Source organism: Micromesistius poutassou, assembly GCF_964030765.1.
Source record: "Micromesistius poutassou genome assembly, chromosome: 21".
NCBI classification, from domain to species: Eukaryota; Metazoa; Chordata; class Actinopteri; order Gadiformes; family Gadidae; genus Micromesistius; species Micromesistius poutassou.
Window position 1 is genome coordinate 8,912,287 of NC_140291.1, and position 118,961 is coordinate 9,031,247.

At 42.9% G+C, this 118,961-nt stretch overlaps 2 protein-coding genes across 4 annotated transcripts; one reads left to right on the top strand and one right to left on the bottom strand.

Annotated features, from left to right (window-relative positions):
• Nucleotides 1-35,200: 35,200 nt before the first annotated feature.
• Nucleotides 35,201-36,085, top strand: LOC311366814 (uncharacterized protein; the record flags this gene model as incomplete). Its single annotated transcript, XM_084485585.1, has 1 exon — nt 35,201-36,085. One exon carries the CDS (start codon nt 35,201-35,203, stop codon nt 36,083-36,085), a length of 885 nt encoding a protein of 294 aa, XP_084341711.1.
• Nucleotides 36,086-48,862: 12,777 nt separating this feature from the next.
• On the bottom strand, nt 48,863-111,288 carry LOC311366587 (serine-rich coiled-coil domain-containing protein 2-like). Of its 3 annotated transcripts, none has more exons than XM_084485370.1 (16): nt 111,222-111,288; nt 110,453-110,544; nt 90,016-91,424; nt 89,150-89,299; nt 88,451-88,633; nt 87,442-87,515; nt 86,931-87,110; nt 69,941-70,031; nt 69,736-69,817; nt 68,034-68,117; nt 67,734-67,899; nt 66,480-66,581; nt 65,748-65,834; nt 59,703-59,846; nt 55,831-55,933; nt 48,863-49,092 (listed from the first exon to the last, which is right to left on the bottom strand). In XM_084485370.1, the coding sequence occupies exons 3-16, from the start codon at nt 91,379-91,381 to the stop codon at nt 48,998-49,000; spliced, it is 2,907 nt and encodes a 968-aa protein (XP_084341496.1). In that variant the 5' UTR covers nt 91,382-91,424; nt 110,453-110,544; nt 111,222-111,288; the 3' UTR covers nt 48,863-48,997. The 3 variants fall into 3 exon arrangements, with proteins under 3 accessions (XP_084341496.1, XP_084341495.1, XP_084341494.1); XM_084485369.1 differs by having other exon boundaries at nt 86,922-87,110; XM_084485368.1 differs by lacking the exon at nt 48,863-49,092 and adding an exon at nt 49,335-49,738 and having other exon boundaries at nt 86,922-87,110.
• Between the last annotated feature and the right edge of the window lie 7,673 nt (nt 111,289-118,961).

Sequence of the window (118,961 nt, forward strand, 5' to 3'; positions counted from 1 at the left end):
TTTTTTCTCCGTTCTCTTTTAAAGATCGGATGAGGTGGGCCCCATACATATCTTTGCCTTAGGCCCCCAATTTGCTAAGTCTGCCACTGTTTGTACTACTTCTGCGTTTCCCCACCTCAAAACCAGCACCAAAAAAAAGGCAAACGGAGCCTGTGTGCTGTGCACCGCGCACCGTGCACTGAAGAAGAAAATCAGCTGATCACAACGTCTGTTACTGTGAGACATCCTATCGCTCCGTGACAGTGACGGACTGGACCCCCCCCCCCCACCCGCGGTGGAATCGCCTTTATCATTATCAAAACTACGCTACGTGTGGAGTGCGTACCGAACACCATCTCCTGATACTCAAATGAGTAACTCACTTAAAAAGTTATGTGCACCCCTGATTATAATGTAAGCATTATAAGATTCTACAGAGTCTCACTCCGGCCAAAAACCAAAAGTTGCCAACCCTGCAGGGGGGCACCACACATTGCTACCTGGTCTATGGAAAACAATGTACATACAAAAAAAAAAAAAAAAACATAATATAAAAATACTAGGACGAATGGAAATACTTTAGAGATCATTAAAAATTGAGTAATATTGTAATATTTTTGTTTCAATATCAGCTGACCACATCACATCAGTGCGAGAAAGTCTTGTCTTCACTTTCCATCATAAAAACGAAATACAGAAGCAGGATTGATGCTGAGCCACACCTGAGACTGAAGCTGACCTCAATGTATTCAGACATCTCAGGACTGTGTTTGCAGAGGCAGGCGCGCCCGTCTCATGAGGCTTATGGAAGTTCAGTTATCAGCGGGCTGGCCAACTTTCAATATTATTTGTATCTAGCCTTACATTTTCAAACAGGTTGTTGGTACACAGTTGTTATTCTTAATGTTCTCACTTGTTGTGTGTGTGTGTGTGTTTCTGTGTCTGTTCTAGTGCTACCACTTTGTACAGCTGACCACAGTTGACAATAAATAATATATTTTTTAAGACTAAATGTGCCTCCAGCGTGAACTGTGTGTAGCAGAATAGGGCCGCAGGCCTACGCTACTGTAGTTTGTTATATTTTATAACATTGTTCCTAATGATGGTACTTGGGGAGACAAATATTTTCTGAGGTGGTACGCGGTATAAAAAGTTTGAGAACCACTGGTCTAGAGGAATGTCTTTGTCATTGAAGAATTTGATGACTTGCTGCTCAAGTGTGTGCAGATCACTTCTTGGTGCATCCTCCCCTTCCTTGTCACTTGCTGTTTTCATGCATAGGTACAATGAGTTGTCTCAAGTCCAGAAATCACCAGATCCTCCATTCTTGTATATTGTTCCAGATCTTCCACTCTCCTTTCCAACTCTTCAATATTCTTGTCTTTTTCTTTGACCAAATCCTTCAGCTGCTTCACTTCATCATCTCTTGCTGTTTTACTGACCGGATACAACAAGAGTCTTATCTATTGGTTAGCTCCGCTGGCCTGGATACATCACCCCTTGTATTCTTCTGATTGGTCGTAGTGTTATCCAATTGTGTGCAGTGATATTTTCAAATGCATGGTTGGTACCGCCCCTCGAGTTGGGCCATTTTCATTACTCGTTGCCAGACCCTACAGCTTTCTAGATGTGGGTCTGGATTTCCAGGCTAATCAGCAATGTATGGAGCCGATTTCAAAGCAGGTCATTGTACGATGGAGCCATATATGAAACAGACATATATGGGACTATCATAGATAATAGTCACACAGAGTATTTCTCTGATGATGATTGATTTAAAATAGAGCAGGGGTTGCATACAAATCGATGTTAATCTATAGTTTCCCCGTCCCAGTCTGAGTCACACGTCAAGTGTACTGATTTATACATGATTATTCATCAATAAAAAATATCATGTATATTTGGTCCCACACAAAGTAAAACAATATGAAAGTCACACCTCATTGGTTGGTTTGACCAATTGATCATAAAAAGGCCAACTCTACATCTTTGTATGTATTTGCACCATAGACTCTATTCACACATTAAAAACAACTCAAACATTTATAAATGTTAAGGTTATGGAGTAAAGGAGGACAAGAATTATTTAATGTTAATGAATTACTGTCATGCCATAAACATGTTATCCTTATTGACAAGATGCCAATCATTTGTATAAAATAAAAACAACAAACAAAGGAAATAATGCCAGGAGACATGGCCATGCATTATTAATGTACACCACCTCATGACTTACCTTGGAAGTCATTAAAAAAAAAACGTTCATAAATTACATTAAGCTGTATCAAGTGACGCTCAACCATCCTCCGGGGGGGAGGCTGATGCAAATTTTCCCACCAACTCCTCCATTTTAACCTCCATTCCAGCTGAATAATGCTTGACGTGAGGAAATTTAAAAAGAGCCAGTGAGCAGGGCTGGCCTTCAGGGCCCAGGTGCAGGTGAGGGGGGCCTCCCAGTTACCTTCAAGGCTTTACACCTCTTCATGAACTGTTCACCGTCTTGCAGCACCCCCACCTACCAGCTCTACAGTTTTGCCACAAGGCCACCTCTGACGTTTCCTAATGCATAGTGATGAAGAGGGAGGAACGGGGGGGTACAACCCCGCCCCGACATCTTTACTCCTTATTTCCTTTAGAACACCCCCAAGAAGTATTCAAATTAAAGTAGTGCAGAAGGATTCTTGTTAAAAAGTGACAATCTAAATGTTTCCATGTATATGGAATGAATATGGAAATGCAGCTGAATATGGATCAGCTAATCCCAGACACCCTAACCTAAAATTCCCTCCAACCCCCAAACAGAAATTCTCTACCAGCAGTAGTGGAGATTGAAATAACTTCAGCAACTTGTATTTTACCAATTACAGCCTTTTAATCAGCAACAGCCAACAGCAAGACAAGGTGGGTGTACTGTAGTAGGTAAATGTTGGAGTTCTAGTCTATAATACTGTATATAATTTCCATATAAGAGGGGGTGAGTGAGTGCAGATAACAGTGTTTTTGCTGGTGGGAGGTGGGGGGGGGAGAGGCACACTGTTAAATCAGCTGTTTGCTTGTACCCATACATAAATTAACAACAGTGTTTGTGTGTGTGTTGAATTCATTATTTCAACAGAACTCATATTACTTATTTACCTTCCTAAGGTGTTGGATTAAGAGAGGGGAGGTGAGGAGAGTTGAGGTAAACTGAAGGGAGAATACATTAAGGGAGTCGATGAGGTGAGGAGAGTTGAGGTAAAGTGATTGGAGAATAAGTGAGGGGAGGTAATGAGGTGAGGATAATTTGGTTAAGGTTATGTGAGATTAAGTGGGGGAAGTGATGAGGTGATGATAGTTGAGGTCAGTTCATGGGAGAATAAGTGAAGGGAGTCGATGAGGTGAGGAGTTAAGGTAAGGGGATTGGAGGCTAAGTGGGACTGGGGCTTTGATAAGCCTGGGGTGAAAAGTTATGTTTGCAAATTGTATTGGCTGAATAAAATGTTTGAGTGACTTTGTTTCTAAAAAAAAACTGTCACCCCTTACAAAAGACACAATAGTTTTTCTACCACTGCACAAGGATTCTCCAAAACTAACACAGCTAACCGTGAGTTGAGTGCTAATGCTGGAGCGCTGATTTGCACCATAGTCACGTTTCTCCCAGAGAAGAAAGGAAACCGTGGTTACACAAAATAAAGTAAAGAAAGGAAAGAGAAAAAAGCAAACTGAGGGAAAAGATAGTTGAGCACTTGTTATCGCTCTACTTTTGAAAGGTTTATTACAATGTACATTTGGTGTGATGACAGTCATTTTCTTTGTCATCATAAAAAGAAAATGAGGGGTACCACTGTCATGGGATTTGTGGTGCAACAGGTTGTTCTTGTGTTTTGTCTTGTTTTCTCAAAGGGCTGTGAAGGTGGGAAATGGTTTTGCAATATTTTCGATTGCAGTTTTAAAGGAGAACTCTGGCGATTTTTAACCCCATTATTGTTTTCCTGAGGGTCACACCATGTTGAAGAAAATTTATTCGACCAAGCCAGAGATCTGTACTGGCTGCTGGCACTACGGAATAGCTAGTAGTAGTAGATAACTTTATTATCCCCGTGGGGCAGTTGGGTTTGCGGCACAGTCGCCAGGCACTTCATGACAGGACAACAAACATATGACAGCAAGTAGTCCATACATCAGACACCAACAGACATAGCATGGAGAACATACAACACACACTACAATACACTACATACCCTTGGATATGGCCAGGCCAGCTGGACATAAGATAGCTTATTTTACTGATTTAAGGCTTTTATAGCTTGTGGTACAAAAGAGAATTTGGATCTGTTCTTAGTCATAAGGGGTGGGCAGAAACGACGCCTAGATGGGAGTAGTTTAAAATAACATGACAGGGGGTGTGTATAGTCACATACAATGTTATTGGCCTTTCTCACCAGTCTGTCTTTATAAATTTCCTCAATGCTCGGCAGTGTCATCCCAAGTAGCTTACTAGCAGTTCTAACTGTTTTTCTGATGGCCTTTTTTTTGTGACTCAGTGGCATTTCCAAACCAGCAAATAATACAGCAAGTTAAAACACAGCTATAACGCTAACCTATGGGGGTAAGCTCTTTATCCGCTTTTGGGGCTTCTAAACACATTCAGAAAACCATTCCAAGACCTATGTAACACAAGCTGGTTCCTTACGAGACACCACCATCGCTCCCAGCCACTAGCTAGTGGCTGTGCATCCGCGCACATCCGTTCTGCTATCGGCTAGTAAGGGCTTTCTGGATATGTCAACAGGATAATCTGCGGTGAGTGTTTACATGCAAAAACACAAAGTTTATACTGTTTTGCCACACTATTTAAGTTAAACGAGCATGGTGTCTCATAAGGAACCAACTCGTGTTACATAGGTCTTGGAATCTTGGAAAGCCAGCAGATCTCTGGTTTGGTCGAATCAATTTTCGTCCGTTTTTTTACTTCCCTCAACATGGGGTGACCCTCAGGAAAACAATAATGGGGTTAAAAATTCTCCTTCAATACATACCAAATCTTGATGAGCCCAACATCCACTAAAATAGCTTGTCTCAGAAGAACTTGATGTTTGGCAGCAACAAAAGGCCTGTCCTTTGCTTACTTTATCGCTGAAAAACCCATTCGTACAGCACAATTTAATTGTTTTCAAGCCCTCTTCAAAACATTCAACATTTACAGTTTAATTTGCCTCTCAAAATTAAAAGAACAATGAAAAAAGGCAGCTGTGTCAACAACATCCAACAAGCTTTAAATCATGCCCTCACACCACATAAGTCAGTTTGAAACAAAAACTAATCAGAACTGACTTTATTACCAATAAAGTTCCATCGGTAATATGGCAGAACTACCGACTTGCTAATAACTGCCAGGTCACAATTAACATAACAACATTTTGTATTTAGATTTAAAGCAGGAGTGACTCAATGACAAATAGTTCTGTGTGGGAGGTGGGTGTGCTTGTGTGTGTGTGTGTGTGTGTGTGTGTGTGTGTGTGTGTGTGTGTGTGTGTGTGTGTGTGTGTGTGTGTGTGTGTGTGTGTGTGTGTGTGCTTGGAGGGAACTGTAACAACAAAACAACAATGATATCAAATACATACAATAGAAGATGTCAACTGAAAAGTTATAAGCCCACAATAAACAAAAAATGTAGACATAATTGGGGGCTCTCCCAGCAGTAATAAACATCACCACTTACTTACCAGGATGCTGAATTATGCTAATTTGCTCTGTGAAATGGATAACACCTCTTGATTAAAACTAAATGTCTGTACAGAACAGTTACAGAGTGGGCGTGTGGACTCAACGGGATAAGAGGAGAAGAGAGAGGAGTGACAGACAAGACGAGAGCTAGGCTGAGGAGGGGAGATGGAGGGGGAGGTGAAGGGAGAGGAGTGAGGGACAGGAGGAGAGCTGGGCTGAGGAGGGGAGATAGAGGGGGAGGTGAAGGAAGAGGAGTGAGAGAGACAGGAAGAGAGCTGGGCTGAGGAGGGGAGATGGAGGGGGAGGTGAAGGGAGAGGAGTGAGGGACATGAGGAGAGCTGGGCTGAGGAGGGGAGATGGAGGGGGAGGTGAAGGAAGAGGAGTGAGAGAGACAGGAAAGAGCTGGGCTGAGGAGGGGAGATGGATCTCAACATCTAAAATAAATCGGTATAAGAGGACTAACAGTCTCCCAAGAGCGATAGACGGGATAGAACGCACACAACATACCCATATGTGTGTGTGTGACAAGTGATACTTAATGTTCTTTTTAGACAATTTTTATTTTATGGAGCGAGTGTGAGAGGGAGAGAAAAGGTTCAGAGCAGGGGAACGGGTATGGGGAGTATTATATGATATATTTAACTAAATGAAATGTAACACCTCTCCAAATGTACTAAACCGTCATATCACCCCTGTCTGATTGGTCTTCTTACCGCCCACTCCATTGCTTGTGCTATCCCTCGCTTTATCACACATCGGTCTCTCTCCTCTCAAAATGCACACACACACACACACACACACACCTGTCTACCTAAAGGCTGCCCCACACTACACGATTTTTTAATCTTATGCGATTTTTGAGTCGGAGTACACCACACACTTAACGAGAATCGCAGCCGATTTTTGCTCTCCGATCCGACATAAGATTAGAACACAAGACGGAACACCCCACACTACAGGATAATCTTATCCGATTCTCGGCCGTGTAGGCTACGTCATCCAGCACGAGACAAGAGATCGAGAGACAAGAGATTGTAGATCTAGAGCAGCGGTTCCCAAACTTTTTTTCCTGCGCACCCCCTTTACGTCCCAACCGGGTTGGCGCACCCCCGATCCCCACTTCAAAAAGAAGGAAAAAAAACGCAACAAAGCTTTGTTTTATCGCCATATAAAGACTCATGTTTAATCATGCGCAAATAACCAGAACACGCATGACAATAACAACAACAAATATACAACAAATAGGACAGCCAAGGGACACGAGTCACGACTGACGTTGTGTGCAAGATCTGCTCATGTGTGATACGCGCAATAGACGGGCAGACGACCGATCTACATGACCACTTTATGCGCCTCGCAGAAGTTAATAGAAATGATGATAAACAAAATATCACAGAGCATAGAGCAGGATTGTGAACGTTTACAATGTATCATGTCAATTTACAATCTGCAAAATGTGTCTGTGTTAGGATATTGATGCTGCGCGCCTCTATTTGCAACGGAATTTGTTTAAGATATAAAAACATTTAATTTAACACACACGCACTAAAACAGATATTTTCGTTTTTAAATAAATATTTGGAAACGAAAATTGAAAAGTGAGAATTGAATGCGCTTTGGCATTATGGAGCACCTTCGGGTCAGCGTGTGTGTGTGTTTTGCGTGTGTGTTTGTGTGTGCGTGCGTCGCTATTATGTTGACTACACACTCAACATGCCGAAAATATCTAACATGTTGGATAACCCCGATTTTGAGATCGGGAGGTCTTAAGTTTATGAGATTCTATCTTAGAACACAACGGCAGACAGGATAATCTTGGCCGATTTTCGTCCCGATTCGGCTGCCATGGGAACGCCACCCCGATTCTCGTAAGGGGCAAATCGGCCACGATATCGGGACATTTATCTTGTAGTGTGGGGTCAGCTTAAGTGAATGATACACGTTATGCTCTGTCTCTAGCTAGAGTTGTAGTCTGCAGTTTTTCTAGATTTTTATTTCAGTTAAATGTTGAATGTTGAATGAAAGTCTTTCGTCCATGACATTATTGTGACAATGTTATTAAGAAGACCAAAAATAAGGGACAAGGTTCATGCTAAAAGTTTTGTCTCTTTGAATCAATTCCCCTAAAATGTTCCATACAATTCTAAAATAAACTGGCGTATTGCTATAGGATTTCTGAAGATCTATCTCAATCAAGTTCATTAAAGTAATCTCAGGGAAACATCAAAACATCCAGCCATGTTGCCTGAACCATCCCAAAAAAATGCTCACATTTGTATTTCTGTTTCAAATATGTACAATAAGTTAAAAAAAATAATAATTATATATACATATTGTGGTGTCCCGGCTCCCCCCAATCAGAACGAGTCTTTGAGCAAAAAGCCGAAAAAAGGCGCATTTATTAAATCAAAAATCATACGTGGAGGTCCACTCACACCGGTTATTAACTAGAACTAAAAGTCTGGGCTCCGTGAGCCTCTGGGGTTCCCCGGTCTCTCCACACGGACACTGCCCCGGTCCCGGTGCGCGGCGGGATCTCCGGTTACTCCGTCGGGGTTCTCTCGGTGGTTACGTCTCGGACGTGTACGCGATTGTCTGGTCCAGGGATCTCGGTTTCCTCTCGCTGCAACCACATGCGTCCCCTTAGACAGCGCATCAACATCACTTTTATGCCCCTCACCTGCGCAGGTGTTTTCCATTGCGTTGATTATTGTCGCAATGCTGCGGTCCCGAGTGCCCTCTAGTGCCAAAGGGAGGTAGACCCCCTGGATCACCTGCCCTCTGGGCTTCACGGGCCGCTGTGTTCAGGCCAGGTTGCCACTATATATATATATATATATATATATATATAAATAAGTTGTTTACTCACAGTAACTTCAAGACATCACCTTTCCTTTCAGGTTCAACAGTTAGAAAAAATAAATCAAGGCCCCGCCAAGGCTAGTGCTAGCGGTGACGCTAACAGTCATGAAGACAGAGTATTGCTGGATGCTGGTAGGAGTGGTGGTGATGGGGGGTTGGCTAGCCAGCGAGCCACGGCCCCCATGCTGGCGGGCCCCTCATCGATCGCGGCACGCCAGCGCCTCATCATTAACTTCCACTAACGGCGGGGAAGGAGAATAGATAGGCCTCGCTGTCCGTGATGTCACACCAGGGAGGGCCTTTAATGGGCCATCACGATGAGTGAGAGACCCAGAGAGAGAGAGAGAGAGAGAGACTTTATTCTCAGAGGGCATGGCATTGTGTATGGTCTGTTGCAGGCATTAGCCTGTCTGCGTACACAGGTGTATGTTTAAAGGGAATGCGGTAACTTGTCTCTATTGGGGGGTGTATCGTCCGTTAGTCTGTCTCATCAGGCAGCTAAGGAGGTGAGCCTATGTGTGTGTGTGTGTGTGTGTGTGTGTGTGTGGATGGGTGTGTGTGTGAAGATGAACAAATTATATAGGTGTCAAGAGAAGACTGAGGAGAACTCATCAGGATATAAAATCACAAAACTTTTGTTTGTCTTATTCCTCTCCCTTTTCCTCCCACCCATCTTTCTTTTGAACATCCTGATCAATTACTTCTGCCTGCTCCGTATCCTCATGTCTGTCCCTCTCATAATTGTGGTGATTGCATAGGCTGTTGGCATGGCTGTCGAACACAGCCACTTGATAGGGTATAATATAGTAAATGGGATTGGTGGGCTGTTTGTTAAGTGATGCAAGTCACTGTGAGACCAGACTTCATTCCTGTGGTATCGCTGACTGATTGCATGGCCCCGGTTAGGTGTGGGGCATTGAAAAAGATTGACTAGTTCAAGTACCCTGTACACGCTTAATGTGGTGCTTCGATGTGGTCCCATACCTGCCATTTTGGGGGTTTTTTTGCTTGTAAAATGAATTTCCTAATCTCAGATCTACAGGACCTCCATCTTGCAAGATTGCCCTGGCTCCAGCAAAGCTCTCCTCTCCAGTATTCTGGTCTGATGAGGACTCAGATACCCAGAGGTGACGGTTGGATTGTACGAGTGGAACCTCAGTAGAATAGTTATTTTTGAAAAGTTGAATCTATGACAGGTGTATTGTATAGTATTGTATAGTATTGTATTGTAGTAGTGTATATCATAGTGTATTGTATAAACCCCTCTTTTCCATCCAATCTTTGAGTTTTTCACCAGATTTACAGTTTAAGCAGAAATCTGAATCTGCAAGATTACTTAACCTCAAAGTAGACCACACCCTAGAAAACAATTAGTAATGTAATTGTCACGCCGTCCCACACCTGTATCCATGCATATATGTGTGAATATCTGCATGCAATGGCATATATTTAGCATTGCAGACAATCAAGACAGTAACATTTAATATAAATATTATGATGTGGTCGTTCTGTACCTCTTCATCATATAGCGGTTTTGCTACCCTTTGATACCCTTTTCTAAAATCTGGACCACACAGATAACCATGTTGACTGGTTACAGGGAGGTGAGGGTATTGTGTATTTGCAGCAGAGAGGTTATGCAGGTTCACACAAAGGTATGGCTGGGTATAGCAGCTGCGTCAATTCAATTCACCTCAAACAAGCAGGAGGGGAAAAGGTAAAGCAAGCTAAGGGGCATTTTCAGAGAATGAAAGAACTGCAGAGAAGTGGAGAGGTTTCATACTTGCAAATTACAGGCTGGAGGATGTGTAGAGGGTAGGCAGGAGAGAGAGTGAGAGAGAGATGGAGAGAGTGAGAAAGAGATAAGAAATAAACAGAAGGATAGAGTAAGGAAGACTAGGCAGGTAATGAAGTGTGGAAGGGGATGGAGAGTTGCGGACAGAGAGAACGAGAGAGAGAGAGGTGGCTGTTGAGTTTTTTTCTTTTATTTTGTTCTTGTTAACCTAAAACAGCCCATAATTCAGTCCCCGGGGGGATCTCAGGGTCTTGTATCGACGGGGACAACACTGCTTCACATTAGCTGCATGAGTGTTCAGCTTGCTTTGGGGTGGTTGGATAAGGCTGGCAGGCCGGCTTGCATACTGATGGAAACGATTGCTAAGCTATATTGCTAGCTGCTTCTGCCAGAAGCGCTGGCCATTAAGGTGATAAGTGAGGTCACTGGATGACTGCTGAATGACAAAAAGGGGTTAAATGTGGGCCATTTGCAGACTTGAGAATTGTTAGCTTAGCTAGCTAGCTAAGAAATTGGAACCAACTAATTGACAGTTTGGTTAGTTGGTCTCTTTTCGGACGGTTTACAATATATATATATATATATATATATATATATATATATAATATATAATATATTATTATTAATTATTTATTTATTTATTGTTTTGTGGACAGTCCCCTTTGATTTACTGTACAGTAAAAGGAGCAGCTTTAGCCTATGTGGCTAATTTCCAGCTGTAGTCCCCTGCCAGTTGTCAATAGGCAACCTAAAATGCAATAAGAATACATTACATTACATTTATAATTACAGCAGGCCTAAGCAGAAGGGGAAAAAGACAAACAAACATATTGCACACAATTGGAGCAAGAACAAACATACAAGCAGATGATGGCAAAGGCATCAAGGCAGTTCATGCAACAAAAACAATACACATTAGAGGCCACAGAGGTCACATTGAAATCATAAACTAGACAGAACATGCAGGCAGGTAGCAGAGATGGAGCGGCGGCAACAATGACTGTCATATCAAACAGTTACATCACCTCTGACAGAGATCAATGTGCGCAGTTATAGTTGTCGGACAGCCATGTTTTAAGGTGTGCTGTAAAGATGGAGTATGTATGTATATCTTTGATAGTGGTAGGCAGTGAATTAAACTTTTGTATTGCTCTAACAGAAAACAAATGTTGACCAAATGTGCTTTTTCTAAATGGGATTAGAAGGCCCCCATTTAGCCAAAATGGATGAATTAGCTAGGCAGCCTTTCTAGCTAGATGCCCAAATGGTTGGCTAGGCTGGCTGTGGATTGACTTAGAATGATTTGGCTAGCTAAGAGTTGCCAACCAACCATATTATATGCAGTCTGTGGCGAGATGATGTCAGCTTAATTTGCATTTTTATGACAGCTGTGAGTCTCTGAATTGGTCCGCTCCCATTTGCTTTTAGTGAGATTGGAAATAACACGTATTGAAGGGAGGCGGGACCGGCACTTTGTGACACTTAACACTTTGATATATTGTCATTAATGTAAAAGCAGTCAATGTATAAGCCGCTCAAATTCTAACTAAGACTAACTGCATTGTAGTACGGTACTACAATACAGTTAGTCTTAGTTAGACTCCTTGTTTTATGTACTACTATTAGCACCAAATATTAACATATGAACCTGTCTCAAATAGCATAGTGGAGCTAAATCATGAAGCACATTTTTCTTCAGTCATTTCCTCCACCAAGTCTCTGCTGCCAAAGCCAGGAGGAAAAATAAAGATGAAATACAACAACTTCTCTCCGCCGTCTGGAATGCTAGACTAACAAACCCTACCTGGGATACAACACCATGAGAGAGACAGGGGATTCATCCACTCGAGATAATTAACAGAAGTGATTTTTCACAGGAGAGCAGATTGTGTTTGATCCCGAATGCTCTGTTTAGCGAAATGTTCTATTTAGTCAATTTTGGCAGATGCTTTTTATCTAAACACTCTCTCAGATACATGTCAGGTATATGAGCAGGGAAGTTTAAGGAAGCTTGCTCAGTGATGCCTACAGATAGATTACACACACACACACACACACACACACACACACACACACACACACACACACACACACACACACACACACACACACACACACACACATATATATCTATATATCTATCATATCTATATATTTACTTGAATCTTCAAACTTCATCTGCTGTAACTGTATAGTATAAATATATAGGCAGTATAATTGGTGTCTATATATATATATATATATATATATATATATATTGCACTGAAAATGTCTTTCATGTCTTTCACTTGCACATTTTGAGTCTGGCTTGTGAGCTGCCAAACTGAACAGTTTGGGACCAACTTTAACATTGCAATTGTTTTAGTTCCAGAAGAAATGCTCTCTCTCTCCCTCTCCCTCTGTCTCTCTCCCTCTCACCCTCTCTCTCTTTCTCTGACACTATTTTGTCAGTTTAAAAAAGAACAACAATATCACAAATGGTAAATGGTAAAAAACACAATATGATGGACATATTTGGTATTCCATAGTGAAGAATGAAGAGTTTAACTTTAGCAGATTTGATATGAGAGACCTTTTACGGTATGGTTTTTTTGAAACTCCAGGAGCACCTCCTAGAAAATATTAATTTTATATAAAGTTATGCTTTGGTTCCGATCACGGCGTCTCTTATAAAATGATGTTATTTATGATTTAGCACTACCTCCTATTTGCCAGGCATGGCCGAGACAACAAAAAGTAGGCCTTTTCCCAATCCTTCTCATCTTTCATTTAATTTGATTAAATTGAAGCAACCATTTCCTCCCACCTATGTGTCTCTCTGACACTTTTGTCCATCTGTATGTGTGTGTGTGTGTGTGTGTGTGTGTCTCTCCAGAGATGTCCCTCTCTCTCTCCTCCTCTGTGTCTGGCTTCACCATTCCCCTCTCTCATAACAGATTGTACGTTGTCCAATTTTCTTTGGCTATTGTTTTTTCCCGCTTGTCTTCCCTCTAATAATTATGGTCTATGTCAAAAAGTTATAATTCATCTCTACAGTAATCAAAGCATCAGCTTTGTGCACTTTAGGCTGTCCTCGCCTGGTTTCATTATATATTTGAGATTATGTAATACACTGGAAATCAAGCTGAACTGCCTCCACATGCAGGGTATAAACCCACTGTTGTCTCCTCGTCTCCCCAGGCTTATACCCACTGGGGGTTATACTGCAAAGGTCAAACTAATGTAAACCATAAGCATGCAGAAACCCAACTCATACTGCTCAAAAACGTTTTTGTGAGCACAGAATTGACAAACTTCATTATGGCTAATTAATCCTCAAGGGGGGTTCATTAGGGTCTTAACGTATCTTGATGAGCACATAAACCCCATAGTCCTTCACTCATACAGTCCATGTACAACACACACACACACACACACACACACACACACACACACACACACACACACACACACACACACACACACACACACATGAAAGCACCCAGACTCCCAATAAAGCTGCTTTGATACACAGACATACAGACCAATCGACAAAGTACACAGACTCACACTATAAACTGCTTTGATGGTCAGACAGTCGGACAGATCAAGAACACAGTTTGGCAGTATAGCTGCTTCGATGGACAGATAGACAGTTGTTTCAATCAGTGTTAAAACAAAATGACTGGGTATGTAACGTTACGTGGACGAATGTAATGTTATGTGGCTCATTGACTTGCATTCAAAATAATAGTTATTCTGGTTTGGCTACACCACCACATAAAGTCACAAGGGTGGAGGTAAAGAGATAAAAGCTGTGATGAACTTACAAAATGAGAAAGTACATTATTTATTATATAAGTATGTGTGAATTGTATTTTCTTCACATGCTATTGAATGATGTAATCACAGTGGACACAGATAAACAAAGAGTGATCAAGCTGATAAATGGGAGTGACCCAGCAGGGTAATGACTTGTTGGGTAATGACGCTATTACAACAATACTTTGATAAAGCACAGCTCCTGGTTTCCTTTTAGATTTAGCTCTGTGTGCATATTTTTACTACATGTAAATGTATATCCATATCCTACGGTGGCCGAGAAGGGTCACAACACATGCAAATGCCACAACACATGCATATACCGAAAACACCTGCAAATTCAGAAAACACTTTCATCGATTACACAACACGTGCGCTGCAAATTCCAAAACACATGCAAATTCAGAAAAACACCTGCAAACTCAGAAAACACCTGCATTGATTTCACAACACATGCGTTGCAAATATTCACAACACGAGCAAATAGGGAAACGAACTGCAAGTAATGACAACGGAAATGTTTCCGGGGGGACCATAATCAGTGACGGACCCATATCCGGTTGGCGGTTCTATTCGAACGTCTTCAGTCATTGGATTGTGCTACAAGAGGTACGTGTTTCTCTTTTATTATGACAGACTTGTCGATGTGCTCTGATAACAATTATCTCACATCGGCACATCGACAAGTCTGTCATAAAAGAGAAACACGTACCTATTGTAGCACAATCCAATCATAGATATATATACTGACTAGATATCGCCTGAGCTGTGCTGTTCAGTGGAACATATACGTCAATGCCGCCGCCATCTTGCCGCGGGGTAACCACCCAACTGAATGAATAAATGTCGATGGGACAGAGGTCCTTTCCCAGTCAAAATCACTCTAAAACGCAATTTTTTTTAATACTTTTTTTTTTTTTTACTATCATTACACGTCTGACCTATGTCAGAAACCAACCCGCTTGAATATTGCCTTAAAATAAGGCGTTCAGACCAAAGATTCGCGACGCAACTGCTTGCAACTCGCAACTCCTTGCGACGAGACGGGCTGAGACGTTCTAAAAACGGGGCAGTTCACACTGCTGCACCGGGCGGCGACGGCAGGTGGTCTCCCTAGCAACTGAACGCTCTGGCACAGCTGAGAGCCGCATCAGCATCACTTCCATCCTGCTAAAAAGTAACCTAACTTAGGTTTGCGATTAGTTTTATTTTTATTTTGGTTGAGAGTAGGCTAGAGTTGCTGTGTTTCGCCATTCTCCACTACTACTGCATTATAGTAATTCGCTGGAGCTTAGATCCCGCTAGTTGGATACATTGCATTCTTTCGTAGTGGCGACTTCTCTACTGCAAGGGAAGCTCGGCTTCACCTATAATTTCGAAAATTAAATGGTCAGATATATACTGTTGTGTTAACATTTCATTGATTAAAAATGCGTTAGAACACGTCCATCTCGAAGACGAGTTCGTTCAGAATCAGCTGCTTATCGTAGGTCGACTGACTCGATTTCCTTCTCATACACTTACGTGTTTAATTTGCGTGTGTTTAGACAGATGGGCGCGCACACACACGCGCACCAAGCATCACCCGCATTCATTCATTCTTTTAAACACTCACTCGCGGTAAAACTATGTTTTCTCACGATCAAATACTCATAAAGTAATGGGCTTGTACACAATGTCTGGGTCAAGAACATATGTGTTTGCTGTAGCCTACGGTGTTTGCAGATGCATTGATTTAAAAGTACAACTTACCGCAGCTGTTCTTTCCAAATAATTTAACTAATCATTTAGGCCTACCCTAAAACTATATTTTGTTTTGGAAGCCTGGAATATAGGCCTACTTTGCTCGAATGTATTATTGTTATTATTATTATTTTAACGCATGGCATAGCCTACTATACTTCATTCATGTTCATTCATGCAGCCCTATGGAAAAAAAGCACCACGTATCATTTGCGCCGGTGTCGTGCCAGAAGTTGATTTTTGCCAGAAACTGATTTCCGGTCCGCGGGAGCGCGCACGGTCTGTTAAAGTTGTGTTTCTGCCTCAAAATGGCTTGATATCACTCAGCAAAGTAATACTGACAAGATTTGATGTCAACCAGTGCTTGAATAATGTGTAAAGGGCCATTACAGGGCCATTACAATGTAAAAATCAGCGGACCGGAAATCAGTTTCTGGCAAAAATCAACTTCTGGCACGTCGTGCCAGAAGTAGATTTTTGCCAGAAACTGATTTCCGGTCCGCGGGAGCGCGCACTGTCTGTTAAAGTTGTGTTTCTGCCTCAAAATGGCTTGATATCACTCAGCAAAGTAATACTGACAAGATTTGATGTCAACCAGTGCTTGAATAATGTGTAAAGGGCCATTACAATGTAAAAATCAGCGGACCGGAAATCAGTTTAGAACTGGCAAAAATCAACTTCTGGCACGACACCGGAACACGCCTCTGCTTTTCGCCGACACGCCTCTCCAGGCGCAAGTGTAGTGGTGCCTGGTTGCTGCGGGGGGAAATCAGCTTTGCGCCGGGTGCAAACTAGCAACGACACATGCGTCGGTGTAGAAAGTCAATTGCGCCGGGCGCAAGATAGGGCCCTTCTTCTGTTTGGCGCACATGGCTAATTTGCATACGCGCACCGGACTGTCGGAATGGGAGAACGTCGGACTGGCAGCATGTACCAAACACCGTAGGCTACAGCAAACACATATGTTCTTGACCCAGACATTGTGTACAAGCCCATTACTTTATGAGTATTTGATCGTGAGAAAACATAGTTTTACCGCGAGTGAGTGTTTAAAAGAATGAATGAATGCGGGTGATGCTTGGTGCGCGTGTGTGTGCGCGCCCATCTGTCTAAACACACGCAAATTAAACACGTAAGTGTATGAGAAGGAAATCGAGTCAGTCGACCTACGATAAGCAGCTGATTCTGAACGAACTCGTCTTCGAGATGGACGTGTTCTAACGCATTTTTAATCAATGAAATGTTAACAACAGTATATCTGACCATTTAATTTTCGAAATTATAGGTGAAGCCGAGCTTCCCTTGCAGTAGAGAAGTCGCCACTACGAAAGAAGGCAATGTATCCAACTAGCGGGATCTAAGCTCCAGCGAATTACTACAATGCAGTAGTAGTGGAGAATGGCGAAACACAGCAACTCTAGCCTACTCTCAACCAAAATAAAAATAAATTGAACCGGATATGGGTCCGTCACTGATTATGGTCCCCCCGGAAACATTTCCGTTGTCATTACTTGCAGTTCGTTTCCCTATTTGCTCGTGTTGTGAATATTTGCAACGCATGTGTTGTGAAATCAATGCAGGTGTTTTCTGAGTTTGCAGGTGTTTTTCTGAATTTGCAGGTGTTTTTCTGAATTTGCAGGTGTTTTCTGAATATGCATGTGTTTTGGAATTTGCAGCGCACGTGTTGTGTAATCGATGAAAGTTTTTTCTTAATTTGCAGGTGTTTTCGGTATTATGCATGTGTTGTGGCATTTGCATGTGTTGTGACCCTTCTCGGCCACCGTAATATCCACTGTTTTTTAAATTATTGGAATCGATGACATGCATTTTTATTGGATACGTTTAAAATTGTATTCAAATATGTGTTCCGCAGCGGGGCTGAAGCAACCTCTAGGTGATCAGCTTCAGCCACGCACAGTGGGGTAAAATAAAAAAAATGTGACCCTTATTGGCTCATAACAAGCAACATAAAAAAATGAAGTAGCTGATTGGCTAGATGTGTGGGCCATGTGGCCAGTTTTTAAAGTCAATTTTGTTGCTACATCACTGCTACTGGACAGCATAGGACCAAAATGTTGAGGTTTACCAGCCTCATTAAGGTTCTCTGTCAGAAAACAAGGAAGAAAAACTTCTTACGAGTAAGAATATGTATTTGTGATTGTGCTGCTGTGGCATTATTGCAGTTATTATGTCCTGCTACTGTGTTTATTGTATTTGTATGGTATGGTTGTTGTAGGCATACCTCTTGTGTTAGAAAGCTAAAAGCTCTTACCAGTTTGCAGATGCCCTGTGAATCCCTTTTTAGCTCACTCTGTCGGTCAGTTGGTCCACAGAAATACGTGGTCGCGGCACCTTATAGCAATTTCACACTTATTTCTGTATCATTGCTGTCTTAGTAGAGGCTGTCTCAATGGGTGTGTATGCCAGTGTGCCCCGAATATGTTCCATGTAATATTCCCAGTATTTAAACATGGCAAAAAAATGCTATGGCAAAATAATTTTGTTTAAATTAAGTTATTCAGTAAGGGGGTCTCACACAAATAGTAGCCTAGGGGCCAATGACCACCTTAATCCGCCACTTGTGATGGAAAAAGAAAATATCACAGTGCTGTTTTTTTTGTTCAATTTCATATAAATAAATGTGCAACAATAATGACAGTCAAAGTGTCTGTAAAACCTCCTTCCCATCTGATATAGAGGGAGTGTCTGGTATTGAGAAAATAGCTGAGAAATGGCGTGAACATTATCAAGAACTGTTTAACTGTATTACGAGTGAACCCTTTGTGTTAAATAACATTGATCCTGTAACATATTTCAGCCATAATATTCTCCCATAGCCACAATACTGAGTAAACATAACAAGCTGATCATACATAGATGAAAGGGGGCGGGCTTTTAAAGCCACAGAACACGCCCACCTCTACCTGGCTATTTAACTCGGACTCCGCCATTTTAGAATCAGAATCTCTTGGGCGGCGTATCGATTAGATGTAAAGCTTAGAGACGCTCCGTGCGTGTTATATACGATCCCTCTCCTTTTGTTTCATAGACGATAGACAATAGACCAATAACCTTAACCAAATAAAGTGAGTTAAAAGCGATCCTGTCTCGGCGGCCTTTCCTGGACCAAAATATCATAACAATCCAAATGAGAATCTTGTAATTAGACCTGATGAAATTTTAGATGCAATCTCAATGTTAGATAATAACAAGGCGTGCAGCATGGACCATATCGATGCAGAACACTTGAAGTATGGGAGTCAGAAACCCTGTCCTTTATTATCAATGTGCTTTACTGGGCTCCTTATCCATGGGGTGCTGCCTGATTCACTTCTCTCCATATTACTAGTTCCAGTCCTAAAAGATAAAGCCGGGAAACTGAATAGCATTGACAACTACAGACCAATAGCGCTTTCTAGGATTCCATCCAAAGTTTTGGAACGTGTCCTCATTACAAGGCTTGATACTTTTCTACTAACATCAGATAATCATGGCACCGAAAACATAAACATAACATAACATAAACATGGTCGCCGTCCCTCCGCTGCGCGTCCGGACGGACAACGCCCCTTAACTGTGGTATAATGATTGTATACCACAGCCTGTCGTGATCTATTGCTTAAATATAATAATTTATTCTACTTAGTTTAAGAATGCTTGATACTGATTGGCTGGGAGGAGGGCATTAACCCGGCAGGTTGCCCGCTGACTGAGCACAGCGTCATCAAATAATAGATCAATACGCCGCTTGTATTTTTTTTCTTTCACAGAAAAGTCAAACATGAGGTCCATTGTAAAAATAAACCTTGTTTAAAAAAGTTTCTAAAATGTGTCGGAAATCTATCGGAGGGTCAGTCGATACATGTTTCGCAAGCGAGATACAATGTAGCAACTACGTTATTAAACTAGTGATCAGATGCAGCCTTGTGTGGTTGCTATAGAAACTAATAAGCTACAGCTGAGCTAACGGGGAGCGTACCTATGTTCCCCGGGTCCTATGTTCCCCGGTCGGTTGTTTTTCGTAGGCGGAATCCGGGAAAAGTTCCGCCTCAAGCGCTAGGATTGGACAGGCAAACTCACACGCTGACTCCTAACCCTAACCCTAAACCTAACCATAACCGTAACCCTCACCCTAACCCTAAACCTAACCATAACCGTAACCCTCACCCTAACCATAACCGTAACCCTCACCTAACCATAACCATAACCGTAACCCTAATATTCATGATTCTTCCGGATTCCACCTACGAAAAATTTGCTAACGTTATTCACCATAGTTCTAAAGGGGACTACTTTTTGAGGGAGATGAACTCAAACAGAGTATACATTTATTAAGCATGCAATAGGAATAAGAAAAAGCAGAATTATTAAAGTATTTGAGTTGTTTTATTATGTTGGCAAGCAAGAAGTAGAATAAACGGGATAATCACCTCAAGGCAGGGCAATAAACAGTTTGATATGCCCGGCTAATGGAAGGTTACCGCCGTCCACTAGCCGGGCATATCAAACTGTTTATTGCCCTGCCTCTCGGTGATTATCCCTTAGATAATTGAGGGTGGTTCAAAGTGATATACAAGCAATTTAACGGCTGTGATTATCTTCGGCACTCGGCCTACGGCCTCGTACCTACGACCCAATCACAGCCGCGCTGATTTTCAGTAGCCTACAACAGTTCTACAACAGTAATAAGCAACAACAGATTATGATTTATTTGTTTATTTAATTATTTATTTGGCTCCGCCAACACAAATATAAGTTTGTTGTAAGCTAGGCCTACATAAAGACCATTGATAACATTAACGGTTATTAGAACACCTGTAAAGCGGAGTGATAGCCTACATGTATGGTTAAAAGGCCCAGTGCTCTTATACTCTATATCAACACTCATGGAATGCCTCTTTTCAAATCAAAATACTTGGTCGGAACTAACTGTTTAATTAAAAATGAATTATTGTTTCCAGTTTCTGGAACATCAGCTGCAAGATGCCTGGTAGCGCACATGATGCCAGTGTTCTTCGCAACTCCGATCTCTTTCATAAAGCACATCTACTGCCTAAGGTGAGACCGCTAGCAGAAGGGTTAATTAAGCTCTTAATGTGATCTTATCTGTTCTTATGAAACACCCAACACATTGTCTGGATTTACTTTGGCATGTTAACAATTGCCTTCCCTTTACAAAAAACACATAGGCCTAGTAGCCTAGGCCATGTAGTCTATGAGCCACAGACCCCAAAAGGGGCCAGAGCAAACCCAGTAGTGATGACTCAATGGGCCCTATCTTGCGCCCGGCGCAATTGACTTTCTACACCGACGCATGTGTCGTTGCTAGTTTGCTCCCGGCGCAAAGCTGATTTTCCCCCGCAGCAACCAGGCGCCACTACACTTGCGCCTGGAGAGGCGTGTCGGCAAAAAGCAGGGGCGTGTTCCGGCACAAATGATACTTGGTGCTATTTTTTTCAATAGGGCTGCATGAATGAACATGATTGAAGTATAGTAGGCTATGGCATGCGTTAAAATAATAATAATAACAATAATACATTCGAGCAAAGTATATTCCAGGCTTCCAAAACAAAATCTAATTTTAGGTTAAATGGTTGGTTAAATTATTTGGGAAAGAACAGTTGATACAGCGTTGTACTTTTAAATCAATGCATCTGCAAACACCGTACAGCAAACACATGTTCTTGACACAGACATTGTGTACAAGCCCATTACTTTTAGGATTGATGAGTATTTGATCAGTGTTTAAAATAATGAATGAATGCAGATGATGCTTGGTGCACGTGTGCGCATCCATGTGTTTAAACACACGCAAACTAAACATGTAACACATAATACAGTCCATGGCGATGTATATGAACACATGCATATTATGAACACAAGTTGATAACGATAATAGCAACAGCGCCGTATAACCGCCCACAAAGTAGGCTACTTTGACTTTGCGCCTTGACGTCTGCGTTTTAGACCGTCTAACTAGGGCCCATGGACTTGAAAGACTTGAATTGGGTTTAACAAGCATATTATATCTACTTGTCTGTGATATACCGTGGCATAAGTGTTTTACTTCTGTCTATCTATTTTAGGGTGATAAAATCATTGAGGGGGAGAGCATCAGGCTAGTCATCGTTAGTGATCCTGCATATCCACTACTTCCATGGCTGATTAAAGGATATCTTAACTCCCCACGGCTAACTCCAGAGGAGGAATCGTTCAATGTTCATCTAAGTTCGCTCCAGATTGGGGTGGAAAACACATTTGGAATTTTAAAAGCCAGATGGCGTGTACTGCTGAAACGTAGTGACTTTCACTTTACATTTACACCTAGTGTCATAGCTACCTGCTGTGCTTTGCACAATTTCTGCCAGCTTCAAAGGGAGCATGTCAACTGGTTGGAAGAGGCTGCCACTCTAGATGGAATCTATCCTCAGCCTGCCCAGCCAGCAAATAGCGAGCATGGGTAGTGAGCATGGTAGCCACGGAAGGGCTGTGGTTATACATAACCACTCACTTTCCCCTTCGCAGGGGTCATCTACATTAATTTAAAGACGTATGGTTAAGGAAACAGCAGCTTTAATGGTAGAGTAAATACTTAATAAATAACAATAAATACAATAAATAACAATATTTTCACATCAACATCTGTTCATCTTATTAAGAGGGGGGGGGGGGGGGGGGGGGGCATTATCGTTAATAGAAAATGCGGATCATTTTCTTTCTCGTGTGTCTCGTTTTTCGCCCGTGCCTAAAACCGCCACTGCTTATAATGCTAAAGCCCAGTTCAGACCAAAGATTCGCGACGCAACTGCTTGCAACTCGCAACTCCTTGCGACTCCTTGCGACGAGACGGGCTGAGACGTTCTAAAAACTGGGCAGTTCACACTGCTGCACCGGGCGGCGATTAGTTTTATTTTGGTTGAGAGTATAGGCTAGAGTTGCTGTGTTTCGCCTGTTTCGAATGTATTATTGTTATTATTATTATTATTTTAACGCATGGCATAGCTTACTATACTTCATTCATGTTCATTCATGCAGCCCTATGGAAAAAAAAATGTTTCCACAATCCACACGCTATTTCTATGCAGTTTCACACGTATGCATAATCTTTGACATCATAATATTTAACATGCAAGTGTAGTGGTGCCTGGTTGCTGCGGGGGAAAATCAGCTTTGCGCCGGGTGCAAACTAGCAACGATACATGCGTCGGTGCGTAGAAAGTCAATTGCGCCGGGCGCAAGATAGGGCGCCCGGCTTCTGTTTGGTGCACATGGCTAATTTGCATACGCGCACAGGACTGTCGGAATGGGAACATGTCGGACTGGCAGCATTACGGGGGCGCGATTACGGGCTGGCGGAGTTACATTTAAAGAACGCGTTCAAGTAAAAATAAATAAGAAAAGCGGAATCAATTTGTGGCGCTCGTTGTTCAATCTGTGGCGCAGCGCCACACATTGGCCTATGTGTGGGAAACACTGTAAATTTATGTATGGATTGTAGATTTATAAATATAAATATTGTATAGCAAATTGTATATAGATAGATTGTAACAACATATTTATGAAATAATTTGAACACATTTTACTTAAAACTTTTTTTGTATTTTTGATATGTTTGATTTATATTGATACTGTATGTCTGAAATAAATGTAATCAATCAATCAATCAATTGACTTTGCACATCAACAATTAGTTACCATCTTATTATGTTAATAGCCTCTTATTCATTTTCTTTATTATTGACTTTTCAGTTACTTTGGAATGCTAGCCTATAGGTCATAAAGACGGTAATCAGATTCATGTGTGGCACTTTAATTTGATCTAGGTCTGCTCTGTGTGTAGCTATAGGGTGGTGAATAAGACTGGTGAGCACTTGGTTGATCTGAATCATGTGTGGCACTTTCGTTCGATCTAGGCCTATCCAGTGGGAAGTTGTAGGTATGTGGATAAGACTGGTGGGCAGAAAATGGGCTGAATGTTGGAGCCTGGTGAGTTGGTTGGGGAAGCATAGACCTGAGGCCCTCAAATAGCTGCCCTACCAAACGCTCGGTCGAACGAGCACTTTCTTCCAAAAATCTAGACATTACCCTCTCCTCACGCTCTTCATTCAGTCTCTGTGTTCGCTCGATTCTGTCCATTGCAGCCTTTTGTTCATTAGTCCAGCTTTGGAGAAATCTGCCATAACCAGATGCCTGTTTTCCTACAAAAAAAGAGTGAAATAAGGTTTTGGAAATTATTATTATTGTTGTTGTTTTTTTAAAATGTAGGCTACCCCATGATTTGTCTATAACAGGGTTCAAATTGTGTTTCCATCTTTAAGGGGGTCTCTCTCTCATAAAAACGCGCAAAAAAATGCGCAAAAGCGCCGGTATTCGTAACCTCTTCTTTAAGTTCACATTTAGTGACTACATAGGCTACTTGCATACCTAGAGGTGACATAACATCAATTAGTATATGCTACACGTGAACCTCCTTAGATGGTGCAATTTGATTGGTTCGCTATCTCGGGATATTGGGCAATAGCCTATCCCATGATTGAGATCTCAAACTCGAGATATTGTGTTCATCGCAAAATGTCCCGCTTTGCAAGTGTTAAACCACTAATAAAAACAAATAAATCCTGGCAAAAAGTGTTATCTTGTTTATTTTTGGAGTATTCACGTGTAGTAGGCTATATAGCCTACTAAAACAATATTATTATTATTATTATTATTATTATTCACCTCAGGCTCTGTGAATAGTGGGGAATAGCCCCACTATTACAATCATCCTCCATACCAAGCACAATAGCTCACACCAACGTTAACGTTATCTGATTTTGAACCCCACATTTAACAGGCTCATTATTTTATACCGAAGCAGTCGTGGCTTACTCTTTTTTGACGTAGGAAGGCCAACGTTGGAGGTTTCCCGTGTATCCTGGGTATTGCTGTTCTCTTCTGTTGAGTCCTGAGCGTTGCTACCAGCAACAGTGTCATTGTCGTCACTGTCATCATCTACCACAGAATACATACGTTTTAAGACCTAACATGGGCTATATGTGATACTTGAAAATAGCATTATCATGTAGGCCTACATCATGTAGCCTATTAACTATAACATGTATTACTATCAGCCAATCTCAAACCATCGATAAAAAGCAAGCAATAAGTCATGTAGGCCTACCCTTGTAAGAAAACCTATAGCAAGCTACTCTGTGACAACTTACCAAAGGATGTTACGTTCACATCCTCGTCCTGTCTGAAACCTACATCCAGTCCATTTTCCTCCACGTTGAATAGTGGCCGTCCTCCGATGAAGCTGTTTATTTTTTCATAGTATGGAAAGATGGTTGGAGCCGCACCACTCCTTTCAATTGCTCGTTTGGCTTTGTTGTAAGACGCCTTCAACACCTTCCAACGGTTTTCAATTGAGCGACTATAGCCCGCATCCGTAAATTTGTCACAAACATTTTTTTAAAGGTCGCTATGTCGGACCTTTCTCTCGTCCATCCTGCGGAATATATCTTGGTCCTTGAGGAAATCCAACAGGACATTTGTCTCCTCGACGGACCAATTGCGAATTACTGCAGCTGCTGATGGCATCTCTCCAAGTTAAAAAATAGCCTAACGTGCATCTGCAAAGTGTTACAAAGTTATCTCAGACGCGTGCGGACAAGACACGCAAACACGTCACTAAACCCCAAACCAATCGGAATAAGTGTATACATGTCGATTATAGCGGACTACACCACCTCTTCTATTCCGCATAGAATTCTATTCTGATCAGAGAAATGTATTCCGGTTGAGGCGTATATATGATCATTTTTTATTCCGATTGAGCTGTTCTTCCACTTCTATTCGGAACAGAAGTGTCCATGTAAACGCGGCTAGTGAGGGTCAAATGGGGCTGTGGAATATCCTCCCCATTCTATGTATCTAATGGTGTCCGGCAAGGTGGATTATTATCCCCTGCCTTATTTAATGTATACATGAATGATTTGTCAATCCAACTGAGTTTGTGTACTACTGGCTGCCTGGTTGGTAGCTCTCTCATTAACCATTTTGTGTATGCAGACAATCTGGCCATTGTTAGTCCATGCAGTGCTGGCTTACAGTAACTACTTAAGGTAGGCTATACACACAATATGGTCTTGAGTATGACATTAAATTTAATGCAAAAAAGAGCAATGTCATGATAGTTAGAAGCAGAGAGGATAAAAAAATGACTTTCCCTGTTTTCTATCTGTGTAATAGCCCACTTGTGGTGTGTAAAGAAGTAAAGTATCTTAGTCACATAATCTCAGATGATCTTAGTGATGATAAAGATATATATCGTCAACGCCGCAAATTATATGCCCAGGCTAACATGTTACTTCGCAAGTTCAGTATGTGCTCTTTAAATGTGAAATGCTCTTTGTTTAAAGCCTTTTGTACACCTATGTATACTGCTTATTTATGGTGTAGATATAAGAAAAGCAGCTTTGCTGATGCAGCTACGTAGATGGTTTAGTGCCAGCTACTTGTTTGTCTTCTCCAGTGTGCCAACTTGTGAGGCAGTCCTTAGAAATATAATGTACAAATTCATGTGCCGCCTGGATCTCTCACAAAATAGTATAATTGAAGCTCTAGTGAACCCAGTTAAGAGCTCCTTGAGGTACTCCTCTAAGCTCAGGAGCTCATTGGAGAGAGTGCTTATATGTTTGATGGTTTGTTTTGTCTTGTTGTCTTGATGGTTTGTTTTGACTTGTCTTGATGGGTTGTTTTGTCTTGTTTTCTTGTCTTTTGTCTTCTTGTTTTTAAATCAGTTTTATTCTGTCTGACTTTTATACTCTATACTCTGCTATGGACCTTGTACTAGTGTCTGTGATAAATAAAGAATTGAATACAGACCAAACAAATAGCAGATTAATTTAAATGGAACATTCAATAGACATTTTAAGTAGTATGTGACACCTGCATAATAAATTGAAGCAAGACTAACCAAGCTTCCTCTTTCAAATACAAGGGAGCATAAATATCCCTCTATAAGACTTTGGGACAGAAATAAAGCCAGGACTACAACGTCCTGTCCAGTATAAATCAGGGGATTGATTTTTCAACCGGGGGACTGCTAATGTTCCCCCCGAATGCTTATCTCTTCGATGGCTTTCTACAGTAAGATGCAATTGCTAGTGCGACGCAGTGCAGTGAATGAAGGCTAAGATGGGACACTGAAAAAACCAAGACCAAAAAGAAGAAATGAAGAGGAGAGGGTAAAAAACTGTGTGAAGAATGAATATCAAAAGAGAGGGAAAATTTAGTCTTTTGGGACTAAGGTGGACAAAACAGAAGCAGACAGACAAGAACATTGCCTCTGTCTGGAAGATATATGTTAGCTACCCACAACCCACTCACCTACCCAACTCCAGTTTACGGTTCTGCAACAAAGACTTGAAAAAGCTAAATGAACTCCTAAATTCAGGTTTTTCTTACCGCAAATATTAAATTCACTAAATCCAACCTTTGGAAGATACCAGGAACAGGTTTGCAAAGATATCTCATTGTCAAAAAGTCAAAGTCAGCTTTATTGTCAATTTCTTCACATGTAACAAACATACAAAGCAATCGAAAAGACGTTTCTCACTATCCCACTGTGAAATAGATAAAGTGCACAGGCACAACGGCTAAAGACAAGTAAACAATAAAGTGCACGACATTCAGAGACTCCAAGACATTCAGAGAATTAATCTCTACTTCTGTCATTCTATCCATCCCTCACTCACCTCTTCTGGGAGTCAAACAATGTACTTTTATTTTAGAATGCCAATCAGCAGTTTCCATGGACTGTGTGTGGTGGAATATATAAACCAAAAATTATAGGTTATTTGTTCTCGAGGCAAATAAATAATTAATTAAAAACAAATAATTAATAGTCATTTAATAGTCATTAGTAGTAGTTGAATAATGGATTGTTCATTCAGCTTCTTGTCATTATATATATGAGATAAGCAAGTAGTTTTAATGGTTTCCATCATGAGTCAGGGGGGGTTAAATATTTATCTGGAGAGGAGATTGCAAGTCTGCAGGGTTTGGTCAAAGAAAATCAGGCTGTTCCTGTTGCCTTATCGCCTTCAACACCAATATCAGGTGCCATCTCTGCAGGCATAGAGCAAATAGAAAAACACATTTTTTCCCAGGTTAGTTTCATAGATAAAAGTTGGAAGTTGTCCTCGAGGGAAATCAAGCCTTTTTAAATAGCTTAGCTGTGCAAACAGTTTGCAGTGTTTGGAGTCAGAAGGTAACAACAAGTTATTATTGTTGGGCTGTTCTTGACAACACCCTTGTTAATAAAACATCAATATTATTGTTTGTGTACCAGCGCCGAGGAGTTTGTTCAAAAGTCCAGTGCCTACAGACACACACCTCCTTCTACTGCACTCCTTGACCCCTCTTGTGTTTGTGTGGTCTCGCTCTCCCCCCTTTTTCACAAAGACACGATACTCATAATTATGTCTGTATTCATAAATATTGTATGTTATAAATAGAATAAACATGTGTTTATAAATAATGCATAGACCCAGGGCCGCTTTTAGCCATTTTGCTGCCCTAAGCGAGATTAGGATGTGCCCCAACCACCTCAACGCACCAGTCATGCCTCATAACCACCCACTCATTGTACTCATTGTGTGTATTATTAATTACACAGAGACCACAGATGATAGGCTGAACTTCCACGCCTCACAGAGGGATGAAGATGGGAGATCTCAGGCCCCTTCTCCAGCAGCTTGTGGGATCCTGTATGCATTTGAATAATGCAGGAGTGTGTTGAGCACCACCGCAGAGAAGGGTGTTGTTCAGAACGGAGTGGACAGGATGTTGTTGTTATTGTTGTGGTTGCTGAGCAGGCTTGGATGATGCAACATGTGACTGCTGAAGACAATCCATCAGAAGGATGTTGCTTTATATTTATGTAGTGAACCTCAGTAGGGGTTGCGAACGCAGCCTTTCCTAGCTCCTCCCCCTGCACCCAGGTGCACTATAAAAGGGCCAAGATGACTGAACTCAACCTCTGCTGGTTGCCTACCAGGGTGGTGAGTTGGGGACCCGCTTTTTAACAGTTTTGAGTTACAATTTTCCCTTTTATTAGTTTGTGTTTCTTGTTTTTAGGATCCCCTGCTGCTGTTCTGTTTTAGTTTTGTTCTGTTTTGGTTTTGTTTTGGCTCTGTTTTGATATTTTCTTTTGTTTGCTTTGGTTAAGTTTGCTTTTGTGTTATTTCCCCTTTTCTGTTTCATTGTTTTGACAATTGGGTTGTTGGTTTACATAACCTTTGTTTTGTTGTTTGGTTTGGTTTTACTCCAGTTTTCTTTATTTAGTGTCTATCATTATTGTATTAAAATAAACCTTTAATATATATATTGTCTCTGCCTCTTTTAGATTTTCGAACCTGTGTCCTTATAATTTCTGTACGGTAATAGTTTAATTTTCTTCGTTGTTCATTTCCTGGGGTGCAATTCCCCAGGTGGCGTTGTCGGTCCCTCTTTAGTTATCTCCCCCCGTTTATATTGAGTTTTATAGAGTCCCGCCACATTTACATTGGGTCAATGAGTAGTTGGTTACAGTGAATGAAGCTACACGTTCACCCTTGCTCCAGGAGGCCTCCTGGTAGGTTGGGGATATTGGGGATAGGACCTGTAATAATTGGGATTGGAATCATAGCCCTGAGGCACTACACTATCCTGCCCCCTATTATTATTTGCTTAGAAGGTACCCTTTATCCGAAGTGACTTAAAGGCTCAGCCGAGAACAATAAAGCATAAAATAGATAGAAAAAAGGTTAACTGCTGCACTCCACACCCCAAAACAAAAACATTGAGTGCAGGTATAGGCTTAGAGTATAGAGTGTAGGCTTCAGAAAGACATTTCAATATTTTTGTGTTTGTTGGCAGGTGCTTTGGAGTTAAAGTAAGTTATACTCTGACATTCTATATTTAACAAAAGAACGACCACAGAAAAGTACAAAGGGAGTTTTCCAAGGTCATCGGTGCAGTCTTTCCTAGTGTTGGTGTGCTGGGGAGGCATGTGTAACACATGGGCAGGTGAGACAGCCGGAAGGTCGACTGGCCAGGAGAGGAACCCTGTGTACTGTCATGTTCCATACTTTAAGATCCCATATCATGCTTTTTTTAGGGTTAATAATTTCATTTGGGGGTACTACTAGAATAGGGTTACATGCCTGTATGTCTTTCAAAAACTTTCTGTTTTGTATCATGTCGCTTTAAGGCCCCCCTCCCGAGTAGCCCAGTTGTAAACATTGCGGGTAGCCGGGAGGCGGGACTTCACCACACAGCATGGAAGTAAAGTTTGAGCGCAAACAAGCTCATTGAGGGCCGTTCTCGGTGGGCGCCAATACTCCCCCTGGCTCGGACTTGGATTTTTGTAGCTTAGCAGACATAAAACATGCATAGAACAGTCTAAAGCAAAGGGAAAAGTTGAAAAAACATGATATCACCCATGGGCGTCAGTTTGGTATGAAATGTGCTGGGGACAGGGACGCATTTGGAAGTGCATTTTCAGAAGTGCTGGGTACAATGAGGATGCACTCTTTTTTTCTCTTTAGTGCAGGTAATGAAAGATTCTGAAAGACGGCATACTAATGAATAAAAAGTACAAAAAAACTGATCTCTAGAAGTGAAGGCACATAGTTTTCAGCTGCATAACTGACATGACATCATCCAATCATGTGTGATTCCCATGGTGAGGATTCCAGTCAAAGTAACAAGCTCCATTTGGCAGACATGTGCCGCCCACCGTGCCACCCACCCCTCCCCCATAATATAACTTATCCCAATGTCACAACTGTTGCAAATTGTTGACAGAGAATCGTGTACCCCTAGGCTACTTAGTAGCATTACTGCTGTGTGCCGTATCCAGATAGACTTTTTGTGGATTTGTTGGCATCTGTCTCAAGAATTATATGTGCTATGAATTTTTTTATTTTTTTTTACAAAATTTATCTTGATGAATACTGGTAGGTACTCGTCCCCAGCTAAATCGATGCCTATGATATCACCTCTTCAACTGGGCCCAGTTTTATAAAGCCTTCTTTATGTCCCCTAGTCAGCCATGATGAAACATGTTACCTATGTGGGACAATTGCATAACCCGCTATGGATACTGGGAATGGGAGTCTTGATGTTATTAACACATTACGCTACGGTAGGCTCTGGAGAAGACAAATTCCATCCAGTTTAACTTATCTTCGACTCACTCCACAATAAGCCAAGACAGCTGAGATGCACATTCAGCCATCTTGTATTTGTTTTGTTGGTCATTTGTGTTGCGAAAGCTTTATAATTAGGACTTTCCACAATCTTGTTGCACAAATTGAGTATTAAACTTGAATCTAAAGGCTCTGGTTGTGAATCTCAATGTCTCTATCTCTGTATTCACTGTAAATCCCGTTGTATAGAAGCTCAGCGACAACACCCCACCCTCCACCAACACACTTGACGAATCCCATTTGTTTCGGATATTCACAATAACATATCTTCCATGGAAAATTCCCCCTGGAAACGCAGGCTATGCACCAAGCCAATGCTCTCTCAGAGGTTCCATTGTCACAAAATACAATGAATTATGTTTGACTTGGAAGTCATGAAATCCAGACTTTTAACTATGAAGGTGTTATCCCGTATGTTTTTGCGCATTCCGCAGTCCTTCATTACTGCACCTGTGTTGGCTGAAGTGCTGATTGAATGCTTGTATGTCCCCTTCTTTCTTTCCTGTTCATTTTCCCTTCATCCCCATATCGTCTCTATATATATGTATGAAGCTATTCATCCGGATTGTACTTCATTAGCATATAGACAGACTGGGGGGGGAAATTATAACCTTTTATGTCGTCAATGCGATCTGTGTATGAAATGTTGAGACGCTCCAGTCACTTTGAGCTTAGAAGATGACAATTCATGGGATCTGATTTGTGGGTTCTGTCACACAGATATTGACACCCAGTATATAATACCGTCTCAAATGGTGAACGGTTTCAGCAAACATGTCGTACAATAATGCTAGCTCATGTTTTTTTAGTATGGCTGGCCACTTAGTGGGAATCAAACTTCTGATCTAATGTATAATAGAGCATTGGTTTAGGCAGAGGGTGGACAGATATAGGACAGATATACAGATAGACAGAGTCTGCTGTAATACTGGTCCTCCCATATTTGGGAATCCAAAAGGGATTCAACAAAAAAAGGAGGGTTAGGATAAGATAAACAGAGAGCATATCAGACTCAAATGGACACTTTCATTGATTATTTTATGTCATTTGTGCCTATACAACTTCATTACTAACACTTCCTCTCATTACTAACACATTTTAAGGGATCAGCATGGCAGAGCAATCCAAATGTCTCTCATTCAGAAGGTATGTTTCAGAAGGTATGTATTATGTATGGCACTAAAGTAAGTGCAGTACATTTTATGGATAATATGACCATGTTCTTTGGGGTGATATTGAGCTACAGTTTTTACAGTGAATAACATCTTTTTTTTTCTTTCTTTTTTTACAGTTAGTTATCATACTTCAACATTTCATCATTATTTTTGCTAATTTATGTTGCATGTCCATAAGTGCATGCTTTGAACCACAGCTGTTTTCAGGATAGGCAGGCTCATTCCAAACACTGGTGATGGAAGGGGTTTCCTCCAGGATCACGTGTCGGGGTTGTGGTGAAGCCGGTGGTGGAAGTGGACGTAACACTTCAAGTAAACTGAATATGCATTTAGTTTCCAAATCCAATCATGTCCTATCATTATGTCCTAGTTTGTTAAGACCCCAGGTCAAATGAGCCATGATTGTTGAACTAAACCTCAAAGTTCTTCATGAGGCCTTCATGAAGAATGTCCTAAGAGAGAATGACACGAACACAAGAGCAAAGGGCTCACGCAGCGTGAGAGTGGACACTTCAATGATTGTTCCTCTATTTTCAAAACATAGGCCAGAAACCTTACTGGACGGAGCAGTAAAATACATTTATTGACCAAGATGTTTGTGAAAAATTCAAGCAGATCACAGCAGTGAAAGACTGTGGGAAGGCAGATTCCTTCCAACTCTCACACCTGGATGTAGTCCACCTCGGGATAATTTGACACATTAAGCCTGGAGGCTTATATACCAGAGGAGGATACATAGCATTGTGATGCTAAACGTCCCTTCACTCTCAAGATGGGACAGACTGCACGACAATGGACTGGAACTATGGACAGACGAACGAATACCCCGACCCAGGTCTACTGTGTCTCACTCCCCCTCCTCTGTGTGCCCCCAGGTCTAATGTCTCACTCCCCCTCCTCTGTGTACCCCAAGGTATACTGTGTCTCACTCCCCCAGGTCTAATATATCACTCCCCCTCCTCTGTGTACCCCCAGGTCTACTGTGTGGCGGCTGGTGTTTTTTAAAGTGAGGGAGGAAGGACTGCGCTTGGTTGCCATTGGCCTGCTTGCACTGTTAGTGGCGTATGGTGGCATAAGTATGTGACAATCAAGTTTTTTCAGGGTGTTTTGGTGAACTACAAAATAGCGGGCTTGTGGGCTTGTGTGTTTCCTGTGAAGCCATGTGTGTTTGAATCTGCAACTATTCTGAATGTAATCAGTGTGTTACAATGAAGACCGTGTAGACACTAATTATATTCAGAAAAGCAGCAGGTTCAAACATACCTGGCTCCACAGGAAACCCACAAGCCCAAAGAAAGCCTTTTGTGCACCTAGCCCATTAGCAGGACTTCCACTACCTCTGTCTTAATTTACCCAGGTTTGACATCTAACCACCTACTTGGAATATCCCCCAGGGCTCTACATGGGTTAAACCACTAAAGAAAGTGTGATTTGAACAAAGACTAGATTGCAACAACAGAAAACCATACCAATTTCCCATGAACTATGGCACTACAATTACAAATATTAAAAGACTAAATAGTAAGTTGTAGATGTAAAAAAGCAACACGATGACAATAATGAATAAATTAAAAATTCAGAGAACTATTTACAGAAATACTACCAAATTATCATCCATGTCACTGATTACATTACAGGAGGAGGTGCCTCACCAGGAGGGACAACAGGATAACCCTTCCCAAACAGAGGAAGAGCTCAATACCCCTGAAGATCGTTTAGTTTCCCCATACCAACCAGCTGCACAGCTAGTTGAGCCACAAACTCTGCCCAACCGCACTCTCCGCTTCCAGGAGAGCTGGTTCAAAAACTACCCCTGGCTACATTACAGTCCTGCATTTAAGGGAGTTTTGTGTTACTACTGCGTAAATGCCTTTAAACAAAATATTTCAACAATGGCCAGTAATGCTGAACAAACCTTCATTTCCTTGGGGTTCAGGAACTGGAAGAAGGGTAGGGAGTCATTTGACAGGCACACCAGCAGTAAGGCACATATCATTGCTGTAAACACACACACATACACACAAGTCAGTCAGAATGCAACTTTGCAGCATCTCAGCAAGTGCACAAGAGGCAGCCAGGTCAGCACTGGTACAGATTGTTAGTTCAGTGAGGTATCTTGCTAGACAGGGCTTAGCTCTCAGAGGCCATGAAAATGACGAGGGAAACTTCAAGCAGCATCTGGAGGAGAAGGCTGAGAATGACCCGAATCTGGCACGCTGGTTGCTGAGAAACCATGCCTACACAGGTCCAAGTGTCAGAATGAGCTACTGCAGTTAATGAGCAACACCATTATCAGACAAATAGCTGCAACCATCCATTCATTACCTGTACTGCAGTACTCCCTGATAATGGATGGAACACAGGATATATCTGGCACGGAACAGATTTCAATTTGCCTCCGGTATGTGGATGATGACCTTGAGCCAAAGGAGGAATTTGTTGGTCTGTACGAGGCCTCTTCAACGACCGGTAAGAACCTTTTTAGAATCGCCTCTGATGTGCTGCTCCGTCTAAACCTACCGTTCTCTGGTCTTCGTGGGCAGACCTATGATGGAGCAGCCAACATGTCGGGGCACTTGTCAGGGACACAAGCTCTGATCAGGAGAGAGCAACCATTGGCCAACTTTGTCCACTGTGGCCCACACTGTGTAAACCTTGTCACACAGGCTACGTGCACATCCACACCGGTGATAAGGGATGCCCTGCAGTGGATACATGAGCTGGGATGCTTATTTGCCCAGTCTGGAAAATGCAAGACCATTTTCAAAGACATTGCCACGTCCAAGACAGGCTCCTTCACCTCCATCAAGCCTCTATGTGCCACCAGATGGACTGTGCGCACACCAGCCATCAGAGCAGTCCTCACCCAATACAACGCCATCTTGAGTGCACTGGAGGAGATGGCCTCGTCAAATGTCACCGACAACACTGCCTCTAGAGCGAATGGTCTTCTTCACAAGCTGGAAAACAGAAACACCGTTCTTGGCCTTCTCCTGGGTCAGGAACTCATCATGAGGTTGGAGGGGCTGAACCTAAGTTTACAGGCAAGAGGGAAGACCATCAGTGGAATGCTGAAAGTTGTTGACTATGTTAGGCAGGGCTTTCTCTCTTTGAGGACCGATGCTGCGTTCATGGCCATCTATGGTAAAGCTGTGTATCTTACTGCAGACTTGGACCTCCAGCAAATACAGCCACCTCAAGTCCGAATGCCATCCAAAAGATATGGTGGTCCTGCCAAGAGTCATACACCTGCAACACCAGAGGAGCATTTCCAGGTCCAGTTTTTCAGTGCCATTGACATGGCGACCACCCAGCTTCATGAGAGTTTTGATCAGGAGAGCCTGGGAAATCTGGTCAGGTTGGAGGAGCTGCTGCTTACAGGAAACAGCAATATGGTGGCGAGCTTGTACCCAGAACTGGACCTACAGGCACTACAAATTAAATTGGGTATGTTTAAAGCAAATCACACTTACACTTCATGCAAAGAAGCTGTCCAAATTCTGCGAAGCATGCCACCAGAGGTCAGAGGGCTCTTCTCACAAGTGGAGACTCTGGTGAGACTGTTACTTGTGGTCCCAGTTTCATCCTGTGAGGCAGAACGGAGCTTTAGTGCTCTGCGACGGCTGAAGACTTGGCTGAGGACAACAATGACCCAGTTGAGGCTCAACAGCACTGCAGTCTGCCATATCCACAGGGATAGACTGAAGAACTTGGACAAGGGGGAAATAGCGACAGCTTTCATTGGCACATCTGAGAGGCGGGTGTATGTTTTTGGCCACTTTTAACTCACCATCCAACCTACAGAGAGAAAACACACACACACACACACACACACACACACTTAATATATCTCCAAGTTCAGGCACATTTTCAATTTTTGTTCACAATATTTTTGTTAATTTTTAACAGTAGGCTAATCAACATTTCAGTGTGGTTCAGAATCATTAATAAATAATCCATTTCAACCAAATGTTTTCCCAATTAATAAAATACTTAACTGACCCGTCTTTGGTCATAATCGCAAAATCCAATAGGGGGGTTTCCTTCACAGCCCCGCTTCTGTGGTAGCGAATGCGTGGACCTAGACCGGTCACTACGCAGTCCTAGTGCAACGCGCACCGCTCACCGCGCTCTCTGTCACATTTTGCTTTAAATCGAAAGAAATCGTTGTAATGAATTAATTCTGAAAATATTTAGGTGTGCCAGGACCACGCTTGGGTGTCCCAGGCACACCCATGCACACCCGTGGCTACGTCACTAAACACTTTAAATATCAGCCCATACCACCGTTCAAGTCCTCCTATCATGATGAATGAAGGAGAAGACAACGTGAAACGCAAGCGAAAGCTTGCAACTGGTCCGACTCCCGACTCCTTACTGAGCAGATTATAAACTCAATACAATAAATTATCTTACAATAAATGATTAGATAGTAATCATAAGTAAGAGTAGTTATAGGCCTATTATTTTTTACTTCAAACCATTTATTTTTATTTGAAATAAATAATGATGATTAAAGTGTTGTATTACTATTAATACATGAGACAAATAATGATGGGTTAAGTGATTTATTTATATTTATATATTAAATAATTAAGGATGATTAAAGGTACCTTTGTAACATTGCCCCCGTGTGTTTTAACCATCACTGATGGTTGCGATATTCCTAAATCGTCGTCATTGCAAAGTTGCATTTTCCCTGTTGCTAAATATCATTTAGCAACAGGGAAAATGCTTGTTGTGGAATTATTCACTAATTCCACAAGTTTGATACCCTCACGATTTTGCCTATATCGCCTTATCAATTCACAGTCTTCCATTGTCTCCAAAACATTTAGTCTAGTCTAGTAACAATATTTAAAAAAAGCAACAAGCTGCTTTTTTTAACTGACAAGGCAGTGTCTTGGAATTGCCTTCACCTTGACATGTTTACGTTTCTTATGCAGGGTTAGGGTCTTTTTGTTTGTCAACTGCGTCTTGTCCCAAGCAAAACCTCACTCCTGAAGCTGCCAGTATTTCAGTATAAGTAAGCCAGTATTTCTCATAACAGGCCATCCTCTACCGTCCCTGTAATGTGGAGGTTGATTTCATCCTCTGATCGGAGGGTATGGAGCTCACAGACCTTGCTCACAGACCCCGATTTCTAGATATTTACGCTCGCTTCTTCTTCTCTTATAACTCCGCTAACTGCTGCTAGCTTCTTTCTAAAATCCACTGTTGTTTGGTCGCACACTAACACCACTTGACCCCTTTTACACAGATGCCGATTTTGCTTTGTGACAATCTTCTGCCGGCTTAACAGCAGTATATAAATGCCCCCCCATTCCGCGTTTACACAGAACGTTAGGCGGGATACATTTCTTAAAATGCATCAAATTCCCTTGATCGTGTTGTTATTGTGTATTTTAGCTAACATATATACGGATATACACAACAGCTCAGGATTCCTGCTTAACTGTGTGTTCACACCGCACTTCGCCCAGCGACACGTTTCAATGTTAAGTGAACGTAGAGACGCGTATCGGGCGAAACTTTTTGTCGCCGGGACCCGCGACAAGATTTGATTGACGGGGCGACAATTTTCCCCAAGACGGGCGGGCGCGTTCACGTGGATTTTGTCGCGCGAATGAGCGACAGATTTCGCAGAAGTTGAAATATTTCAACTTCTTTCGCGGCACTCGCGGTGAGACAGCCAATCAGCGTTCACTCCCTGTGGGTAACGTGGGTGAAGTAACGTAAAACAGCCAACGACGTCTCTCCCTCTTCCAAAACAGGTACAGACACACATCTCGGCCATGGTTGATGAGACTGAATTGGCATGAATGACCGTTGGCGGGCAAAACGCTCCGCGACAAAATTTGCCCCGCGACACGTTTCTGTGAACACATTAAGCACGCCGACAGATTTCGCTGAGTCGCGCGACAACATACGCAGCTTCGCGCGAAAATTGTGTCTTTTGGTGTGAACGCACAGTAAGGATGCGAATGAAGTGATTCTATTACCTCATTAGACTACATGATATTAACATTCTTAGTGCTAATAACCAGTGGTGGGCCAGCAGGGCCTTCTCTGCTGGCCCTGTCAAAATCAAAATAATATATTTATTTATTTATTTTCAAAATCGAATTAATGTGTGCCTGAACGCATCTTAATTCCATATTTTTATCAGTACGTTACAATATAATTCCAGAAGGAAAACGTTTTTTTTTGGAAAGCTGAGCTCAGCTGAATAATGTATCACAGCTCCACGGACCAGCGGTCAGCACTAGAAGTATTGCTAGCCTTCCGCTGAAGCTGCCACCTCCCATTGGATAATAAATTTGACTGACGTGTGTCATCAGCCAATCAAATTATGATGTGTAGTGATAGAACGCCCCCAGGGCCCAGCAATATGCTGGCGCTGGCCCCGGTGATGTCACCAGCGACGTTTGAAATGTTGGCGGGTAGTGAGAGCGAGACCTTGATAGTGAACGACTATGGCCACTGCCTTCACACCTCCTAGCGATCCGATTTCTGATATCCTTCGGTTGCCTTTTTCAAGGCGATCGTTTGGAGAGAAGACGGAATTAATTTCAAGTGGAAGACCTACACCGAAGCTGGACGGGCTAAAGGTTTTGCGCGGCACTTTACGGTGTGCAACTATGTGTTTACTGTTGTGGTGTGTTTACTGTTCAACCACAGTGAGGGGACATGGAACCGCACCGGTTTCAGCAGTCTTAACAGCTTCACCAAGGCAGCATTAAAACAATGTTGGTCCTGGTTTTCCAGGACCAGCCTGGATCACGCGGAGGATTTTGACCGTGAAACGGTACATTGTGCATCGGGACACTTGTCACAATTGACAAGCTATGATTTCTGTTTGTTTCTCTTTGCTTTCATCAATATTTTTGATTTTGCTGGTGTGCTCTTCGGAATGCTCCAAAATAGGAGTTTGGACATGCAGTTCAGTCTGGCCAGAATTGCAGACTTTAACCAGAGTGTTGAAAACGAGTGTGAGAAATTCGATGCCATCCATGAGAGGACAGCGGAGGCCACGGGACAGCCGAGCGCAGCCAGAGGCCGAACAGAACCGCGCGCGCACTTCAGAGAGCTGCACACAGCTCTAATCGACAGCATCACCATGCAAATCAAGAATCGATTTGCCGATCACGAACGTCTGCTGTTTGTTGCATTGCTGGACGCACAACAGTTTGGAAAATTCAAGCAAACATTTCCCGAAGAAGAACTCTGGAGCCTGGAGGAGAGCTACGGTGCACATTTCGACATGGGCAGACTCAGAGCTGAGCTCAAGGTGATGTACAGCATGAGCAACTTTCAGGGAAAGAGCCCAAGTGACCTACTGACTTTCCTGAGGAGCACGGGGCTGGCAGTCAGCATGCCACAGCTGTATGCCCTCACCTGCTTGATCGTGACCATACCAGTGTCTACAGCATCAGTTGAGCGATCATTCTCAGCTCAGACACGACTGACAGACAGACACGACTCTCTGCACTGGCATCTATTGCCATCGAGAAGGAGCAGCTAATTAAACTCAAACAGGACGGCCAACTGCATGAGGATGTCATTGAACGTTTCCTCCAAAAGGATCGGAGGATGGATTTCCTCTACAAGTGATGGGTGAGTGTTACTTTATACTGTGTAGGAGGAGCGATAATGTGGTTGTGGTACTTAAGTTTATAAAACATGTTTTGTAATGGTTGGAAACACAAATATATTGCTGGAATTTGGGCAGTAGGCTAAATGGAAATGCTTCCAATAATTTCAAAAACTCGCAACTTCAAAGAATTATTGTATTTATTTTACAATTCATTAATGAATAAAACTGTCTTCTAAATTAAGGAAATTATACTGGGAAACAAATAAACCATTATAAGCAACGAGTGAACTTAATAAGCGATCAAAATACTTTTTTCAACCACCTCCTCTTTCCCTTGACATTTAGGGCCCCATCTTGCGCCCGGCGCAATTGACTTTCTACACCGACGCATGTGTCGTTGCTAGTTTGCACCCGGCGCAAAGCTTATTTTCCCCCACAGCAACCAGGCACCACTACACTTGCGCTAGAGAGGCGTGTCGGCGAAAAGCAGGGGCGTGTTCCGGCGCAAATGATACTTGGTGCTATTTTAGTGATCTAAAAAATGCGCCAATGCAATTGCGCCAATGACCGAAAAATACCTGGTCTATAGCGGATAGCGCAGTTGTTGTTGCTATTTTGACGTGCCATGGCAGGTCGGAACTACAACATAGCCTCCGCTTACACACACGTAGGCTATACAAAGCACAAACATGCAAACTATTAACCTGATTTAAATATTATGATGTCAAAGATCATTCATACGTGTGAAACTGCATAGAAATAGCATGTGGATTGTGGAAAAAAAAAATTCAATAGGGCTGCATGAATGAACATGAATGAAGTATAGTAGGCTATGGCATGCGTAAAAATAATGTTGTAACAAATTTAACTAACATTATTAACCCTACATCAACTTGTTACAATTCCATACATGAAGCCATATCATCACACTCAAAAAACAATCAAACATGGTGTTCGTTATGGACAAGCCATGACTAGCACACTAAGTCCAGTAACAAACGACCACTCGGGTATAGATCAGGGAGACCGTTCCTCCCCACCCCGCCTCTCCAGGTGTCTCCATCATTGCCCACGTGGGCGTTGAAGTCTCCCAGCAGAACTACGGAGTCCCCTACTGGAGTCCCATACAGGACTCCATTCAGGGTCTCCAAGAAGGCTGAGTACTCTGAACTGCTGTTCAGCGCATACGCACAAACAACAGTCAGAGTTTTCCCCCCCACCACCCTTAGGCGTAGGGAGGCGACCCTCTCGTCCACCGGGGTAAGCTCCAACACAGCGGCGCTCAGCCGGGGATTTATGAGTATCCCCACACCCGCCCGCCACCTCACGCCTTGGGCAACTCCGGAGTAGACTACAGTCCAACCCCTATCCAGGAGTACGGTACCAGAGCTGAGACTGTGCGTAGAGGTAAGCCCCACCAGATCTAACTGGTAGCGCTCCACCTCCCTCACAAGCTCCGGTTCCTTTCCCCAGTGAGGTGACGTTCCACGTCCCCAGAGCCAGCTTCTGCCGGGGGGGTGCCACGTAGCTCTTTCGGGCTGTGCCCGGCCAGGCTCCGTGGCAAACGCGGCCACTAGGCCTGGTGACCGCCTGGTGATCGCCGACGAGCCCTCCGTCTGGGCCTGGCTCCAGGCGGGGGCCCCGGGCTTCCTCCGGGCAGGGTCTCTCCTCCTCTATTACGTTTTTTCATGGGGTCTTCTTGAACCATTCTTAGTCTGGCCCCTCACCTGAGACCACTCTGCCATGGGAGACCCTACCAGGAGCACATGGCTCCAGACAACACAGCCCTCAGGTTCACAGGGACACGCAAACCTCTCCACCACGATAAGGTGACGGTTCCAGGAGAGGGGAGATGGAGGGGAAGGTGAATATCAAAACAGGTAACATCGTGTTTGACTTTAAACCATCTGCCACGTATCATGTTTGTGTTTTAGCTCATGCAGCCTTTAATCTGCATGTTATTTGCTTTCTTCAAAAATCTTCTGAGTTTATCTTTCAGATGAAGATCGACCTTCTAAAAAAGTAGGTAGCAAATCCGTCTGCGCTGGGTGTATTTTACTGGTGAGAAGATCTTAAGCTAAATCCGGTTGGACCTGCTTTTACGGCGCGATTAATCACTTGGTGTGTTTGGCGGTGGATGATCATTTGTTAAGTCAAGGACTTTTTTTCGCCAGCTTGTTATTGATGGAGCTTGTTAGCACTCGGCTGAACATGGAGAAGACGGCACTGGGTCTGTTTGTCCAAGCTTTATGCCCGCCAAGCTCGGAGATTACTGCATTCTTCTTTGATACCGTTTTTGTTCCTAAATGCCTCAACAGGGCTTTGCTGGCCTGTGAGGCGATGTGAATTCACACACACGTGTGCAAAATCCAACGCAAAAAACTCACTCATTAATAGAAATTAAGGTATATGGTGTGTATGTGTAAGTGTGTAGTCGTGTGTGTGTTTGTGTGTAAGTGTAAGTGTGTAGTTGTGTGTAAGTGTGTAGTTGTGTGTAAGTATGTAGTTGTGTATGTGTGTGTGTAGCCGAGAGACAGAGAGCTAGAGACACACACAGAGAATGAAGGAGACAAATGGAGAAGGTAAGAGGGAGGGTAGTGAGAGGAGGGCATTTAAACACGAGGTGTTTGAAGCCACTTTGGCGTGTTTTGTCCCTGTAACCAAAAGAGTCTGGCAAGAGACCTTAAACTAGATAGAGAGAAAGACAATTTAAATATCATCTCTTGCAAATCACTTCAGCTGCATTGTAAAAATTATAAAAGGAAACCGTCAACCTACCGCTTCCTGACCGTATGTTTGTGTTTCCATAGCAACCAAACAATTAGTGTACTGTCGAAGCGTTGGTCCCCTGCGCCACACGCAGGCGATTTATAGGGCCGCCGCGGGAGACACGCCGTCGCGGTTGTCGTGTCGGACGACCCTCGGGACTAACCTAGATCGAACCCCTCGCGTCTCACGGAGGTGTGCTCGGCTCAGCTCAGCTCTTTTGGATCCGACCCAGGTCACTCGGTTAAGTCCCTCGCAATTGTTCTACTATTATCTGAGTCCTTTTAGCCTCGGCCCCTCTCGGTCACAAGCGAGTCAAGGTCGGTTAGTTAATAAGGTACACCCACGGAACCATGATGTATCTTTTTTCTAAAATACAGCAAAAACCTCTAAACAGGATCCCTTTTAACGTTGCCTCTCTTACCCTCTGTATATGTCAGTCACAATCAAAAACACCGGTCGTAATGTGCGCCGGCCTGATGAGTCGACAGGTAAAGGACTCGAAAGATAAGCTCGCCTACTACAAATGTAGTCAGGTAGATTTATTTTTGGTCCAATTAAACAAAGATCCTTTACAAATAGAGTGCTATGATGGTTTCTTAAACTAAAAAAGAGAAAGAAAAGATTTAGATAGAGGTGGGATTAGTGCAAGATAAAACACGATAAAATAAGGAGAGAGTGCGTGATGCCGTCAAGACTTTCTCTTAGAGATAGAAACTATCTCCTTAGATAGTGCTCAAACTGACACCTAGTGATGCCTTCAAGACTATCTCTTTAGATGGTGCTCAAAATGACACCTAATACAAAAATGCTACTTGCCAAGTTGGTTAGTACAGTGAAAAAGATCAGAAAGGCAGAGAGAGAATCACACGGCTCTTCCCCAACAACCCACATAAATGTCTGACCCTCTGTCAAAGCTTTCCTTTTATAAAAAACCCTCCACATCGAGTGGATGGTCCTCTGCTTTTATGCTGAGTCCTGCGTTTGCCGACACCCAGAGGGTGGGGGCCCAATGTCATCTAGCAGCATGCGTTTCCATGCATTTTATCAACAACATTTCTTTGTTATACATTTCTGGTTACTCCTCCTATTTCGCCCTCCATGTCCAGCCTATGGCAAGTGTGCTGACGTAACAGCCATCAGGGGTTTACAATGTGTGTGTGTTCTCTTTAGGATCATCCTTGTGTGTTGCGTCACTTGTTGCTATAGTCAATGTATGGTAGTCATATCATGGGGCCTACAGAGCCCCACTCTTCTTGCATTCCTCACAGTGGCCCCTTCATGCAGTCAATGTCCCCCCATGTGTTTTTTCTATCGTAACTTGCAGTTTGAACTTAACATCTCTTGAGTACTTCTAAAATCTCCACATAATAAGATATATAAGGCATTCATATAAGATATAAAAAGCATGCATATAAGATACATAAGGCATACATATAAGACATTTAAGGTATACATGTATATGTAGCTAACACTTGTTGACAGTGTGGTTCTGCGTCCTTTTCATGATCGAATCTGGAGCGGCTAGGTGCATCAAAACAGTGGGTCCTATCGGGACACGCGTCAGTACCTCAGGAGGTGATGTGTGTTCAAAATGGACTGCATCTCGCACTAGGTGATAAAAGTGTGTCTCAATCATTATTTTCTTTCTCCTTGTGAAGGACTAACACATAAACGTGCTATATGGTGGCTGCACGTACTGTGGCGGAGGGCAGGGAGCAGTGAGACGAGACATTGAGCCCTCTAGCCCCACCTCCAAGCCTTATATGGGCTTCCTTCTGTAACGAGGCCAACCTGAGGATTGTTCCACAGGCAGTGATGGGGATGAAGAGGAGAGCAGTGCGGCATGTGGACGACCGCCTAGAGAAAACATGGTGGTCATCCAAGAGCGCTGAAAAAAGTGACATCAACTCCCTGTTGTGACCCCCCCCTAATAAACAAGGATTGCCTTTGAAGCCTATAACAAAAATTAAGAAGCAAGAAGATTTCACACAGACACGTGCAGACAAACATGGACAAGATGAAAAGAAACCCAAAAGAAAGCTGGTTGCATTAATTGCCCAATTACAGCAGACTCCTCTCTCTCTACTCAACTCTTATCTTTCTTCTGATCTCTCTTCTCATCTGCACAAAGACACAAGCGCACACAGACACAGAAAGCAGGACGTTGATACATAACAAGTCAAGGCCATGTTTATGATGAACAGTTAAATCGGCTGGCTAGGGCAAGAGATTTCGGTCCCATAAAAGGCATTAGGAATTCATTACAAAATCTCCTAGTCGGCATCTATTGAAAAGTTGTTCACATTTCATCTCTCCTTCAAACATATTTTGTAATCCCAATGACTGAATCACCATGAATCTCCTTCAAACATGTTTCAACTATAAAACCATGTCCTTTAAATGGAAGCGGAGGAGGGGGACTTGAACTGATCCCAGGGCAGCTAAAACCCTCTTGGTGAAACACTAGCCGTAACGTAAACAAACCTTGACTGATTGTATAGTGAAACATCATTAAAAACATTGGATATTAAATGTTTTTGGGACGAAGTGGTTTATTCAATATAGGCTAAGCTTTCTGTCTTCCAAAACAATTCACAGCATGTCGTTTATGTTGCTTCATTTGTGCTGTTTGGCCCTCTTTCTCTAAGGTGGGACCTGCCAATACTTCTAGTCTAAGAACCTTTACACCAAGAAGCTTCTCTAAGCCCAGGCTGGGTTTGAGTCCAACAGGCTTCCTGACTTTTAAGTGCAATGCCTTTGGTTGCACCTGTTTCCTAACTTGGATTGATAAAATAATGAATGTTGAGTGATCAATGTCGAAAATGTATTCCATTTATTAAAGATTTATTTTGGCAAAATAAAAGTTTTTGGGGAATTGCGGCTGATTATGCTACATGGAGAGGAGAAAGAACCGCAACAAGGATCTTTTTTAATCTCAGACCTTGTCGCAAAATAAATAACTCAACAAAAGGTTTTGAAAAGCTTATGGAAAGAAAAGCAACCAAGCAGCACATGCTTTAAAGTAATGATCTTACCTCGAAGAGTTTCCCTTTACTGTGCTAAACTCATTCCAAAACATTCTTGGCCAACACCAACACGACTGGACCAAACCAGCCCATATCGGACAAAACCACATTGTACAGGCCAAATAAATTCCTACTGGACAGAACCACATTGTACCCAAATTAACCAATTCTTGACAGTGCTGGAACACAAAAGTTATATTATAATTTAGACAGTGTATATGCTAAAATGACAAGTCGCAGCCAAAAAAGTACAACAGTCCAACACAGTTGCTTTCAACAGAAGGAAATTGTGTTTTAATCGTTTGGTAAATCATGCTTGTTGTGAAGCAGCTTAACAGAAATCCATCAATTGATAGTTTAACTCCAGAGAAACGGTCCACATTAACAACATACATATTATATTGTTTCACTGTCAGTTAACCATATCCGCTGTAGATCGCAAGCATATTGCAGTGAACTAAAGGAACAGATACGAGTGGATTGAGTGCATATGGATTATAACCGCTAATGGACTGGTAGGGGTGGGGATTGAACTGGCAACCTAGTGATCACTTGACGGTCTTTCTCTGACGCTACCAGTTCGGACACTCCGAACTGGTAGCGTTAGGCATACTTGAAATTGCATATATGGTTATTTTGATGAACAGCATTTGTGTGAGGGTTCACAACGTTTGGAGTTGAAGGAAGTCCTAGCGGGAAAAAACATACACGCCTTAGTTATTAGATAGTACTTAGTAATTAGTACAATTAAGGATTTCTAGCAGCACAGTTTTATCGAACGAGACGGAGAAGTTGCGGATCAAAAAGGAAGGGATAGGGTTAATGGCTGTAGCAGGCAATGAGCCATACAATTATTGCATATAGGTCATAATAAACATTTAAACATTAAGGGTCAGTTCTTTAATCACACCCACAATGCTCGCTAAGCTCCTTTTGTTTGAGCTCCCAAAACTATTGTGTTTTGAAATCACAAATCAATTACAGTTAAAAGGTTTGCTATTTAATATTTGAAACTGTTCAAATAAGTATTTCACCAAGTAGTACCAAATGGATCCTCATTCACCTAACACCCTCCAGGTTTACAGATCGTTAGTGAAAGTGTTTTATCTGGGTGTGTTTGCATGACATACCTGTCTGTTCTCCCTCCTCACCATATTTTAATAGTAAGAGCTAACCTTTCAGTAGTACGCAACTGCATAACATTACTTTTGTTCAGACTCGCATTTGGTCGAGATTTTATGAATACGATAATAGCGAATGTAGATGTGACACCTAGTGGTTCAAATAGGACATAGTGTATCTTTAATTAAATTTGATGATTAAAACCAAACTTTTAAAAAGCTAAAAAGCAACACTTTTCTCAAGTTTCTTAACAACACGACATTGTAAATAAATTAACAAACATAAATAACACAATTTAACTTAAAATCAAGGGATGAGGAAACAACAACACTTTTAAATAGGCTATTATTTGTTATATCCATAAGTATTATCTAACATTTAATAACATGTACAGATGGAGAAGAGCTCTTTCTCGACAGCATTTCAGAATGCAATTCAACTTCAACTTCAACCGTTCAACTGAGTTCTCCCGACCTCGTACGGATCGGTGGACACACAGCAAGGATCGGACTTCTTAACGTTAAGATGCCTTTTTCAGAATTATAAATTACAAACAGAAGTGACCCCACAAGCTCATGGAAACACTCACATGTACAGAAACAGATCTATACATACAAAGACGTGTTCCTGCCTCTGTCTCAAAGCTTATAACCCCTTCCACAATCCAGTTGCTCCTCCCAACATTAACCTCCATTCAAGTGATGGACAAATGGATGGACCAATCAGGATTGGGCGTTATGGGTACATGTGCATAGCAGCAAGGGGTCGGACCCACAGTCACATAGATATATATTAATAATAATAATTCAATCTATATAGCGCTTTTCTAGGGTCTCTAAGATGCTTTACAGAGCGAACCCAAAAATAAATCATTCAATAAGAAAGTATAGTAGTAAGAAAAAGCGATTTTAATCTCCATGAGACTTTTACCTGGTTAAATAAAGGTTAAATACAAAATAAAAGATGATAAGAAAGGAAGAAAGGGGAGGGAAGGGAAGTAGGTTCTGTGGATAAGCGTTCTTTAAGAGATGGGTATTGCATGTTTAAATGAAGGGAGTGTGTTCCAGAGGGAGGGTGAGAGAAGGCCCTGTCACCTCAGGTGCGAAGCTTGGTCCTGGGGGTTCCGAGTGTGTTTGTATCCGTTGACCTGAGACAATGGGTGAAAGGTTATTTATGACTTTATAGGTGGTGAGTAGTACCTTGAAATGAATCCTAAATTGAACTGGGAGCCCATGGAGGTTGTGGAGGACAGGGCTGATGTGATCTCGGTGGAGGTAAGCGTGCGGACAGCAGAGTTCTGGACATACTAAGTTTATGGATTTTGTTAGGTGAGCCATAGAGGACGCTGTTGCAGTCGTCGAGTCTGGACATTATGAGTGCGTGGATGAGCGTTTGGGTGGCAAATATGTCGGGATTGGTTGTTTTTGTCCGTGCCGACTGTGAAGTTGCCAGGGGTGGGTGAGGGGAACAGAGAGTTTAGACGGGGAGGTGGGAAGCATAGCTTAACCGGTTATCCAGAGGACTGGGACAGTTTAGGAGGGTCAGGCCCGCTAACAGGGAGGCAATCAGGCATGAAAGACAGACAAGATCACGGGATTGGTCATTGGCTCTTTGGCTGGGGGAGGTGCAAAGAGCCAACCAACAGGGGAGCGGCTCTGACTTTAGCCACAGAAGCAGCGCTGGGGTCTGCGTGGCGGGGCGCCAAGGGCTGCCTGAGAGCCCTGGTCAAGGGTTGGGGGGTTTGGGTGGGAGTCGGCGGGGTGCTGGCCATGCTGGCGGAGACCACTGGGCCGGCTGGAGTAAGCGTAGTGGCGGAGGAGGAGGGGGAGATCTTGGAGGTGAGGTGAGAGAGGTGACGTAGTTTGGAGGACGGCAGGAGGGATCGTCCTACTCGCGCGCCTCCTTTCTCCTCCTTCCCCGGCTGCTTGTGTTTCCTACTCCCCTCCGGTGTCACCTCCAAAGCCTCTCGCTTCTCCTCCTCGGACCCCCTCCTCGTGGCGCTCGCTGCTCTGTTCAGAACGCTTCCCCTCTCCTCTCCCTGCACGCTGGTCACCGACGCATCGCCTCCGTCGCATCCGCTGTCCTGTGGAAGAGGAGGAGGAGGAGTCGGGCTGGGGCCAGTGTGAGCGGCGTCGTTGCTTGAAGGAGTCGGGCGGTGTGAGAGTTCCTCGGGGGAGGGGGGTTCAGCGGGGGGAGCAGCCCGGCGGTGCGGGCCGGGGGCCGTCCGGGTCAGTTGGCCCTGATGGTCCAGTTGGATATAGGACGGTAGTACCTGAGGCTGAATGATGGAGAGACCGAGAGAGAGAGAGAGAGAGAGAGAGAGAGAGAGAGAGGCAGAGGCAGAGGCAGATAGAGAGGGATACAGAGACAGAGATGAGAGAGAGATAGAGAGAGAGAGCAGTGATGTTAGTGTTTAGTTTGGTTGCAGTGGCTCACCAAGCTCAGCTCTCCGTGGAGTCCACAGGTCCACAGAGGTCTCTACTATCTTCTGAGGGTCCAATCAAGTGACTCTGCTTATAAACTGACCTCACCTCAGATACACATCTACACGTGTGGAGTCTGAATAAAACGACACAGGCAGCCCGGGCGGAGGCGATGTGCAGACAGAGAGATAAAGGGAGAGGCAGATATTAAAAAGAAGATGAGAGAGAGGGCAGACAGGAGAGGGAGAGCAGGACACAGACAGGAGGACAAGAGAGAATAAAGAAAAGAAAACAGAAAGAGAGAGACTGACACATATTTTAGAGAGACCAGAGGGGTGGAGAGAGCATGAATGACGGGAGAGGAACTGAGGGAGAATAAAGAGCGGGACACAGGGACACGGAGGAAGGGAGGGAAGGAGAGACGGGGGAAATAAACAGGTGAGGGCAGAGTGAATGATGAATGGGGAATGGATAGAGCAGATGAAGAGATGGAGAAACAGACTGAAATAAAAGCAGCAGAGAGATGGGGAGAGAGGGAGGAGGGAGAGGAGAGAGACACAAAGACACAGTTATTCTCTCAGATGACACGTCATTTTGGAGGTGAACAGGCCAGAGGAAACACAGGAAAGATACCTTTTATAAGGGCTGCTTTGATCTGTGTGTGTGTGTGTGTGTGTGTGTGTGTCTCTGTGTGTGTGTGTGGTTGCTTTTAAAAGGTGCAAGTTTTCTTGTTACATTGTGTGCAGCTACAATTGTGTGTACACGTGTGGATGGTTGGTGTGTGTTTGTGTGTCTATGTGTGGATATTAGTGTGTGTGTGTGTGCATATTAATGTGTGTGTGTGTGTGTGTGTTTATGTGTTTGCTTCCATGCTTCTGCAGCATTTGATCTGCCGCTCTGCGTGTGTGTGTCCTTGTGTGCACCTGTGTTGGTGCGTGTTAACTGACAACTTTGGAATGCTCATTAAATCCTCCCCCAACACACACACACACACACACACACACACACACACCTGTAGCCTCCACATGCTCAGACCCCTAGACCCTTCATGTACCACAACACTCCACCACATAACCCACTTCAGATTACCCAGAATCCTCAGTCTGGGCCTACAAAATAATGCATATTATCCAAACGACCGATCTGGGATCTTATGTAAAAGAAGTTATGAACCACAGTATTGTATGTTGTATAATGGGTGGCAGGTAAGGTTTAAGAGATTGAATTTGATTATAATTTGTCAGGAATGACCAGTGGCGGACCTACCATTAAGAGTAGGCGAATGCCTTAGGCCCCCAACCAGTTAGGTGGCCCCCAACCAACCTCAAAAAAATTATTATTATTATTATTTTTTTTTTAAGTACACAAACAGAGACAAAGCAAGACAAGTCTAAACGCTAAATAAATAAAATAAAGGGTTAGGAAATAAAGTTACCCAAGCGGCTCAAATAAAAGAAAAAAGCGAAAAAGACGCCGATAAGTATTTGGCAACGCTGCCAAAGATGACACACTTTTTTATGGCTATTGTTGGGGATACAGACAGGAACAACAACGTCCAAAGCGTTGAACATGCCGCTACAGCAGCAGCAGCTAGCTGTGAAGTGGCGCTAGGTGAAGACATCAATAAGTAGGACTCTATTCTCTCTCTCTCTCTCTCTCTCTCTCTCTCTCTCTCTCTCTCTCTCTCTCTCTCTCTCTCTCTCTCTCTCTCTCTCTCTCTCTCTCTCTCTCTCTCTCTCTCTCTCTCTCTCTCTCTCTCTCTCTCTCTCTCTCTCTCTCTCTCTCTCTCTCTCTCTCTCTCTCTCTCTCTCTCTCTATATATATAGGTTTGTTTGAAATGTTCAATTGCAACCTCACACATACAAAGTCAATTATTCCTCTTGGCAATATAGTAGTATAGTATATGGCTGTTTGTGATGTTTTGCTAAGTAGGCCTATATGACTGTTTGTGGGGGTTTACCCTAACTACTTGTCTTGCTGTTATATTGATATTGATTTGATCTTAAAAAAAATAAATAAACAGTGCTGGCATTTTGGCAAAGACAGGTGTTATCTGAAACCTTATTCTCTGTTGGGTTCCATCGTGACTATTAGTTTATTACATTACAATTTTCAAAATATATAAATGAATTACATTATACATTGATGAAAGTATATATAATGCATGTTAGTAAACATGATATATGTTGATGAATGTATTGTATAAAATGTATTTTAATATGTACGTTATCAAGAGAGTATGAAATTAATGTGAATTAAATAAACGCAAGATGAACAGGCTTAAGGAATATCAGTTTGAACACATGGGTCAGGATGACACAGGTGTGTGTGTGTGTGTGTGTGTGTGTGTGTGTGTGTGTGTGTGTGTGTGTGTGTGTGTGTGTGTGTGTGAGAGAGAGAGAGATTGTTTCTATTGGTGTAGGTATCAGTGTTATGCTGGTCCAAATACTGCTAGCATAATAATCCATTACATTTATACAGCACATATAACTCTTATATTATTATTGTACATTTAATACTGTAAATACAAATACTGACATTAACATTTTTTTACGGTTACTTTAGTTTTTATTATATTTTGACTTCATTCATATTTGTAGTAAACATATTTTTACGTTGATATTTGGTTTATTGCGCTCTAACACACACACACACACGTGTACTTGTGGACAACAGTTGCAGTTATTCACATTTCATGGAGGGGTATACAGAGACGCATACAGTGAAAAAAATACTAGGACATTTGCGTAGTCAGTTGTACACAGTAGTCCACAGATGGTTTATTATAGTCCTGCCTCTACATTTTAAATGATTATGGCGCTGCATTGTATATTCCCCTGCATTGTCATACTTTATCTCTGTCTGTGGGCCGCTCAATTTGTTGGCTTTAAAGCCTTTCGGGGCAGTTTGCTTAATGCGCAAAGAAAACATTGAAGATTTGAAGATACAAGCAGGCGTTCATACCCATTGAGGGGTGCTTTTTGGTGGTGCACAGTGGCACCTGGTGGCGGCCGGTGGTACTGCAGTCGGTCTGTGCGTCTAAATGATTTATGTCAGCCCATCTGCCTGGGCATCTGTCTGGCTGGCTGCTCGATTCTCGGCTCATCCACTTGAACCCTTGTCCATTTGACTGTCTGTCCTTGTGTGTGTGTGTGTGTGTGTGTGTGTGTGTGTGTGTGTGTGTGTGTGTCAGTCAGTCAGCCCATCTGTCTAGCGTGTGTTTTATCTGCGCGAGTCTATGTGTGCACAAACAAGTAAAGTAGGTGGGATGTTGGGTGTGACTGTTTCATTCTCTTTCATTCTGTCTTCCTCCCTTTGTCCCTGTTCTGTCCTCTAACCCCTCCGTCATCATGAATAAGAGATGGGGGGGGGGGATAACGTTATACACTAAATGACTCAGCACACGAGCGAGTGAGGGGAGAGAGACATAAGTTAGAGCAGAGAGAGAGACAGAAGTGGGAGGGGATACGATACTACTTTATTTGTCAGTTTGCACTGAAATTCTTTTTGCATCCCTGCATATAGAGACAGAGACACACTAGGTGTGAGGAGAATGACAGAAGAGAGAGTAGTAGAGCAAAAGAGAGGACAAACAGCGAGCTAAAGGTTATAAAATGAGATGGCAGAGGAGAGCAGAATGGAAGACGGAGAGAGAGGAAAGAAGGGACGAGAAAGAGATAGAAATAAAGGATGGCAGGTGCTTTGAAGGAGGGATTCACCTTTGCTGGCTCTGCGCGCATGTGTGTGTGTGTGTGTGTGTGTGTGTGTGTGTGTGTGTGTGTGTGTGTGTGTGTGTGTGTGTGTGTGTGTGTGTGTGTGTGTGTGTTTGTGCCTTAGAATGGGGAAAATTATCCACCAAACCAACCACCAAATTTCCAGAATGCACCGTCTCATTGGATATATCAGTTTTGTCGTCTTACAAAGCACACAAACACACACTTTCCCTTAACGCAAACCCACTTAAGCTCTCAAGCTAAATATGCTGATGTCCCAATAAGGGCAAGCCTTAACTTAACCTCCCAGTGTAACCCTTCAAAACCCATTGGACATCCACTTAACATTGAGTAGTAGTTTAGGTGATATATACACAGGAGTATCAGTGTAAACCATGTACAATAACTACTGACTAAACTTCAGTGTAGATAACGTCACTCAACAGCTGTAATCACTGGTATGTTCCAACACTGCTTTAAGTGCTCACAAACTCGCCTGAGATCTGTGTGATGATCTGTGTGTCTGTGTGTCTGTCTGTGTCTCTGTCTATATGTGTCTGTCTATCTGTGTCTGTCTGTCCGTGACTGTGTCTGTCTGTGTCTAAAACCTTTGTCTACCACTGCGCTAAAGGGCATCTGAGGGGAAAGGGAAGGAGGCAGCAAGGGAGCGAGGGTACAGGGAGGCAGTGCTTGGACGAAACAGCACAAGGACACAAGCTGACATAGGGAATGGTTCCAAAACGTGATCTTGACAGGCACACCAGTGTGTGAGTGAGAGTGTGTGGTTCCCGATGCATACGAAGCAAAGTTATCAGAGAGGGAGAGAGGGTACATTACATTAGGTTGGCCTCATTGTCCTGTAAAACATTTTAAATAGTAGAAATACTTTAAATACTTAACTATATTTGATATAAATTGAAGCTCATAATATACTGTATGTATGGTATGGTATATGGTATGTGGGATTCATAATTGACCTTATTTAGACTCAAGACCAGCGATTCCCACCCCCGGTCCCCGAACCGGAGTCGGTCCGTGGACCCGTTAGAACCGGGCCTTGAAATATTTCCGTAAAAAGGCAAAAAAAAAAAGTGTTTGCACTACTTTTGTGTTTATTTAATTTTATAAAAATATATATTATTTTATATTATTGCATTGTTAAAGGGACTCAAGCATTTTATTGCTGTTGCTTTAATTGTTGTGAATATGACAAATAAACCATCTTCAAAAACAGCCACATCCTTTGTTTAAATCTTACAATGAAGGCATTAAAATTGCTTTGGTCATCCAAATGTGTTTATGAATATGCCGGTCCTTGGAAACCCCTGCTCTAGACGACTGGACCAATACTACTGAGGAGCACTACATATGCAAGTTCACTTCTGAGTTCACTTAATTCAGGAATGTACACAACATGTTTATGGTAAAAAACTGTGGGAGAGAGGGGTGTGTGGGGGAGAGGGGTGTGTGGGGGAGAGGGGTGTGGGGGGGGAGAGGGGTGTGTGGTAGAGGGGTGTGTGTGAAAGAGGGGTGTGGGGGGGAGAGGGGTGTGTGGGGGAGAGGGGTGTGTGGGGGAGGGGTGCGGCAGAGGAAGACGATACAACGAGAGGAGGACGAGGAGGAAGACATTTTGAAAAGGTCCCACCATACCATGCTTTGTCACTGAAGTAATGCACTAGCGTTTCCACTCCTTGCCAAGGCAGGGTTAAAGGAGGCAGCGGGAGAGAAGGGGAGACAGAGGGGTGGGGTGGTGGGGGAGAGAGGAGACAGGAGTGTTGGTTAGAGGAAACAACATTGGTGTTATTCAGACAGAGTATGCACACACACACACACACGCACGCACACGCACACACACACACACACACACACACACACACAGAAAGTGAGGTGGTTTAGTTGTAAACAGACAAAAGCTGCGAGGGTGCTGAAAGTCTTACATCTGTAAACATACAGATGGATGACAGACAGGTGGACAGTCAGATAAGCCAGTGGACAGACAGACAGAGAGGAGCACATACACACTGACGGAGAGCCTGACAGACATTTAAATAGAAGATTAGGTGTGGAGGAAATGAATGGCAAGAAGAGAAACAAAGACAGAACGAAGACGATGGAGATGGAGGAGCAGAGTCAAAAGCATTTTTTATTTATTGTGCTTCCACTTAAGTCAGGAAGGTTTGAGAATTTACATTTACACAATTTCAACAGTGCTGAAACTGTTGAAAGATGTATACTGAATGTATAATAATTGTCTGGGCTTTTTATGAACGATTATGATAATTTGTTCATAAAAAATCATGCCCAGACAATTATGAAAAAACAACAACAACAACAACGAAAGTGCCGGAAATGTGAGATAACGGGGAGATAAGATTGAGATATATTAAAATCTAAAATCAGAAGTTGAATATAACCAGTTACTGAACTGAGGACCAGCTGACGTGGTGAACTGTTGAAACATGTGTACTTACCAAATGAAAGGACGAAATATCTATTGTGGGATTTTAAGCTTTGCCCTGAAAAATGTAAATTAGCTAATATACTTCCTATGACATAATCCCATTAAGAAGCTAATGGAAGTGCACAGACAAACAGGAAGAGGACAACCTTCAAAATAAAGGCCCCAGCAGCAGAACTCTCAACGATAGCGAGCGATATCGCCCGCAGAGAGATGAATGAGAAAGGTGCTTTTAGCGAATTACAAAGATGGAAATCCTTTCATATGTTAAAACTTCCCCTTGCTGTGGAGAGCATTGAAAACCCCACGTCCGGCTCAGATTCTCTATTTGCTTTAGTGTTTGGTAGCTATTTTAAATTAAAAAATAACTCTTTCTCGGGGGCGTTAGGGAAGCTAAGGGAGGGCACCATTAAGAGACTCACTCTGTGGTCCGCAGTGGGGGACGCAGGGGCGCTGCCTCCCCCTGTAGGGTCTGGAGCGCTGATACTGCCACGGAGGAGAGAGGAGAGGAACGGGAGGAAAGCCCTGGAGCGAGAGAGAGAGAGGGAGAGAAAGAGAGACATGATAATAATAGGTTAAGGTTTAAAAGGGTAAAGGAGGAGAAAGGAGGTGAGGATCGAAACACAGGAAACAGGAAACAAAAGGATGGAGATGACATGAACCCATGAAATCATGACGCAGATATATCAAAACTCAGCCACCCAGAATAGATGCCTCCTGTTTCTCATGTGAATGTGCAGGCCATTTTAGTGTGTTTATGGGTGTGTGTGTTTTCTCTGTCTCACACACACACACACACACACACACACCTTCCACAGTGATAACCTTTGAAAACCGCAGTAGTCAGACGGAAATGCCAAAGCTATCATGCAACGTCCTGCAACACAAGAAAGAGAACACACAGAGGGAGAGAGACATCGGGAGACAGAGAGGGAGAGATAATGAATGAGGAAACGAGGTAATGAGCAGGTCATAGAGAGAGATAGAGAGAGAGACAGCGAGAGAGAGACAGAGAAAGACAGACAGACACAGAGGGAGACAAAGAGAGAGAGAGACAGAGAGAGAGAGAGACAGATGTATGAGACAAAAGAACCAAAGGATTAGGGAGATAACCAGGGGAGGTGAAGGAGGATCCAGACAGAGCTGCAGAGAGGCAGCCCGATGTGTAGAGTGAGGATCAACGTGTGTTGGTTATCTTCACACATGCTGTTGACAGCCGTTGAGAATGAAGAGGGCCGCCCTTGTGTGTGTGCGCGTCCGTGTGTGCAGACGGGGGTAGTGCAGCCCATCCGTGCAGGCAGGGAGGTCAATACAGAACACAGAGTCGCCCCGGTCGGAGATGACAAAATACTCCACCATGTTCCTTCTTATCTCTCCTCACACTCCTGCTCCTTTCCTCCCCTCCCCCTGCCCAGAAAAGCTCCTCCGATGGCAATTTTTTTAGTCGACGAGTCGTTTTACTATTGACCGGCTATTTATTTTTGTTCTCCCGTCTCAAACGGCTCACTGTAATTCACCTCCACACCACAAATCTGTGCACGCCCTGCTGGTTAAATGCTATCCTCTTTCTTCCCCCTCCCCCTGCCTTCACTGCTTTGATATGAAAAATGGCTGAGGCAGGTGAGTCCTCCGAGTATTTCAGGCCAACTGGTAAAAGAGTGTGTCACGGCTTTCAACTGAGTTGTTGGCTGCCAAACAAATGTTTGGCAGCGGCTGTTGATGATAAAAGGAGAGAAGTTAATTAATCAGCCACTAGTAAAGAGGGTAGGCAAATTAACTTTGTACGTCACGGGGAAAAAGCTAGACCATTTAGAGGCAGGCACAGAGCCGGGCAGCTAAGTAGTGGAGGAGCCTGGGAAATGAAGGCGGATCTTAATCAGCAGATGGCTATACCTCCACATATAGTTAGCACTAGACTAAGACCGGATATACTATTGTGGTCGGACTTGGAGAAGATTGTTTATTTAAAAAAAAAAATACACAATGCAGATTCAGCTGGTCACATACAGATATTTTAGCTCAACCCTTAATTATTTCCCTCCTATAACAGGAATCAAATCAAAGTCAAAGTGGCTTTATTTTCAATTACTTCACATGTCAAGACATTTCCTAATACTAAAGTAAAGATTTAAAATACACATTAAAAGTACACAATAGTAAATTGAATTGTAAGATATATGAAAGATAAATAGGCAGTATTTGTAAACTCTGTATGAGTGACACAACATAGTTTTTGTATGGGATTGGTTACGGTAGTGCAAAGATGCAGTTGGTAATAGCAGCATAAGACAAAGGTCTTTGTGACATTGACAGTGCCGAAAGTAAGTACAGTGAATAGCAGTCAGTTCCAGTCTTAAAGTATGTAGTGATATAAATAGTAAATAGTGCAAGTAGACAATAGTGCTAGAAGACAGTTTGTATTGTGTAGAAGTAGAAGTGCGGGTAGAAGTGCAGTGCGGATGGATCAGTCTGTTGCTCCGGTGTATGATCAGTGCATTGTGGAGAGGGTGTGAAGGAGAGTCCAATTATGATATCACATTCGCATCCTCTTCTGTGGACTCTTCTGTGCTGTGACCTTTGGGGTTGATGAACTTGGCTGGTGGAAGTGGCTGTGAGTGCTTCTTCCTTAACCGTGGTCTTGCCCCATTCTCCTCAAAGTGTTTGACTATATCAGCCAGGGTGTCTTTGCCATTGCTGAAAAAAGGAAAATAAAGGAGTTTCACATCATGGGTCATGCTGACAGGCATCTTGTCACCTAGCTAAGAATGTTTTCATCCAAACTGCTTCTCAAGTAGGCTAGTTGCTAAATCATAAGCATCACAGTCAAGCAATGCTAACATGCAGGTTGGCACCTGACTATGTATTCAACAAAACAATCATCTAGTAGGCTAAGTCATTAGCACCAGTCAATTCAAGCATTATTCAAATTAATAGCAGATGCTCACATTACCATCCAAAATTATAGTAATGTTTTTTTTTGGCAAGTGATATGATGCTAATGATTACAATTAAAACGACAGTACTGAGCTAGCTAATAACAATAGGTAGGTATAGAAAGGTATAAACATGGAAAAACATGAGATAACGTGTTACATGTACTTTGAATGAACACATAACGCAAATGTATAACTTGGATGTTTATGGAAACTCACCCCATAAGAAACAGAAAAGTATTCTTGCAGACATCGGTGCCTCCAATGAAATAAGTTGTCCGGGCACGCTTTCTCTTTGTCTGGAACTTGTGTGTGGATGTAGTCAGCTCCGACGTCAGGACTGTGCGTCTGTTTGCCTCGAGATGTCCAATTATTTGCATGTCCTGCCACTCTCTGGAGAAAGTTAGTGGCTACACGATTGTGTCCCATGGAGAGAGTTCTCCTTCCTTCTTGTGTAACAGTCGAAGCTACGGAAGTAGCCATGCGGTTCCCTTCTAACGTGCAGCTGATAGGCGGAGACGAGAACAAAAGAACACGAATGACCAACGGAATGCCCAGTATGGAAATTAACTGTGTCGCCGCACACAGCCCTACAAAGTGCGAGAATTCCTGAAACTACACCCGATTTCAAACATAAAATGTATACTTTTAAAGAAACCAATACTGTTGTCTGAAACATGGAGTGGCTTCTCCGTGATCTCAACTAACAGATTCTGCAAAAAAACGAAAATCACTTATTTTGAAAAAAACGCTTCTTTGTTCATTTCCGCAAATGTTGTCTTCGCGACTTGTGTCCCTGGATTCCATGACCCGTCACATATTTCATCCATTTTTCTCTCCATCTTCAAAACAAATGCCATGTATCCGTCTCGGGGTACATGCCCCCTGTCCATCATGTAATGTTAATATCATCTGTCTTCTTTTTCTTTTTTAAATAATTCCTTTAAAAATGTCAACATACCTTTGTTTTAAATGGTTGGTATTGATTGCATATGGTTCATTTCCCTATTGGTAAAAGAGCCACACTCAACATCAAGAAGAATAGTCATAGTAGGCGGGAATATTGATCCATACACTACTTTCTGAAAACTAGAGACAACAGAGACAAGACTTTTTGTCTTCCTGCACATTTGGATTAAACCCCTGATAGCGACTTGGTCTGCCTCTTAGCCAACATTCAGGAACAGGCGTGAAAAACATGGTTTAAAATGCAACCTTTGCCTTCTTTTACTGTAAAATGGCATTATGACTGCAAAACGCTGTGTTTTACGTTGATTTAAATCAATGCGCGTCTACAATTAGGCGTGATTTTGACCCTTTCGGCCATCCATAGTGTGGTGCCAGCGTGTTGTTCCACTCACAGTGTGCTCCCGCCAGGGTGTCTGTGAGGCCTGGTGCTGCCACACCCCCCCCCCGTCCGCTACCGTCGTCTGCGTCTGTCTGTCCGTCCGCCTCTCTGTCTCCGTCACCCGGCAATGACACCTGCTGGTCACCACGGGAACAGTCTGCATTCAAACACACACACACACACACACACACACACACACACACACACACACACACACACACACACACACAATTATTTATTATAACAGAACAAAGAAGATGAAAAACACATTTTCTGAATAAAGAGCTGTGATGTCAGACGGCTGGAGAGCACCACCTCTTGCCTGGGCTGCCACACACAACGCTTTTGGACTGGATGTCCTGTGGACTCTGACCCACTATGTGGAGTGTGTGTTCATGTCTTACTCCATGTATTACTCCATGTCCTACTCCATGTCTTACTCCATGTCTTACTCCATGTATTACTGTCTTACTCCATGTCTTACTACATGACTTACTCCATGTCTTACTCTGTATCTTACTCCATGTCCTACTCCATGCCTTACACCTGTCTTACTCCATGTCTTAACTGTCTTACTCCTGTCTTTCTCCTGTCTTACTTCATGTCTTACGGTCTTACTCCATGTCTTACTGTCTCAATCCTGTCTTACTCCATGTCTTACTGTCTTACTCCATGTCTTCCTGTCTTACTCCTGTCTTAGTCCATCCCTCTCCATACAGCCTGGAGGTATTCCTTCTTCACTGTTCAGTGTTTAAAGATACATGATATCCTCTGCTTTTTCATTGGGGGTCAAGCAGCGAAGCTGTGAGACAACCATTGTTACGTTTTCCTATTATTAGGTTCCAAGCACAAAGTGCGAGGCAACCTATTGTGATTCTAGTTGTTATTAGGTGCCAAGCACAAAGTGTGCGAAGGCAACTGATTGTAATTGTTAGTTTTATTATTATTATTTATATGCCGCCGCGTTTGCATTACACAGCCTAAACCGCTCGCACACTTTTTATGAAATTTACTAGATCTGTAGAGGTTGACCCAAGATTTACAGACAGCAAATATTACACTGATTGGCCCAAAGGTGGTGGCGCGTTGATGGCGCGTCTGATGCCTTCAATTTTATCAGTATAAAATGCTGCAAACTCATTGCATTTCTGCGTGGAATGAAGGTCAGGTGGAATTTGTGTTGGGGGCTTGGTCAGTCTGTCAACAGTTGCAAATGGGGTTTTGGCATTATTAGTATTGGTTTTAATGATATTGGAGAAAAATGTTTCTCTAGCACTTTTTAAGTCTAAATTGTAGGCACGGAGGCTCTCTTTATAGATGTCATGGTTAATATGCATTCTGCATTCTTTTTTCTGGGCTGTTACAAAAGCAGCTTTTCATGTATGACTTTCAAAATTAAAGTTTTCTAAAAGATCATCAGCAGGAGATGGAGATGGCCTTTTTAAAAAGAACATTAGAATGTTCATTGATATATCGTTTTTTACAGTATTTGATTTTGTCTGTATGTCGGGAATAAAAGATATATTAAAGAAAACACAGAAATGGTCAGACAGTGAAGGATCAGTCACCGAGAGATCTGAAACATTGAGACCCTTTGTGATGACCAGGTCTAGAGTGTGCCCCTTACAATGAGTAGCCTCTTTCACATGTTGAGACATTTCAAATGTGTCCAAAATGGTAAAAACGTTTTTTTGCACACTTATCATTAAAATCATCAGTATGAAAATTGAAGTCACCAGTTATAACTAGACAGTCAAAGTCTGTGGAGATGCTAGACAATAATTATGTGAAGTCATCGAAGAAATTTGCAGCATATGTGGGTGGCCTGTAAATAATTAATAGAACTCTGGGGGAACAACACAATACAGCACAAAGGTATTCGAATGATGGAAAATCACCAAATAACATTTGTTTCCCCTGAAATACATTTTTAAATATAGCAGCAACCCTTCCACCTCTTTTTCCAGATCTACATACATCAAAAAAGTTATAGTTGGGAGGAGCTGTCTATCAGAACGGTTGCACTGTTATTTTGTTCTAGCCATGTTTCAGTTAAAAACATAAAATCCAGTTGAGAAGTGGTAATAAAATCCCTAACCCTAACTAAAAAAGATTTGTTATTAAGAGACCTAACATTAAGTAGACCCATACTTATGGTGTTATTGATAGGCTTTAAGGTTGATTTTGGTTTGGAGGGAATAGGTATGAGATTTGAGAGGTTAGCAGTGCGTCTAAGTTTCCCTTTGTTTACTCTCTCAGTGATTACAGCAGGAATGCAAAAGTTTCCATGTTTTGATGTAGGCAACCTTGGGTTCAGCAGATTACGTGAAACTTCCTTTGTGCCGTGTCTACGGCTGAACCCTTTTTTGTCTCAGTAATAATCAGGACTACTATCAGTACAGGGGGGGGGGGGGGGGGGGCTGGGGCGCCCTCCGCTTGGGTGTTGTCAGACTGTGGTCATGACGTGGGGATGGTATCATTGACACAGATGCAAGTTTGATGCCAACATTTCTCAGTTTCTTAAATTCATCTGGAAAATCATAAAGGGAGGAGACAGTGGAACTGGAGTTGTCGTTGTGGCTATGGGAGAGATGAGGCTGGTGGTCATCATCGATGGGGGAGTACTGGAGGTCATCATCGATGGAGGAGTGCTGGAGGTCATCGTCGATGGGGGAGTGCAGAGGAGGGGGGTGGCCGTTCCTCGCCAAGCCAGCATCAGCAAAGGGGGAAGGCATGGTGTCGATGGTGTCGGGCGGGCTGTTGTTTCTCTTCAAGGTCTGTGGTCTGTCTGCTATCTGTGTGTCAGATAGTGGGACAGTAGATGTGTGGGGGAGGCTGTAGTCTCGCTTCTTCTCATGGCATGACAGGGTAGATTTGTGGGAGAGTGAGAAGAGAAGATTGTCCCTTAACAGTTTTGAGCCTAACCTGTTTGGGTGTAGGCCATCTGCTCTGAAAAGATATTTGCGCCCCCAGAACAAGTTGAAATTGTCAATAAAGCCCCTTCCTCTTTCATTGCAGACTCTTGAAAGCCATGTATTCAGTGCAAGTAGACGACTGAATCTGTTTATTCCCTGTCAACTGCTGGTATGGGTCCACTGATGAATGACCTAATGTGTAATTTGTCCAGTGTGTCCAATAGTTCAGTGAAATCCCTCTTCAGAAGTTCTGACTATTCTCTTCGAATATTATTAAGTCCTGCATGCACAATAACCTGTGAGATTTGGGGGTTTTCCAATATAATTGTGATTAGTTTCTGGTTGACATCACTAACCGTCACATCTGGAAAGTAGCATGTTTTGATCTTCTTACCGGTTATATCTTTATGGTTGAGTCTCCTACAATCAGAGTGTCTGGTTCATGTGCTTTCTGTGAGATGGGCCCTTTTTGGCTTGAAGTGGCGGTCGCAGACGCATGCACATCTCGACTCTGTGGCAACTGGTTCTTGTTCCGTCTCTGTCCCCACCGTCCGTCCGGACACATCCTGGGGCTCAGGGGTGCACGGGTGGCAGATGCATGCGCAGCTGGCCTCTCTGGCGACAGGGTCATGGTCGGCCTCTGTCCATACCATCTGTCTGGACGCATCTCGGGGCTTAGGGGTGCATGGGTGGCAGGCGCGTTCGTGGACTCTTGGGAGTGGCAGGAACCGGTTCTTCAGCGGCATGGTTAACTTCAGCGATTGGCTAATCCGGCTGCATTTGGCGTTGAGTGAACTTGTTGATTCACTTTGGAATGTTGTTTGGGCTTAGCGCCGACTCTGTGCCAATGAGAGGCAGTTGGAACTGTCTCTCTCTTGTCCAGCTTCGGGAAGGATACAGTGTAGCTTTGATCATCCTGGTGTGTATTTGTCTGAGCTAGCTCAGCAAACTCACCCATCGGCACTGTATCCTGGAGGAGTCCTTCGCATTTTTCTAATGCTGCTAGCCTCGTTTCAAATAAATCCACTGTCTGTTGCAGTTTGGTGCAGTCTGTGCATTTCCCAGTCTCCGTGCCTGAGACATCCAAGTACAGAGGCATGTTGGCGATAGGAAAGTCCATGGCTTTTGCTGCGGTCCGATCCGGTAGTCAAAGTGCCAAAATGTATTGTTGAATCGAGCAATGGAGGTTGACGGAAACATACTATATATTCTTAAGTATTATGATCATGAAATAAAATACAGTAGACCTGAACGATGAATTAAGTAGTTTTTGCCACTGCCTAGCGGAGCTTCGGGAAACACAACTCCTCTCTCTGCTGGCTGGCTATCTAAAGAAATAGATGAACGAGAGAGAGATGTATCTGAGCGCACAGGAAACAATCGGTGGTGCTTATGTGGGGTTTTGTGTCCCTATGTCCACTGACATGGAGAGAGTGTCTGCTGCCAGGAAATGAACCTGGGACATCTCATCCAAAATAACGTGCCAAAGGCTGTCATTAGAGCGAGACGTGTTGGAGGTCGCAATGCTGTCGCTGAGGGACATCCGAGCCGAAACACTGGAGCGCCCAATAGGTTGTGCGGAGGGAGTAGGGGACTACACTGATCACCTGAGACTACACAAATTTTTACACCCATACACCCATACTACCATGTATTATCATGGTAGAAGCTGCGATACAGTACTAGCATAGCATAACATAACAAGCACATACTGTAACTAGCATGCATGAACCCTAAAATCTATGGTTGCTACAAGCGGCACATCCGTGCATTTATTTACTTAAAGTGAACAGCATGTTATTTTATGTCAGCTTACATAAACAAATCAAAACTCAGATGCCTAGCCTACAGTCCATAAACAACGTCTACCCACAAAACCATGCCTGTCACAATCACAGACATTCTGAGTAGCCTACAGAAGTCAGACATAGGCTAGCGTACTCACAACAGGTTCTCAGCAGGTTTGCAAGTCTCTGCTAATAGCTTCCACTACTAATTGAGCGAAACAAATGCAATCATCGATACTACTAGTTTAATTAATTAGTTAGTTTAATTAGTTTATGGAGTCCTATTCTGCTTTACCCCCACATCACTGCTCGCAGCTATATTTGTAAATAAAATCACACCCTGATAACAGATGTTAATATTCCTCAGTGCTGAATCTTTGAATAACATTATTTAAACTAGGGATGTCCCGATACCAACTTTTTCACTTCCGATACCGATACCGCAGCTTTGGCCATCTGCTGATACCTATATCAGTCCAATACTTAACCCCCTCCCTACATGCATCTTAATAATCTAATCACATTCGGACTAACCCAATAATTCGATTTTCTTGAGTGTCATGTAAACGCACTGACTGTCTTGATCCAAGTTTAGCCTGATCCTGAGTTTCTGCTCTCAGCATCAAGTTTTAGTTTTTATTTTCTGTTGTGAGATTGTCTTCTGTGCTAAATTGGTTTTGGAGTGGCAGTACTTTAAGATGGATCCTTGCTCTACTTCTCCACACGACCAGAGGCTGCTGGAGAGGCTGGCCGTTTCCTCACAACCTCTTCTTCAGGGCAGGAAGGATGCATTAAATGTCCCTCCGTACCCCACATTGTCCACGAGGTGGGAGACCCAGTGTAATGAAAGTCATCCATCTTAAACAAAACACTGGCACTGTCCTTTAAAGGCATCAACACATGTCTCCTAAAGGACACCACACATTTCAAAGGTGCTGATTTACAACCTAAAGGAACCATTTTCATCTGTCACACAAGTCATCCAGAAATGGAAAAAAAAATTAAATAATCGCTGCAGGTTGTAGGAAATAACAACAAAGGTCAATTCTAATCATTTGGCACAATGGAAACTACTCATAAATGCTAAACACAAAGCCACAAAAAAAAAGATTGCAAACCCACCCAACGCATACGTTTGGGGAGGGAGGGGGGGGAGAGAGAGAGACAGGAGAAAAAGAGAGACACACAGGAGAAAGAGAGAGAGAGAGACAGGAGAGAGAGAGAGAGAGAGAGAGAGAGAGAGAGAGAGAGAGAGAGAGAGAGAGCAAGACAGAGAGAGAGAAAGAGAGCGAGAGAGAGAGGAAAAAGAGAGAGAGAGAGAGAGACAGAGTCTGTCTCAGTCAGAGAGACACCCACCAGTTGCTGTGTTAGCTGGGTAATGGTTTGATCCCTCCTCCTCACGTCCTTCCTAAGCTGCTGCACCTCGCAAAGCAGCTCCGCCACCTAAACACACACACACAATCATAATCCTAGACACTTGATGATAGTATAATGCTAAGGTGTGTGGCACATTTCATATACAACGTCGCTATAACATCATACACAATGATGGTACTAGAAAAGTCTCACAAAGTTGGCGTGGGTCGTAACCATGGCGATAAGATTCTTTCATAAGCTCTCAGAACATTTATTTTTAATCTCATCATTATCGAATTCCAGCTGAAACTGGGTTCACTGGCTCTTTTAGGGTTAACAACAATCCTTCCCTCATTTCATTTGACTTGCATCATCTAAGAGATCACACACACCCACACACACACACACACACACACACACACAACCGGACAGAAAGATGGGTAGGGATTTGGGAAGAGGGGGATTTTATAGAGACTGAGAGAGTGAGAGATTGTTTATCTATCTGTCTCTCCCACTGCTTGTTGAAAATGGATAAGTATGAAGAACAGACATGTTAGGAGGTGCAAAATTAGAAGAGAGATTTCAGCAAGATAGACAAGAAAGAAAAGAAGATCAAAGAAGAGAGAAAAAGAGGGAGGAGAGAGAGATCAGAAAGATGGAAGATTAAGATCTGAACGAGAAAAGAGAGGAGGGGAGAGAGAAAGATATCCCATCACAGTTCTAAATACACACATGTTTGTTGAGGGTCTGCTCCTCGGAGCTGTTGGAGTCCTCTGGGCTCAGGGTGTCTGTGGTCAGCGTGTCTTCTAGATCCTCATCCTCACCTCCTCCCTCCTGCACACACACACACACACACAATCAGATCTCATGGTTATTGAATATTTCTATTGCATGCGGGGAGACTTGGATTCCCACACATGTATTGCGGCATGATGCTGGTGGTGGGATGTCCTTTCAGCAGGAAGTCACATCTCTGCCTGGGAGCTCACCCCACAGGAGCTAATTGGCCTAAACTGGCATTGTCAACATGTTCACACACACAGCCATTGTGTGCAATCAGTTTGACAAGGTAGAGATGTGTTGTTTACTTTGATCCCCCTGTTTGTGTGTGCATTGGTCATAACATCAGTCCAGAAAAATGCTTTGATACTTTAAACTCTATTAACTGTGTGATAAAGGGCCTGTTTACATCATGATGCAAACAGACAGACAGAGACAGACAGAACATTCAACTCAATGATTCTGAAATGTATGGTGAAACTGTACTTTCTGTAAAAACGGTACTAATTGTGTAGCATGTACTTAATTGTGTTGTGCATGCATGTTGTGTAGCATGTACTTAGTTGTGTAGCATCTGCAGTAGCTGGCTATCACTGCTGTATACGGGGAATGGGGTTAGCCTGGCGATTGTCAGTACTTGCACTTGGTTCTATGAACTGTACCGACGCCGATATATTGTTTCACTTCTTATGACAAATGTACTTATTGTAAGTCGCTTTGGATAAAAGCGTCTGCTAAATGCCCTCAATGTAAATGTAAATGAAACGATGTGGGTTTTCCCTTCCAACCATGCTCTCCTTGTGGATGTTCTCTTTGAGAAGGCTGTACAGTGATTTCAGATGTTCTTTTGAGAACTGCAACATGCTTCTTCTTCTCCTTTGTCCCTGACATCTTTGAATCACTCACAAAGAACCACCGCTCGTGGTCCACATACATTCATAGACCAGGAAGTGCTTTTGAAGAGAGCCATTAGTAAAAACTACAATTAAATCGAACAAACCTTCTCGGCTTCACAGTGTCATACAGAAATACACAGCAGGTTTCAGACATCAGATTTCCACTGTCTATAATATTGCCCAATGAACTCCTTATAGGTGCAAGGACCAGGACTCTTCAGATTAGTATATAATAGGGCCCCTTTGAAGACCAGTGTCTGAACACGTTGCTAGAGATAAGAGAGTAAGAGGATGGAACAGGTGAAGTCACCTGTAGAAGGAGTCTCTGCAGGTGTTCCAGCTGAGCTCGGACAGCAGAGCAGTTATCAGCCAGCTCCTCCACATCCATCCCCAGACCGAGATCCATACCCAGACCCAGGTCCAGGTTCAGGTCCCGGTCAAGGTGTAGACTCAGACCAGTACTGGTACCAGCAGACCTATGAAGGAGAACCAGGGTATCAGCACATACTATAGGGAGCCTCTGCGGTCCAGTGGTGCTTTGCAAAAAAAATAGGATACCATCACTTCCCAAAGCAACTTTAGCTTCAGTGACTTTACGGAGGAGAGTTACCTTGCGGTCGACAAACCCAGGAGGAGCTCCTTGTCACTCCTCTGGTTCCCAGGGTCCTCTGTCAGATGGTAAGACTGGAACTCACTGGGAGGGACAGGAGAGGCTGATGTTAGCGTGAGGAGCTAGGGCTGTGACAGATGTTAGCTAGTGGGGTTGGCAACGTAACTGTTGTTAAGTAAGTAAGTTAGAGAGGTGAGTGCAGTAACATAGGTTAGCTTGTACAGTTAGCACTCTGACTGATGCTAGCTAAAAGGGGTAGTGCTGCAAAGTAGGGCTGCACAATATTAGGAAAACATGAAATATGCAATAACATTATTCTATATTAAGATAACGATATGACTTGCGATATTAATATTTTTTTAACATAAACTGATGCAGGAATTTAAAAAGAAATGTATTGTTTCCATTCCAACATTATTTTTATTGGGAAAAATGCAGCTACACCTGCAATGCTGGCCATAAGTCAACTTGCCCCCTTAAACATTTTGTGAAATATTTGTATGTCTAAGGCCCCGTCCACATGGAACCGATTTTTTTGTGAAAACGCATAAGTCTTGTGCGTTTGGGCCGACCGTCCAGACAGATCCGGCGTTTTTGGTGCCCGAAAACACACTTTTCTGAAACCAGGTCCCAGGGTGAATAAAAACTGACCTAGGATTTATGTGGACGCCTGAAACGCAAACAATGACATCACCCCCCCACCAGCTGGGCGACGTTAGTGTTGTGTTGAATTTGTTTTGTTTTTATTTGATTTGTATTATTTTTCTTGTATAGAATGGGATTATCGGGAATTATCGGGAAATAAGCCCTAACAGGGCGAACCAGACACCAACGCGAAGCTGAGGTGTCTTGCTTCGCCCTGAAGGGGCTTATTTTAGATAATGACCGGCGACCAGTGGCGATTTCTCTGAGACTGCAAGGGGAGCTCAGCTTCCCCTAAAATTAAAAAAATTAAATGGTCAAATATATACTGTTGTATTAACATTTCATTGACTAAAAAATGCGTTAGAACATGTCCATCTCGAAGACGAGTTTGTTCAGAATCAGCTGCTTATCGCAGGTCGACTGACTCGATTTCCTTCTCATACATTCCCGTAGCATCACAGTGCATTTCCCTGTTGAAGTGCAGCGTCCATCCACTTCGATGGAGCTGCATAGAACAACTTTTTTTAGTGCGTCGAAAGTTGCAACTTCAAAAAATTATTGTATTTATTTTACAATTCAAAAATGAACAAAACTCTTCTAAATTAATGAAATGATACTGGGAAACGAATAAACCATCGTAAGCAACGAGTGAACTTAATGTGCGCGTGCCAAGCAGTAGGCCTAGTCAGTCTTAACGTTAAGGGGGAAAAGCAAGTTCAAGTTTAACATCGATTTGCAGTGACCTGCAAATCGATGGCTGAAGGGTTTCTGGTTTCTGGTCACTTTCTGGTTTGCAGAAAGTGTTGAAAACTTAAAAAGAAAAATATTGATCCTCCCGATGACAATTAATTACGTCCCCAGGACGTCGTTTTAATCCCTGTTAGGTTAGCTCGTACGGTTAGCACTCTGACTGATGTTAGCTAGGGAAGTTAGTGTTGTTTGGATCTAGTATGTTTAGAAAGAAGATGTGAAAGTTATATACCGTAATATACAAGTTATCTAAATAATTCATTGTTGTAATGGATTGAACAAAGCACAACTGGTTGTTGTATCCTGCCTGTTGTCATTGTGGATATCCTGTGTTCCCCAGCAGAGCTGTGGCATCCTCCACTGGGCCATGCGGGTGATCCCATCACCGTCTGCATCAATTGGACCAAACAAAACCAACAAAGGAAATAGAGGTTATGAAAATGAATGTCCAATTCTATGTTCTTAACAACCACTATTTATGTGTACACACACAAAAACAAGAACACACATACCGCTGTGCAGCGACGTGTCCTCAGGAAACTCATCGTCAAGCATGAGGTCATCGTCGTCAAGTTCACACGAGTCCAGATTGTTCAGTAGGTCCTGGAGGGACACACACACACAGTTTAAAGTAACGAAATATACAATTAATCTGCTACTTTCTCATTTATCCTTATCCCTACTTTTTCAACAATTCATATTAGATAGAAATAAACAAAGAAACCCGCCTTTTTCCCGGCATGGTCCACCTGTTTCTACACTGACTGAGGTAATATACAGGCTCGATTTCTCACCCCAATTTCCCCTCTCGACCCCTACACATATTGGGGTTTCGTTTTCATGTCCAGCTGTCCCCCATTGATGATGACCACCAGCCTCATCTCTCCCATAGCCACAACGACAACTCCAGTTCCACTGTCTCCTCCCTTTATTATTTTCCAGATGAATTTAAGAAACTGAGAAATGTTGGCATCAAACTTGCATCTGCGTCAATGATACCATCCCCACGTCATGACCACAGTCTGATAACACCCAAGCGGAGGGCGCCCCAGCCCCCCCCTCCCTGTAGTGATAGTAGTCCTGATTATTACTGAGACAAAAAAGGGTTCAGCCGTAGACACAGCACAAAGGAAGTTTTGCATAATCTGTTGAACCCAAGGTTGCCTACATCAAAACATGGAAACTTCCTGCTGTAATCACTGAGAGAGTAAACAAAGGGAAACTTATACGCACTGCTAACCTCTCAAATCTCATACCTATTCCCTCCAAACCAAAATCAACCTATCAATAACACCATCAGGATGGGTCTACTTAATGTTAGGTCTCTTAATAACAAATCTTTTTTAGTTAATGATTTTATTACCACTTCTCAACTGGATTTTATGTTTTTAACTGAAATGACATGGCTAGAACAAAATAACAGTGCAACCGTTCTGATAGAGACAGCTCCTCCCAACTATAACTTTTTTGATGTATGTAGATCTGGAAAAAGAGGTGGAGGGGTTGCTGCTATATTTAAAAATGTATTTCAGGGGAAACAGATGCTATTTGGTGATTTTCCATCATTCGAATACCTTTGTGCTGTATTGAAATGTTCCCCCAGAGTTCTATTAATTATTTACAGGCCACCCACATACGCTGCAAATTTCTTCGATGACTTTACAGAATTATTGTCTAGCATCTCCACAGACTTTGACTGTCTAGTTATAACTGGTGACTTCAATTTTCATACTGATGATTTTAATGATAAGTGTGCAAAAGACACATTTGAAATGTCTCAACATGTGAAAGAGGCTACTCATTGTAAGGGGCACACTCTAGACCTGGTTATCACAAAGGGTCTCAATGTTTCAGATCTCTCTGTGACTGATCCTTCACTGTCTGACCATTTCTGTGTTTTCTTTAATATATCTTTTATTCCCAACAAAATCAAATACTATCAAAAAACGGTATATCAATGAACATTCTAATGTACTTTTTAAAAAGGCCATCTCCTCGCTACCACCTCTCAACCCATGTTCTGCTGATGATCTTTTAGAAAACTTCAATTTGAAAATTTTGAAAGTCATAGATGTCATTGCACCTTATAAGGTTAAAATGATTTCTGGAAAGCAAAAGGCACCTTGGAGAAAAGCTGCTTTTGTAACAGCCCAGAAAAAAGAATGCAGGAAGGCTGAACGCATATGGCAAAACTTCATATTCACCATGACATCTATAAAAAGTGCTAGAGAAACATTTTTCTCCAATATCATTAAAACCAATACTAATAATGCCAAAACCCTATTTGCAACTGTTGACAGACTGACCAAGCCCCCAACACAAATTCCACCTGACCTTCATTCCACGCAGAAATGCAATGAGTTTGCAGCATTTTATACTGATAAAATTGAAGGCATCAGACGCGCCATCAATATCTCCACTTTGAACAAAAATGCTGGACTACCACCATATTCAGGCAAAAGTAACGTGGCAATGACATGCTTTAATGTCATAGACTCTAAAACTCTTGTGGAAACTGTGACACAACTGAAGCCATCCACCTGTTGCCTTGATACTTTACCTACCAACCACTTTAAGAATGTTTTTGACTGCCTAGCAATAGACATATTGCAAATAGTTAACAACTCTCTCCAATCAGGCACTTTCCCAAAAGCCTTAAAAACTGCAGTTATCAAACCCCTTTTTAAAAAGCGGAGCCTAGATGCCTCTATTATTAACAACTACAGACCAATATCAAATCTACCCTTCCTAAGTAAAATCATTGAGAAAGTTGTCCTCCAGCAACTTAGTGACTTCCTGGCATCAACTGGTTGCTATGACACCTTCCAATCCGGATTTCGACCCCTTCACAGCACCGAGACCGCCCTTATTAAAGTTGTAAACGACATCCGTCTTAACACAGACTCTGGCAAAATCTCAATACTAATGCTACTAGACCTCAGTGCTGCATTCGACACTGTAGACCATACAATACTTTTGGACAGATTAGAAAACTGGGTCGGGCTTTCAGGCACAGTCTTAAATTGGTTTAGATCCTACCTACAAAATAGGAACTACTTTGTTTCCATTGGCGACTTTGTTTCAGAATCAACAAACGTGACATGTGGTGTCCCACAAAGTTCGATCTTAGGACCCTCTCTATTCAACATCTACATGCTCCCACTAGGGCAAATCATGCAAAATAACAATATTGACCAACACTGCTATGCTGATGACACGCAAATCTATGTATCTCTATCACCAAATGACTATCAGCCCATAGATCTGTTGTGCCAGTGGTAAGGAAAGGGAAGTCTGGGGCCCCCTGCTGGAGCTGCTTCCCCCGCAATCCGATCAGATAAGTGGTTTGATGATGAGGATGAGGTCACAACGCATTTCTTTATCAACCATGTGAATGTGTTTTCCCCTCACCACTATAATGGCAAAGAGAGCGAAGACAATAAACTTCTCCAACACTAAAATGGAAATGCTCATTAACGAGGTTGAATTAAACCAAAAGTTACTTTTTGGCTAACTTAGTGCAGTAGGCATTACAAATAAAAGAAAGCTTGCTGCATGGGAAAAAAGTGACTGATGCAGTTAATTCAGGCAGATCAGCGCAATCTTTGAAAACGTGCTTCCTGCGGAGAGCAGTTTGCCAGGTCTTCCAATAACGCAAGATAAGCCATTGCACTACATTTAAAACCTTTTTCATAGCTGTATTTTATAGGGTTTGACACCAATTTGTCTGTTTAAAATTAGACAAAGGAGTAATTTAATATTTTCTAATTAAAGGAAACACAGGACATATGTGGATGTTGATTGCTTCATGCATATGTTGTAGGCATGGGCAAAATGATTCTTTTCCGGGAATCAGTTCTTTCAGTTCCCTTCACTATCACGAATCGTCCGTTTGATTCGTTCGTTCAGTTCGTTCAGTTTGTTTGGGGGGGGGGGGGTTATACGCGATCGCCGGGGAGACGCGTTCACGCGATTACGACCCCAAAATATGGGACAAAGTGCGACGGTTGGCAACCCTATTTGGCAGGGCATCTCAGGTGTCTGGCCTCACCACTTTGCTTTTAAATATGAGGTACGCCCGCAAACGGAGCCTTTAAAACCACCAGAAGGTCTCAGACGGTGACAGTGCTCAGGAAAACAGCTAATTTCTGTAGCATTAGCCTACGACGCCGCTCGAGCATTACACGTGTGGTTTGAGAACGTTTTAGACTCAATCAATATGAGAACGTTTTAGACTCAATCAATATGAAGTCGAGGAGACGAAGCTCTGTTCGTTTGTATCTTTTATTTACTATATTGATTGAGTGACCATATTTTTATTTTATGTAAAAAAAAAAAGGAATCAGTTCTCTTCTTTTTGGGAATCAGTTCTCGTCGTTCACCTTCGGGATTCGTTCGTTCTGACCGAATCGTTCGCGAATCGCCCATGCCTAATATGTTGACACTCTTAAATGCTTTGCTTTTTGCTTGTAATATCGCTATTCTACCATTAGATTCAGTCCATACGCATAGTCAGAGCTGTGCTTAGATTTACACACATTCCACACTACATCATTACCAAGTACATCTTGGTAAATTTCAAACTTTGCATGGCAATGTTTGTACACACTACTTACGCACAAATATGTGCGTAAGTACGGTTGATAAATAAGGCCCCTGATGCCTGCAGCCTAACTGGTACACATCCTTGAGCAAAATACCCCTCAGTTTGAAAGCATCAAATCGTCTCATTTACCATTGCTCAGCTCAAGATAAGCGAAAAAATACATAATAGATGATAGATAGATAGATAGATACTTTTATTGATCCCAAAGTGGAAATTCAAGGTCACAGTAGCTTTAAAGACATCACACATGTGATTATAAAAAAGAGATCTACATGAATACTATGGACAATAAGAGATACTAAATAAACTAAATAAAATAAAATGTCCACATGAATGTGCTAAGGGCTGTATGTGTATCTGTAAAACAGAAAAGTAGGGTGAAGTTTACTTTGATAAGGTCAGAGCTCTCATAAGATAAGACTTTTCATCGATGCCCTTCATTTTATGAGATCAATGCTAATTCCTTTTATATAATTTAGTGTGAGAGAGATCGAGAGCAAGAGAGAGACCTGATCAATAGGGATAGATCTGTAACCATTTAAACCAAAAAAACAGAAAAAAATACCCCCTCTAAAACTATTCATGAAGAATCCATTCAAGAGTCACCATGGAAACACAGCAAGCACATGTTTTTGCGCAATGACAATCAGTTCCCATCAAAAGAAACGTGGTAAAAGTTTGGAAAGGTTTCTGCTAAACTAGGACAGGAGTTGGAGAGCACTTTGGTACTACAATACATCTGTGGAGGGTTCTTCATCCTCCTCCTCATCACACTTCTGCTTGGGGACGACACGCATGCACGCACACACATCAATGCTCACACAGACACACACACCTTTCTTACTTGAAGTTTAGTCACACTGCTGTGACCCTTGAGGAAACCAAACATTCCCTTTGAATAACAGCCAAGAAACACACACACACACACACGCACGCACATGTGTGTTTCCCCTTTCTCTCCTCTCCCTCTGCTCCTTCACTCTAGTCATGCATCCGCTCCCTTTCTATTTACCTCTCATGCATCCCCCTCTCTCTCCCTTTTCCTCTCCTCTGCTCTCTACTCTTCCATCTATTACTCTGTATTTTCATTTAGGGACTTCTATCACTCCAAATCCTTATTTTTCCTTTTCTTTCCATCTCCCTGTGGTTTCTTTCTCCTTTTGTCTCATCTCATCCTCCCCCTCTCCTATCTCTCCCCCTCTCCTATCTCTCCCCCCCACCTCTCCTCCTCCACATATCCGTTTACTCTCCCAAACTCCCTCTCCTCTTCCCGCCTCCCATCTCTCTTCTCTTCTCTCCCCTTTCCACTCTATCCTTCTCATCTACCCATTTCTCCTTTCTTCCCCACCTCTCCTCTGCCCTGCTCCCTCTCCTCTCCTCCAACTACCCCCTGCCCAACCTCCATCTCCTCGCCTCCACCTACCCCCTGCCCAATCTCCCTCTCCTCTACTCCACCTACCCTCTGCCCAACCTCCCTCTCCTCCACCTACCTTCTGCCCACCTCCCTCTCTTCTCCTCCACCTCCCTCTCCGCTCCTCCACCTACCCTCTGCCCACTTCCCTCTCCTCTCCTCCAGCTACCCTCTGCCCACCTCCCTCTCTCCTCTCTTCTCGCACCTCTCCTCTCCCTCTGAACGAAGTTCCACAGTTCCACCAGGTAAGACACCACAGAGGGATGAATCCTCTGCTCTCAGGAGAAAAACAACCCAGAGTTTTCCCATGTCCTGCGGACCATCACTAAGTACAACAACACACAGCCTCATCTCTCTGGCTCCTTTATCACCTGAGTCAGGGGCTTAGTGACTGATCACAAATAGACTGTATGACCAGCCAGCTGACACAACTACTGATCTCTCTCACACACACACACACACACACACACACACACACACACACACACACACACACACACACACACACACACACACACACACACACACACACACACACACACACACATCAACCAAGAGCAACACTGACCCCTGGTGGCCATAGAAAAAATGGTGTAAGTGTTTGAGATGCTTGAGGATTAGAGCCTGTGTAAAAACAGTATTATAAAACGGGTGGCTTAAAGCTTAAATCAAGCGATCTGATTGGTTCCCAAATGTATATTGAGCTATGACGCCCATTCAGTTTACAGAGTTCAGTATCACTCCACGCTTAACTTGAACTGTTGTTTATTTATATATAAAAACAATAGCATAGTTCACTGAAGCCTAAAAATATGTTGATTTCTGGAGAGGGTGTTGTAAAACAATAGGCTTTACAACACCCTGAGTGAACAGTGAGTGAACTCGATAGTAGGCTAAATTGCCGGCGAACCAAGCTACTGTCTCTAGCCTAGCCTTCTCTCTGAAGAACGCTACAGTGTGTTGCATAGCAACCGCCGTACACTTTGCAGGCAGCCAGGAGGGACTACTTTTTTGTATTCGTTAAAAAAAATGTTTTTCCGACTTTCTCGCTTTTTCAAAATTGAGGGTGTCTATGACTTTCATTTCACCATACTTACCTAACTGTTTTATAAAAGCAATAGATCACTTCAGTCAGTGAAATGTTCTCATTATACCAGTTAAGGGGGTCGTGAAGCCTGTCGTGATCTATTGCTTAAATGTACCCCCAAAAAAAAGACAAAGGAGGAATGAGACTCGGTTTGGGATCTCAATGGATTCTACCAAATGTATTCATTAGTCAATTGTTTCCATTGAAGGCTTTGTTAAAGGGGGGAAAAATAAGATCATTATCAAATCTCTTCATATTGTCACTTCAGCACATTAATAAAGACTACACTGGTTGTGGTTTTAGAGACGACAACCTATGCATTTAAAATAATCGAAAGAACAAGTACAAACTAGGACTAAAATTAAAAATTTTCAAGTTTTGATAGCTTGTACACACACCACAATCCCTACAAAAGTATGTGAAAGATGTGCCGATAAAATTTAAATGATCTTCAATGCAAATCAAGTATGATGATCTAAGAGTTCATATTTGTTACTTTTTAACCTATCCAAAACAACTCTCCGCCTTCCCACGCCTCCAGCAATAGTGCAACTCAGACATGGTAGTCTTTCTAGAATGGTTCACCTCCTCAGCTACACATTGGGAATAATAGGATGACTCCAGTCTGCACCATAACCAGTAGAGGGCAGTAGAACCACAGACTAGTATAAATGAATGTCATGGTAGAAAAATAAAGCCCCGAAAAAATGTAAAGGTTGCATTAAATATTATTCAGAGCTATTGGTCCGACGTTTTTGCAATTGTTTGCACGTTAACAATATAATCTGTGACATGTCTACTGCTTCATATATTTATGTTTTAATGTAGATTTCTTATATTTTTGTTAAATGGGTGTACATTGCTGATTATCCACATGATGGCGTTACATACATTCAGACGTTAGGCATTCCTCTTGCAGTCGCAGAGATGAATTGTTATTTAACTATATTATAATATGTTACTCTCCAAATCAAACTTACTTACTCATTAATTTTTTTAACTACTGATTTTTAACATTTAATATTTTACACTAAAAGTTGTAAATAAGGTTTGCAATAGACAGAGGCAGCCTTTAAAAGGAAACACTGATGATTCTAGGGCAGAATCAGGGTCATCTATAAAAGGTAGCCCTGCTAACCCTGGAAGATTAGTCAGATATAAAATGGTTTGAAGGCGAGAGAAGATGTGAAGGATGCTTGAGGATAGTACCTGAGACATTACTTTTAGTGCTGAGCAAAACATAGATGGATCTGATTAAAATAGGAATGTATTGTTTGAAACTTGTTGCTTCACAAAGCCAGATTCTGGGTTGTTCTTCATTTTGAGATCATTATAAAAAAAATAAAAAATTGGTCAGTATTCAAAAATTCTGATGGGTGTAAAACATGGGTTTGGGGCGTGTTCCCTAATTATGGGCCTTTAACATTATGTATGCCTTTTCATAAATTATAAATAGATAATATCAATACCATCATATTTATTGAAATATTAGCAATAAAAACAATGCAAACAAGATGTAACTGCTTGTGTTGGGAAACCTAACATGCTGCAGAGACAAATGATGAACCAGTTCAAGTAATGGATTATCCTCATCACACTCATGGGCCCTTTAATATGACGCCAACAAGGCTGCTGGTCGTTTAAGGCCAGGAGGGAATGGAACCAGACCCAGAGACTGACCTCATCCCGGATCCTATGGCAGGCCAGTGTCCCGTCCTGCTGCAATATTAAGCACCCTGGCTTTACTATTCTCTATTTATCTCCCTGTCTCTCTATCCACCTCTTTACTTTATTAATACTACTATTGCTGTAACGCCTTCATTTCCCCTCAGGGCTGAATACAGTAGCTATATAGCATTTATACAGTTTATATATCTCCTCCACCATCTCTGTTAAAGAAGGCTTTTTATTGATAAATACAGGTAAAGGTGTATTATGTTATTTCTGCTGCTAGGGGTCTCTCAATAAAAATTATAACAAAATATGTAGTTTATAACGTTTTGATGTTGTATTTAAGTTATATTGACTTTACTTTAGTCACATTAATTCACCTAATGTCCTTTCATTCTAATGAAATAGCTGCCAGTAACTTTATTTTTACTTGCTAACTTACCAATCGATGAGTCCCCTAGCCATACAGCCGTAGATAATGTAATGTGGTCCCAGCGCCACCCCACATTTTAAATACTAAATGCTTAAAGGGGTGACATCATGCTTTTTTGACTTTTCCCTTTGCATTAGACTGTTATATTGCGTATGTATACATGCCTTACGTCTGCTAAGCTAGAAAAATCTAAGTCCGAGCCAGGGGGAGTATTCGCGCCCACGAGAACGCCCCTCAATAAGTGTGTGAAACAGCTTGTTCGCGCTCAAACTTTACTTCCCTAACAGTGTGGCGTCAGACTGCAGTGGGCGGTGCTGAAGTGCAGAAGTCCCGCCTCCCGGCTACCTTCAATATTTACAACTTCTCGGTGTGAATTTGCTAACGCACGCGCAAAGCGTTTGAGAGAGTGGGCGTGCTGACCAATCAGGGCAGACTGGGCTACTCGGGAGGGGGGCCTTAAAGCTACATGATACAAAAAAGATTGTTTTTGCAAGATGCTGAAATTGGTGGATTTCAGCATGTGGGAGAATAATGAGTATTTTAACATACAGGCATGTAACCCTTATTCTAGTAGTACCCCCAAATGCAATTATTAACCCTAAAAAAAGCATGATCTTTAAATACACGAACTGGCGGCAGTTGATATACCTGGCATGCCTGCCAACGTGATCTATGTGTGGGGAACACCGCATTAACTTGGTAACTGGCAGGATCCAGTGGTCCTACTAGGACATCGAAGTAAGCTAGATCCATGTTGAAATATGATGAGTTAGGTCTCTACGGGATGACTGTTTTCACGTGTTACCCGAACGTTAGGTGCCAAAGGGAATAGGACGCTATTGACATGGGTTTGAACATTGCTTATTTGGGGTTTGAGCATTGTTGGAAACATTTAGGATATGTACTGTTGGCGCCTGGTCTGTGATGCACAACAGTGGGATAACCAATTGGAACAGAAACAGGCAGAAACAGGGTTTGCGGTGAAATCCTTAGGTGGGCAGAGCTTATGACATTTATTTATAAAAGGTGCGGGGACAAAGGTAGGGGGGCACAAGGCAACTCAAATCTTCACCGGGTCAGCGGTTGACATCAGGGTGCTCTGTCTGGCTCTTCCTGTGATGCGGGGCAGAGAGAGACTGGCCTAACGCGTGTCTGATCTCTGCACGCTCCTCCAGCCAGTCTGTCTTCAGTTTGTTCTGGTGGGTTTAAAAAAGGCCTCCTGATTGCAGGGCTAACTCAGCACACCTGTGAGTGGTAAGCTGAGACACCTGAGTGGGGTGGGGTCTCTATGACACAGCTTTTAGGCTAGTACCTCCCATCCAACACCACACCTCTTGGCTGCCTTTGTGGCCACCATGTGGCCATGTGAGGCACTGCTCAACGGCTGGGCCATCACATACCCCCCCCTCAGCTCTGAACCACGGTGGGGAGCAACAGACCAACAGCAATCATCCCTTCTCGACATGGCATCAGCGTTCCTATGAAGCTTTCCTGCCATGTGATCCACTGTAAACTTGAAGCCCTGCAGGTGTAAAAACCAACAGGTTATTTTGGCATTCTTTGTTACGGGCCATCCACTTCAATGGAGCGTGGTCAGTTACTAATGCAAACTCACGGCCTAGCAAGTAATAGCGTAATTTTTCCTGGCCCATTTAACTGCCAAGCATTCCTTTTCTATGATTGCATAGTTTTTCTCGTGTGTCATTTATGGCTGACAAAGGTTACCGGGTACTCCATGCTGTTGTGTATTTGGGACAGGACTGCCCCAAGTCCTACCTCTCTAGCACAAACCTCCTGCTGAAGTCTGGTGTGTGCAACACCGTCTCGCTGCAATGGTCTTTCTTCAGATGATTGAAGGCCAGCTTGGTCTGGTCCGTCACCGTCACACTTCACCTGGTTGGGTGCACTTTTGCTTGTCAGCTCATGCAGGGGGGCAGCTATGGAGGCAAAGACCGGAATGAACTGTCGATAATATCCCATTAACCCTAGGAAAGTTCTCACCTGACGTTTCGTCTGGGGTTGGGGCCAGGTTGCTATGGCATCCACTTTCTTCTCTTGGGGTTTCACATTTCCTCATCCCACAGTGTACCCAAGGAAGTTCGCCTCCTCCAGGGCCAGGGAACACTTTGCAGGGTTGGCTGTCAGCCCTGCTTCCCGCAAGGCCTGGATGACAGCTTCTAGGTGCCGGATATATATATATATAGAACACTAGATGTCTCGTCCGCGCTGCTGGCCAATGGAGTTGAACGTCTGCACCGGTGGCCATCTTGCCACAGTTAGCTCGCTCACCCATAACATTGTGTTGGTAAACATTGACCGATTTCCAAACGGTTTGGTTTCTAACAAACCAAACCGTTTGAAAATCTGTTGAAAATTGAGCAAGTTATGGTTATTTAAAAAGTACATGTACCACTACCAACACAATGTTATGGGTGAGCGAGCTAACTGCTTGGCTCGGTTTTAATGTCATGGGCGATGACTGTTCAAAGAAGACAGCAGCAGCTGATCCCAATTCTTACCATCCACATTTACAACTTTGCGCAGCATGTGCTTTAGGGTTTGATTGAACCTTTCTACAAGTCCATCTGTCTGAGGGTGATAGACTGAGGTTTTAATTTGCCTCACCTTCAGACTTTGGCACAGACTATGGTCTTTTCATCACCCCAGACATAAAGCAGGAGCCCTGGTCTTTCAGGATTTCCTCAGGCAAGGCACAGTGTCGACAGTATTCCTCCACGGCTCTCTTAACCCCTGCCCAGCAGAAGCGGCTGAGAATACGGTCATAGGTCTTCTCTCTCCCTAAATGTGCCCCTAGTAAGTGGGAGTTTGCTAGGTCCAACACTTTTGAGACATTCTCTGGGGACAAGTAACTGTTCACAGATTTCTTTTTTCAGAGTCTTTTTGTGTTACGCGGTACAGCCGCTTATTCTTAACCACGAAATGGGGAAAAGACACTTGACTCACCCCATCCTGGTTTTGTCCCTCGATCACTTGGACCTCCCTCTGGGCTTGGGTCAGGTTGGGATCCTGCAGCTGGTCTGGGCCGAATCGTCCAGGCCTAAGAGTTTTGTCCGCTTTGACTTGAGGAAACTCAGAGAATACCTCATCTGACTGTATCTCTTCCAGGGGCTCCTCCTCCTCAGCTGCACGTCCAGGATCTGTGTCTGTACTTTGCCTGTGGAGGGGCCTATCCACATTGTCATCACTGGTAGGTGGGTGGCAGGGCGTCTTCCCGGCAGGGCGTCTTCAGATTCGCAGTTTTGGGTTCCTCAATTTCTATGGCCAGTAGTGGGAGAAGAGTGGGCTGTCTCGGCCGAAAAGCACTGGCACCGGCAGTCTACAACCCTGACCCATAGAGTGAACTGTCCTCGGGGAGTGATAACCTGGACATCCGAGGTGGGATACTTCCAGGTGTCTCCATGGATGCAGGACACAGATCTCTTCTCCCCAGGTGGCACTAGCAAATTGCGGTCTGACGAGAGACCATGCTTCCGGAGTCTAGGAGTGCTTCTGTGTCTCTCCCACCTATCGTCACAGGACACTTTGGGGCTGGTGCCCCCTGGTGGGCCCAACAGGTAGTTGAGATTGGCTGAAGAAGCCCTTACCACCCGTAGACGCAGCTGTAGGCATCGGTTCATCCCAGTCCGGACACTCTCTGGCTAGGTGGCCCTCCTGGCCACAGGAAAAGCAACGTGGGAGAGGAGGAGGCATAGGTACTCGCCTCGTTGTCTGTCTGGTCCAGCCAGTTGGTGTTCAGGCTGTTGGCGTGCTCACAGCTTTGTCACTGATCTCTCTCTCTGTATTGGCTTTAGAGTTGGTATGCGTGACAATTTCTGACCGCATCATGCTACCCATCACCCTGTGATTCTCCAGTAAGGCTATTAATGTGTCTACATTCTGAGCCCCCTGCCGGGCGACATACCTCTTGCCGTTGTTTGGCAGTCCCCGGAGGCACAGGTCAATCACCACTCGGTTCAATATAGGTGGCCCTGCAGCTTCTTCAAGCCAGCTCTTGGTATAACAGACCAGTGTTGTTACCTGGGCCCGGATTGGGACAGCAGAGTCAAAGCTCCATTCATGCATGCGCTGGGCCCGAGCGGCTAAGTCAATACTGAGCAAGGATGGCAACCTTGACCGTATCGTAGTTCACGGCATCCGCAACGGAAAGGTGCCGACAGGCTTTCTGAACTTCACTAGTCAAGAAAGGCTGTCAAGAAAGGTTGTTCACCCATTCTGTTCTTGGCCACTTCTCCCTTGCTGCAGTCCTTTGAAACAAGGCAATATACTTCTCAACGTCATCATCCAGCATCTGCTTGGTCAGTGCATCTCGTGGCCGTTGCTCTTGTCTTCCACTTACCCTGCACAATTCAGCTACAGCTGCAGCGTGGCTTGGGTTGTCAAGTTCACCCTCAGGGTTTCTTCCATGCTCAAACTTTCTCCTCTTCGTTCTGACGTGCTCTATTCTGATCGGTTTACCCACTGATAGCGAGGACTCCGACTGCCCACATCCTCCACCAATTGTGTGCGCCTGGTCTGTGATGCACAACAGTGGGATAACCAATTGAAACAGAAACAGGCAGAAACAGGGTTGGTCTATTTGTTTAGCTGCAGGCCTTCTCTGCAGGCCTTCTCTCTTGTTTCAGCACAACACAATTCACACATGTCAACGAAACAGCTCTTCGGTCCACTTGGACGTAATCCCACTATAAGGGTTTGGTTTGGTTTAAGAGGGTTGGCCACAGGCCTCTTACCACAAGACTGGCCTAACGTGTGTCTGGTCTCCACACGCTCCTCCAGCCAGTCTGTCTTCAGCTTGTTCTGGTGGGTTTATAATTTGGAGTATTATAGTATTATTCGACCGGTGTTAAGGACTACAAGTGTAGTGTTTCCACAGTGGGAATAAACATACATTTATTTTTCATTGGGGACCTCCCGTTCAAACGGGATGCCTGTTGGCGTCATGTTGGCATCGGGTGCATATCGACACATGCATGGGGACAGTTGGAGACCACCAAACCTGGAGCTTTCTAGCCTAGGATTGGAGCTCCAAACAATCGAAAGCTTGCTCCATGATGTCCTCCAGCGGCAATCCTTGCTCGTTTCCCTGATAGCTGCGCTGGAGTGGGTTGCTCTCTCCGGATCTGGGTCTCCGGCTGGTGGTCCCACTCGCGGCACTGCAGGCTCCGATCCCTCCTGGGCGAGTGCTGTGAAGAGGGGCAGAAGGATTTCCCGTCCTCTGTCCTCGTCAGGTCCTGTCCCGGTTTCCAACCCGTTCGCTCCACTGGAGGAACTAACCAAACTTGCGGATGACGCTGCCTTTTCGCCGGCAACGGTGGCTTCTCCCGTCCCAGCCGTTCCATCTCCTGTTTCTCCGGTTGCGGTGCACTCTGGGGCTGCACGATCGAGTCCTAGGTACCCGTCCACATTGGGATCCAGAGGAAAGGTCGGCAGTCGTCTCTCCCCACCGGCTGCATCGGCCCGTGAGTCTGCATATTTTCGTTCGCAGCCCTCTGTCACTCCGCCAAGTGAGCTCTTCACACCCGATGGTCTCCATCCCAACATTAAAGAAATAGTTCACCGGTGGACATATTAAGGTTTTATGAAGTAAATAATTATGTATTATAAAAAAAAAGTATATTTTAAAATATATGCAAAAAAAGTTGAAATTGGTTCATCTTCTTGCCTGAGAAAAGGCAAAAAGAGTGTTTTTATGGTCTCTGTGGCTCATCCTCCAACTACCAGTGTTTGGAATAACGTTGTTTAAAATAATGACGCGTTAGGTAACGCCGTTATTTTTTCAGTAATGGGGTAATCTAACTAATTACTGTTTCCGTCGTCACAACACCGTTATCGTTACTGAACGTTAAATGCGGTGTGTTACTAAGAATTGATTGAATAAACTGCATAATCAGAACGCACCCCTGGCTCCACACACATACTGCTAGTGAGGAGACTGGGTGGGTTAACAACGAGATAAGCGATTATGATTGGCTAAGGCAGAGTCATGTTTCATGGTAGCCAATCGGAGCCAGTGTTTTTACACACAAGCCAGGCCACGCGCACCACACACAAACACCAAACAGATTCGAAGGAGCAGCAGAGATGGCGAGTCCGGAGCAATCCGATGAAAAGTTGGCATTTTCAAGGTGGAGATATACGCACTACTTCAAATTCATTGAGGTCAAAGGCAAGAATGTGCATGTAAAGTGTACATTATGGCCCGGAGGGAAGACTTTGTCGACATCCGTTGTAAGCAACTCTAATTTAATGAAGCATCTCACAACGAGTACAAGTACCTGTCTGTTCTACTCATTTCAACTGACTTGTGAAAACTGCTCAGAAAAATCCAAATTCTTTGACATATAGCAACTTGTTTTTTTTACAGTAACGCAAATAGTTATTTCCCTGGTAACTAGTTACTTTTATTATAAAGTAATTCAGTTACTAACTCAGTTAGCTTTTTGGAACAAGTAGTGAGTAACTATAACTAATTACTTTTTTTTAAGTAAAATTTTAATGATTTCACTATTTCTACAAAGAATGGATTTTTAATTGAAGTCACAGAATATAAATATCTCGGCATCTGGATAGATGATAAACTCAGTTTTCATTTTCACATAAAAAATCTTGTATGTCGATTGTGACAAAAAATTGGCTATTTTTATAGGAACAAAACAACCTTCCCTTTATTTTGTAGGAAAAGGATTATTGAGGCAGTTTTCATGTCTGTCCTTGATTACGGTGATGTGGTTTACTGGCATGCATCACATTCATGTCTTAAACTCCTGGATTCGGTTTTTCACTCTGCTCTGAGGTTCATCACAGGAGATGCCTATGGCACACACCATTGTGTCTTATATGGAAAGGTTGGGTGGTCCTCTCTAAAAGATAGACGTGACACACATTGGCACATTTTTATTTATAAAGCCCTGTCCGGGAAACTTCCCCATTATTTGTTTGAAATGCTGCATGGGCTTTTTCAAACACGCTCCACTGACATGCTTTTGCTTCATGTTCCTCATGTCAGGTCTGAGCTTGGAAAGACAGCTTTTAGCTTCAGTGCCCCTGACTCCTAGAACAACTTACAGCAACAAATTAAAAGTAATAGCTTAATATCCTTTAACCAATTTAGACATATGATCATAAATCTGCCAAACTCTACCTGCAACTGTTTTAATTAAGCTATATTTTATTTTATTTCCAGCCATTCCACATCTCTGTGTAAATGTTTAAATTTTCTTTTTCACTTCATCAGTTGTATATTTGATGTATTTGCCTTGTATATTGTGTATATATTGTTGTTTTTGCTGACTCGACATCATTGCAAATGAGGGTCACCCCTCAATTGATCTTTCGAGTATAAATAAAGGTTAAATGAAATTAAATGAAATATAACAGTCGTTTATATATATTTCAGCACGGAAATGTTATATAATACACCTTTAAAAATACATCATTGATTTAGAGTAAAAGAAGCTTTAAATCATGTATCGTGACAAACATGAAAAGAGAAACGTGTGATGAAAATGTCCAAAGACAACTATCCTGGTATGTTGCCAGGACCCTGCAGAACGTGTGGAAAGCTGCTGATCCAAACCTATCCACGAGATGTCCAGTGTTAGATAAACCTGATAAATTAGTCTATCACGTGTCCGTGCTGCGCTGTGCAGCATAAGCTCAGTGGTTCAGAGTGGACAGTCAACCACATTGTCAACCACTGCCTGTCCACAACTGGCGTTTGACTGAAATTAAGGTTTTCAGTACCATTTTAAGACACAAGGACTTGTTGCTCTGTCAAATAGTTAAGCAGCACTTTAAGCCATTGCAAATAGAAGGGAAAGAATCACGGGTTATGTCCGATTGTCAGCATTTGATTCCATATATCCGAGTCATCGGTGACGAGGAACATGCCGCTGTTTTTTTCCCATTGGCTGTTTCCTCCTTAATCGCTGACTTCAGTCTCAGACTCCCTCCAGTACATGCATGCAGACAATATCAAACTGTGCCCTCAGGACTCATGAGGGCCGGTGAAACCGCATGGCGTGGGACCACCCACATGGGAATCAAACCTGAACATCGAACCACTGACACCCTCCCCGACTCTCATGATGGGCGGTTTGCGCCTAGTGTAGAGGAGGCAACACTTTTTCGACCTGTGGCCACAGCACAAAACCTACCGGTATACTTGAAATAAGTTATTCATACTGATTTGCTGTTTCATTTTGTGTGTCTGTTGATGGTTCCTAACATTCCTGATGATAACACACGCATGCACACGCACATACAGGCCTCACAATGCTGTTGAGGTCAGAGTCGTAGCTCCCTCTGTGATGGGCAGTGCTGGCGGTGTTGACCGTGATGGTGGTGGCGGTGGTCACCGCCCCCCCCAGGGGCTCCAGACCCTCCTCGTCCCACATGTACGTTCCACCAGAACCACAGCTGTCCGAGGGGGACAGGTCGAGAGACGACCCGCCCTGGTGGATGAGGACCACAGAGAAGCAGAAACCAGAGAAATCAACCCAGGAACTTTTTTATCATAAATGATAACTATATATATATTATATAATATTTATATTCCTTATTATTTAAACAATTGTTAATAGCTAGATATTATATCTAATAGATATTAGACATAGACATAATATAAGTATAAGTTCCACGTTATAAGCCACTTTAGCATTGTCACTCTCCCATTACTGTTTCTATTCATCTCTGCATTCATTATTGATGAGCTATGGAAACCCCACAGGCCAGGAACACTGGCCTGTGATTGGTTGTTAGAGGCTGGGGGCAGGTCGTCTTTACCTGTTCCTGATAGTCTGGTTGGCTGGGCCTCCTCTGCCTGGTCAACCTGCTCAAATGGTAATCCTCTTGGTCACCTGGTGGGAGGGATCTCATAAGTCAGTCATAGCTCACTTATAACGCTCCACCTCCTTGATAATATGGAACTAGTTGGGTCAATATTAGTATTTTAGTATTTGTATCAATGGTCAGTAGTTCTTGATATAACTGAGCAGGGGTGGTTTGAACACGTCAATTTTAAAGTTTATAAATAATGTTATGCTTTTGAACTTTGAATCTTGATGAATCTTGATTCATTATCAAGATGCTTTCCTCCACAGCAACTTAGTAAATTCAGAGACGTTTCATTAGAAGAAACCCAGACCCTAAAACAAGGGATTGATCCTGGTCCAAATATTGACCTAAATGCATATTGTTTTAAAACCGAAGGATAATTACATGGGTTATTGTTATTAGCCGTTTGATTTACATGAATTTAGGGTTTAGGGTTTAAGTCATGTCAACCAAATACTCCGACTGCACCCCCAAATAAGATTGTAGCAAGTGTGAGTGAGAGAACGAAAGCCTTAACAGCAATATAGCCCCGCCTGTAAATTAAGAGATGGTCTACCAGAAGTCGGTCACAAAACATATTTTCAGTTGTCGGTCACAAAACAACAGTCTAAAAAAGACTCACATGTTCAGAGTTCACCTAGACTCTGCACTCCACCCCCTTACGCACTTGTTGCATGTTGTACTTCCTGGCACTAAATGTACCTACTTATTTTATGTCGTACTATATCGTCTATGAACATCCTTACTGTACCGACAGCGGTATGTTATTGTTTCTCTTTCTTCTGAAAAATGTAGTTATTGTAAGTTGCTTTGGATAAAAGCGTCTGCTAGATGCCCTAAATGTATGTAAAGAAGCAGGTAGGGCTTAAGGAATCCAACTCAAGGAGGTAGGTTAGGCTGGGGGTGTTGGGGGACCGAACCCAAAACCTTCTGGTCAAAGGAGCTTCTCTTTACTCACCACTGAGCCTCACACCTCTCCAGTCGATGCTGTCCCCGAGGAAGCTGGGCATCCCTGACATCCTCGTCTCATCGCTGCTACGGAGGACTTTCACATCATGTGTCCTGGACTCTGATTGGTTCATGGCCATGTCCGCTCCACCATCATTGGTGGAGAGAAGCAGGATTCCCACACCACCGTTTCCTAGGAAGAGCAAGTGGATGAACGGTGTCTGTTGTTTGTTTGAATATGAATAATTTCAGATTTGAGAGTCACAGTTTTTCTGGTTGCCAAGTAAAAGGGTTAGCTTACCTTGTTAACTTGTTAACTATTTCATGTGAAAGGTTGTCTCAGCATTAAGTCTCAAAGAAAGATCATATACATGTGTTGTTATGATATGTGTTGTGTGTTATGATTGAATCATATTTAACATTTATTTTCTACATTTGTGATGTTTGGTGTTATAAGGTCCATTTTCAGAACATCTATAAAGAACTATAAAATGAAAACTACTACAACTAAAACTACACCTTCAGGAACATCTTAATAAAGTGTTATCTATCTCAAAAATTAAGAAATGATTTTTTAAGAAATAAAGCACTTTTAGCACATGTTTTAACTGAAGGCCAATCCATGGTGGCCCTTGGCAACCCTTTTTCAGTTATTTACCAGTCCCACAAAATCCATGCAGATTATTTAGAGAATGCTGTTCGTACATACCAAGGTTATCAAAGTCGTCCATGTACTCCTGGCTGGTGTCGTTGTGTCGCTCCAGGGAGGAGGTGGACGACAGAGACATGTCCTCCAGCGTCTCCCCCAGGAGGGACACCTCGCCATGGGACACCCGCTCCACCGCCTCAGGGGTGCTGCCTGGTACCAGAGGAACACCGACACGTTGATGTGTTTCAATGGGATTACAATGTGGGTCAAGTACATGAAGGGGATGTTACAACACAGAAAAACAACCCGGGAGAAGGTATCCAACGTATAAGACTAAGAGCTAGACTCTACTAGACTTAGCAAAGACATGGGTGGCCCCAGTGGGGATTTAACCCCAACCCTTGCAGTGTTAATGTCATGCTCTTAACCGTTGAGTTGAAGAGGATCGCTATACACAAAAGACTCAAGACTCTTCTGAGTTCAACTAGACTCTGCATAGCCACCGCCTCCCACCCTTCCTTTATTGTATGTTGTATGTCCATCCTGGCACTCTCAAAAAATAAAAACTGGTATTGTTGGCACACTCAAAAAATAAATTAAAAAGTACTTAGTTGTGTAGAATCTTATCCTAGCTATCTTTGTTGTATACGGGGAATGGGTTAACCTAGCAGTTGTTAGTGCTTGGCACTTGGTTCTATGAACATCCTTCCAGTACCAACAAATGTACTTATTGTAAGTCGTTTTGGATAGAATCGTCTGCTAGATGCCATAAATGTAAATGTAAATGTATACAAGGTATAATATATCGCAAAAAGATAGTTGTGCATTGCATTCATCATCCATGCATAAATGAATATAATGTTCAAATCTACCGATAAAGTGGTTGACAACCTCCAGGATAACGTTATAAGACTACCACATCGTACCTGGGCTGTTCTCTGTGGTGGAGGGCGTGACCGAGGGCGACTCCAGAGAGTTTCTACGTGCTTCCGCTCCCTGCACTCCCACTTCCTGATTGTGGTTTTGTGATCTGGTGGCCGGTGTGAGGCGGAGTGGGCGGGGCTGCCTGATGAGCGAGGGACGCGAGCGGTTGGCTCCGAGGGCGTTGTAGGACAGGTAAGTGCTGGGCAGAAGGGGCTTCTTCAGGTGGGAGACTGGGAGGAGGCCTTTGGCTCCACCGAGACCCACCACACCGTCAGTGTCCCCCCAAGGGACGTGCTTGGCCAGGGGGGACCGGCCCCCCGGGGCCTTGGGGAGGAGGAGCAGCTGGGAGGAGGGCGGGGTCGTCGGTGGCTCCTTGGAGCCCCGCTCAGCGGCCCTGTTGAGGGAGTATGAGCGCGTGATCCTGGAGGAGGACGATGCAGCCGACAGCGCTGCGGGCAGTGTGGACCAGGGCTGCCTCTGCACCTGGTTCAGGCTCCGGGAGCGAAGACGGTCCTTTTCCGACAACAGGCGGACGGACGGGCCGCCCCCGGCGGGACCCCCGGTCCTCAGGCTGTCGCTAGACTGTGAGCGGCCGGCCGGCTGCTTGCCGAGGAGTGGGGAGCCCGACCGAGAACCGTGCCGTGAGACCCCCGGTCCGCCGGACGAGCTGGCGTGCTGGCGGAGGGCTCCGAACCGCTGGGCGGTGCCGTTGAGGTTTGGTTTGGTCCCGTTGATGAGGCCCGGCGCAGCCTTCTGGCCCGGTCTGTTGCCGCCGGCTCCGCCGGCTCCGCCCTTTACAACGGGGAGGAGTTTAGGACCCAGCGGTGGAGAGGACGCTGAAGCCACTCCAAAACCAAAACTGCGCGCTTTAGCGGCGACTGTCGCCGGTGCCGTGGTTACCGGTGGGTTCGGTTTCTTGAGCCAGCGCTGCGTTGTCGACGGTGACGGCTGCTGTTGCGCTGGCGGGTGTTGGAGCTGTTGGCACGGAGTGACGACGTCACTCTGGTCCACGGCCCCGGTCTTCCTACCTGGCACACCCGCCCTCTTGACCCCCACCTTTCCTCTTTTGGTCCAGCTTATAGAGAGAGGGGCGGGCATGCGGAGCAAACCATTGTTCTTGACCAGGCCCCCTGTGACGGCGGTGGTAATGGTGTTTTGGGGCTGGTGGTTTGAGCCGTTGGTGAGGGGTGCACAGGGGTCGACCCCGCCCATCGCAGTCCCGCCTGGAGCTGTAGAAGCTGGGACGCTCTGAGGGGCGCTGGCCTGGGGTGCTCCGGAAGAGGAGGGCCGGAAGCCAAACTTGGGCAGCCGGGAGACCATGGTGGGCATGGCGGGAGGGGTGAGGAGAGCTGAAGGAGAGGCCGACATCAGACCCCGCCCACTTCACCATGGAGAGACAGAGTCAGAGACTCTGGAAGAAGAAGAGGAAGAGGAAGAGGGAGGGAGGGATTGAACTGATGAAAAACAGCAAAAACAGCAAATACAATATGTAAGGACTTTGGTCACGCTCAAAAGAATAAGAAAAATTAATTTGAAATTGGTTCTGAAGAAACTGTAGAGATCAATCATAACTTGCAACCAGGGGGAATACACCTGCGTTTCTTTGCGTAAAAGGATAATAGCTTGTAATGGATTGAATGCAGAATACACCTCATTACTAAATATACGTAGGAATCCTGAACTACTGGTTTGGTTCTCTGAAAACAGGTGTGGTCCCCTTTGTAGAAAGTAGTAGAAAGGAACGTAGATAAGACACACATTGCTGGTTTACTATACCAGTCAACAATTCACTTAATACCAGTCACAGATGAAGTGGTATTTATATACCGTATATAGTATTTATCTTTTCCCATACTACGTTACTGGCAAACCCAATAGTTTCCCAATACTGTACAGTTCAATGATGATTTAATAATCCCTTTTGATAAGTGTGGGCTGAAATCAAAACTACCTCCAGTGTGAGTGTATGTGTGTGTGTGTGTGTGTGCATGCATGTACTGTGAGTCAGAAGTTGTACAAGCCACACACACACACACACACACACACACACACACACACACACACACACACACACACACACACACACACACACACACACACACACACACACACACACACACACACACACACACACACACACACACCTTTAGGAAAGTCCTTGACTATATGACTTCAATACTTTCCACCAGACAGCAGCAGTAGATCCACATCTAATGGTATTCAGGTGTTGATAGTCTGGGTACGTCCAGGCCACACCCATGTCACTGTAATCCGATACAGTCATTCACAAATCCTGCTCAAACACACACTGTGCCTGACCGTCAGCTATAATGCAGGTGCCTCACTGTACATAGCATGGTCTGATTTGGCTTTCGCACCCACATGAAAACCATCTGGTCAATGACATGTCTTTTACTACCGTAATAACAAATTTTTTTTTTCAATTCTGAATGCAAAATTTGTGAACACATTATGGTGGCCTTTTAGTGCTGAAAGCCACCATACAGAGTAGGTCTCTTCATTTGGTCAGGAGCAGCTATAATGCTGTCTTCATGACCAATACAATTATTAAATTATTAAAACAAAGATTAAAACCAAATCTATAAATAAAAAGGCATCCACTAAAGGCCTGCCCCCAGCTTTGACACATGAGCAGATTTGAGGATACGAAAATAAAACATAAATAGACACAGTTCACCGCATCAGATTATCACACAGTAATCATCAGTTTTCCACGACCAACACTTGGTGGACTTGTGATCAAACAACATGGAGTCAGTGTGTCACGAGAAGAAACTGATCAGAAGACCATACATGCCTAGAGGCAATGAATGAAGAGCTCATTTCTCAAAAATTTAACCAATTCCATGTGAGAAATAGGCAACTGGATGAAGAATTACAGATGGATGATGGATGATGGTGGATAACTTGATAAACTAGAAAATGCATTTCCTGCAGCAAATGCGGTGAATGCTGTAGTGCAAAGTGAGGTTGAAAATATGTTTTAATAAAGACACAGTTTAAGACGTAAATAAATGTTAAATGGCTTAAATCAAGTGAAGGGTTTTGAACAAAAGTTCAAAAGTCTGAATGGAGTAAACAATGTAAACATGCACACCATTTGAAAAAATGTAAACCGTTGGAAACAAATAAAGTGACAGCTGAATGAAAAGCGCAAAGCATTACTAAAAATGCAGGAAGGTAAAATTAGTTGAACTGAAGAATCTGAAAGGTCAAAATGTATTGCCCTGCACTGCTGAAAAATCTGAAAGGTGAAATCGAAAACTCACTGACGCTGAATTGCATTACCTGAAGAAGCAAAGTGCTGAACTACATTGTTACAAAAGCTGTAAAAAACTGTAATACTGTCAAAGCTGGAAGATAGTAGTAGTAGTAGTAGTAGTAGTAATAATGGTAGTAGTAGCTGAAATAGTAGTAGTAGTAGCTGAAGTAGTAGTAGTAGTAGCTGTAGTAGTAGTCGCTGTAGTAGTAGCAGTAGTAGTGGTAGTAGTAGTAGCTGAAGTAATAGTGGTACTAGCTGCACAAACGATATGCCATATGAAAGGTATGGTATTGATTGCTGTTTGTAGAAAGAATTATAATAATCCCGCCAGTTTTTTTTTAAACCAGCCAAAATTGTATGTACTCGCCTAATGCTAATTTTTCCAACCTAACGTGATTAAAAGTAGTCCAATTGGGTGGGAAAATCGCCCAATCTGGCAACACTGCCTGAACGTCGTAAAAAGTACTCCAATTGAGCGGGAAAAACTGCCCAATCTGGCAACACTGCCAGCATGTCCTTGCGCTCTAACCTCAGCGTAAATCAATGAGACCAACTGAAAACAATGCCGATATGGAACTTAAACTGTGATTTTGAAAAAAGTATAAAAGGTAATCGAAATTCTGTTTCCAGATTATAGAAGATACAAGTGTGTTGATTTGTTAAACCTTTGAACGAAGGTTAACGATAACATATTAGTAGTAAGTGTCTGAGAATGGACAGACGGCTCCTCAGGGTGTAGTTTTTTGTCAAGTAATTTTAAAGTTGCATTCAAAAGGTGGGCTAAGATAATACACTCAGCTGAACATTGCATTTTTTATGTTCACTTATCTGTTCTAAAAATTTCTGAGTTCTGAGTCACTTTGGCACTTCCGCATATATAATATATAGACATGCTCTGATTGATCGGACGGCGATCGTGATCGGCCGATATTGGCTAAAGACAGCGTGATCGGAGAACCCCAATAGCGCAGATTCAAAAAGCCAATCACTTGATGTAAATTACTCATGCAACTTAAAAAAAAAAAAGAAATTTAAATCTGAACTTGCCAGTGGCAGCATGAGTTCTCCCATCTAAAACATTGTGCTACACTGCCAGGATTTCACAGGGTCATTGTAATGATGGCAAACGAGGCAGTTTAACGTTAAGTTTCGTTTAAGGAGCACTTGCATAGCTCAGTAAATGTGCAGGCACATTTCAGTACCGTAAAGACAGCAGTACGCGTGTAGGCACATTTCAGTATCGTATATGACACATTCTGCTTTGAGGCTTTGATGAACGCATTGAACGACATGTTTCAGTCACGGGGGTCCAAAGAGAAAAAATAAATAGTCTATTGGAACAGAAACTGGTGCTTGCCTGCTATCCAGATTATATATTAAATATATGGAATCTTCCATATATTTAATATATAATACATATATAATAGATTCCCATTCCCCTGCCATTCTGTGATCAGCAATGATCGGCAATTGGCAGATCATGATTTTGGTGATCGTTAATCAGTGATCTGGCCCAAAAATGCTGATCGGAGCATCTCTAATACTATATATATATATATATATATATAACCATTAACTTTGACGGAAAGTCTTCCTTAAGATAAGGTTTCTGATTCTGCTTTAGCTTCAGACACCATCAAGCGGGGTCTCTGGTCATAATCAGTCGCAAGTCTGTCCCTGACCAATCAGCATTCATTAGCAGAATGCTAGCGTGTACGGCCAACAATGGCCCAAACTGTAAGAAATCGAAACAACATAAGTACTTTTGAACTATAATCTATATTGAACTATATCAAATCTGTGATAACGACAAGCAGGTGAAAGATACATTTAGCCGTCTAGCCCCATAGACATTCAATCCCATTCAATCTGCTCTCAGGCGATCACCCCCAGTGCAATTATAACGGAATTGCAACCAAGTTCGATACAATGGGGCTCAATAGAGAGTGCCAAGGCTCTCCGTAGACGGGCTCTGGTGCAATTTACAGTTGAGCTTGGTTTGGCAATAGCCAGGCTACTTTGCATACTCATTGAGCCAAGGTAGGGAGTTCAGTTCTACTGCCTTCAAGAAAACTCAGAACTCGGAAAAACCAGCTTGACTTAAAATGTATTGAACAGTTGTCAACTTGGAATAAAAGGATTTAAATTGTGGTATTAATCAGTGTAACCCCTCCAGCCCTACATGTCACCTCATATATACAGGTGCATCTCAGTGAATTAGAATATTGTGGAAAATGTACTTCATTTCAATAAATGTGAAACTCATTATATACTGTAAATCCTCAAATTATGGCCGGGATTCTATTTATAGCCGGGCCTCGAATAATAGCTGGGGCGTAGTCGATACAGAGAAATAAAGGCCAGCCTTACAAACAAGCTGGGGTAATAATTGCATACCAATAGCATTATCAGTCCATGAGCACTAGGGGGAGACAGAAAGAAAGGAGACATGACACTTGAGCAGTAGGCTAGCCCACACTATGGCACCCAGGCGTAAATTTGATATTAAATTCAAAGAAAAGGTGTTGAAATATGCATTCGGGAGAGAAAGGGGCAAAGCACTTTGATATTGACCCAAGACAAATTAGATATTGGTAGAAGCAAAAGAATGAACTGATGTTAGCCAACAAGACAAGAGCCCAACTAGCAGGTGGAGGTAGGAAGAAAGTAAGCCTGGAGCTGGAAACAAGTCTTGCAGAATGGATTTTTTCAGTACGAGATAAGCATCACAGAGTGTCAAGAAAAATGTTTAAAAGCAATTGAAAATATTCTCCTCTGTGAGTGATGATGGAGGCAAGAATTTCGTAGCTAGCAGGGGCTGGTTACAGAGATTTCTTGAGCGCAATGGGTTATCAGTGAGATGTCGCACAAAAAGACCCCGACCAGCTCATAGAGAAACTGGCTTCCTTTTTTGACTACGTTGGCAAAGTTGTCACTTCTAAAAACATTGCAGATAGAGACATCATTGCCATGGACGAGACTGCAGTTTGGTTTGACATGGTGTCACCCACAACCGTGGACAGATGGGGTGCAAAGAGCGAGGCTTTAAAAACTATAGGGCATGAAAAGAGCCATCTCACTGTGAACCTGACAGCCAAGGCGGACGGGACTAAACTTAAGCTATACATCGTTTTCAAAGGGGCTGTGAGTGAGGTGGCACAGAAGCAACAACAGGCAACTAGCGCTGTGATTGCAACTGTGAATGGCTGGATGAATGACATTGACTGCACACTGGCTACAGTCTGTTGGTGGAAAATTCAACTTCACCCCGCGGCAATTTTTTACAATTTTCAAGCTTCAGTAAACAAACTCAACACAGAACCCCGTTCTCCTGGAGTCATTTCAAGTTTAATGTTTAGCTGACTGAATAGCTGGATGTTCATCCAGCGAGAACAGTACAATCCTTCATGCTATACTTGATTGTTTGTTTGGATCTTGGAGAAAGAACATTTGTAATGGTAATCCAATAATCAGTAAACGAACGGTTGTTGAAATTCTGTACTGTTTTAACAATGCCTGGAAATAACTGCTGCGTTAAAAACTGCTTCAATGTGGGTTACAGTTTGTCAGGTTCCCTAAATGGACAACGCAGTTGTCCCACACTACAAGATTTTTTAATCTTATGTGATTTTTGAGTCGGATGTACACCACACACATAAAGAGAATCTCAGCCCATTTCTTGCTCTCCGATCGTAAATACAAATACATGAGATTCGAACACAAGACGGAACACCACACACGGACAATCTTGTCCGATAATTGCCCGCTGCAGGGCCGTGGAGGTAGAACTAGAGCAACTCGCGTCAACAGAGAAGATGGATCAGCGTCTTTTGACAGCAGTGGTTTCCGCGGTGCTTATGCTTACATAATATCAGAGAATATCCGCATCAGTTCGGCCGCGGCGCAATTAATGAATAAAGATCATAAACAGAATGGCTGTGCAAGTGTTGTGAGACACGGCTGCGAACCGGCAACTTAAAACAAAGTAGTGCCGGTTTGGTTCCGTGCCGTGCCGCTGCCGTATCCAGTGGAATAGCCTACATTGACTATAATGGTTTCTAATGTCTTCTTGTGTTCTCTGCATTTTCACTAGGACCCTTTTCCTTCGCCTTATTCTTCTCCATTTATTTCTATCTCGTAATGTCTCCTGCGTCTCTATGTTGCGTATTTCCTCATGTCTCTATGCTGCTCTGACAACGTTGCCCCTGGCAACCGATAGCCGTGGATGTCATCATGGCGGACGGGCTCAAACCCCTCCCCTCCCCTTCCAAAAAATCACGTGACTCCTCATTCTCAATAGCACGACTGCGGTCCACTCCAAAAAAAAAAAAAACGGTTAACCGTGTACACAAAAAAAAAGGGGTCGTGTAACCGTTTACAATTTTTTGTAACCGTTCACACCCCTAGTTGAGTTACATATGAAATGATCGGAATGAGAGAGCATTACATCCACCTTATGCAAGTGCTTGATCCATTATAAATTCTTGCCTGTGTTATTTTCCAGCACCACATAGGGGGACATTCTGGGCCCATTTCACAAAGATAAGCCCTACTTTGCATTCCTGGGGAGAGCGAGCGGTAGGAAGGAAATCATGTGTACAATAACTAAAACAATAACTGTGTCCCCTTCCTTGGTGTTAATGGACTGCTAAAATGTATGACTGCCTACAGAGTAAACTACATCATGGGATATAAACTACACCTGGACCCCAAGAACAGTTGCATACAAGCAAAGTGCGCATTTGACTAGCAAAGCAAATCTAAATTTAAAATAATTTGAATATAATAAAATAGTAAAAAGGAGAATGGGAACATTCTCAAGATGCAGAGACCGGATCAGACCGGATTCTAGATTGTGATTCAGATTACTGCCACACTAACACTATATTTCCTGATAGAGCATGTTAAAGGCCCCGCTAGCAATACTAGTTTGTTCAAATTAGTGTTAAATAGCTGATATAAGCCGTTTTCAGACATGTCCCCTGCATTTTCTCTGCATTTGTATATCAGGAGATTCTACCCTGAGGGTGATTCACACTTCATGCTTTATATGCGGACATCGATGTCGTGCGGACATCGATGTCGTTCAGACATCAGAAGAATCTCCGGGTGGGTTAGGGGGGTGGGCTTGCAAGGGGCAGGATATGCCGTAGAGGTGCTGTGCTGTCACTCTAGTTTGTTTTGGTTTGACCACAGCCAGCATGGAGGCAGAACGGGTAGAACTCTTCGCAATCATCTTAAATGTTGCTGCAACGATACCACATATATTCTGTCGCATCCACAACATCCAAGGCATCGATGAAAGCCCTCATCGCCAGAAGCTGAGGGAGACCGCTCTACGATGTCACACGTTCCAGACGTTTTTAATTTTTTACGATTTTCGACGATTTTTAGCCTCTGGCTGCCATGTTGTTTTGGCAATCAACTTCATATTAACTGAGCATATGAACTTGAAACTTTGGGCCCCAACAGCCACTGTGTCGGTCCCGCTCAAAGCAAACATTGCGTCTATGAACTGTGGCGATTTCAGTGACATTCCACGGCGTGAAATTCCATTGAAAGTGGCCAACTTTGACGTCACACCACGGACACGCCCTTCAACGTACAGTCACAAATAGCACAGCGTTCATTCAGCAACATTATTCAAGTTTACTGTCCAATTTTGAAGCAGATCCGATAAATTCCCTAGGAGGAGTTCATTCAAATACAAGGCGAAAAAGTGAAAATGGCCGCCAAGAGTGAAAATGAAAAAAGAAAAAAGCAGACTTCCTGTGGGTTTTGGGGCATGGGTCCAAGAGGCTTTTCTGTAGGTCTTGGCATATAACGTAAAACGTTAGTTTAACGTTATATGTCTAGCATTAATGTCATTGAACTTTGACAATAAAGTTACATATTTAAAATGGTCCGAACCTTACTTTTATATTAAAAAAATGTTTTTACATAGTTTTGTCATTAAATATGTATTCACTGCAGCTGCCGCTTCCGCTCTCTCCGTGCCATTTCTGAAAAAAAATCCAACGCGCAATGAATCTTGGGATACGTTGGGCCGTGAAGGATCCACCCGGTGGGTCCTTCAAATCTGGGAAACGAAGGCTGCATGTCTCGGCCGCATTTGAAGGAGCCTTCGAAATGGGACAGCACTTGACGCGCCGCTGTGACGTAAGCGGTCTTCAAATGCGTCCTTCGAAGGATGCAGCCCCTGAATTGGGACACGGCCCGGAACTCATTTCCAAGTGAGCCAGTGTGTTATTTATCATTGGAGACCATTTTCATCACTTTTCATTCAGTCCTTCTAGTTGTAGAAATCGCTGGTGCTAGGCTAGCGCAAGTCGAGGGGAACTGCTAGCCTGCCAATAAAAACAGTTTTACCCACTCCAAAGTACACCCGATGCAAACCAATTATAATGACTATCGATGTTAATGTCTGTGTTGATAGAATAATATTAGAAATAAAACTATCCTTGTATCGCAATGATCACATTACATTTTGGGGGACTACTTTCTCAGCAGTGGCGGAATTTCACTTTGCTCCGGTGTAGCAACCAATTCACTACAGCAGAAGGTAAACAGAGAAGCGCACTCCAGGTAATATCAGTCCGCCAATGCAATGCGATGCAAGAGTAAGTTTATTTCTAACACTATTCTATCAACACAGACATTTACATCGATGGTCGGGTATTATAATTGGTTTGCCTCGGGAGTGGGTAAAACTGTTTTTATTGGCAGGCAAGCAGTTCCCCTCGAGTTGCGCTAGCCTAGCACCAGCGATTTCTGCAACTAGAAGGACTGAATTAAAAGTATTGAAAACAATCTCTAATGATAAATAACATACTGGCTGACTTGGAAATGAGACCCAAAATCCTGAACTATCCCTTTAATAGGACCTTGTGACTGTAAACAGCTTCCAGAAACATTGGCAAATGAAAAGAACCAAATACTAACAACAATGTTGTTTTGGTATTAACTATTACAAACACAAATTTTAACCCAGAAGTTCTGTTTTTCTGTATCAACACCAGACAGCTAAGAAATGCAACTCTCCAGCAGGCTTTGAGAGAACAGACGCTTAAATATTTGATGAGTTTGTCTCCTGGGATAACGGCTGCCTCTCACTACATCAAACTGGCCTTCAGATCAACATTATGCCTTCCTTTCAGTCAACCATGTCACCCCCATCATCCTTATTTTGGTTCATATTCACCTCCCATTCCTCCTTCTCACCCAAATCCTATTGTTCTCTATTTTCCTCTCTTGCCCTCTTCTCTCACTCGCGATTACTGATCTCCTTCACCCTTCTGTTGACGCCTGACCTCCTCCATCTCCTCACCCTCCTCGCCTCCACCTCCACCTCCTCACACTACAGTAGGGTTCATCCACATCAATACTTCTGCTCCAGTTCCCAGCCTAGTGAGGTGAGATGACCTACAATAAGGTCTGCTTTTGTCACTCTGGTAGAGGGGCAGAGACTAGTAAACATGGATAGTCCTTCATCTTGAATGCATTTCCATTACCATTCTTGGATATTTAGTACAATAGAGTAATAATGTGCGAATTTAGGTCAAGGAGCAAAGGAAGTTAAACCATTAAAGCACCAACTTCTAATAAACATGGGCCAGTTTGGTTTCAGCTTGACTAGTTCATAATGTGGATGGATGAATGAATTGTGATTGAAATAAACATTGAATATGTGTGAGGGGTCAGAAGAATAGATATCTGCCTGATGGCTAAGATGGATGTGGTCCGACCAATCCTCAGATCCAGAAGTCCAGGCTTCAAAATGTGAACTTGAGCATTGTCTGATTATCATTTTGACTACCGGTATGTGCGATTTCTGATTCAGTTCCAGGGGCACGATTTAAATTGACTTGGCTTCAAGGTGAGCGAAGATGGAGGCCAAGTCTGAACTTGCCAGACCAGCACAAGCCACCACAAGATTTCTGTTGTGGTCCGCCAACCGCATGAAACAGGTGGTGAGGAACATAATGTGTGTCCTAAATCATGTGTCCTATATAATTTTTTTTTTTTTTTTACCATATTAGCTTTATTCAGAAAGATTATTAGGGGTGTAGCTTGATATTGGAAAAACGTTTTGTATTTTTACTGTGATCCAAGCAAGGGTCAAAACAATCAAATAGGAGCATCAAGGGGAAATACCCTAAACTGATTTTTTTGGTCACAAACTTTTGGTTTGAGCAAACTGTCAGACATCTACTGATCAATTAAATGCGCATGGAAAAAAAAAAGCATATAGATTTGCAGCATTACCGCCGAAATACACACCCTCCCATACAAGTATCCATTGAATAATATAAACAAATACAATCCCCATGTATTTATTTAAAAAAAGTAGTAGTTTAAAATAACTAATATAAATTGTGTCTCATTCAATTTCAGTTTTCGGAGAACCAGATTGTCATGGGGCCAGAACACAGACGGACCAGCGGGGGTCTGGTGGGGCCAGAACACAGACGGACCAGTGGGGGCTGGTGGTTTGGGGGTACTAGCAGCAGATAGTACTAGACCATACATCCCAACTAGCTGTTCGTTTGACCATTCTAACACAATAACAAAGTGAAGGAGATAAAGAAGGTAAAAGCGAGTACAGCGTCTAGGCTGATTACACTCACAGCTGAAAAGTTTGATCCCCAAAAGTTTGATCCCCAAATGGAGGCATCCTAAGTCTCTGAAATCACCATATGGCACTCTGGATTCAGATCTCATAAAACCTGCATTAAAGAAGCTCCACAGTACTGGGCATCAGGAGAAAGATTTGTGTTTCTAAACCTCCCAATCCCCGTGTTAAGTGACTCAACTGTAACCTGATCCAGCACTCAGTCGATCGGTTGACCCGCTGGTTGCTGCTAGCACTCCCTGTCAGGATCACATTCACTGGGAAATCAAAAATAACAGTGACAAGCTAAAGATACTCCATATAGTATGACTGTGTGCAGCGGGGGTAAAAATCAAAGACAGCCCAACAACATAGGACGTCTCTGTGTAGGTGAGATGGGGACGTCATCACACGGGGAAGGTAGTCAGTTGTTTAGCTTTGAGGTGACACATGCGAGACATTCAGCAAGACACCAACAACATCCACTGGGAATCTGATCCTAACCTGTATGATATAATAATATAAAAGTATAATAAAGAATATTATAAAAGCATATTGTTTTTTGTCTCATATTGGTTTCAATTAGGCTATTGTATAAAGCTTATGGTATATTTCCCATCTAAAACATTTTAGAGGGGTGATATCATGCTTTTTCGACTCTTCCCTTTGGTTTAGACTGTTACATGACGTATGTATCAGTGGAGGCTTCTCCAGTGAGGAGAGGGAGGAATATTCTCCTTAACATTGTTGAGAATAAAAAATGTAGATTGCCCAGACTACTATAATGAATTAATGTCCTAAAATATGACTAATTTAATGCCTTTGTATATGTAATGTTCATTTCTCTGGTTAAAGGGACATTAGCACCCCCTATCGCCTATTGAATATTACTTCGGGGAGGACATTCCTCCCTCAGCCTCCATTGACTCCCATTCATTTCTCGGGAACTACTGGCGGCCAGTGAATAACATGGGGTTCAATGTGAGAGAGGAGGAAAGTCCTCCTCTGAGTGGGTGGGACTAGCTAAGGGATCTGAATCGCGTCAACGTCTATTGATGAATAGGCTGTAGCCCTGGCTGCGCTATGAACCAATAAGAAGAAGTCTTGGCTGCGCTATGAACCAATAAGCAGGAGCCCTGGCTGCGCTATGAACCAATAAGCAGGAGCCCTGGCTGCACTATGAACCAATAAGCAGGAGCTCTGGCTGTGCTATGAACCAATAAGCAGGAGCCCTGGCTGCGCTATGAACCAATAAGCAGGAGCCCTGGCTGTGGAGCAGCTCGGAGGGAGGGTTTATTCCCTCAAGTCTCTAGGCTACAAGAACCAGCGAACCCGCTCAGTCGTATGTCTTGTTTCCACCGAGCGGTGTGCTACTGTTCATTGCGGTACAGTGCGGCTCTGCTTATATTGGCGTTTCCACCGAGCGTTGTGGTTCGGTGTGGCTCGGTTCGCTTATATTGGTGTTTCCACCGCCAATAGTTGGGCAAGGTCCCGAAATAAACGCGCTTAGCCTACCTATTTTTCGACACTCCTCCGTTGGGTTACCAAGCCGTCTGACGCACTCTGTTATTCTGAAATCACTTTAAATATATCCCCTTTGGTATGACCAGGTCACTGATATCTTTGCAACACAAACAGCGAGGAGGATTGACTTGATCTATAAACGAACACCATGACCAACATTCTGAAACATCCATTAACATCCCCAAACAATGTTAGGCTTACAGCCCATGTAAATAGTTGTGAAATTATGTTCTTGTTGTTCTTTTAATTGTTTGTTACTCTGATCGCGTTTGATATTGTGGAAAGGATGTTAGTGAATGATTCAGAGCATGCTGCATTTTAAATGGCATCACTTTTGGTCTTCATTTTTCTTAAAACAATTATAGCTGAAAATAAACATTGCCAAATTACAACCAATAGCTTCAGTCATTGAGGGCAAAAATAGGCCCAATGATAGACCCAGATTTTTTAATTTAGTTTTACAAATCAAGAGTAGGCCTGATTTGACTAATTGGCTTTGCATCCTTTCCTTCTGCCCTTGTAGTCCAAGACATGCTGCCCACCAGCTTTCAAAGTACAATACTGCCACTGGTGGATTTGTATCAATTTTAGACATAATTATCCCTCCCTTATATTTTGCAGTTCACCAAAACACCCTGAAACAACTTGAGTCTCACATACTTATGCCACCATACGTGCAGGCCAATCGAAATCCGAATCAGGGGGAGTATTTGTGCCCATCGAGAACGCCCCTCAATAAGTGTGTGAAACAGCTTGTTTGCACTCAAACTTTACTTCCGTAATACTGTGATGTCAGACTGTGCCTCCCGGCTACCCGCAATGTTGACAACTTCTCGGGGGTATGAATTTGCAGACAAGGTTTGACCAATCGCAATATGTCAGAACCCTCTTTGTGAGGACAGCCGACTTCTGCTGTCGAGGGTCAAAGGGCAACCAGTAATACACCCGTTCCACATTGCACATACACAATATTCTTCTTAAACATGCACACACATAAACGTTTCTGGCTTGGAAAACCGGGATTAAACATCAGCATTCAAGTCTTGCATTGAACAAACATACATGTCCTGCTTATCTATTTGTGTGATCTCTTGTTCTTTGGCCTGTTCAACTGATCAACTGCTCTCTACGCCCTCCTCCCAGGGGTTGAACTTGTGAGTGTCTTGATGTTGGCGAGAATATTACAAGAACATACTGCGGTGGAGTTCAACTAGGGGTGTACGGTATAAACGGTATAGAAAGTAGGAATGGACGGTATGGATTTTGACCGTGATTGACCGTACAACTACTAGGTAACTACTACAACTACTGTGTAACATCTAGAATTACTAGGTAACTACTCCAACTACTAGGTAACTACTACAACTACTGTGTAACTATTACAATTACTAGGCAACTACTAGGTAACTACTACAACTACTGTGTAACTATTACAATTACTAGGCAACTACTAGGTAACTACTACAACTACTGTGTAACTACTACAACTACTAGGTAACTACTACAACTACTGTGTAACTACTACAATTACTAGGCAACTACTACAACTACTAGGTAAGTACAGCAGCCTGTCAAAATCTCCAGGGACAGCAGCAGCCTGTCAAACCCTCCCTCGAGAGGGCGAGCTTCAAAACTGTGGCCTTTCTGCCAACTCCCTCACACGCAAGCACACGCACACACCCACACACACACAGCAGAGCAGGGCCTGCCTCAGCTGCTCTGATATATATGTACCCCCCTCCCCTCCACAGCCTGCTAAACATCAGGCTTTATGGGTAACATGGTTCTGACTCCTCAACCATATTTTCAACATGCTTTTTAACTATAATGTCTATGCCTACTTTACATAAGAAAATAAAAGTGTGCGACCCCCACTCCAAACCCCACACACCCTCACCCTGGGGAAAGATGACACATCAAAACACAACTGTCATTCATGAACCAACAGACACACCCTCCTCCACACACTCCAGCAGCACTGAACACATATTCTGTTTACACATTGTCATCGTTGGCTACTGCCTGACCAGTCCTCCAGGATACAGGCTGTTCCATTTAGACGCCCAGTCTCAAACCTTGCTTTCTCATTTGAATGTAAATGGCAATAAAATAACACAATGACAAGCCAAGAGAGAAGAGAGAAGTGTGTGAATAAAAACGTGCAACAAAAATGTATTCATTCATGTATGTGCCTTGTCCTTTCAACCACCTTAATATTTAGCGTTTAGTGCAAAACATACAGTTTGATAGGAATCTAGGAGGCTACATAAAAAGGGAATGAGGACCTTTTTTTTTCACAAACTAAGGATCTTATGAAGGAAGAGCTCACAAGACAGACCCAGTCTGTGTTGAAAAGGATATGCTATTTCAGATAATATTATCTGATCATTTCACCACGTAATGAGTGTTTTGCATGGCCTAGTATTATAAAAGGCCTAAACATTGAATAACAGGTTTGCCTTATCTAATGATTTGTCCTAACCTCCTGATGAGGGGCTCAGCAGGCCACGGGCTAGAAAGAGAGAGCAGGACTAAGAGAAAGACAGATGGGGGAGAGCAAGAGAGAGAAAAATGGGGAGCGCAAGAGAGAGAAAGATGGGGAGAGCCAGAGAGAGAAAGATGGGGAGAGCCAGAGAGAGAAAGATGGGGAGAGCAAGAGAGAGAAAGATGGGGAGAGCAAGAGAGAGAAAGATGGGGAGAGCAAGAGAGAGAAAGATGGGGAGAGCAAGAGAGAGAAAGATGTGGAGAGACAGAGAGAGAAAGATGGGGAGAGCAAGAGTGAGAAAGAGCAAGAGAGAGGGAGAAGGAGAGAGAATGGAAGAGAGTGCGAGAGAAATAGAGAAAGAGAGAGTGAGATAGAGTTCAAGACCAAGACTGAATGATGTTTTAATCGTAAAGTACCTATGAGCTTTAAACTAATACAGTACTACTGTAAGACAAGTCTTTCTTTGGCTTTGAATTAACTAGGAGTAGGGGGTTGGCACCACTCTCTAAAGGCCCTCCATTATTTAGGGGAGGTAGCTTACTCCTCCAAAGCCTCATACAGCCCCCTGCAGCTCGGAGCGACCAGCACAAAATCCCTGTTGTACTGGGTGGGCCTGGGGCCAGAGTGTATGCTTGTTTGTTAAATGAAGAGGGAGGAGGGCAATGATTAAAGACCACTATGATGCATGAGTGTGTGTGCATGTGCATGTGTGTGCATGTGTGTTCCATACCCTCTCCAGTAAACAGGCATGCCCTTCACACATCACACACAAAGCAGCTCTTTCTGGCTGTGGCCTCCTTCTCTGCCACACTCTCCCACCACACGTACACACCCGACACCCCTGCAACGCTCTTACCCCAAGTAAACACTTCATCTCCATACAGATATGGTCCACTATTTTACCAAGACCTCATCCTCAGTATAGACTGTGTGTTGTTATAACAAGTCAGAGAGGAGGTAGATAAAAAGAAACATAGAAAATAGAGGGGAGACAAAGACAGTGACAGATGACAGTCTAAAGAGGGTCTGAATAAAGGCTCAACATGATAAAATAGGGAGATGGAGATTCAGCTAGAAAGAGTCAGAAAACGGCAACACATAAACAGTAAAATAAACAAAAAAGAGAATACAGGAAATTAATCGTTTAAGTATAAAAACAAGCAATGACATCATGGCCCCACCAAGCTAGAAGCGTCTACAGAAGAGAGACAAATGCTTGAATAACCATCAGCAGCATTAGCCTTATCTTGTGTACTGGAATTCCTCTCCGATCAGATAGGGAAGCTAAGCTAAGCAATGCTTTACTATGCTAAAATAAATTTAGCTCAGCTAGGCCAAGATAAAAATAAAAGCTAGCTAAATGATGCAAAGCTATAAAAGAATCGAGAAGAACCAAGCTAAGTAAGCTATTCACCAGACCACACACGCAGTGCGATGCTAGTAGGCCTCCTGAGGTATCTGACATCTGTCACACTCATAATATACAGTTATCTTTAGCGAGGAAGTGAGCTCTATAAACAGCATAAAGACAGGGTGAAACGACACATACAGTCGGAGACAGTGCAAGGGAGGAGGCCAGCATTGATCTGTCAGCATCAGGCTATCTCTAAAAGGAGTACATACCATATGATTTGTGGACATTTGTGTGACATAGACCACTGAAACATGAGTACAGGAAATTAGTTATGAAGACCATTTCCTATTCATGATTCTTTAAACAATGCAGTGGAAACTTCACCAAAACTGAATCCATAAAAAAGCCTGTGCAAGTGTCTTAATTACCGAGCATGATCAAGAGAACATAAGACATAGGCTCGCACAGCGCACCAACGCATATTCTAGCAGTATCTTATTCAGCTGTATCATAAACAGTTATCTCACAGGGCGGGTCGAATACACCAAGGTCCAGAGACATCTTGTCCTTTGGCCCATAAGACAACACTATTGTTTTAAACACACACACACACACACACACACACACACACACACACACACACACACACACACACACACACACACACACACACACACACACACACACACACACACACACACACACACACACACACACACACACACCACGTATGACAATACGTCATTTCACACCAAATCATAGTATTATAGTTCAAAACATTACAATGAATAAGATTGTGTTACATATTTAACACTTGATCAGTGTAGAGAGATAAAAATTCAGTGTAAATAAAATAGAGCATTTTGAAAAGAGAGAGGTGAAGCCATGCCCTCTTTCCTTTGTCAGGCACAAAGTCAAGATCATCTTTTAATCGATGACCTTGGACACTTGATAATGTCCAAAATTGTGATTCAATAGGTAAGCCTGCTTTATGAGTGACCAACTATGGATGGGTGAATTAGTGATACAGGGAGAGGCAGTCAAGTAAGAGGGAGGGAAAGATAGAGGAATATAAATGGATAAGAGGCTCTCCTTAAACAGATTAATCATTGGCCAGAGATCTTTGTGCTGTTATTGCATTAAACAGGTCGCCGTAGTCAAGAAGAGAGCTTAGCATTCATTCACTTACATTTCAACTGCAAAAAATATTGGTTAAGTTAAAGTTAGGCTGCATAACTAGTCAATGATATTTCTTGTTATGTTTGAGTGGTGTTGTACGGGTATGTTGATTAATGAGTGTTTCCATCCTTATCACCCAGAAGGCGAGGCTCAGATAGACTTTTTACATAAACCTCACCTGGAGAACAAAAAGAATGAAATAAAACTAATGAATAATATGTCAATATGTTTTTCATAATAAGCATGAGCATTTGGATAATTGTGTTATTCTAACATAGAGGAATACTATCATAACAAGTTGTTTAGCATATTAGCATCAGCAAGACAGCTTATCAGTGTCTGGTTGCCAGTGCATCGTTAGTGGGGAAACAGGGCATTAGGCTATATACTACGTAGACAAGCTGGAGTGACTCACAGGCATAACATCATTAGTCATACAGTCCGGGTACACCAGAGACTCTCAGTATTGGGCCAGCTACTGTCAAGCCTTTTCAAATAAAAGTGTGTCAGAAAGCAGACAGGCCGTTTCTATGAATATGATTGAGCAGCAGAATGCACCGAATTCTCTCTGAAAAACTCACTAGACTAACATAGTGACTGTAAAAATTATTACAAATAATGTAAAATGATTACAGCGATTCTTTACCACCGTCATTACCACCGTCTTAAAATGAGTATTACAACTGAAATAATTGTGTGCAAATGTTAATAAGAAGCTGTTTTATCTGCTTGGATAATAACATTTATTTATTCTGTCAATCTAAGGTAATTCCCTCAAAACTGCAACTAGTGATGTTAGGTAAGACAAGTTAGCTCTTTCCAGGGCTGACCATTTAACCAAGAGGTCAAGGGTCATACAACTTCACTTAATATGAACACACATTAATTTACTTATGTATGATGAAGCGTTAACCTATTATAATATATTGCCTATTATATAGTATTTGAATGTGAGTCTACCAGCTGCATTTGCTGACTGCCTGCCAACCCCTTTTATGCTAGTGCTTTATATTATACAGACATAATAATAGAGATCTCCCTCTCTCTGTCTGTTTGTCTACGTCTCGCTCATTGCATTGTCATCATCATGTCTGCAGGGAGAGGAAGGATGGAGGGACACTCCCATTGATCGTCCTGTTAGCCTCTGGGCTACGTATATGCTACTACAGGCCACAAGGCACAAGAATAGAGGCCAGATTAACCGGATTACCTTTCAGAATGATCTGTGATCTTACTGAGCGAGTGATCCTGAGGGAGGTACAGTAGCATGGGACAGAAGAAGAATATACCATTTCTAGGGAGATATTTTGCTACATATACTAATTATAAAACACACACACATGATGGATATAGCCATATAAAAACACTGGGATGAGATTCTGAGAAACTAAATTATTAAATTGAAAAAGCAAGCTGTGTTAATGGATACCCCACCCAGTCCTGGGGCCACACACACACACACACACACACACACACACACACACACACACACACACACACACACACACACACACACACACACACACACACACACACACACACACACACACACACACAGGTCCTGCTGTCAAGTGCTCGTGGGGTGCAGTATAAAGGCCGGAGGATATAACATACATATACATACATATACATATAACATTCCTAGGCTCACCACCACGGTGGTTTACAACCACTGGAGAACTGAACGCACAATGTTCCGAATGAGTTGCAAAAATGCAGCTACAGCTTGGAATGTTGTCCTTCCACAGTGGGGCAAACGTGGTCATTTTGTAAAGGAATCCAACAAGAAATGTAGTCCAGACTATCACACAGAGTAGGCCTATACGTTGACATAATGTCCCACTGATTTCTTAAATTAAGCAAGGGTAGCACAGGTACGTACAATCGTACCTTTCACAACACAGTTAAAAGTCCTATATTCACAAAACAACAGCTGTCCATACAGCTGTGTGTGTGTGTGTGTGTGTGTGTGTGTGTGTGTGTGTGTGTGTGTGTGTGTTTACCCTTGTGCGATAAGATGACCATTTCTCCGGTCGGAAGTTCAGGTGTGAAGGATGAACTTTCCTACTGCTGCGAATATATATTCAATGAAAACCTGAAAAGACGGAAAACAATTTAAAAACACAATATGAAGGTGAAAAGGCGGCGAAAATAAATTTTAAAAACTACACTATGAAGGTGAAAACACGGAACAATTAGTCAAGGGTGGAGAGCTAGGCTACTGGGATAGCAGCTCGGTACAGCCAACACCTGGAGGAGGTCTGTCGTTAGTCCTTAAATATACTCTTTATAGATATATTTATATATTTATATATGTATATATGTATATATGTATAGATATAATGCCAATTCGCAGCAGTCAAAACAGATCTCGTTCTCCACTTCCACCGCCGAGCTCTAAGCGGGTATCGGGGCCGGAGGTTGACGTGAGCATGGATGTCAACTTAAGCAAGGCTTGACAAGGCTGTTACCGCCGCTACGGTCCTCCTCTACCGCCGCTACGGTCCTCCTCTACCGCCGCTACGGTCCTCCTCTACCGCCGCTACGGTCCTCCTCTACCGCCACTACAGTCCTCCTCTACCGCCTCTACGGTCCTTCTCTCCAGTGAAACAAGGCTGTTACCGCCGCTGCGGTCCTCCTCTACCGCCACTACGGTCCTCCTCTACCGCCTCTACTGTCCTTTTCACCGGTTAAACAAGGCTGTTACCGCCGCTACGGTCCTCCTCCACCGCCTCTACGGTCCTTCTCCCCGGTTAAACGAGGCTTTATTACCGCTGCTACGGTCCTTCTCCCCGGTTAAACGAGGCTTTATTACCGCTGCTACGGTCCTCCGCTACGGTTCCTCCCGTTGCTGCTGCTGTACTGCGCTGAATCATTCAGCGCACGCGCACACGCACACGTACACGTACACACACACACACACACGCGCGCACACACAGTGCCTGAGCCCACAGCTGACTCTGACGTCACCAGCCTACTGTAAACAGAACTCTCTTTTCCTCTTGTGACCTCTGGAGGTCACGTAATTCAGTAGGCTAAACTCATTCAATTATTATTCATTAATTCATTAATGTAGTATGAGCTTGACGTGAAAGCATGACTAATGAATTACAAAAAAGAAACCCACATCATAAAAAAAATAAAATAAACTGCTTTACCATGCGTTGGGATGTAATTATTTTAGTCTATGCTTCATTTTGATGACATGTTTCAAGCTGTGACTAGTTATGAATGGGTTCTTCTTCACATAGTGGACAACACCATATAAGGGTTCATGAGTTTGTAGATAAGTTAAACAATACAAACATGGCCTCTTTGCCATCTCCGCCCAAGCCAACGGTTTACCTGGTAAATTAAAACCTGTTGGCGTGGCTTATTTACCATTCCGCCCACTTCCAATATAAACTGAATTATTACCTATGTTAGAGAGATCAAAGTGAAAGTCAAAGTGAACTTTATTGTCAGACCGACCGTGCAACAAGTTACATAGAGGACCGAAATTACGTTTCCCCATCCTCCAAATGTGCTATTAAAATATTAGCACATATTTTTTGCTATGTTAATATTTAGATGCTTCATGAACCACCTGCAGAACAAAAGCTTGTTTAACTTGTGTCTCTAAATAAACCATGTGTTGAACATTTCAACACATCCAACACCACTCTCCAAGTCATACCGAGCCCAAAACAACGATAACACAAAGGATCAAATTTGTTTTTCATGCGTAGCTTTTACGCAGGGCCGTATTTATAATATATATTGGGGGGGAGACATCCCCCTCACTATTCCAATATGCACACGCAAAAACACACACACACACACACACACACACGTAGGGCTCTCAAGTTTTGAACTAAATTCAGAGAGAGATTTTGTCGGCAGGGGGGAGGGGGGGGGGGTATAGTTACATGTGACTGCATACAATATTTATGTATTGCTGAGCAACTTGGAGGTGCAGACGTGGGGGAGTTTTGGCGGGACTCTGGAGTGCGGAAGCAGATGGCAGCTGTGGGAGATTGTATCTGACGTTGCGTTGGGCTTTCGGTTTTTATTTGTTTTTCGCTTTTCACTCTTTTTCGATCTTTCTTTCTTTTCATTATTAATAGGACTAGTATATATTCAATTAGTGGTAAGTAAAGTACAGGGTTTTGAGGCCCATGACTTCTAGGAGCGGGGGGGCTCAGGGTGGTAATTGGCAGACGGTGTGTCGGGAAAAGGGGGGAAATAAGAGAATGGCATCAAGTGAAAGACCTGAAATGTCGGAAGATGAAGGGAATAAAGTGAGGAGAACTGGAGCAAGTGAAGAGTTTGTGGTGCTGTTCAGGATTGGGATAGAAAGGGATAGTTCAGGATTTGGGACATCGGGTCTCATTTCCAAGTGAGCCAGTGTGTTATTTATCATTGGAGACCATTTTCAACACTTTTCATTCAGTCCTTCTAGTTGCAGAAATCGCTGGTGCTAGGCTAGCGTAAGTCGACGGGATTCTGCTAGCCTGCCAATGAAAACAGTTTTACCCACTCCCGAGGCAAACCAATTATAATGCCTGACTATCGATGTAAATGTCTGTGTTGATAGAATAGTGTTAGAAATAAACTTACCCTTGCATCGCATTGCATTTAGTTTATAATCCCTGTAGTTGGAAGCAAGCTACAGCAGCGGCAAACTGATAGTACCTGGAGTGCGCTTCTCTGTTTACCTTCTGCTGTAGTGAATTGGTTGCTACACCGGAGCATGTGATCATTGCGATACAAGGATACTTTTATTTCTAATTGGTATTATAATTGGTATTGGTATTGGTAGAAGATGTCCAAGAGTTCCATCAGCTGATTTGCATTTATCACAAGTGGGGGAGACAGAAGGAAAAATTCAGTTCAGTCTGGTCTTGGAATAGTGCAACCTATGAACTACCTTAAACAACCCCGAACCCCCCCCCCTTCCACAGCCAACATTTACACCCACGGACCCTGCTATAAGGTATGCATTACATGATTCTACAGAATCTCACACCAGCGAAAACCCAAAAGTTGGCAGCCCTGATGCTTTTATCCTATTTAACCCTTTCGCCCATAGCTCGTCAGAGATTACTTCACCAGTGTCATTGATCCACGCCTCTTTAATATGGAGAGAGGGGGTTGCCATAACGAAGAGGTTAACAAACCGAGAGATCAAATGTTTGGAGGTGGGAGGTCTGGTCATAATATCATAAAAGTCATGTTGTATGGGGGTCGCATCTAGGCGAGAAAAAAGATTGCTTGACAAAATTCCTAATTTGTAGATAACGAAAAAAAGAATTTGTATGAAGTTTGAGTTTAGCCTGGAGCTGGGCAAAAGATGCAAAACAATTATCAATGTAGAGATCCCTGATAGTAGTTAATCCTTTATCTGACCAGTGCTTAAAGACAGCATCCATCAAACCAGGCTTAAAACAGGGGTTCTGACATATGGGGGCATGAATTGACATTACTGGGAGGTTCAGAATTCCCTTGATTTGCTTAAAGGTTTTAATTGAGTTGCAGAGCAAGAGATTATTGTGTAGCGATTTAATCTTAATATCAGGTTTTGAGAATAGAATGGCTGACAAGAAGGCACCAGTGAGTGATAGAGCATTGCTCAACTCAATCTCAGGCCATCTAGGGCGGGCCCGTCCTCCTCTGCACCCCCAGCCCTGGGCTGATTCCAGAAAACCCATGCTCCAGCCCAGTAGTAATGCCGAAAGACAGGCAGGCCTAAACCACCCTCCTCAATGGGCTTCTGTAAGTGGGCCTTTGAAATACAGGGGGGCTTGGAGGCCCAGACGAAGGGCATGATAACAGAGTCCTCATCCTCATCCTCATCCGCTTATCCGGGGTCGGGTCACGGGGGCAGCAGCTCAAGCAGGGGGCCCCAGACTTCCCTTTACCGGGCCACATTGACCAGCTCTGACAGGGGGATCCCGAGGCGTTCCCAGGCCAGTGTTGAGATATAATCTCTCCACCTAGTCCTGGGTCTTCCCCGGGGTCTCCTCCCCACTGGTCGTGCCTGGAACACCTCCCAAGGGAGGCATCCAGTGGGCATCCTTACCAGATGCCTGAACCACCTCATAATAACAGAGTCTAACTTCCTAAAAAAGGAAGAGGTGAGGAAGATGGGCACATGCGACCATTTTAACAATGTTGACACGGCCAATCAATGAAAGAGGGAGAAGTTTCCATTTATCTATCATGCACTTGAGCCTGTCAATCAGATCCATATAATTAAATTTAAAGAGAAGTTTTGGATTTCTGGAGATGTTAATCCTCAGATAAGAAAAGTGGTCATGGGAAACTCTGAAGGGCAAATTGAGGAAAAAACTGGAATCAAGACCATTAGACAGAGGCATAAAAACAGATTTCTCCAAATTTATAGTAAACCCAGAGAATCGCCCAAAGCCATCTATCAGGTTAAGAAGGGGTGTAAGGGATGTTTTTTCATCAGAAAGAGTCCGAATTACATCATCTGCGTACAGACCTATGGTACACTCGGATGTGCCGCAAGAGCTAATGCAAAAAGCATAGGAGAGAGGCAGCAGCCCTGCCTGGTGCCGCAGTACAACGGGAACGGGGGGGAACTATCGTGGTTGGTTAGAACAGAAGATTGGGGAGCATAAAGCATTTTTAATATATTCATAAATTTTGACCCAAAACCAAATTTATCAAGTGCAGCGAACATGTATCTCCACTCTACCTGATCAAAAGCCTGCTGGGCATCTAGAAGATCACAGCAGAGTGGGGCAATTTAGTTGAATACATTAAATTAAGCAAACACCTTGTTTTTGAGAAGGAAAATCTATCTGGGATGAAACCTGATTGATCAGGATGAATTAAAGTGCCAATATATTTGTTTAACCGGTTGGTCAGGACTTTTGCAATAATTTTTTGGTCAGAGTTAAGCAGACTTAGGGGACGATATGAAGAAACATTTGTTTCGTCTCTGTCCTTTTTTAAGAGGACACAGATATGGGCGTCGTAGAGGGTATGAGGGAAGGTGCCATTCTTCACTGAGCAAGTGACCATCCGAAGCAAGAGGGGGGCGATATCGTCAATGTGCGTCTTGTAAAATTCTATCCCAAATCCATCTGGACCGCATGCTTTGCCACTGGGAAATAGCAAATAAAATAGCATTTCTGATCTTCACCAGTGTAAATTCAGCGTCCAATTCTCGTCTTGCAGACTCAAAAAGGACTGGAATGTCTAAAGTATGAAGGAAATTGGCAATGTCTGTATCCGTGGTAGTAGATCTTGGAAGTATATAGTTTGCTGTAAAAACTAAAGAATCTATCATTGATCTGATTGTGATCAGTTAATAGCTGACCAGTGGATCAGGACATTTTATGTATTGCCCCATCAGATATGACGCCCTTCAGTTGCCTAGCGAGCAATTTGTCGGCCTTCTCACTCAGCTCGAAGTGCTTCTGCTTTAGTCTACAAATATAGTTCCCAACCTGCTCGCCCAGAATATGGTTGTATTCATATTTCCCTTTCAGAATGGAGCCAAGTGTGTCTTCAGAACCTGTGTTTCGATAGTCCTCCTCTAGTTCAGCCTCAATATCAGTGTGATGCCTGCACCTGGCCCTTTTGCGAGACGACACAGAGATACAAGATGATACAAGATGATGTGTCCTCTTATCACAGCTTTAGACGACTCCCACAAAGTAGAATCTGAAACAGCACCATTGTCATTAATGAGCAGAAAATCTGCAATCTTGGTTGATATGTAGCCACTGAACACGTCATCTAAATATAGAGAGGGGTTAAATTTCCAACTATATTGAGGGGCATAAAGTTTAAAGTCAATCACCAACGAGAGGGGTGCATGGTCCGAAATTAAGATACTATGGTAAGTTGAACTTATTACATTCGAAATAAGTCTAGAGTCTAGATTTAAGTTGCACCCACAATTAAGTACTCAGTATAAGCGATATTCAGAACACACACTTGGTGAGATATAACAGGTGGGAAGGTATAAACAGTGCAGCATATAAAACATAAAACTCAAGAAAATAAAGAGAGTATACAAAAGAAAAATATGTGTATATATGAAAAGGTAAACGCTTAAGTAATAAATACCCATAATCGGGAGTATCAATCAATATTAATACAATCCAAAGGTAAAAAATAAAATTGTTCCAGAGCTAGATTTATGCACCCGAGGATGCCCACTGTGTGAAACGCTATTCAAACACATAACGTTACATTATGCCGCATCAATGATCAACTGAAAATGTGTTAGATCTGAACATTTATCAAAATGCTGAATAGGAAAATATATAATCCAAAACTATATATATATATATATATATACACAATAATAGTAAATATATATATATATATATATTATAATATTATATATATATATAATATACAATTTTTTAGGAGTCATTCACTGGGCCTAAAGAGTTGGCAAACCGTTCAGCATCTGCTGGTGACACAAACATCTTTGTGAAGTGTAACCCACTTCAAGGTATGTACACGTCTGGACCTCCAGGTTCTGAGGAGCATAGCAATAACCAGAGCACACAGGTAGATGTAGTTAAATGCGCATTTTTAATTTGAAACTGAACATTGTGCACATAATATACAATTGCAACCTATGGGCCCAAAAAACACTAATAAAATAAAATATCTTGTTTGAGAGTTGTTCTTTGTTGCTTCGCAACTTCAATCAGTGTCCGAGTCAATTTGTCAGGGGAATAGTCAAGTCAGGGAATGTGCTCAGGGAAGGCATTCGTTGGTGTCGATCAGGGAGACTGACACAATCCTACCACCGGGTCCGTTGGAATGATGGTAGAGGATCACAATTGGACTGTGAAGCTCGCCATCAATTTATCCGTTCCTCAACCGTCGTTGTACACCGAGGCTGGAACTCTACTTTTTTCACATCCAGGCAAAAGACCTGACCTGTAGTTGCAAAACAGGTTTTATAGTCCGGATTCTTACACAAATTCTCATGCAATTGCAATAATATTAAAAGACAGTGTTGTACAACATAAATGTATCCTTTCACAAAGAAAATATTAGTTAGATAGTAACTACAGTTACATGAAAATAAAAGTCTTATATTGTCAAAATATATCATTTTAACCATAAGAATTTCTATGACATGTAAGAATAAAATATTTGACCAATGGATTAACTTATTTATGGAAAACACACTAACTTGTACAGTATAATGTATAAACCATGTTTTCTTGTTCACATTCTCATTTTGTAATCCCTTTTAACATAGGATTTTAGATTGTAAATAAAATAAATTAATTACATTGTTTTAAATAACAAAAATAACAGCTTTGCTGCTTTTACCCTTTGTGAGTAACTTACAATGATAAGTTTTATCTTTAAGTTGCTTATAACTTTGACCCACAGTCACATTCAGTGAATGTAGTTTACCACAGTGTAATATATCCACATTACACTTATTTTAATGACAGTGTGTGTCATCATGAATTTTCTACTCAAGTAAATGAATAAACGTTCTCTATAACTTAATAGCTCTCAAAATGAAATTAAAATGTGGAAAATAACCGAAATGATATGCTAGCATGGCTACTAAAAGGACACCTTAGTTAACATGAGTAGATGGGAACAGGTGCATGCTAGCTTACCAAGATTCAGTGAGAGGTTCAGTGAAACGAGTGCTTTTCTTCAATTGTACTCCCACCTCTAAACAGGAGTTTATCGTATTAGAGCATTGACTTAAACATTTATATTTGTCAATACGTTCTGTTTCCATTTTCATACCTTTTGTTTTAGTCTTTCCAACCACCACGTGCGGATAGAACCAACACGTGCGGATAGAAGCAGTGCTCTGTAAAGCTATTTGCGTTTTAGCATACTATTTCCGGTGTTCGTCAAAGTAAACTTCCGGTTTCAAAATAAAACTTACAATAGATAAAACGTAAAATAAAATAATGCTTCAACATAAATAAATAATATCAAGCCTTTTAACCAGGCAGGTTACAGAAGTCAGCCAGTTCACACTGCCAGAATACACATCACGAGAATGCAGGCGGGCATCTCCTCTCACCAGGGCGTGAGCCAGCCGTTTGAGGGGCCACTTATACGTAAATGAGGCGGTCGGGGGTTCATCCTTTGTAACGTGTGAATGTAAATGTCCCTCAGAGTACAGACACTAGTTGACCAAGCAGAGCCAGGTAATATCAAGTGTATAACATTTGGCTTCATGTAACAATACTAAGTAACAATACTTATACTTATATTCTTGTATGCTTTATACTTTACTACCTTACTTATACTTATAATCTAAGTGAGCTGAGAAATAGGCTGATTTCATTGACTACAGAGCAATGTCGCTGGTGGTCTCTGGTCAGCCCAGGACCCTCTGAGGTGTTGACAATATTTTTCAATATTTGCTTTCCCTTCTGGTAAATGTTATTGCATAACACATGTGAACTAACAGGTAAACCAACAGAACCAGATTCAAAATAAATACACAAAATAGAGTAAATAAGAGTAAATATTTTCTTTATTGTGTTA

Bases quoted from the DNA above. Each gene is read 5' to 3' on its own strand.
- LOC311366587 (XM_084485368.1), bottom strand. From the start codon at position 91,381: ATGTCGGCCTCTCCTTCAGCTCTCCTCACCCCTCCCGCCATGCCCACC. The intron at 89,300-90,015 runs GTACGATGTGGT...CTCTGGTACCAG, and splicing joins CACCACAGAGAACAGCCCAG to GCAGCACCCCTGAGGCGGTG. The intron at 68,118-69,735 runs GCAGGATACAAC...TGTCCCTCCCAG, and splicing joins GATATCCACAATGACAACAG to TGAGTTCCAGTCTTACCATC.